The sequence below is a fragment of the Ursus americanus genome, chromosome 6 (assembly GCF_024610735.1).
Source record: "Ursus americanus isolate L20-20 chromosome 6, mUrsAme1.1.p, whole genome shotgun sequence".
Taxonomy (NCBI): domain Eukaryota; kingdom Metazoa; phylum Chordata; class Mammalia; order Carnivora; family Ursidae; genus Ursus; species Ursus americanus.
The window spans coordinates 27,227,966-27,369,911 of NC_142132.1; the positions used below are offsets into that span (position 1 = coordinate 27,227,966).

At 52.3% G+C, this 141,946-nt stretch overlaps 1 protein-coding gene and 1 pseudogene across 8 annotated transcripts; one reads left to right on the forward strand and one right to left on the reverse strand.

The window, feature by feature from the left end:
• Positions 1 to 22,717: 22,717 nt before the first annotated feature.
• PAX2 (paired box 2) lies at positions 22,718 to 112,298 on the reverse strand. Of its 8 annotated transcripts, none has more exons than XM_087862787.1 (13): positions 112,119 to 112,298; positions 111,515 to 111,638; positions 100,783 to 100,893; positions 97,112 to 97,277; positions 96,108 to 96,305; positions 70,376 to 70,461; positions 68,725 to 68,844; positions 63,059 to 63,127; positions 44,399 to 44,574; positions 42,051 to 42,177; positions 27,873 to 27,974; positions 25,649 to 25,735; positions 22,718 to 25,159 (listed from the first exon to the last, which is right to left on the reverse strand). In XM_087862787.1, the coding sequence occupies exons 1-13, from the start codon at positions 112,137 to 112,139 to the stop codon at positions 25,038 to 25,040; spliced, it is 1,509 nt and encodes a 502-aa protein (XP_087718913.1). In that variant the 5' UTR covers positions 112,140 to 112,298; the 3' UTR covers positions 22,718 to 25,037. The 8 variants fall into 8 exon arrangements, with proteins under 8 accessions (XP_087718913.1, XP_087718912.1, XP_087718915.1 ...); XM_087862786.1 differs by having other exon boundaries at positions 97,112 to 97,280; XM_087862789.1 differs by having other exon boundaries at positions 22,718 to 25,178; positions 112,119 to 112,297.
• On the forward strand, positions 101,053 to 104,772 carry LOC148109778 (uncharacterized; annotated as a pseudogene).
• Positions 112,299 to 141,946: the final 29,648 nt, after the last annotated feature.

Consider the following 141,946-nt stretch of genomic DNA (forward strand, 5'->3'; position numbering starts at 1 on the left):
AGGCAGAAATGGCCACGGACAAGGGAAGTGGGAGGGACAAGAGCTTGTGTTTACCTGACTGCGCTCGTCATTGAGCTTGTCATTGGCTCTGGGTGCTGGAAATGCAAACCGGTGTCTCTATCAGAGGAGAAGGTAAAAGGGTTACAGGGCCATCTGGCTGCACTTCATCTTCCGGGGACAAGGAAGGAAAGAAAAATCTGGCAATGAAAAGACGCCGAAATGAAGGTAGGGAGGCAAAGCCCCGGTGAGACGGCCCACAGAGAGGAGCTGGCCTGACCCACAGGGACCGCACAGGTGCTGGGAGAGGAAGGGCCAGGTTCTCTCACGCAGAGCCACTAAGGAAGGAAGTGGGAAGAATCTTGGACACCTCCCTGATGTCGGTTGTGAGGGACATCCTGGAAGGTCCCTGATAGGGATCCCAGAGGACCTTCTGTGGTTGGCATCCGAGGTCTGGCAGAACGTTGCCCGGACCTGCTGGAGCTCCTAGATGCTGTCTGCAGAACCTCGCAGTCGTAGGTAGAGACCCTGAAGAGATCTGGGTTCGCTGGGGGTGTGGGGAATGGCTTCATTTCTTCTGGCATTTGGAGTTCATGCTTCTGCAGGGAAGGATTGAAGACGAGATGTGAAAGTGAGCTTACAAATGGCGTTGAAGATTAAAGGCTAGGAGTTGCTTTGGAGGACTGCAGGGGAGTCAGGGAAGTTTCGGGAAGAGACGTGCTGATTAAAAGCTGTAAACTATAAGCTGACGACTGGGTGTCAGGAAAAACAAAGCCCAGGTAAATCTGTAAAACTTGGTGCTATAGGGACCCATGAAAGGAAGAAGGCTTTGGGGTCAAGCAGACCTGGTTTTGAATTTTGCTTTAATTACCTATTCGCTGCATGTTGAAGGTGGTTATTTACCATTTCAGAGTTTCACTTTTTTCATCTGTAAAACGAGGCCTAATAATATCTACCCCTTCTCAGTTGTTGTGCGGATTAAATGCAAGTTTGGAGATAAAGCCACTGGCCAAAGCTTGGCACCGCACCAGGAATGGTGACCCTCCCTTTCCCCCACCAACTCCCTCGGCCTCAGAGTGGAGACCCCAGCTCTCATGCAGAGAGAGAGAAGAGCCTAAGAAATGTTATTTGTGGGGGGCGTGTGGGTGGTGCCGTCGCTTAAGCGTCTGCCTCTTGGTTTCGGCTCAGGTCGTGATCTCAGGGGTGTGAGATGGAGCCCCACGTCGGGCTCCGCGCCCAGCACAGTCCGCTCAAGACTCTCTCCCTCTCCCTCTGCCCCTCTAGCTCGTGCTCTCTCTAAAACAAATAAATAATTATTTTTTAAAAATGTAATTTGTACTCTAAAATAGCTTCATACAATTACGGAAGTCAGGGACATCAAACTTCACTTTAAAAAAAAAGTTCTTGCCTACGTTACATGAGTTATGAATATTAATTAAACAAACTGGGCAGTTCAGGTGTGCAAAATCAAACATCACTTGCCATCCTATCACCCAGAATACCACTGTTCACGTTTCAGTGTATAGCCTTCCACACTTTATTTTTAGGGACATAATCAATTTTTTTTTACAAAAATGGTATTGTATAATACATATTTTTAAAAAAGATTTTATTTATTTATTTGAGAGAGAGAGTGAGAGAGAGAGCAGGAGCAGGAGGAGGAGCAGAAAGTGAGGGAGAAGCAGACTCCACTGCTGAACAGGGAGCCTGATGCAGGACTTGAACCCAGGACCCTGGGATCATGACCTGAGCTGAAGGCAGACGCTTAACCAGCTGAGCCACCCAGATGTCCCAATACATATTGTTTTTAAAACTTTTTTTAACTTAACAATTGTGGGCAATTTTTTATGTCAATAAATACAGTTGTGTAATCTATACCAACCTTGTTAATGCGTGCGTAGGCGTCTACTGTAAGGATAATGCCATTGAGTAACCTCTGATTGATGGACATGGATGCTTTCTACTTTGGAAACAATAATGCAAAGAGCATCTCTGAGCATGTATCTCTAAACCCAGGACGGGCATGGGAGCACACCACTGTGCCTGCCTGGGAAGGCCTCTGATGAGGCCAGATGGACCCCGGGCTTGCATAGACCATGGGAGGAAGGAAGAGAGACTGGGAGAGGGACACTGTCAACACATTGTGAGAAGCATCTGGAAGGTTAGAGCCCCCAAACAGGGGAGGCTGCTAAAAACTGCCCGGCCCTACCATGGGCCGATAATACCACACACACATATCCGACGCAGGACTCTGCAAAAATCCAGGTACCGGCACAGGGGCTTTCCAATCATACTGTTGAATGAGCAAAGCAAGTTACATAACAAGACATTTGTCATCCTACCTCTATTTTTTCCAAGAAAAATAAAAAGTTTAATAAGATAAAAGCAAGATTCTCCTTGAATTTCTCCATATGTATGTTCATCTTAGCAGGACTCAATGTAAATAAGAACCTCAGAGCTAAAAAGAGGAGTTTTTAAAAAAGATTTTATTTATTTATTTTAGAGAGAGAGAGGGAGGAGGAGGGACAGAGGAACAGAGGGGGAGAGAATCTTCAAGCAGACTCTCTGCTGAGCGTGGAGCCCCACGCGGGGCTTGATCTCACGACCCTGAGATCATGACCTGAGCCAAAACCAAGAGTCGGCCACTTAACTGACTGAGCCACCCAGGCGTCCCAAGAGTTGTTTTGTTTTTGTTTTTTAAATACATAGTACCTTTCTTTTTTTTATTGTGGTAAAATAGATAACATAAAATTCACCATTTTAACCATTTTAAAGCGTACAGTCCAGTGGCGTTAAGCATAGTCACAGTGTCGTGCAGCCATCACCACTGTCTACCTCCCAGATTTTCTCATCATCCCAAACAGAAACACTGTATCCATTAAGCCATGACCCCCTATTCCACAGAAGCTCTTGGGAACCTCTAATCTACTTTCTGTCTTTCCAAATTTGCTTCTAAGATATTTCATATAAATGAAATCATTACAATATTTGTCTTTTTGCGTCTGGCCTCTTTCATGGAGCGTAATGCTTTCGAGATTCATCCATGCTGTAGCAGGGGTCAGAACGGTATTCCTCTTCATGACGGAACGATATTTCATAGCGTGTACATACCACATTTTGTTCGCCTCTGCATCTGTCAATGGACAGTATTTTCTCTCTTCATGTCAGAAATCCATCCCTTCAGATCAAGCGCTCTTTTTGCAAACACTAGGTGGGTGTTTTGCAAACACTCTTTTCCATTATTTTAAATGGGAAAAATGATACCAGGTTATATGCCAACCCCTCAACTGATTTCCTAAAATATAACCAAATCGCAGTAAAATGCCTCTATGTAAATAACAAATTCTTTATTATGTTAGGATGGAAAATGCTCAAAACATTGCTTCCTGGTTACCGAACAATGACTATGGTTGTGACAAATGACTGCTTTGTTAGCAATAAGAAGTCCCCTCGGCGTCAGCCACGCTCCCGACTCACATCCCCTTTGTTGACGCTTTTCAAAACGTCTACACGTGATTCTGACACTCTACCAATTGTATTTGAAACGGAACTCAGGATTCTCCCTGTGCATCATGATGTTTAGAATGCCATATTGAGTTTTGGGGGTGCAAATAGTATATATGTTTCCCATATAAACAACTGAAATACGTTACTGGGAGATGTAAAGTCTGGGTGCAGAAAACCTGGAGATGTTCTGCCAGGAGAATGTTAATGAGGGGATATGTTCTGCAAGATATATCAACACACTTAAACAAAAGCCCAAAGCATATGTTTTTTATGTACGTAAATGTGTGTAAATGCATGGAAGAGTATACACCCAGCGAGTAACAATAAAGAATGGACTACAGGGGCGCCTGGGTGGCTCAGTCGGTTAAGCTACTGACTCTTGATTTCAGTTCAGGTCATGAACTCAGGGTTGTGAGATCTAGCCCAACATTGTGCTCCTGCTTAAAATTCTCTCTCTCTCCCTCTCTCTCTACCTCTTCCCATCCCTCCCTTTCTGAAAAAAAAAAAAAAAAGAATGGACTAGAATTAGGAGAACTGGTCAATGACAGCTCTAGCTTTATCTGTAATATTTGCATTTTAATGAATATGTATCACGTGTGTGATTAAACATAAATGAATGAACGAACGGTTGGATTTTACTTATTAATTAAGTAAATAAATGAATAAAATGTGTTTAATACTCAGGACAACCTTTGGGGTAGAAGGTCATGGTGTGATGTTAACCAAAGACAGAGAAGAGCTGTTACCTTCCCCCGCTCCCTTCTTTCCAGGGTGTCAAGGAGAATGATTTCAAATCAGAAATAGTAGGAAAAAAATCACTGTGAAATGGTCCGGGTCCAGACAGTTGTCAAGATCATATGTGATCAGAAATCTGCGTTCAGTGACCTTTGGGGAATCATGGAGGATAGGAAGGGTGCCATGGGATGGAAATGGACAAGTATTGCCATTATATTCATCATAGACAATGAGTTTGGAAATTAAAGACTGTCAAGATTGATGTTGATTCCTGGCAAAATTCTCAAAATGATTATATGTATGGGATATGGCAGTGGTCAGCAAGGGAAACATGTCTGCTTTTCGGCAGAAACCAGCATGAGTTCTCTAAGAACACATATCAAAGGGCAGAATATCATACTTCTTTTGTTGGTAAGGACACTGAATGAGGAGGCTAAAGGAATGCTGAAGTGTTTTTTGCTTTCGTCAAGGTATGAAGTAGTTTGTCATATAATCCTTGTGGATACAATGAAGAAATGTGGGCTGCATGACCGCCCTGCTTGGAGGATTCATAACCGGTGACTCACTATACCCAAAGAAGTACAATGACGATAAGGATTATGTCTTGCTGGTGGGTGGTCTTGCCAGTGGAAGGCCCTGGTCATGCAATGTTTCTATCAGTGGCCCAGATGAAGATGTAGGTGTCCAGCTCATCACACTTCCAACCGTCACAAAGAGGAACAGGATCACTAATAGGTTGGATGACAGAATTGAGATTCGAAATGATCTCGACAGGCTGGAACGATGGTCCTGCGTGAACAAATGACATTTGGAGGAGGGTGGATACGGAATCCTCCAAGTGAGTTAAAAAGATCAAAGGTGCAAACATGGGACTAAGAGCCCTCTTTTAAGAATGAGTCACTCTGGGGCACCTGGCTGACTCAGTTGGAAGAGCACGTGACCTTTGATTTCGGGGTTGTGAGTTTTCAAGCCCCACATTGGGTGTAGAGATTCTTTTAAAATATTTAAAAATAAAATCTTAAAAAAAGAATGAGTCACTCAAGAAAGACAGCTTATTTGACAGCTAATTCATTGTGAATGAATTATGTGGCACTGCCAGGAGTGTGATGGCGCCCAGGCTCCCAAACTGCCTTAGTAGATGCAGAAAGCTTGGAATAAGAAAGGCCAAAAGTCCTACTGGTTTCCATATTTTGCTAGGTTGAGGGCTGAGGTCCCTTCTAACGCGAGATGACCAGGGGAAGGCAACCCCCATGGTAAAGAATCTAAACACAAAGTACTATGACCATAAGATTTATTAGCTAAACTAGGACATATTTGACAGTAAAAGAAGGTGTTATTGGGGGTGTCCGGGTGGCTCAGTCAGTTAAGAAAGTACTGCAATACATCTACATACATAATAATTCTACCTTTGAGACCTCATTGGAGGAACTAGGACTTTTTATATTAGAGAAGAAAAGAATTCAAATAACCAAATGGTTGTCATATGAGGAGAATAGATTTCTTTGGCTCATGATTTTTAAAAATTATTATTTAAAAAGGAACACCTGCTCATTGAAAAAACTTCAGAGCCAACTCTCTTCTATCAAATGAAGATGATCCACCTTGAATTGTTATGAGGATTAAATGAGTAAAGTGTTTAGAATAATGCATGGCATAAGAATCCGTAAGATAAAAATTAAAATAAAACTGTTTAAAAGAAAAAAAAAAGTTCTCCCTTTTCTCACTAACTCCCATCCCTGACATATCAGGCATGTTCCTCAGAGGTAGCCACATTATTTATTTGTTGTGTTTTCCCTGGAGTTAAAAACTGCCTTCGTATTTTTTGTTGTTGTTGTTCTTTTTGTGTGTGTGTGTGGTTGTTCGCTAAGTTTTCTAGTTACTTGTTACTAATTCAAATCCAAATTCCCAACGGAGATATGAAACTCTTTTTATTTTTGTCAAGCATATTTTGCAACCTATTGTTACCATGTTTTTCTTGGTGGCATCCTTTTTGGACCTATAGTTTTTCCAGGCAGGGCCATCATTAACACAAATGACCCTTTTGAGTCAATTTCCTTAAAAAGGTATCCCTTCTGGACAGATGGATTGTAAAAAGGAGCTTCCTGGGATGACAAGTTACAGAATACTGCTCTCTTTGGGAAGATCAGTTACTAAGGGTATCTTTCTCCTCTAGGTTTGATGCAATGCCTCATCAGGAATGCGGTGTGGCTAGCAGAGTGCAAGACGAGTTTTGGCTCTCACTTATGTCCACCAAGCTAGACACCTTTGGTCAGGAACAACGTATGTAACTGTATGTGGTGTGCCTGTTCCTGTTCATATCTATATGATTATTCCATGGATATGTTCCCCAACTGTCGTTATGACATTTTCCTTCTGCATCATTTTAGGAATTCCCCTCACCTCTTTCCTGTGTTAGATCTTTCACTTATTGGGACCCAAATATTCCTCTTTATTAATTCATTTTTGATGGAGGACATCCTCCAGTAATTTGTTAAGAAAGGATGCTAAGGAATGTGGGGAGACTTTGGAACTGCGAGAAAGACTTTATTTTGGTCTCATACTACACTGATATTTATGCTGGGAATTCTAGACTCAAAAACATTTTTCCTAAGAATTGTGAAGGTATTGTTCCATCATCTAATAGTTTCCATTGTTGCTGTTGAGAAGTTTGCTGCCATTCTTATTTCCTAACTGTTGTATTAAGCCCTTTCCCCCCTTATTTCTCTCACTCTGGAAGCGTCTCTTTATCTCTTGTTTTAAAATTTTATGATTATGTGCTTTGGTATGGGAATTTGTAAATCCATTGTTCTGGGTATTTGGCAAGTCCTTTCAATCTAGAAATTTATGTTCTTCATTTTTGGAAAATTTATGGAATTACTTTTAAATAATTTTCTCACCTCCATTTTCTTTGTCCTCTTTTTCTGATTCCTGTTGGTCAGTTGTTTATTCTTTCTGTATCTATTCTCTAGTTTTCTTGATTTCTAATTTCTTTTTCCTAGTTTCATATCTGTGGCTATTCACTCTACTTTCTGGATATTTTCTTAACTTTACCTTGAAAACCTTCTATTAAATACTTTTAACATAATATAATAAAAAAACATTAAAAAATTTAAAAAAATACTTTTACTTCTGATATTATATATGTGCATATATAATACCCATATATGCACATATACATGTATATTAATTTCCAGGGGATTAAAAATTATTATTCTCCAAATGTACCTTAAAAATAGACCCTGTTTTTGTTTCATGGATGTGAGTTTCTTTTACCTCTCTGAGGCTATTGAGTATAGATGGATTTTTGTTTCTTTGGTTTGTTTTTAGTTTTCTTCCTTTCCCTGAATTGTCTTTGATTCTTTCAAGTTCTTTTTCTTGTGGCAGTCAATTCTGGTCTTTATCTCTTATGTTAGAAGCTCATTTAAAACCATTAGTATCCTTTCCTGTCCAGCACTACACAAAAGTAAGGCAATAAAAGACTGCTTGGAAACTCTGTGTACATGTTTGAGATTTGTTGATTAGTAGATATCACTGAAAAGTAGTAAGGTGGAGACCCAGATGTTTTGTGGGAGACCCCAATTGCCAGAATCTAGAAGTATTTTCTTTTGGGCTGGTCAGTTCTTTTCAGAATCTCCAGCTTGGACAGCTAAGCAATTGAGGACAGATGTCAGCTTTCTGAAAATCAAGGTGGGGGAAATAGCTATCTCCAAATTTAACTAGTTTGTTTTAATATAACAATGCCTTAAAATTTTTTATTACTGAAAAAGTCAAAAATATATAAAAATAGAGAGGATAGTATAACAAACCCAGCTACAACAATGATCAGTTTATATCTAGCTTTATTCCGTATAATCCCCAACTACTCCACCCCCAAATTATTTTATAGCAAATCCCAGATATTGTATCATTTAATCTGTAAATATTTCAGCTTATATTTCTAAAAGAAAAGGACTTTCTAAAATGACCATAATATCATTAGCACATCTAAAAACTTCATAATGTTCTCAACGAGATGCTGGCAAGTCAAATCCAACAGTACATTAAAAAATTATTCACCACAATCAAGTAGGATTTATTCCTGGGTTGCATGGGTGGTTCAATATTCACCAATCAAGCAACGTGATACACCATATTAATAAAAGAAAGAATAAGAACCATATGATCCTCTCAACAGATGCAGAAAAAGCATTTGACAAAGTACAGCATCCATTCTTGATAAAACTCCTCAACAAAGTAGGGATAGAGGGAACACACTGCAACATCATAAAGGCCCTATACGAAAGGCCCACAGCTAATATAATCCTCAGTGGGGAACAACTGGGAGCTTTTCCTCTACGGTCAGGAACAAGACAGGGATGTCCACTCCCGCCACTGTTTTTTAACATAGTACTGGAAGTCCTAGCCTCAGCAGACAACAAAAAGAAATAAAAGGTATCCAAATCAGCAAGAAGTCAAACTTTCACTATTCACAGATGACATGATACTCTGTAGAGAAAACCCAAAAGACTCCACCAAAAAATTGCTAGAACTTATACACGAATTCAGTAAAGTCACAAGACACAAAATCAATGTAGAGAAATCTGTTGCATTTCTATACTCCAATAATGAAGCAGCAGAAAATCAAGGAATTTATCCCACTTATAATTGCACCAAAAATCAAAAGATACCTAGGAATAAGCCTAACCAAAGAAGTAAAAGATCTCTACTCTGAAAACTATTAAAAAATGATGAAAGAAATCAAAGATGACACAAAAAAATGAAAAAAAATTCTATGCTCGTGGATTGGAAGAACAGATATTGTTAAAATGTCTATATTACCCAAAGCAATCTACACATTCAGTGCAATCCCTATCAAAATACCACCAGCATTTTTCAAAGAGCCAGAACAAATAATCCTAAAATTTGTATAGAACCACAAGACCATGAATAGCCAAAGCAATCTTGAAAAAGGAAAGCAAAGCTGGGGGCATCACAATTCCGGGCCTCAAGCTATATTACAAAGCTGTAGTCATCAAGACAGTATGGTACTGGCACAAAAACAGACACAGAGGTCAATGGAACAGAATAGAAAACCCAGAAATAGACCTAAAACTATATGGTCAACTAATCTTCAACAAAGCAGGAAAGAATATCCAATGGAAAAAAGACAGTCTCTTCAACAAATGGTGCCGGGAAAATTGGACAGCAACATGCCGAAGAATGAAACTGGACCACTTTCTAATACCATACACAACAATAGATTCAAAATGGATGGAAGACCTAACTGTGAGACAGGAAACTAGCAAAATCCTAGAGAAGAACATAGGCAGCAACCTTTTTGACCTCAGCCATGGCAACTTCTTTCTAGACATACCTCCTGAGGCAAGGGAAACAAAAGCAAAAATGAACTACCGGGACTTCATCAAGATAAAAAGATTCTGCACAGTGAAGGACACAATCAACAAAACTAAAAGGCAGCCTATGGAATGGGAGAAGATATTTGCAAATGACATATCTGGTGAAGGGTTAGTATCCAAAATTTATAAAGAACTTACAAACTCAACAGCCAAAAACCAAATAATCCAGTTAAGAAATAGGCAGAAGCCATGAATAGACATTTTTCCAAGGAAGACACAGAGATGGCTAACAGACACACGAACAGATGCTCAACATCACTCGTCATCGGGGGAATACAAATCAAAACCACGATGAGATACCATCTCACGCCTGTCAGAATGGCTAAAATTGAGGAAAACAACAGATGTTGGTGAGGATGCAGAGAAAGGGGAGCCCTCTTCCACTATTTGTGGGAGTACAAGCTGGTGCAGCCACCCTGGAAAACAGTATGGAGATTCCTCAAAAAGTTAAAAATAGAACCCTCCAACTCAGCAAATATACTACTAGGCATTTACCCAAAGGATACAAAAATACTGATTCAAAGGGGCACATGTACCCCTATGTTTATAGCAGCATTATCGACGATAGCCAAATTAGGGAAAGAACACAAACGTCCATAGGCTGATGAATGGATAAAGAAGACGTGGTGTATATACAATGGAATACTACCCAGCCGTAAAAAAGAATGAAATCTTGCCATTTGCAATGACATGGGTGGAGCTAGAGAGTATTATGCAAAGTGAAATAAGTCAGAGAAAAGCAAATGCCATATGATTTCACTCATATGTGGAATTTAAGAAACAAAACACATGAACATAGGGGAAAGAGAAAAAAAGAGAGGGAAGTAAACCATAAGAGACTCTTAACTATAGAGAACAAACTGAGGGTTGCTGAAGGGCAGGTGGGTGGGGGGGATGGGCCAAATGGGTGATAGGCATTAAGGAGGGCACTTGGAAACCTTATCAGGTTCCCAAGTAATTAGTTAAGGAGAGCGCTCATATAACTGGGTGTTATATGTAATGATGAATCACTAGATTCTACTCCTAGAACTATAAATAAATAAATAATAAAAAATAAAAACTTCATAATGTGCCATTAGTGCAGTGTTTACATTTCCCTGATAACCTCATAGCTTCTCCTCTTCCTGCTCTTCCTCCTCTTCCTCTTCCTGATCCTCCTCTTTTTTAACTACTTACAAGATTCAAATATATTGAAATTATTGATATGTCTCTTAAGTCTCTTTTAGTCTCTCTGTTCCCCCTGCTTGCAGTTTCCTTACTGAAGAAGCCAGATTATCTGCACTAAAGTTTCTCACAGTCTGGGGAAACTATACAAGCAAGCACCTAAATCAGATTGCATCCTTGTGGTTCCTCTGTTCGTAATATTTTCTGTAAAATGATAGTTACAATTAGTGGCTTGATCAGATTCAGGTGTGATTTTTTGGAAACACTACTTAATAGGGTTTTTTTTTTTTTTTGGTATTTTCATCGAGAGGCACATAATGTTCTGTTGCTTCTTTTTTGTGAAATTAACGGCCATCAATGAATGTTTTCTAGATCTATTATTCCATTAGGGGTTACAAAATGATGATATTCTAATGCTAGCCATTCTTTCTTCATTTATTAGCTGGAAGACTTCTATAAAAAGAAATTTCCCCTCGCCCACTATTGGATTTTCCTGAGGTGCATTTCATATAAGAAAAACAGTAGAAGTACTTGATTTTTTTTCTCTTTATCAGTTTCCCAAATAATTAGTTGATTCCCTAGCACCCTCCGATGAAGATCAGTAAGGCTTTTCTTTTAGGTATAATTATGGACTCATGAATTTAAATATGTTTGATGAGTTTCAGTTAAGTGCAGTTATTATTCTCATTGCTGTTCAGTTATCTAGTCATTGACCAATGGGAGCCTCTAAGTCCTTTTAACAGGACCCTAGTAGTCTTTAATAGCTTTCTGCTTTCTGAGATAACAAGATTTCCAGAGTCATTTTTAACATTTCCTAATTCAGACTTGGAATCTTCGATTTCCCCAAAGAGTCCGGGCTCCTTTTAGTGCAGAGTGGTATTTAAAGACCACAATCTGGGGACTAGAGGTGCTTATTGGTATTGAGTTGGTCATTTTCTTGTCCTTTTTCCATGGACAGATCCAGGAAAAATTTTTTTAAAAGGTAAAATGCATCAAGAGTTATTATTAATACGTCCAATTAAATCCAAGACTACGGGGATTTTACTTGTCTTCATTGATCTTCCATCTGGTTTTGTTTGTTCCTCTCCCACTGAAAACCTCCATGAATATTGATATCACTGTTTATTTGCTCTATTAGTATATGTCCCACTAGGGAACGTATGTACAGTCAATTACTAGGTTTTAAACTACTGGAAATATTTTCTGTCTATGTGGTTATGACACCAACTCCATAGATAGTTAGATTCATTTGTTTCATTTTGCTTTTGTTTTTTTGGGGGGATTGCTTATTTATTTACTTTATTTTATTGTGTTATTATGTAAAATATTTACATGGTTCTGAAGTCAAATCTACAAAATAAGCTATAATCAGTTATATCTACCTTCTACCCCGTTCCTGTCCTTTTATTTCCTCCCTTCTTCAATGGATGCACATTTTTAAAAGACTTTTTGGTTTATCTTTCCATTTTGTAGAATGTAAGTAAATGAGTATATGTAATCATATTCCTCCTTTCTTTATTAAATGGCTGCTTATTATACATATTTTATCCAGCTTAACACTGGTCTTTTAATAAAATTAGTGTCTAGGAATATGTTATATGTTTTTCTTGTGGCTCAGCCTGCTCCCTGGTTTGCTTCTTACTTAGGGACACACACTTATTAAAGCAGATACCCAATGGCAAGGACATGGTATGCTTTAAAGGGAAATGGGCCTGAGTTTGAATTCCAGCTCTACCCCTTACTTGCTATGGGATTCAGGGCAAATTTGTTAACCAGTCTCATCATCCTTATCTATAAAATAGAAACAATAAAACCTTCTTAACAGGGTTATTGTGGATAATGCAGGGAAAGCACAGTGCCTAGCCCTTGCTAAGGGTTGGATAAATGTGAATTGTTTTCAATTGTGTTATTATTAGCTCTGGGTTTTCTGTTATATTTTTGTCAATTTGATGATTCCAAGAATCTTGCAAGTACTGGATGTGATTTACCATCCTCTTTAGCTCCTGAGGGAGCAGACACCTCTTGGGCCACATGAGCCCTCAGAGCGCTGAATGCTGTTAGGGGCGCTCAGATACTAGTCTGCAGTCCGGGGCTGCCTCCTTCCCACCCCAGCGCAGGCCCCTCCATTCCGGCCAGCTGCACAGAGCCACCAGTTTTCTTGCCTCGCCAACTCTCCTTCTTGGCTCAGCTCTTTCCTGTCCCAGGTTGTATCATCCCTCCAGAAGCTGCTTCCAGACCTCTGCTGCATCCTGAGCCCTTAGAGCTCTCTCCCTCTAGTCTCAGGGCCCCGGGGCTCAGGTTAAGGGTTCTATCCTCTTTCTTTCCATTGTCCTGGAGGCTTTATTCTTGTGTGACATCATCGCTACGCTGCCAGTAAGTCGTGGCGTCGCTGGAGCAATACCTCCTTACCAAGTGAATATGAGTACAGTCAGGGTGTCGCTCATTGCTGGGCTGTATGCCTTGTTACAGTCATTTCAGCACCCACAGTAGCGCTGATTACACGGTTACCTCACTACCACAATACAGCCGTATTGTTAGCTAATATATGGACCCATTACTTCCTGGTTGATATTACTAAATTAGCATATAGTTATTTTATTTCTAGATTACCTTATTACAGCCCTACACCATCGCTGGTACCTGACAACACATCTTTACTGCATTGTATATATTATTGTAGGACCACTTGGAGAATGACACTACTGTCACAAAATTACACTGGCTTATCCAAACCGAAATGCAAGTTTGGAGGCTAGGAGAGCAAATGCAAGCAGGTATGGCTCCCAATTGTACATCCCAAGCTACTGCTCTTTAATTCGATTAGACATCACGCTGAGACGTGCCAAACTCAGGCATGTGTACAAAGTCCAGCTCATTGTTTCTAGTACCGAGTCAGCCTCTTTCCTTACCACTGCTGATGGCCTCATCAGTCATCCAGGCTCTTGCAACACAAACTTTGGCTTACTTGCTCTCTCTCTCTCTTTCTTACCTTCGGATCCAATTGGCAGCCAAGTCCACACAGGACTTCTTGGACTTCTTGGAAATGGAGATACTCAGCTCACCGCATTCCCCTCTGCCTGTCGTGGGAGACTTCTCTACCACAAGCCTTTCCACAGCTCAATGTCTCTCTCTCTTTCTTTCGTAACTGCACCGTCCTCCTAATGATTCCCTTGCCTCAACTTTTTCCTTTAACCACACTGTCTGGCAGCCTGAGTTAACTTTGCAAATAAAACTTTGCATCTGGCCATCTTTAGAAGCAGTCGATGACCACCACCCTCCCAACTCTGCTGCCATCGAGGGCAGGAGAAAGGCCAAACTCAGCCCTGCATCCATGGTCCTTCACAAACTTGTCTCCCCTCCCCATCCCTCTCATCCCAGCAGTATCCAAGTCTTGTCAGTTCAACCTTTGGTAAATATATCAAAATCATATTTGGAAGGTTTTCTTTCCAACTTTTTTACCCCCTCCTTCTCTGATCAGCCCCATGCTTCAGCCAACCCATATCTCTGCACAGAGCATGCTTCTTCCAGACCCTGGGCTTTGTTCTTCTAGGAAGACCTTCCAGCCATTCTCTTGACCATTCTAACCTCTGTCTCTTGGCAGCCTCATCTGAACCCACCTAACATAGCTGCTTTGGGTGAGTCCGATGGGCTCACAAGTTTCCTGAGTGTTCCCTGAGGGTTTCTCATCTCCCCAGTCTCCCCAGCATGTCTTGGGCTTCCAGAAAAGATCTGACTCTGGGGAGCTTGGCCCCAGAGTCAGGCCAGGGATAGAGCCAAGACAAGGTTAGGCCTTTATTCATTAATTTATTTATTCAACAACTATTTTCTGGCATCTATTAAGCGCCAGGACAGAAGGATAAAGACGTGGACTCTATTCTCATGAAATTAACATTTTTGTGGAAAAAGAGACAATGTACAAGTAAGGTGACATGTTGATGAATGAGGAAGTCTGGGAGCTGTAAAAGCACATCAAGGGGTCAGGGAAGGCTTCCTGGAGGGAGTGACATTTAATCTGAGATCTCAAAGATGAATAAGAGTTAGTAAAGTTAATTGAGGAGGAGGGGTTTGCAGACGGAGAAAAACAGAGTATGCAAAGCTGGAAAGGAAGGTCAGTGGGCCTGGAGCAGAAAAAGCAGGGGAAGCATGCTGCAGGTGAGGCTGGGGCTTTGGGCCTTGTGAGTCAAGTTAAGAGTTTGAACTTGACACCTTGAAGGTCCATGGTGGTCCACCAAAGAGTATTGAACTGGAAGGTTTTGTGTGTGTGTGTGTGTGTGTGTGTGTGTGTGCACATGTGTGTGTGTGGAGGGGCACAAGAGGATGTTATTTGTACTTTTAAAGATAATGTTAGCTACTAGCAAGAGCCTAGATTGGGGCAGCAGGTGGAGAGGCTGATGGCTCAGCCTTGGGTGGTGGGGAGGAGATGGAAGCAACCGGCCGAGATCTCGTATGTTTCCAGGAGGCTGAAAGGACAGGACTTGGATTCTGACTGGATGAGAGGGACGAGGGAGAGGAAGGAGTCCAGCGTGACTAGTAGGAGTCTGGCTTGAGCAGTGATGTGGAAGACGGCGCCATTCCCTCACACTAGGATCACTGGGTGGGACAGTTGTATCTTTCGCTCCACAAAGAGAGGCACCCAAGCTGGTTGAGGGTAATGATGGGGGAGTACAGGGATTATGGGGCCTAATCCAGTCAAGGGGTCAAAGAAGGCCTCCCGGTGGGGCTAGCTGATGGCGAGGCCTGACTAAATGCAGCGGAGGGTCTAAGATATGAGGTTGGACCGAGGATTGGGATCTGGGAGGACGTGTAAGCTGATGAAACAGGAGGCCTGAAGACTCGGAAGTGGACTCAGGGTGGCCCAAGTCCTGGGTGACTCTAGCCTTGGTTGGTGACAGATGGCTGGGCTGGGCTGGGCTGCCCTCTCCTCCTCTGATAATTAATCCCGCGCGGGGGCCGCGGGCGATGACAGGGCTGTCTAGCGTGCACTTAAGCATTAAATGACCAATTTCTGTCAGACTAACTTCCCCAGCCTCCCCGTCCCCTCCTCTGCCGCCCACCCCCCGCCTGCACCCCCTCCCTCCGCTCCCTGCACTCTGAGTTTTTCAGCAACTGATGGCTCCTGGTTCATTTCTGTGGAATTAATTGGTCCCTGAATGAATTCTGTTGACAGGGCAATTTATCATGTGTTTGGGCTGACAGTGCGGGTGTCGGGGGGTAAGGGGGTGGGGAGACGAATGGGAGATGAATGGGAGGAGGGGGTCTGGGTTGGGGTGAATAGTGACCATAGACGGAGGCCTGAGAGGTGCCAGCCCAAGGGCTCGGGGTGCCGTAGAGCACCCCCATTCATGGCTTCATCCTTCGCTACACATTCTTGATCCTACAAGTTTGAGAGAAAACTCCAGTTGGAAAGGACCCCCCAAACTTTGCTTGGCTTCTCCCCAACTCTTCAATCATCTCAAAGGGGGGTGTCTTCATTGGGAGAATTCAGTACCACCCTAAAAATACCCTCTGAAAGCTAGAATGGGCCCCGGGACTCCGGGAGAGAAGAAAGGTGTGTGTGTATATGTGTGTGCACGCGAGCACGCACGCGCTCGTGCACTCAGGAGCAAAGGACTGATTAGTCTGGGGGGTAAGGGGCTGGTCCCCTGGGAGTTGGGCGCTCAGCCGGCCTGGCTAACAGGGGCCTAAGGGACTGGCTAATTAGGGTACTGCGATGCTTTGGGCAGGTGGGGGTGTGGGGGAGGCAGGGAATGTAGTTGGCCCCAAACGGCTGCTCCCTTTGTCTTCCTCCCTTAGTCCCCTACCTTGCACCCTCAATGGGCCCCACCACTCTCCTGTCTCAGGGCTTGCAGCCCCTGTCCCTAGAGACCTCTGGGCAGACCCTGGGAAGAAAGATAGGAAAGGCAGTACTAACTCCCAGATGGGAGAGATGACGACATATAAATAAACCCACGCCTCCTCCTTCTACGGTTTAAAACAACACTCCACCCCTTCACCATCTGAACGTACCCCTCCGCTTCCACAGAGCTCGAATGCCCCTGGTCACCCAGACTGCCTGAGCACCTCTAGCATGCAACTACAGAAGCCTGGCCTGTCCAAGTGGGAAGGAGTCCTGGAGCCATCAGATTTTTGCACACGAGGGAACTGAGGCACAGAGAGAGGAAGGGGCCTCGTTGAAGGTCACCTAGCCAACTTTGAGGTCCCTTCTGTTCTTGGCTTAGAGATGCCCTCAGGCACACGTGCTTGTTGTCCTGCCTCTAGGTTACATATGGGGGCTGGGAATTCCTTGGAGGGGGTCTGGGGGGCTGGTTCTTCTACAGGCCTCTCCTACAAGGCAATTGAGGCCGCGCCTAGGCACTTGGGACAGTCACCAAGATCGACCCCGTGAAAATGCGCCCGAGTTGCTGCCGGGGTTCTGTCAGGTAGGGAGGCCATGTGGAGGGGGGGATGTGGATCAGGTTGTAATCTCGGGAGTCTGGCTGCTGTGTCCTGAGAGATGGAAGCAGCCTGAGCAAGGGGAGCCCCCCCGCCTCATGTGTGTTCTCCCTGCTGCTGGCTGGCAACACGCTCCTGCTCTCAGACTTCCTTCTGAATCCTCAGGAGAGTCTTCCAAAACTCTACCCTCCTCCAGGCTGGGCCCAGCCCTGCTCCCCACACTCTGAGCAGACAACAGCTGTGCCTCCTACAATCCCTCTGAGCAACCTCAGCAGCTCCCTTCCCCTTATGACCTTCCTTTCCGCAGTAGAATTCTCTGGGTCCTCCCCACCCCTCGCCCCTACGCCTCAGCTCCATTCTTTCAGAAGTCCTTCCATAAGCCTCTCACATCCATCTCCAAACGTCTTCACCACCTACCCCTGCCTTCCACCCTCTGCCTTAACCAGCAGGCTTGTCCATAGCCCTCAGCCTGGAAGAACCTTCCCTTGAGCTCGCCAACCACATCATCTCAAGCTCCTCCAAACCTTTCCAAAGAATTGTTTACCCTCTGCCTCTCGCTTCCTTAGATCTTAGCCCCCTTTCCCTGCGCCCGCTCCCGGGCCCTCCTCCCTCTCTAGAAAGCACTAGCCTTCTGGTCACCATGTATCTCCTATCCATCAAAATCCGATGGCCTTTTCCTCAGTTGTGCAGCAAAAAAGCAAAATTTGATTTATTCACTAAACAATTACGCTCGTATGTGTCAAGGACCTGATTGTCTCTTTACATTTTTAATTTAAATTTCATTTTTCAATAAAGTTACACTTACGTTAAAAGGGTATATATTCACAGACACCTTAATCTTGCTGGGCCTGCATCCACACTGTTCCCCACCCAGAGATAACCGGTTTTATAATTGCTGTTTATCTTTCCAATGTTTATATATATAGATGCAAGTTGTTTCTATTTTTCCTCTTTCTTATATGATGTATCTACTGTTCGGCACTTTTCTTTTTTATTTAAAAATATAACCGTATCATTTTCCATGCCAGTGTCCTTTCTGAGTGAATCCTGAGTGTAGACGGACCACCACCGTCTCTTGCCTGGACCACCAGAATCCGTTCATACAGGTCTCTCTGTACCCACGTCTCTTCTCGTATCCCACTCCTCACATTATGGGCAGAGAGCTCTTCCAAAAATTCAAGCTTATTAAGCCACTCTCTCTTGCTCAAAAACCTTCTGTGGCTCTCATGGCCTATAGGGAAAAAAATCCAAAGTACTTCGTAGGGCATTCGTGCACTCCAGAACCGCGTAAGTCAGAACCTTTTCGATTGCACCTGACAGACATTCAGCACGTCCGCTTAGGGGAAAAGAGGGAGAATGTACTGGCGTATGACCCTGGACGTCCCAAAGCGGTCTTGTCTCGGGCCTAGCTGGCTCCAGAGGCTCGGAGAATACCACCCGGGCTTTTGTTCTCTCTGCCTCTCTCAGCTCTGTGTGTTCTTGCCTGCCTCCCAGCGGGTGCGCTCTCCATGTGTAGGGGGCAGTCCTTAGGGGTCCAAGCCCTCCATCACTTCAGCTTACAGTCCGAGAGAAGAGAAGCTCTCTCTTCCACTCCCCAGCAACGAGCCTTCTGAGACGACGCTGCCCCTAACCTGAGGACGCTGTGTTTTGGCCGGGGCCGTGAGGTCCCCGTGGGGCAGGTGCAGGTCTCAGGCCCATCTCTCCGGTCAGGAGCCGATGGACGCTCCGACTGACAGCCCCACAGAACTACGCGGGATGGCGGAGGGACGGTTTCCCAATGGATGAAGGGCCGCACCCCTGATGCCCCCACGGGGACAATGGTGGGTGCTTCGGGTGGTAAGGAAAAGTCACCCTAGGTAATGGAGGGAGTTGTTTAAGGAGTTCAGTGAGCACATCAACCCACTGGGCTTCCAGAGACGTAGGAGCGGCATCTGCCCTTTCTCACCTCCTCCGTTAGCCACTCAGCTGCTCTCTGCAGGTCACCCGCCCCTCCCGGGGACTGAGGGTTCCCATCATCTCTCTCTTCTGTTTCTCTCCCCTGTCTCAGCCTCCTGCTTACTCCTGGTTTCTCATTCCCATCACTCGTTTGTTTATTTGTCCATCACTGTGGAACATCTGTGCGCCGAGCACTGTCTGGCCGTGGGGGATAGAGCAGCGAACAGATCAGACGGAAGTCTGTCCTCACGGCGCTCCCACTCTAACGGGAGAGGACAAGACAGGAACCAAGAAAACACAATCTGCCGCGCGTAGTAGAGTATGGAGAAGAGCGACGGTGTGCGCGCGCTGGTGTATTTAAGTTGGTCCGGGAAGGCCCTGTTGATAAGGGAACATTGGAGCAGGGCCCTTAAGGAAGGGGGGGGGCTGTCCGGGGGTGGGAGGAGGCACAGCGAGCACAAATGTCTTGAGAAGGCTCATGCTTGGAGTAACCGAAGCGCGGTGCACAGGCCAGCGGGCTCAGAGCACGGTGAGCTGGAGGAGGTCATGGGAGCTGAGTGACCAGCGGCGGTGGGGGTGGGGGCGGGGTGAGCGGGAAATAGCCAGAACACGCAGGGCTTTGTGGGTCAGCTTTAGGGTCCTGACTTGGACTCTGCAAGAGAAGGGGAGCCACTGGAGGGCTCTGAGCAGAAGAGGAACATGACCTGCTCAACTTGTTGGAACATCACTCTGGCAGCTGGGGGGAGAAAGGGCTGGGGTGGGTGGGGCAAAGATGGAAGCAGAAAGACCAATGAGAATGTTCTTCTGCAAGCCCAGCTAAAGGATCACAGTGGTTTGGACTAGGACAGTTCAGGGCAAGTAGTCAGAAGTGGTCCCATTCCGCGCCTCTTTTAAAGGTAGAGCTGTCTGGTTGCGCTGGGGGCTCGGATGTGGGATGGGAAAGACAGGGCGGCAGGGCAGATTTGAGCTTTTGGCCTGAGTGAGCTGTAGACCGGACCGAGATGACAAAGACTGCGGAATCCCCTCAGGGCCTCCACTGGGCTTTGCTCCCCCAGGGAACGTCCTCATTCTCTCCTGCGTCCTGTGTCCTGTCCTGATTGGCTCTGCTTGGATTTGTGCTAGAGTCCAATTCTAGTAGCAGAGTCACTGGTACGGATATGGTGTCTCCACGGGCAGGAGGGACTGGGAGTGGGGCAGCTTCCCTAAAGGAGCCGTGTAAGCGATGGATACCATTCTGACATTTCCAGTCCAGTGTCCTGGCTCTCAACTACTTTTACGCTTCCTCTCCTGCCATCTCCCTCTACCCCCTCCGTCTCTCCCCAGGCACCTGATACTCCCAACCACATTTTATCTGGTATATTTCCATGCCTCCATGTCTTGGCTCCTGCTGTTCCTTCAACCCAGGACACCTTTCTTCATCTGTTTCTAATTGTCATACTTGGTGTACCTCAGCCGGGAACTCTGTGTGGGTGGGGCGGGGACGGGACCCACAGAGTCAGAATTAGGTGAGTTCTGGGGAATATTGAAGCGGGCCCCATTCGTGTTTGGGGTGGATAAATGGGGCTGCAATTAGAACAGGAAACTGGTCAAAGGGTATAGGACATGCTTGGGGGCCCCTCAGATTTCCAAGCAGAGATCAGTACCTCAGGGGAGGCACAGCACAGCATGAAAGCTTCTGGGCCAAGGTGGTCACTGTAGACAGTGGGATCTTTGCTGTCCAATCTGGTCTGGAGGTGACCAGAAATAGAACAGAAGGTAAGGAGTTCTTACCCAGGGAAGGCCTTGGCTTCCAATTTAATGGGTTGGGCAGGGCAGGGTTCCCAGTCTGGGGCGCCTGGAGGCAAAGCCAGGCACTGGGGGCCAGGTAGCCTGCTACATATGATGAGGACAGCACTGGCTGGGCCCACCCAGCATCCTGACAACTTCCAGGAACTCACCCACTGGGTATCAGGCAATAGACAGGAGTTCGGCCATGTTGGGTTTTGATGGATTCTAAGCAGGATCTCTGAAGTGGGTATACATTTTCCAGGGAGTGCAAAATAATCCATTTAGGCATGAGATGAGAACATTAGAACTTCTATTTCTATGTATTCCAATCGTATCCTTTTTCTATTTTATGTCCTATAAAATTCATAATGATCGTCTAGTAGTATATTTATGAAATTGGTAAGTAAGTAAATATACCTATATTGGGAATACACATTCAGAATTCTTTTTACGGATAGTGTGTATGATCAAAGAAGTTTAAAGACCACTCTTCTAGGAGACTTGTGACCAAAAGGAGCAGCGCAGGGCAGGGTGGCCAATGGGACTGTCATGTGATGAGATGGGGGATAGGGAGGAGACCTAGGTGGGGAGGGAGAAGAGAGGGGATAGACTTGATCGGGGCTTGCTGATTTGTTGGGGACGCTTCCTGTCCTCCTGAAGTCCCATGATGTGGGTGAAGCCGAGCAAATGGGCTTGGGGAACGAAAGGCCTTTGGGATCCTGGTTGGGAAGGCGGTGTTTGGGGGTACCAGCCAAGGGAGATGGTCCCTCCTTAGAGTTTCAACAGCCTTTCAAGTGGGAAGAGGCAGAGATAGGGACTAAGGGGCAGGTTTCCCAATGGCAGTGAAAAAAAGTCCCTAAAAGCAGAGACCAGGTGGACCCTATGACCTTTGTGGGAGGGCTGGAGCTGGGAGGTTGCTGAAGAGATAAAGTGGGGACCCCTTCCAAATATCTCGGATGCAGCCTGGACAATCCTGGACAATCACTCCTTCCCTTCCCAACGCAGGAAAAGACACAGGGACCGACACACAGATGGTTCCCTGGACACCGGGGGACAAGAACAGTAAGAGTGTCTGAGAAAACAAAACCGTTTTCCTACTTTCCCACTACCAGACCCTCCCAGGGGCAGGCCGACCCACGCAAGCAGAAACAGAAGCTACCTACCGACACACAGGCTCAAGCGCCTGCGCGCCCTCCCCGCCTCTCCAGAACGAACCCAAGGGCCGCCAGGTCCCGTGGGCGGCAGGTTGTCCCTGGGTCTCCGCGGGGCCCGGCACGGTCCGGCCCTGGAAGTCAGTGCTCGGCGACGAAACTCGCGGCGGGGCGTCTGCGGTCTCCGCGCGTTCTCTGGGCATAAAATTGCGGCTGCGCAACGAGCGGAGGAAGGAGCCAGCGCGGCAGACAACCCCACCCGTGGGGAGAGCGCCTCCGACGTCGCGTTCTGAGAGCCTGAACCCTAAATCTGGGGGGTGGGGGGGTTGGAGAGGCAGGGCGACAGAGCCGGCCTGGTACAGACGCGTGACTCGAAGCTACTCTAAAAAGTTTTGGAAAACGAAACTACTTGTCCCAAGGGCAGGGTGGGCGGTGCGGGTGGCGACCGAAGGGCACAGGCGTCTGGGCCTCTGCCTGCGATCGGCCTCCACCGAGAGGGTCTCGGCGAAAGGGTGGGAGGTCGGTCGCGGTGGGAGTGCAGTTGGGAGGGTCACTGAGGGGTTATTTGGGATCGACGAGTGTGAGGGGAGGCCTACCCCAGAGACAGGGAGAGACAAACCTGGAGCCATTGGGGAGTGACATACAAAATTTTATTATTATTATTATTATTATTATTATTATTATTATTATTTATTAATTATTTTATTTCTCATGTGCACAAAAAAAAAAAAAAAAAGGAAAAGAAAGAAAGAAAAAGAAAAGAATCAAAACGAACCGCCGCGCTGAAAGTGGCTAAGGAGACCAGAGCTGTCAGGGGATCTCTCGAGGGTTCAGCGGGGTCCTGGGGCTGGGGCCCCTGCCCGGCCAGCTCCACAGGGACTGGGACGGACTGGGCCTCGGAGTTTGAACCTCAGCGCCCTCGCCGCCCCGCTTGGGCCACTGCAGCCTGGCCGGGCGCCGGCAGTCCCCTTAAACTATTCTCTTTTCTCGTCTTCCTTTTCAAATAGAAAGGCTCGAAGGGGAGAGAGATCTGGGCGAGGACTCCAAGCCTTTTCGGATTTGTTCAAGGATTTTTATTTATTTATTATTTATTTATTTATTATTTATTTTCACTTTTATTGACTTTGTTTCTGTTATTTCGAGTCGTCACGATCCACGGGTGAGGAGACATGCAGGGCGCATCGCCGCTACCGAGAGAGCAACTACGGGGCGGGGCGGCCCCGCCGCCTGCGGCCCAGGGCGCGCGGGGCCCGGCCAGAGGGGCGAGCCTGGGGTTGGAGCGGGCGCCTCGGAGCTAGCCTGCGGGGGCCAGGCGGCCGGGGCGGGGCTGGGGGAGAGGCCGAGGGCGGGGCAGAGACGGAGCGACAGAGACAGAGGGGGAGAGCAGCGGGGCAGAGAGAGATGGAGAGAGGGGAGAGATGCGGAGGAGACGAGGAGAGCGAAAACACGGAATTACAGAGAAATAGCCAACGAAACAGAGGCGAGAGGAGTCCACAGGACCATGTTCGTCGTTTTGCATAGAGATTTCTTTTCTTTCGTAATTTTTTTTGTAACATAAAAAATGCCCCCCTCCCCCAGGACGTGCTGTGCTTTAGTGGGCGTGTAGCTGTGTCCCCCCCTCCCCCCCAGCGAGCGGCGACTCTCACAGCACAGACAGAGGGGCGTATCTACAGGCAGGGCGGGCGGGCGGTGGGGACTCTACGGGGGGCGGGGCGGTGGGGCGGTGGGGCGGGCTTATATATACAGGGGTTCGCCTTCACAGGACACACACCGTCTTTCTACAAAGCAGCAGCCTGTTGAGTTTCTGTTTTGTTTTTCCTTTTTGCAAAGACCGTCATATTAAATAAATGTAGACTTTTCGCGATTCTGTTCAGTTCCTGCCGGAGGAGGAGGCTGGGGGTGGCGGTGGGGGTGAACTGGGCAGCCCCCACTTCCACCCCGCCGCAGCTCAGACGCCAGCTCAGAACCGGCAGATCGCGAGTCTGTGTCGGGGGAGGGGACGTCCAGGAGCCGCTCGGCCAGACCAGTGCCCACAGCCGGCGGAAACTGGTCCTGCGGCAGGCACTGGACAGCCTCCGAAGGGGCGAGGAGTTAGGGAGGAGAGATGCGGAGCGTCGTGAGATGGGAAAAGGACGGGCGGGAGGGGAGAATGGGAGGTCGGCAGATGGAAGAAAAGCTGAGGTAGGGGCAGGGTGGGGCTGAGAGTCCGGTCACTAGCAGGAGTGCCTGGACTCTGGGGAACCAGGCAGTTCAGGTGGAGTAGGGAAGAGCCAAGAGTAGGGCTCGGTGGGTGTGCGCTGCTGGGGCCTGCGTGCCTTGGGTCCCAACTTCGGAAAGACCTGATGAAAACCCCGGTCCCAAGAGCCCGGACCCCACGCCCCCATTCCATTCCACCTCCTGGGGCAGGGCACGCTCGGAAGGTGGGGGCAGTCCGGCTAGCGCGAGGGTAAGGACTCTTCCCCGAGGGTTCGGCAGGGGGACTCTTCCTTCTTCTGCAGAAAATCGTTTTGTTCTTAATTTCCTTCGCCCAGTCCCTCCAGCGAAGCCTCCCGGCGTGGGAACGTCCGAGGCGGGCTGCTCCGGGGCTGGGCCGCGCTGCAGTCCGCGCTGATTGTGTGTCACAGAAACGTGTCTCCCGCGCGCAGCGGCGGGCCAGGCCAAGGTCGGGCGGTGTGGCTGGTCCGCTCCGGGGCCGACTCCGGCCAAGCAGGGGAGAGCGGGGGCGCGCCCTCCTCTCGACGCCGCGCAGTCCAGGCAGGCGGGGAGGGGCGGCGGGCGGGGTTGGGGGCGGCGGGCCCTGGCCTGAGGGTCCCGCCCGCGGCTCCACCCGTCCTGTCCGGCCTTCGACGGGGTGGTGTGAAGGGCTGCAGGGTTCCCGGGATGGGGGTGGGGCTGGGGCGGTGGCCGGGAGGCATCGCGTCGCGTCGGTCCTCCCTCCCTCCGGGGTGGGCGGTCAGACGGGGACGATGTGGAGGCCGAAGCTGTCGGCCTGAAGCTTGATGTGGTCCCCGCGGTAACTAGTGGCGGTCATAGGCAGCGGCAGCAGCGGCAGGGGCGGAGCCCCGGGGGGCGGCACTATAATAATAAGGGGAACCTGGAAGTTAACACAGGAGAAGAATGGGCTGGGTGAGAGGACAAACAGGAGAACAAAAAAGGAAAGAAAAGCAAAGACCTCCTGGGGCTGGGGTCTAGCGGGATCGGGGCAGGGACACCTTGGCTGGGCCACGGGGCCGGTCGCCCCCTGGAGAGCTTCATTCACCGGTGGGAGACGGACCCGATCGATCGGTGACCGCCACCGCCCGACTGGGGACCTTCCAGAGGGACCAAGGGTGGGGGCGGCGCAAAGCCTTCTAGCCCCGGGGGAGGGAGAGAAAAGGAGGGAAGGGGCGGGAGGCGCGGGCGTCCTCAAGGGATCCCGGGACCTCAGTGCTGCACTAACGAGGCGCCCGCCCGGCACCCGAAGGTCGGGTCGCGGGGAGTCGGACCGGCGTCGGGAAGCAGCCCGGCCGAGCTGACCCGCGGGCTGACGCGCTGAGCCTCCGGCCAGCCAGGTGGCGTACTCACTTAGTAAGGCGGGGTTGCTGAATCTCCAAGCCTCGTTGTAGGCCGTGTACTGGGGGTGGCTGTACGGGTTGCCGGAGAACTCGCTCCCTGCGGGAGGGTGGGGGAGTAGGGATCAGACACGCGCAACGCCAGGGCGGATCCGACGTGCCCGGCTAGCGGCCTCCCCCGGGTCCAAGGTGCAGGTGCGGCGGGCAGGACAATGCCCGCCGAGGGCGTGAGGGCAGACAGAGGCAGAGCAATCCACCGGGTCTGCGTGGGGAGAGCCGGTGGGGGGCGGGTGCACAAGCACCGACACGGACCTGAGGGCTTGGGGCTCCCCCTGAGGAGACGGTCCGGGCCACCGGGGAAGGGTTTGTTCCGGGTCCCGGCAAGCCTACCCCGCTGCTTTGGGGGCCAGGGCCTTTTTAGTGGACACTCTGGTTCTAGAAGCCATAGCCCCACGGGGTGGAAGCGGGAGAAGGTGGAGAAGGAAGGCTCTCGGGACACTTTGTCCCAGAAAGTCCTAAGAATGGCATCTCAGCACAGTGCCAATGCAAGGGGTGGGGGCTCTGCTGGGAAACACCCCCCTCCTGCCTTTCCCTCGAGATTCGATATGCGGGCCACGCAGCAGGAGAAGGAGGCGGTGGGAAGCAGGTGGACTGCCCGCCCGGACCTCGAGCGGTTAGCGGAGGGCCCGTGGGCTGGGAGCCGTCGGAAGCTGCTTCCCTCCCTCCGCGGGAGAAAGGCCAGGCCTCCGGGTTTCCCCCTCGCCCTTTCTCCTGTGTGATGACCCCAGACTGTTTACAGTGATCCCTAACCGCGGGTTAAGTAGAGGAGAAGGGGCCCCTCTCGGAGAGGGAGCTGGGGTGGGGGTGGGGGATGCAGCCACTGGAAAGCCTGTTTATTGACGAGGAGGGAAAGCATGCGTGCAGCAGGATAATGAGCTTCTGAGCTCAACTGTGACCAAGAGGAACTGAGCTATCTCCTTCCCCATCGCTAATGAAACAAGTGTAATTTCCTCATCAGCACTAGATTCTGTTTAACGACTCCCCCCTTGCCACCATGAGCTCTCTGCGGCTCCCCTCATCCCCACCTCCTTGCAGACACCCCCTCCCTCACCCCCACCTCTCTAAGACCTTCTCCAGCCTCCACCTGCTCACTGCTGGGACCTTCGCAGAAGAATCTCCTTGTCCCCAACACTTCTACCCCCACTCCAGATCTGGGCAGGAGTCCCCTCACCCACACCTCCCAGCTCTCCTTAGCCAGTCCCTCTAACTCCCATCAGCCCTCTCCCTCTTTGCCACTGCCCATCCCCCCAAGCTCTGCTTAGCCAGGGCTGTCCCTGGATGGATATCCGGGAATGGGGCCAGTCACCCTCTTGACTATCCTCCCTCACCATGAGGGTGGTGCATCAGGGGAGGGCCGCCAGCAGAATGGGCTGCAGGCCCAGCGAGTTTCACTCTCTTTAAGACAAGAGTTTTTTGGTGTTTCTGCGAATAGAAGCTTCAACTCTCTGGCCTCAAGCCCAGCTTCCAGTCGGGGGTGAGAGGTTGGGAAGAGCACAAACTCCAGCTGCGGTCCTCAGAGCCTGCGCCTGGCCTCCACCTCTCTGAGCCACACCGTCCAGACCCAACTCCTCGGGAGCAACAAGGGCCCCGGTACCTCCGAGGACACGTGGTGTTCTAGCTTGTCTCTCTGGGCCCTGCCATAGCCTGTCCTCTGTTCCTCTTTCCTTAGGGACTAGCTCCCTCCTCTCCCTGGGGAGGGGTCCATTCTCCACACTGGTCTTCCCTGTGGGTTGGTGTGGACCAGGGTGGCTTTGTCTGAGTGACTGACAATGCCCCTGGAAATGGTTCTTGGCTCCAAGTTTCCATGGAAACCAGGGCAGGCTCTTCCAAGCAGTGTCAGCTGGCTGGGGGTGGGCTAGGGCACTGAGAGAGGAGCGGAGGCTGAGGGCTCCCCAGGCACAGGATCGGGTGCGTGGGCACTGTGGAGGGGCCATGACATACACTGGGGTGCACACAAGAGCCACTTCTGCAAACTCCCTCCCTGGGATGCTCATGAGGGAGGATGAGGGACCAATTGCAGCCTCTAGGGAGAGAGAGGGGTGGAACAGCAATGGTTTGGGGGGGAAGGGATGTTGGGTCTCCCCCCACCCCCAGCCTCAGACTACAGACCACTCAGCAGCTCACCCACAATTTAGTCACCCCCACCTAAATCAGGCAGCTGCAGCATTGTCACCTACCAGGCACCATTCCTGCCAGGGTGGAGGTGGGGTAGCTTCCCTGGCCAGTGGGGGGCACGTGAGGGGGGTAACCAGGCAGAGTGGTGCTCGCCATGTCACGACCTGGAAAAACACAAAGGGGAAGGGGTGAGGCCTGGAAGAGAGAGGCCTGCCTCTGCTCACACCAGGGTACTTCGTGGGAAGGAAACTCTTGGAAAGGAAAGAGCTGTGTGCAGACATGGGGGAGAATATCTGAATGACCAGGTCCGGGTGTGGGTTTACATGTGTTTAAGCTTGCTGCCTAAATGTCCTGGGATGGCCTGTGCACCTCTGCTCTGTGTGGCGCTTTGTGTCTCTCCGTGTGCGTTTATGCGCGTACGTGTTTACCTTTGCTTGTGTGTCTTGTGGCCCAAACCCAGAGAAGGGGGGGGGCTGACCTGCTTTCAGTCCTCCTCTCGGGGAAGATATTCAGCGGTGGTTTCTCCAGTAGCCAAATGGATCTCTACCATCTTGCTCACCCCTCACCTCTCTAGCACCCCATCTTTCCTTCGGGCTTGAGGATACCCCCACCCCCACCCATACTGGGGCTGATGGGTCTTCCTTGTCCTCTCTAAGTAGTGCTGCAGGGGCTGGGCCTGGCAGGTGTGGAGAGCGGGGCGGGGGTGGGAGGGGGAGGTTGTGCAGCCAGTGGGCTGTTTTGCTGTTAGTGTTTATGGCATTTAAATGACAGAAAACCATCCCTGAAGTGAAAATCAGGAGCTTTGAGCCAACAGTTCAAGTGGATCAGATAAGGTTCCAATGAGCAGAACCTGCTCCCCCCACAAGCTGATGGACTTCTGTCTCTGGAAACTTCTACTAGCTAGAGTCTGGAGGGTGGGAGGCAGGGCTTTCCTTAGCAGTGTCCTGGAGTGAAAGAGCCACCCTAGTCCACAGACATCTCTGGGACCCAGCTGCACTTGAGTGGCCTCCTTTCCTTGCCTGTCCCCTCCAGCGCCGTGAAGGGATCACCACCTGCCTTGCAATTTATGCCCCAATCTTCAATGACAATCATTTGCCCTCTTCCCTCTCCCACCTTCCATGCCCTAGAGACAACGTGATGCTCTCCTGGGTCCCACTTACCCCCTCCACACCCCCCTTAGCCTCCTCTTCAGCCTGTGCCCCCTCCCACTCCAGTGCCTCTGTCCGGCCCCCGAGAAGGCAAAGCGTGGCTGGCGGAAGTCACGGGACTATGCATAGCTGGCCCAGTTCGTTTTCCTTCCGTCAGTTGCCCTAGTCTTCATCCTCCCCATGGCTATTTCAAAGCGCCCCTTGCTCTCCCTGCCACTGTCTCCTTGAATTTCACCTCATCTCCTACTTTTCTGAGATGTGAGTTCCTCACTCCTCCCTTAACACGTCTGAGCGACTCGTCTTTCCCTGAGTATACGGAGCTACAGCTCAGCGCTCTGTACCTCCAGCCGCCTGCTGAACATTAGCTGTCCCACTGTCCCCTGAACCCTAGCGGGAATAAAAGCCAACTCATCGTCCCCCCAGTCATGTCTACCGACCTTCTTGAAGACCACCAAACCAAAACACTTTGCAATCCTTTTTTTTGAGAGAGAGAGAGCACTCTCGAGGGGGGGGCAGGATGAAGGGGGTGAGGGAGTGTGAGAGAGAATCTTAAGCAGGCTCCACGCCCAGTCTGACGACCCTGAACGACCCTGAGATCATGACCTGAGCTGAAATCAAGAGTCAGGCGCTTAACCGACTGAGCCACCCAGGAGCCCTGAAATCCTTCTTGATATAGCCTTTGTCCTTCCCCTCTGGATGAGGTCAGTCACCGAGTGTTACCAACTGCCCTTAGCAGTGTCTGTCACATTGGCCCCAGCTCCATTTCCTCTACGGCCTCCAGAACTCAGCTCCTGAGCCCCAACCCTTGGCCCGCCGTAACGGTGCTTTTGCTCATATGCCCTGCCTGCCTGCCCATTCTCGCCCCTCCAGTCTATCCCAGGTGTGGCTGACCGGCTAGTCCTCGTGAAACGCTGCTTTCAACCTATCACTTCCCTCCTGAAAACCATCACCAATTCTCTGTAGTCCACAGCTGGAATCTACACTCTGCCAGGCTTTCAAAGCCTCCTGGGGACTCTCCCCACCTGACTTTCTCAGCTCTGAGTCTCACTCCGCCTGGGTTAGCTGGACTGTTTTCACAGGCGTGTGTGCTGTGGAACCTCTCTGTGCTTTTGCATATCATTTCTTCTTCTTCCTCATAGTTTCCCTCTCTTTCCAACTCAAGCCTTAAAATGCCTACCATTCTACCTATCAGGGAAGTTTCTTTGTTCTAAACTTCTATACTGTCTGTGCGGCCTGGCTGACCGTGTCGGCACGGACCTGTTTCATATTACGGCTTGCTTCCTCGGACAGAGCGTCACCAAGCTGAGGGCAGGGCCCCGTCTGCTCTGTCTTGCATAGTTGAGAAATCGATCAGTGGTGCTCAGTAAATACTCTACCGATTGATTGTCTATCACGCTAGTGCACTTCTTGTCAATTCCAGGTGGGTGGTACTGTTTTCTAATCGTTTCATGTGTGTTGGTCTCCTTTGAAGAGGTAAAGGCTGGGACAAAATGTAAACGCTGAAATCTGCCTTTTCTCTAAAAACAGTTTGAACAAGGGATTATGAATTTTTATAGGATGGGGAGAGATGACAGTGACTTATATTGTGACTCAGTTTTATCACGCAATAGAATGGTTCTCCTCTATACCTGTCTAATATAGCTAAGATCTTACATTTCCTAAAACTCAAGAACAGATAACAGAGCAGAACCATCAGACAAGAGATCACTTCAGACTCCCAGGGAGACAGAAGAAAGAATCCGTGTCTGCTTTGTTGTGGATTTCACTGACTTCTGTTTTTTTTTTTTTTTAAGACTTTTTATTTATCCATTTGACAGAGAGAGAGACAGCCAGCAAGAGAGGGAACACAAGCAGGAGGAGTGGGAGAGGAAGAAGCAGGCTTCCCAGTGGAGCAGGACCCTGGGATCACACCCTGAGCTGAAGGCAGATGCTTAACGACTGAGCCACCCAGGCGCCCTATGACTTCTGCTGTTAAAAGTTTCACTCCTCCTGACCATCTCTCAGTGGAGTGGGTCCGAAGTGGACAAGGACAGCAATATCTATCAATTCCTTGAGAGATTAATAATATGGCATTTATTGGGCCCAAGACGAGGAGAATTAGGGAAGAGGTAGAAGTTTTGCAGTTAAAAGATATAGAAACCCAGTTCCTCCTGGTCCTGTGATCTTAATGCCTACAAAGCAGCCAGGAAGAGAAGTATGCTTTCTTTAAAACAGGAATTTAAATGCACCTGAATTCTGGTTTTCAGCTGCCTGGTTCCTATAACCTGTCACACATGAATTCCTTGTAATCTAAGGTTGTGTCCTACAATTCCCTACCTGACTTCAGGAGAGAGGAAGAAAGGCCAGACGCCTGGAAAGGTGTCTCCAGCTAACCTGGAGTTACCCTATTGCGATGTTTATTTCCACTGGCTTTTCCTCTCGCAAAACAGTCAGGCTAACTTGCAGCATACAGAAACTTCTGCGTGCTGGAAGTCACCCAGACAACTGTTCACGGAAAGGCACATTTCCAAATTCTGGTTAAAAAACTGAATCTGGGAAGTGCTATTCAGACATTCTTAAAATGCGAGAGAAGGACCCCACGCTGAGGAGGAAGCCTACACGCTTCCTGGCGTTCCGCACACAGCCGAGCTCTCTACCCCGGAACGTCAGTGCCACCACAGAGAGGTGCCCGTCAGCACCCCTGAACCAACAGAGGTGAAGCCACCGCATACAAAGCACTCTCAATGGCTTCATTAGTACACAGGGGACACCTGAAGAGGAGGAAAAAATTGACCAAACTCTTGCCAGAGCCATATATTCTTCTGGAACACCATTGTCAATAATGGAAAACACATACTGCAGGAAGTTTTCAAATTACTAAGACCATCATACCATTTGCCCAGCAGCATTCTTTGAGCAAGCCTCTTTTAGTGAGAGATATGAATGGGTAATGGGATGTGTGCAAGGAAGAATCATCAGAGCACTGCAGACGGATGGACAGAGGGGAGCAGAGATGGGCTCTAAAACTGTAAGCACAGCCGCCCCCCAAAAACAAACAAGCAAAAGCACAGAAAGAGGAGAAAACAGCTATATGGCAAAATACATCGGTTACAAGGTGTGTGCCGCCCAGCAGAAGACGGGAAGCAGCAAAGTGTTTGCTCACCCACAATGCTAGTAAAGTGACAACAGCACCAAGAATCACAAATGGGTTAAAAAAACAAAAAACCCCAAACCCACATGTTACCGGGGGATGGGCATTTCGTGTGGGAAACTTGCTTCCTAAGATCACAACGTTTTAAAGATGGACGAGCCTTCGAGACGATCTAACTCCCTTGTCTCCAAGTTGAGAAAATGGAGGCACAGAGGCATAATGACGTCCTCGTGGCCACAGAGCTCGCACACGAGACAGCCCACGTTGGAAGCTATGTCTGTAGCAGCACTGCCTTTGAATGACAACATGAAGCCAGACAATCCCCAAAAGGGCCAAAGGAAAGGAAAAGAAGTCACCCAACAAGCAAAATCTCTTATCGTCACCGTGGTCATTAAGACGAGGCAAGAAAAACAGGACATAAAGAATAAAATACTGACATCGAACGTCTATGGTAAGACTCCATGGGGGGGAGTATTAACCTCCTCGGCGAGTTTTCTAAGAAACAAAGAAGCTCTTCAAGAAACAGCAGTAGTCGAGAATCTTCAAGTACCCAGAAGTGTTAGAAGCACTGTACTTGATGAGGATGTCTTCTCAGTTCAGCTGCGGAAGTCCCCGAAGAGTCTACAGCCAATTTCTCCAGCAATCACTGCAGTGCACTTTTGTCAGACATTCCTTACCAAATGGGCCAGATCAAATCAACTGTTTTGGAGAATCTAAGCGCAGTTCCTCTCCCAAGTACAGAGAACAGCAAAGTGAGTGACTTTATTAAGAAATCGGAAAATTTCAGTCACCAGATAATCGATGCTTTGTCAGCTCGAAGAGTCAAGGGCAGAGTTGCGTTTCTGCGTACGCTAGACTAGCTAGCCTTCACTGAGCGTCACTACAGCTAGGCACCGTCCTAAAGATCTTCTGTGTCGTATCTCTTTTAATCCTCGTATCAACCCACGATGTGGATCTGAAACTCAGACGGGCTAAGTGTTATGTTCAAGAGTCCACAGATAGTAGATGGCAGAATCTGGAGGAAAGAACGAGCAGTACTCTTGGAATTGATTCTACAATGACATCCTTGAACATTATAGACTCAGAAATTAGGTATTTGGTCCAGGAGAGTAACCTGGGATTATGCTAAGTGAATCCTTCCTAAAACAACATCTTGTTGCTTCTTGTTGCCTGCATGTTTCAGGTTCTTCCATTTTCCACAGCAAGGATTTTAAACTGGGGTTCACTGACCCCGTAGGACCCCATGGATGTGCTTCACGGAGTCCATACAAAGCCATACATCAAGCGTTATAGGTACACGTATACAATATCTGGATGGCTTTTATCATATTCTCAAACGTATTCATGACTCAAAGATCGGTAAACACTATTTTTAACAAACCCCAAGAACCTGTTCCCTGGCATAAGAAAGACACCGATTCGTTAGAACGCACTTGAATTGTACCGATAGATGAGCTCATACAAAGAACAGCAGAATAACAGGTGAAGGAGCAGAGAGGCTGATCGAAAGTGAGGAAAACGTCAGCATCCAGAAGACCCAGGAAATAATAAGAAGGCAGCCGCCAAAGCAGCAGAGACGCTCTGGCCGGTGATGACTCAGACCACAAGACTTATTAGACATAGATTTATACAGCCAAAGTTCCATTCGGTGAGTGTGCAGATGATTTCCTCAGCATCGTTCTCTGAAAATGAGCACTTCTGCTCTCCACTTGACACTATGGAGGACCCTAAGGCCAGAAAACATAACTCTTGTTTTACTATCCTATGGTCAAGTTTCGTCCGCAGCTCATAGGTAGTGAAGGTGCTCGAGGTTGGCAGTCTGTCTGCATCTGACACAAGCCTGTATAATACTTCCAAGGATGCACAGCCACTACATTTGTAATCACTGCCTACGCACTGTACCTTTACAGACGCCATTACCATCACTTCATGACCCATCCAAGTTTATATAATCCACTGAAGTAACAAACTTTGAATCTGTAGAAGCTGCTTTTAAAAGACAGGAAAAGAGTTTTCTACATGTTTCCTTTTGTTGCTTATTCCCCATGTTTCCGAAACCTCCCCAAGGTTTCCCCTGGGTGGGGGGAGGGGGTGGGCAGAGAGCCCCCAGCCCCAGGCACCATGCTGGCCGCCGAGCTCTTCATCCCGAGCCTGGCCTGCTCTGGGTTCCAGCAGAGGGGGCTGTGCTCGCAGCTCAGGTGCCGCTCTCCTAGCTGCTCGTGCTTCCCGCCCAGCGGGACCTGGAGCTCCCGCTGTGCCCGAGGCAGGGATGCTGCCCAGATCTGTGCGGGGGCGCAGGAAGGGGAGACCCTGACAGCCAACCAGCTGGGTGCAACCAGTTATGCTGTTCTCACTCCTTCTCTTCCCAGCACAGTGCCCTCCTCTGGGCCGTGGTCGCCCGCTGGCCTAGGGCCCCCAAGAGGGGGCTTCCTTTTAACTCAGCGGGGCTGTGGATTGACCTGCAGGCTCGGGATCCTGGGAGAAGGCTAGGGAGTGCTGGGGAGTATCCCATTTTCAGAGGCCTGAAAGGGAGTCTGGCTATCTTCTAGAGAAGGAAACTGAGGCTCAGAGACAGGGGAAGACATCCCAGCCCTCTCCTCCTTCACTTCTCCAAACTGCCTTCCGTAGCTCCTTTAGCAAATCGCAAGTGGAGACTGGAGTGGGGCAGGTGCCAGTGCTCCGGAGGCCGGCCCGGCTCACTGACGGGCTCAGAGCACGAGAGACCCTCATGCTGGGTGGGCAGAGGTTAAGCCTGTTTGCACAGTCTCCCGATACTCCAGGTCTCCCAGTTCCTCTCCGGCTTTATTTTGTTCTCTGAGAGCACTGAATTGTCAGCTCTAATCCTTCCGAAGGCCGCAGCGTTTTTCAGGCGCTCTGTGTAAGTGAAACCCTAATCCCAAGGAAAACGGCCACTTAAGCTGCTGGAGCATTAGGCTGTTCTGGGAGCGGGCCCTCAGACTTCCTCCCTCCCTGCCTGGCAGCCCAGCCGCCACTGGGGAGGAGAGGGGAGGATTCCAGGCTGAAGGGAGCAAAGCCCTCTCAGAAGGAACAATAGTGGCAGGGCTTGCCTCCCAAAGCTCAGTGTTGAAAAAGTGCTGGCTTGTTTGTCCTGAGGCTGATAGCAGGGAAGGAAAGATTCTGATGGCCCTAGGGAAGCAGTGTGTGTGTGTTTGGGGGGGTGGGGGGGCTTTCTGTCTCTTGGGGGCTGGCTGGCTCTCTGGGGAAATAGGCTTTCAGGTCTCACCTAGGTGGCTTTGAGGCCACTGGGACATTTCTGAGCCCTTGGTCCCAAGGCACACCTGGAATATTCGTTGGGACACCACCACTTAGGGTTTCTAGTCATTCAGAAAAGATTGAGTTAACTGATTTTACTTTTACTGAGCCGACCTTTTCTTCTTGGAAAGTGCCCTAGATAAGGGGGTAAACAAACTCAGTGCCAGGGGATCCCTCTTTTGGAGACTTCTCCTTTGGGACACCCCAAGCATCTCTAAACATCTATATTGGAGCTGAAAGGTTCTCCATAACCTGGCTCATGATGAAAATGGGGCCCAGTGCTTTCTATTAGGCAACCCTTTGTTAGCCTGAGTTGGCTACTATATGCACCTGAAATAAAGATCATTGATTTCTTAAAAATACTTTGCTTCACATTAAAGCTAGCCCCCCGCCCCGATCTCTACATGGATCAGTGAGCCCCGGCTGTGGAGGACTAAGCACAGCCCATTTGGGGTGCTCAGCCTTCGGGTCTCATGGGTGGAGGGAAGAGATGAAGGGAGAAGTCAAGAGGAAGGCCCAAGGTAATGGGCCGCATCTGAGCTCGGCTTAGAGACCACGGTACTGCGTCTTTGCTTAAATACCCGGGAGACTTGCACACCTTCTTCATCTTCCCCATGACTCTCTTCCCCTCTGCAGCTCCATTAGCACCCCATGTGCTTCTGTCCAGGGCACCCTGCTGGAATGGGCAGCCCGTCACCACCAGCGGGGGCCGGGAGGCACAGACTTGGACGTGGATTTAGGATGAACGTTGGGGTGGTACGGCTCTCATTCTGCTCCAATTCCATCTGACTCTGCCAGGCCTGGAGTGGATTAGTGCTCCTTCTTTTCAATACCCTTTCCCTCTAAAGGTGAACTGGATAAAGGAGGAAGGGAAAGAGCCCAGATCCAATGACTCCCAAGGCTGCAGGCCCAGGGCACCTGCATTATCTGTCAATGTCTCATTGCTATGGAAATGCCCCCGTAATTAAATCAGAGCCGAGGTCTGGGGGCTGGAGGTCCTTGGGGACGCGGCTGGAGGCCTCAGGGATGTGTGGAGAAAGCTAGCTCCATACTGTTGGGTCCTCCAGGCCTAAGTGAAGGGTCCAGGGCACAGGGGTGCTGTGGAGAAGCCCTCTGGCTTGGTTTGGCCTTCGCAGCAAAGGGCTCGGACTTGTTGTACGTCAGAAGTTGCCCTAGCCCCCTCCTTTCAAGGTTGGAGAGGAGCTCTGATGTCTGTGCCCTAAATTCCTCTAGCTAATCAGGGGCTTTGAGCCGACAGACAAGGCTAGGAGACTCCCAGCCTCCTTCAGAAACATTTCTCAGCCTTTATTGCCCTCCTCTCCCCCGGAGGGGCTGGCCAAGGGCTAAGCTGTTTGTTTTATGGAGGGAAGTGCAGTTGCATTGGAAGGGGGTTGTTAACTACAGGAAAGAGGCGGTTTCTGGAGGTCCTCAGGCCTCCCTGGGTAGGAGGAGGAGGGTTTCCCAGGATCCACACTTCTGTCTGCTAAAAGGCCACTTCACTGACCATCCCAGATGTGCGCAAGGGGTCTGAGCTTCTGAGCGCTCACAACCCTTTCTCAGAAGCTGAACCGGCACAGTTTTCACAGGCCTCCAGGACCTGGGGGGGTCAGCCCTGCTTTTCAGCTTTGAACTTTGCCTTACTGACCTCCCCCCAATTTACCAGCTTCCAGGAGAAGCTTCTGCTCCCTCTCCCCACCTTGGGCACTCCCCTCTGGACAGCAGCCACATCTCCTCCTGGATCTTAGCTATAGATTTCTTCAAAACTGTAGTCTTAAGGCATCAAGAAAAGTTTCTCCCAAACACTTGAATAAAACCACCTTCTCCCCCCACTGCCATCCACCCAGGGTAGAGAAGCTAACAAGGCTTTTTTTCACTGAGGAGGACTGTATTTTCCTTGTCCCTAGCCTTCCAAAGTTCAGACATTTTTCCAAAGGGAAGATTCTCTGCTGACACTTGAGTCTGGGAGCGTGGCTAAGCAGGGGGCAGGCTCTACTCTCAGGGCTGCCTGAGACTCAGCTCTTTCCATGGCTCCTGGACCTCAAAACAATAAGCTATAGGTGTCGTCTTCCCTCCTCATCCTTTTTGATTTTTATTACCCGAAGACTGGCTGAGCCACGGTGGGGAAGGGGATGTGGGATCTGGATCCGTGATAAACACAAAACTAATACGTTTCTGTTATCCTTTTTTGGAATATGAAATATGCTTATTTTATAGCTGCTTTTGGGCTGTTCTATTATCCCCAGTGCTTGGCGATATTAATCGTCCTATTTCTTGCTTCTGCTAACTCTCCCTCATGATAGCCTGTATTCACACGAGGTGTGTAATTTCTCGTGCTGAGCTCGTCTTTGGTGATGGAGTCCCACGTGCCCTAGGTTGGCGCGTGCCCCTACAGAGAAGGTCGGCCCTGGTTCCTGCTGGGGTTTCTGAGTGGGTTATTATCCTAGAAAAATTTTTATGTCAGTTCTTGGCTGGGGGTTCCTGCCATCTACTCAGGTATAAATTTGGACTCTGAACCAGGGTCAGTCTTGGGGGCTCCATTTTTCATGGAGACCATTTTTCATTCACTCGCTTCCCTGGACCACCGGGATAATCTGCGTGTCCCCCTTTCACAGACAGCGTTGTCCGGCTCTGTTCCTGGCTTTACGCAGGGTAAGAGTTCCAGCTTCCTGCTCCTTTAGGACCCAAGGTCGTGGCTCCAGTCTCCCCAGTGACGGGCCGCGCCCAGTGTGACACTGCGGGTCTCACGTACCGCGCTGGCCTTGAGTCTCCCTCTCCTTCCAGTACCAGAGTGAGCTTTGGTTGTGTGTTAACAATTCTGGCTGCCACATTTTTATCCAGCTGTGTTTAGGGGAGGGTAGCCCGCCTTGTTTCTGAACATGGATCTCATTCCTCCATTACCTCTCTGGGACTAAAAGGAGGGTGGCAAGACCTACCCCCTTGCGAAGCTCTCCCGGTGCTTGGTGGCAATAACCACCGGAGGCCGGGGAAGGCCACGCAGGGCGGCAGCTCCATGGACTGACGGGTGGATTCTGGGGCTGCTAGGGTTAGCATGGAAAGCCGCCACACACTCCCTGTCTCGCTCTGTGTGGCCTCCAGGGTTGGGAGCCTGCTCTCACCTTCGCGGTGGACTTTCACCGCGCCAAGGGACTCTCCAAGGGCCTTGGGGCCTCCTGAAACTAGCACTCCTTCTCTCCCAGATCAACACTGCTACCAGTGGCCCGGCATGCTCCTCTATGCCTGAAGACCTGGACAGGCACAGGAAGGGAGAGGTCCAGGTGAAGGTCATGGGGATGAGGGGCTCTTTTCTACCAGTGATGGGAGACTTGAAGGCACCAGCACACAGATGCAGCCAGAGTCCTCCCTGAAGTCCTGGCCCAGAGGTCTCTGGGACTGCTGAGGGGTTGATGACAACCCCCTACGGGGTCCTCTGGAAGGGTAAGAAGTTGATAGAAGAAGGTACCAGCCACCACCAGCCAACCTGAGGAGGCCTGGGGCCAGAGTACCGCCAACCCACTCTCTCCACTAGCTGGTCCCTTTTTCCTTATCACTTCGGAGAGACTCGGCTCCGTTCCAGACCAGCAGCCTAGAGCAGTGGGCTGGAGAGAAGAGACGCCGCTGAGCTAGGGCAGCCCAGCGGCGGAAGGGAAAGTGGGTGATAAATTTAAATAACCAGCTTGACTTGGCAGCTTGCTGAGTTGTGATGCAGTGAAATTAAAATCTCGGCAGAACTTGCAAACACCACCCAGAAAAATCCGTCTCTCTCTTTGGTTCCAAGATGCAAGGTGGGGAGGGGAGACTATCAGGCCAAGCCCCAGACGCTGGCAGCCACCCTTGCCTGCGAAGTGATTAGCTGTGTCCTGGCCCACTGGGCCCCACTCTCCCCTCCACACAATAGCCCAGGCTGCTCTCTCCGCTCAGTCCTGACCTTGTGGAACAGCTGTATCAAGTGGCTGGTGAAGTTTGAAATCAGCCTCCGGTGCCAGGAGGTGGCAGGAATATCAATAAGGTCTGCCCTCCAGGTGGGGCTAGGGCATTGCTGGGCCGGTTTCCCCAGGGCTCATCCCTGGAGGTTTACAGCCTCAGCTGCCTGTCCGCGGGGAGGAAGATGAGCTGGGTGCCTGAGACACAGGGGGTGAGGAGGGGGCCCTGAACACTCTAGCACGCCCAAGCCAGGCTGCGGGCACCCATGACCTCCCTGCTCCCTCGTGTTTAGCACACACCTGGCCGGAAAGAGCCTCTCCTTTTCTTTCTCCACCAAAGTCCTTCATATTCTCCAACAAAATAAGCTTTTTAAGAATCTTCAAGAGAAATTTCTACAAATACACCCAAAGCCTCTCCCATATGCCAGCTGTGCTTGAAGTTTTCACAGATGCCAAGATCTTTCTAGAAGAACACAGCCCAAGTCCCCCTCTCTTGTGTCTGCTGTCCTTGCATCACTGCCTACTGCTACCCACGAAGTCCTGGCCCAAAGGCCACCACGCCGGACCCACTCCTGAGGTGGCCCATGAAGTCTCTGGGCACTGCCCCGTTTCTCACCTTGACAATACCTCCAGCAAATTCTGTTTGTCCCCATAATAAACACATCATGAATCATTCATCTTTAATAGATTATGCAAATTAGGAGGACATAAAATCAACAAAGATCAATAACTGCAGCCGTTTAATTGCCAGCAAAAACATTTTAAGAATGAGCATAATCTGCAGCCCTTTCTCCGGTAATGGCGCCATTAATCCAAACATTGGATCTTGGCCTAAGTGTAGAAAAATCATTCCCTGCCCCCACCTCCTCCCACCTCCCCTCCCCCACCTCCTCACACACTTCTCTCTTTTTGGTAATTTCCAGTTTCTGAGCGAGTTTCCCGTCATTACCACTGGTGAACAGCTCCGAATGTTAATGGTTCTGCTTTTGTTACTCCTCGCTTGATTGAAATGTCGCATACAGATTGAGATGTTAGTGCTAACTTGCCACCTGGGAATGTCAAGCTGGGTCTGAAATGAACTTTTCTCACACTTGGATCCAGATGGATCAGCCGGAGATGTTCCCAGGCTGAGCTGGGACCGTTCCAGGGCCATGGGGGGGAGGCGGGCGGGGGTTGCTCAAGGTGGAGGCACTTTTCTGCACCAGCCCGAGTTCTCCTGCAGCAGGAGCCCTACCCGAAGACCCATCTCTCCACCCCAGGGAGCCCCTGCCTTCTGGACTGTGGCCCCAGGCATAGAGAAACACAGCTGGGATAAGAGGAAAGTCTCCTGGGCTCCCTTTTGTCAGCGGCGTGGGGTTGGCCACCTTCAGGAAGTGGCCACTCAAACTCTCAGAAGATCAGAAAGGTGGCCTGGCCTGCACCATCTGTCTGCCTTGGGTCAGAACACCCAGCAGCTCAGAGAGCTTCCACATTGGCCAAGGAGGGCTCATGGCGAGGGCCAGTTATGTCCTGACCCAGCTAAGGCCGCACCCCCAAAAGCCCTGTCCGGTTCTCTGACACTTCCAGAACTCAATCTCTGATCACCTAGCCAAAGAGCTCAACCCTGTCTGGGCCAGAAACTGTTGTACCAGGACACCCCTTGAGGAGAGCCTGGGGAAGCTAAGGACAGGGCTCTCCCAAGCCCCCGTTGGAGGCTCGATGGCCACTCACAGCCCAGCTCAGGCCTGAGCCCTACTCAGATCAGCTCCACTCCAGAACCAGGGCCTTGTTCCCTGCCTTTGCCATTAGCTGTGACGCTGGCCGCCTGCAGCCCTGCCAGGTCCCCATGCCGCCTCCGCCCGCCTCACTGGGCAGGTAACGCCTCAGTGTCTCCCAATCCCCACCGAGACCCTTCTCAATCATTCTGTCTCCCAAGGAACAAACGGCACATTGGCTTTAGTGTCTCCAGAATAATTAGGTGAATTTTAATAACACCTCAATGTGTGTTTCTCCCACTTGGGCACTTCCCTGGCCCGGAAACCCTTCTGCAGTGCCAGGAGCCTTCCACTGCCTACAGCTCCGCTCTGCGGCCAGAGCTTCCTCAGCTGGGCCCTTCGCTGCACCACACCTCGGCCTTCCCCTCCAGCTGCCTCTGCTGCTCCTAATCCATGGGAGCAGCTGGAATTAGACGTCCTCTCCCCCTGCATTTGACCGTGGGACAGGCCTGACCCTGCTTGGCCCTGAAATCAAGCCTCAGTCTCAGTGATTTCTCCGGGAAGCGGGAGAAGACTGGGATAATTGTGCTTATCGGTCACCGCGGAGGAGGATGCCATGCCCTGAAGCCCAAAGCCCCAGCTACCCAGGCTGCCTAGAGGGAGAGGAAGGCAGATTCCCCCAGGAATGGGAGTGTGGAGGCTGGACACTGCCCCACTCCCCCAGCCTGGCCTATTCACCCTCTGCATTCTTCTGTGCACTCCTAGCAAAAGGCTTCTAATTCTGTGCACCTTGGTGGAGGCAAGAGAAAAGGCAGAGAGGCAAGAGGATGGGCAGAAGAAACCAGCAACAGCTCCTCCTCACTTTGACCTTTCTAGACTGAAGGCCACAGACACCCTGACCACAGTTTCTTCTCCTCACATCTGCACACATCTGTTCAGGAAGCGCCTGGTTTTTGGAGACTCACTCTCCCTGCGGATATCATGGCGGGGGGCCCGCTTGTCACTCTGGGCCCCAGATGGCATGGGCTGAGGTGCCCTGATTGAAAGCAGTGCCCCCCCCCCCCAGCCTCCTTACCGGTCACAACGGGGTATGTCTGCGTGCCTGACACGTTGCTGCCCAGCTCGGGGTTGGTGGATGCAGATAGACTCGACTTGACTTCATCAAGCCCAGGGGTCAGGGCTGGGAGGGAGTACTCATTCCCCTGGGAGAAGAGAGAAAAGCGACAGCTCTCTATTGATGTGCACACGCGGAGAAAGGGCTCAGGCGTGCAGATGGGAAGGAGGAACGGGGAGCCTTCCCAGATGGGGCGGAAGGAGATGGCCGGGCAGAGGGAGGGGAGCGAGGGGGGGTGGGCTCAGCGGGGATGGAGAGTTTTGTGTGGGTGGGGGTGGACCTGACTCGGGTAGCTGGAGGTGCAGCCTGGCCATTATTGGTGGTGATCCCAGCACGCTTTCAACCGCTACAGCATCTCCTGCCTAAGAAGCCCCAAGGGCGGAGGGTAGCAGTTGGGTCCCCCCTGCTGAGAGGCAAGGGGTGTTTTCAGGCCCCCCTGGAGTCTTGCGGAGGAGGGGCGGACCATGACTGGAAGGCCGAGGCAGGAGCTGGGGGAAGGGCCCAGTGGGGCCTCTGGCCTGGCACTGCTGGGCTGGCTGATCGGGTGCTGGCGCCCCCTTTTTAAAAAACAAACAAAGACAGCCCCACGGGCCCCTCGCTCTCTGCCTGTGCACTGGGGTATGAAATTGGGGAGGGGGAGAGTCCACATGGCTAACAGAAGGGTGGGAGGGGGCCAGTCATTGCCTCTGAAAGGGTGTCCTGCCCGAAACACTCGGGTAATTGCCTTTTTATTGCCGTCACTGCTCAGCCAGACCCCGGAGCCGGCCGACCAGGAGTCTGCACAAAGCAGGAAAAGTTGCTCTGATTAATATTACGTTAAATTAAAACTGATTTTCTGCTCTTTCGGGTCCGTTTTTTTCCCTTCCGCTTCCTGGCCCCCCCAGAGGACCCCCTCCCCTCCCTGGCTGGCCGGGATTGCCTCGTCATTTCCAATTCCTTCTCGTATTGATCTTCCTGTAGAAATCAGTTTTGTAATTAGCTGCAAATTAGGCCTTCTACTGGGGGTGAAGCTGCCCCCTGATTTATCACCAGAGTAATTCGCTGTGATCGGAGAGAAATTAAAATGAACTCAATTAGGCTTCGGATTTGCTTTATGGGCCCTGCTCCGAGTTTCAGGGGGAAAAATGACTGTGCTGGTGTTTAATAGTCTAATGAAAGTAAATAAAGGTTATTCATTGTAATACAGCCGGGGACTCGTGGAGGGTGCACCGAGCCGCCCGCCTCGGCCAGCTCCTCCTTTGTTGGTTTATGGCTCAGGGCACCTTAAAAAGACTTTTGATTTTTGTTTTATGAAGACAAACAGCTTATGGGATAAAAGGACGGGCGGAGAGAAAGGCGAGTGGCTGGGAGCTGCTGGAGTCCTAGAGCGGAACTGTGCTGTGTGGATTCTGAGGGGCTGTGCGCGTGTGCGAGTGCGCGTGTGTGCGCGTGCAAGCCCAGCTGACTGTGTTGTGCGGCAGTTGTGGGCCTGGCTTGGGTTGTAGATGTGGGAGGAATGGGAGTGCGTGCACTGGGGGCCCCTCTGGATGTGTGGGTGGAGGCAGGTGCTGGAGGGGCGCCCGAGCTGTGGTCTGGGAGAAGGCACCCTTTCTGGCTGACCGGGGTTGTGCTCTGAGGACTGTGAGCTGTGAGTGCGGGGAGGGAGCAGGTGCCTGTGGTGGTGTGTAAACACAAGCACATGAGTAAATGGGAGAAGTCAGGAGATGTGTTTCTAGTGGTGCATTGTGCGGGTGTGTTGGGGGCTGCCTCGCACGCTGGGCCGTTCTGCATCTGGACGAAGGATTGGGGCTGAGGGGGAGGCCATCAGCCTACCTTGGGTCACACTGGACAGCTGGATTTGGGGTCAGAAGGCAGGCACCGAGGGCTCTCCTTCTGACACCGGGCGAGAAGAGCACCCCAGGCTTGCACAAACTTTCTGTAAGACCTCCAGGGCATTTAGGCAGAGGACATGGCAAGAGGGCGAGGACATCTACTGAGTATGCTATGCCAGACATGTGGAACGGCAGGGCTGAAAGGGACCTGTTAGACCTTACCCAAGTCCTCCATTCTACAGATGGGGAAACTGAGGCTCTGAACGGGGACAAGACTTAGCCAAGACCTATCACCCAGAACTCATCATTTCTAACTGCCATATACCATAATGGTTTTTCTTAACTCTACCACAACGTCCTTGTGTGAGTGTGTCCACTCGGCACACACACACGGTGCACCCATATGTTGCACATGTGACCCTGGGTACATGCATTCTCCAGAGGTCTGTTCTGTCCCCGTTCCTGACCACTCCGGCAAGCAGAAAGCTCCTTCCTCACCTGTTCTGATTTGATGTGCTCTGATGCCTGGAAGACGTCAGGGTAGGAAGGACGCTCAAAGACCCGATCCAAAGCTTCCAGCTGCTGCTGGGTGAAGGTGTCAGCTCGCAAGTGCTTCCGCAAACTGTCCACGCCACTCTGGGAGTCTCCATTGGGGACTGAGCCCTCGGACACATCTGGAGGACACATGGACACTCGGGGCATCAGCGCAGGCCGGCACAGGCACAGTGGGTCCCTTGCTGGGACCCCTCATGGCCAGCGTCTAGGCTAGAGCAGCTGACCCAGGGGCTGACCATGCCTCAGAGATCTGGCTGGGGAAGCCAGAGCCTCTGAAGGACCGGGAAGAGAAAGGGAAGTTGTCCCAGTGCGGGGGCCGGGGGTATGGGAAGGACTGGACAGAGATATAGCCAGGGGTCTCCTTAGGGGATGTCTCCCCGGAACCCCTTCTGTTTCCAGACCTGGGTCAGCCTGGGGGAGGAGCTGGGTGTCTCAGACCAGCATTACCGAGCCTGTGGAGAATTGAACTCAGCTCTGAGATGAATTTCAGTTCCACTGACTCCAAGGGTGGAAAATCATCAAATCTCTGAGGCTGAGTGTAACGTGGAGACAGGGTAAAGTAATTAACTTCACCACCGAGGGAGGAGGGACTCTGAAAGTCAAGCTGAGGCGTTCTGCTCACGTTGGGCCAGGTCTGAGACCAGAGCAGGAGGACGGCAGGTGGCACATGAGCTGGGAGACACCGCCCCGGGCAGAGACTAAAGAAAGCGTCTTTGTGGGTGCTCTTGTGCTCAGACCGCCCTCCTCAGCCTCTGTCTCTGACCCAGACTCCGACTAGACCTCTGTCAGGGGTCAGCTCCTCCTGTGGTTCTCACGGAGAGCCGAGACTCCCTCCATGAAGGAAAGACCAGGGTGGTGCCACAGCGTGCCCGCTCCCTGGGGCTGCAGGCCAATTCTGTCCAAGCCCTGCTCTGCTCAGGCTTTCTGCTACCCTTCCCTCCCCATCCCTGCACCGCCGCATCAGGTCTGTTAGTGTTTTCAGAGCACACAGTGAGCTAAGTGCCTGCCCTCTGTCTCTCTCTGAATGTCTACCCAGCAACTCCCCAGCCTGAAGCTGGCTGGGTCCTCGCCAGCCACAGCATGGCCTCTCCTTGGCTTCCTTCAGCCCAAGACCCACTGAGGAGCCTTGGGCCGGGGGCCAGCCCATGCTGTAGGCCTCAGGGTGTTCCTCTGGGACTGTTATATATATCAGTTTATAGGTGATTATATAATATGATATAATCAATATTGCATTATATACAGTAACGCTGTACAGTATCATTCAGGAGACCATAGAAAATATTACATATTGATCAACCTCAACCTGCAGCCGTCCTCTCTCCTGGCCTCCCGGACGGAGCATGGGGTGTGCTTTCCATATGGTACCGGCTGCCTTCCCTTCCCTCCACTCTATTCCTCAGGAGGTGGGAAAGCAAAGAGTGTGTGTGTGTGTGTGTGTGTGTGAGAGAGAGAGAGAGAGAGAGAGTGTATGAAAGAGAAATGAAGAGCAGGATCGAGTCTGAGGTGGACAGACTGACACACAGGCAGCCTCCATGGTATTTCTACGTTCCCTGCATTCCTATGGACACAAAACTTGGTGGTTGTATTTTTACTGTGTAAGCCTCTGGAACGCTTTTCTGTCTTAGAAACTGTGTGTGTCTCTCTGTTATGAGTTAGGGTGTGGCATATTTCGTTTTTCCTTTTAGGTGGGTATTCTCTGTGCACTTGCATTTGTACACATATAAACATCCAGATAAATATGTGTGTGTTCGTGTAAGTGACAGAGCGAGAACTGTTCTCAAAGTGTGTGTGTGTGTGTACGTGTGTGATTGCACGGGGAGCATGAGCTCAGGTGCCCCATGTTTCTTCTGTGCCTGCTTTTTTTTCAAGGATGTGCTATCCTCCTAAATTCCATCCCTTGTAGCTGTTGGCATGTTCCATTGTGTCTAATCCTGTCCTGCTGGAGTCCTCCTACCTTTTTGCAAAGCCCTGCTGTCGGGCCGAGGGAGGCAGCGTGGCTATGTGTGTGGTTATTGCCGTGTCACCAAACGGGTCCTGGGAAGGAAGGTGTGCGTTTGTCTGTGAGCGTGTGTCCCTATATTATGTGCGTGGGTGTGTGCATATGTGTGGGAAGGCTCAAATCGTGCCTCTGTGTGGATTTGTATATAAGCCTGTGTGTGGCTCAGCTCAACCTTGTGTGTGTGTGTGTGTGTGTGTGTGTGTGTGTGTGTGTGTAGGGGCTGAACTGAAGCTTTGTCCTCAGGTCACTGGCTGGAGGAGTCTCTTTTCCTTCATTTATTCAGGGGCCCTTCAGATCTTGACAAATCTGTCACTCTAAATTTGCGAGAGATTATGGTGCTCTCTCCCCAGCCCGCAGAGAGGTGATATATGATATCTGCTGCCCCTATTGATTGCCTGATCTGGTGGCAGAGGCCGGCGAAATGAACTTGAAATGAACATCATGCCTCAACTCATTGTGCGTATAATACACTACTTAATCCCACATTTTTCAGCCGCTATGGAATTCAATTGATCAATCATGTTCCACTGATAGTACTGTTTTAGGGGTTATTGCTGCTCCCTCCACTCCCTGACCTTTTTATTTATTTATTTTTTTGTATACTCAGGCCCTGGTGATAAGACAGGTTACAGAGGCAGCAATGGAGGGGGGAGGGAGGAAGGGAAGGCAAAGGGAAGCCTGCTCCTGGAAGAGGTGGCAGAGGGAGGCAGGCAAAGGGAAGGAGAGGAGGAGGAAGGGTGTGGCGGTGAGGGAGAGAAAGAAGGACGGAAGCAAGGTGGTGTGATAAAAGCCTGCAGAGAACCCCAAGAGAGGCTACAGGGGGCTTGAGGAAACTCCCCAAAGGAGGAGGAAGGCAATGAGGAGGCAGGAAAGGCAGCAGTAATGATGAATGGTGAAGGAGCACAAAGAAAGTTCTGGGGGGTTGGGCGGGGGTGGGTGCAGGGACAGGGAGTGGGCAGTGGCACTGATGGGGACAGGAAGCTCTCGCAGGCTCTCTCCAGAGGAGGATGGCACCCTTCCTTCAGCTGGAGAAGGACGAAAGGGATAAAGGCAAGGGGAGAGGGTGGGAAGGGAGTGAGGAGAGGTGGCTGGGAGAAGCCTAGGGTCAGAGGTCCAAGAAGGAGAAGCACAGGAAAAGAGGAAAGGCAGAGGCAGAGAACGGGGAGAGGAAGAAGGGAAATGTTCCTCTCGCCAGAAGCCTGGGGAAGTGCTCGTTGGGGAGAAGGCACTTGAACAGAAAACTTGCGTGTCCAGCTAAAGAAGGGTGGATGGCGGTGGGTTTTGGAGGGTAGGGTGAAGAAGGGGAAAAAGAGAAGAGAGGAGAGGAAGAGGAGTGGACACAAAAAGAGAACATGGAAGCAGAGACTAGAAAAGGAGGAGAAGATGAAGGGATGTTCAGCGCTGACCACTGGCAGGAGCCTCCTAAGGAAGATGGAGAGAGGTAGGACTTCCCGAGGGGAGACTCTCAGAGGTGACAGCAAGGAGAGGGATGGAACCACACAAGGAGATCACTGCTAGGCCCTGGTATTCAAGGTTCGCTGGCAGAGCTGGGCCAAAACAGAGGAAGAGGCAGAAGCCCATCTTGATCTAGGTTTCAGAGTGAGCAGGGAAGGAAATGTGTGAGGAATTAGATAGCATCCTTCTGCAAGAAGATTCCTGACCCAACAGAGACAGCTCCCTTGTGCCAAGGAGCCAGGCCATAAGCTCCCTATAGCCAGAGACCACGACTTCATGCATCCCTGTGGTTCTAGCGCTGGGCACGGACTTGGGCATAGAGTAGCTGTTTGATGAGTGACTGAATGAATGACTGGCCTAGACCCCTGGCCAAAGGTCTCTGGACTGGTCACCCGACTGGCTTGACACCCCAAAAAACCCAGTCACCTATCAGGCAAGTCTCATGCATCCCTAGCAATCACAGAATGTGAGAAGATCCATAGCAGGTCGCTGGGAAGACTTGTGCCCTGGGGAGACTTCCCTCCCTGCCACGTCTGCCAAGCTTCTAACAGCACCACTTTCAGCAACACCGCCCTGCCCGCCTATGGTGCCTTTGCCCAAGGGACAGAGAACACCGTCTTCCCAGAGAAGAGCAGCACTTGACCCGGGAGCTGCAGAACGGCCATCCAAAGAAGGCAGCAGAGGTCGCCTGAGAATAGGGACCAGAGAGAGCCTCTAAATTGAGCTCTCCAAGTCAAGGCCTGTCACAGACAGCAGGAGTGGGATCAAATGGGTCTATTGGCCCATGGTGGGAGCTGGTTCCAGAGAAGGCCTTTCCTAAATGATGGGAAAAAGCCCTTGGCCTTTATCTTGATGAGATAAGCCAACCCCTTGTCAGGGTTCCAAGAAGAGGGCTGGAGTGTAGTGGCCACATGTCCTGAGCTTTGCGGAACAATTCTGATTTTTAGTTGTCTTTCCCACTGCCAGGCCATGCTTTTAGATTAAGGTTGGAAAATGTGGTTGCTGTAGGTTTAGTAAGACCTCACCCTGCACCCTGCCAGAGCGAGGAAGGGACCGTGTGCTAGTCAGTCTCTGCGTGTGGAGGATTCAGCCCCGTTCTTCTGCTGTCCCTGACCCAGCCACCATCCATTAGCAGCTCACAGGACTCAGCTTATTACATGCCACTAAATCCTCCTCACAACCCTGTGAGGTCAGGGCTGAGAAACCTGTGTGAAAGAGGGGGAAACTGAGGCAAAAAGATGTTAAGTAGCTTAGCCAAGGGTAGGCAGCTGGTCAGTGACAGTCAGGATTTGAATTCAGGTCTGCTTGTCCTAGAGCCTACCCACTACCTCATTTCACTCTGCTGCCACGGTTCCAAACCCAGGGGCTCAGCTGGGGACCACTTGACTCCATCTGGGGCATGGTCTCCCTCCTAGCAACCCCACTTTTCCTTTGAAAATGACTAGGGGACACTTGGTCCAAATTTCTCATTTTACAGTAAGAAAAACTAGAAGGGGTGAGCAGTGAGCGGGGAGAGGTGACCAGTCTGAGGTCACGCAACTAGGTGGTAGGGCTCTCAGGACTGGAGCCCCTTCCAAGGGTTTGGTCCAATACAGCAAGAGCCCTCTCAAGGACAGTGAGCTATTACAAGTCCTTTTTGGAATAAGGCAGGATATAAGTAAAGTAATTAAACTGCTGAGCTAGAACTTTGATGAATATTTTTCTTTCGGGTGAACAAAGGCTCATATTGTCTTCTCCTCTGACTGCATCCTCTTAGCTGGGCAGTTTATAGAAAGCTTTCACAGACCTTAGGTTATCTGGGGTTCCTAACCACTCTCCAAGGTAGGTAGGGCTTATGATCCCCCTTTTACCGGTGAGGAAACAGGCTCAGAGTAAACGAAGTATAGATTAAATAAGGGTCGGTGGCTAGCTCAAGGGCATATCCACCAGGGAGCCTGGCACCGGGAAGGTGCTCGGTGGACAGCTGAAGACGGAGCAGAGCTGCCTGCCCAGCCAACGTCCAGAGCATGCGCTCCAGCAGTGGTGTCCTGGTCTCCATGGGGACAAAGACAACCGCAAAACCAAAGATCGTCTTGACTGGAAGGAGAGCCACCGACATGGGAAACAAAGGTTACCTTCAGATCATGAGCAACTCATTTTCTTCTCATCTAAGATTTTCCCATATTGTCCAGTCTCTGTACAAGAAGCAATTACCACTACTAGAATCGTTAAAAAAATGTCTTTTACTCCTCAGCAAAAGGATCTGATCTCACTCATTAGCCTTGTTACTTCCCATCTACTCTGCTTCCTGGGAGCAGAGCCTTACCTTCTACTCTGATTGCAGGCCAGGCTTATTCATGAATAGCGTTGTCCAGTGGGAGCACAGCACTTGGGCAGGAGGGAAGCCACTGAAGGCCGGGTCTGAGGGAAGAGGGCTAGACACAGAAGTGTTCTGTCCTCCTGTGTGACCACTTCCTACCTGAAGTCTCAAAGTAGTCACTGCGAGGGACCAGAGAAATTCTTTTGCACTGACCAAAAGGTAGGTGGGGTGATGATTAGAGACAGAGGAAATAATGCCATTTCCTTGGTCAGAAAGCACCAAGGCTCGTCAAAGTCTACAAAACCAAGGTGGGACGAACAAGGGCTACCCCCCCAAATCCCAAGAAGTAGGAATTAGGCATTTGAGAAGAATCCTTTTAAAGTACAGGAAAGAACGAGGCTAACTTCCGTTTTCTTAGCCGCAGTACACATATCTACGAACAAGGAAACCGACCTTACAGCTTTAACGCGCCCTCATTAAATCCACTCAACTTGATGAGGTACTTCTCATTTTTCAGATGAGAGGCAAAGTTATTTGTTCAACGTTATCCAACTAGGAAGCTGCAAAGGCTGGATTTGAACTCAGGACGTCTGACCCCAAAGCCCTCTCCACTCTACCAAATATGCCTTTTGTGTCAAAGATCCTCACCACCGTCATCATCATCATTTATGGACACTATGTACGAGGCAGGCTTGAGGGGCTTTACCCACATGATCTCCGATTCTCATAGAACACTTGCCAAAGAGATACCCTTAGTTTAATTTTACAAATGAGGGAACAAGCGGAGGGAGAGTAAAAAAAAAAAAAAAAAGTGTGCAAGATCACAGAGCAGAGGGGAAGCAATCCGGGGTAAGTCGGTCTTACTTCATTCGAAGACGGAAACTGACCCGAAAAAGCGATACAGGAAGAAAAGAGACAAGCACGGAGGAAGTAGGAACCGTGCGCGACGGGCTTCAGCCCCCAGGGGGCCGGGGCGCCGGAGGGGTGGGGGCTCGCGCCGACTCCGCTCCAGACCGCCGCCCCGACGGCTGGCCTCTGCGCGCCCTCCCCCGCTGGCTCCTCCAACACTACCTTCCCCCTCGGAGGGGTTCACCCCCAGCTGCCAGTTGTTGCAGTTTCAAACTCAATTGTTCTCCTCGGTACTGAGGCAAATGGAGTCATTAATTACCTTCTATCGGCTGGGCTGAGTTCAGAATGCGATCAATATCCCCGCTTGTCATTCAGAGCAGCCCGCCGTGCAGCCCGGGCCCCACCCCCACGCGGCGCCCGCCGTCCCCTCTGCGCGAGCGCGGGCGGGGTCCCTTGGCCCGACCCCGCCGCCCGCCGCCCGCTGCCGGCTTTCCAGGGATTCGGGCAACGGGGAGGGGGCAGCGTAGGGAGACAGGAAGGAAGGAGCGTGGGGCAGTGAGGAGAGAATGGGAGGAAAGGGGAAGGGAGGAAGGAAGGAAGAGGGGAAGCTTGGGGGAAAGGAGAAATAGGAAAAGGAGGAGGAGGAAAGCCGCGCTGCCCTGTGCGGGGGAAGGGCTGGAGAGTGGGCTGGTGGGAACACGGATGTCCAAAGAGATGGGATGACAGTCCCCGTCACCTCCCATCCTTAAACTGGGCAACCTGCGGGAGTCTGCCCTGGCCAAGCCAAGCTCAAGAGAAGGGCATGAAGCAGCCCTTGGAAACAGGACCCAAAGCTTAGGCTCTGAGCAAGACTAGGTTCTGCCTGGCCTTTTAGCCCCGGCAGACCACCTGCTCTCCTTGACCAAGCTCAGCTTCTGAACACTCAGTGAGCTCATGGTAGGGGAACAGTGGGGGTGGCGGCCTGGCCTGCCTGACCTCAGTCTAGCTGTGCCCATTTACACACCCATGTGCCTCTAGGGACACTAAACTGCACTGGTGATCCTAACCTAACACTGGACGAGGCTCGATGTCTGAGCTGAAACCCTGGTTTTGTCGCGCACGTGCTAGGTGGCCTTGGCCGAGTCCCGTGAGCTCTTCTGGATTGGGTTTCCTGGAGTTACGCCAGCGGGTGGCTAGCTCCTCCCGCAGCAGTATTAATTTCTTCTTTCTCTGTGTTCCAATAGCCATCTATCCAAACCTCTATTGTAGAAATAATAATAATAACTGAAATCGATCCCGTTCCTATTACAGTAGCAGACACTATGCGTAACATACAGACACTGACTTAATCCTTACAATAACAGCAACTAGCATTAAGTGTGTACTATACATTAGGCACTCATCTAAGAATTGTACGTATATTAACTCATTTAATTTTCACCAGAATGTAAGCAGGAAGCTGCTATTATTATCCCCATTTTGTAGGTGAGGAAAGGGATGTGCAGAAGTTCCAGGACTTTCCTAAGTTTACCCAGCTAACAAGTGATGCAAGAGGCAGAAGCAAACACAGGCAATATGCCTACGGCAGCTTGAGTTGGTAACCTGGAGAAACCAAGGGATGGAAAGGCTAGGCAACTTGCCCCAAACTACCTACTACAGCCAGCAAGTGGCAGAGAGAGCCAAATTTAGAATCTAGATGTATCACAGTTGTTTTTTTAATGTTTGTTTTCTCCACTAAACTGTGACTATTTTGAAGGCAGGGACCCATCTTTTTCATCTTTGTAAACCTAGCATAGGGCCCGAGGTGATTAAAAAAAAATGTTGGCCGATTCATCTAACAGAATCCCAGAAGCAAAAGTAGATAAATTCTTAACTTGCTTTGCTCAACAGTTTACCTTTTAGAAGAAAAAAGAAGCAACAAGGTAAATCGCTTCTCTGGGTTCAGTGTCATTGCGTTTGATAGCTGCAAATTATCATGGAGATCATTTAATCTGATTCCCTCTTACAGACCCCCCCCAAAGGTTCAGAAAGGTTGAGTAATTTTCCCATGTCACACAGCTGGTCATCTTTAAGATGGGAACTGAGGTTCTTAATGCCCAATGCCCTTTTCACTATTCCAAGCTGCTTAGTTCTGACCGAGAAACAAAAACCGATAAAAGGGAAGTGATGGGGATCTGGGGAGAAAGCAAGCATGTCTAGAGTTGACAGTAGCCAAGGAAGGAGGCATTGGACAGAACCCAACTTGAGGAAAGCAAACTGCTACATGGGGAGGGAAAGAGCAGTCATGTGATCCCATGGCAAGAGATTCTACAAAGGAGTATAATCCTGTAAGGACAGGGTGCTCTAAAAATGAAATGCCACCTGTATAAGCTCAGATAATCAACCTGACAAAGTAGAGGGACTGCAGTGGGGGAGGGGTCGAAAGAGAAGGACATTTAAGGAAAATCGTTGTTGTTGCACACGGATAAGCTTTAAAATATGATGAGCCTAGATTTTAAAAGGACATGTACACTGAACAATGGAAGATTATGCAGCCATTAAAAAATCATGTTTTCCAAGAATATTTAATGATATGTGAAAATGGTCCGATATAATGTTAAATGAAAATAGCAAGACACAAGCTGTATATACAGTAACATTCCAATTTTGATTAAAAAAATTACATATGCACAGAAGGAAAAAAAAGACCGTAAAGAATATATCAAACTTTAACAGTGGTTATCTCTCAGTGAAGAGATGATGGGTGATTTTTTTTTTAATTTACTGTATCTTCCAAATATCTTCCAATGAGCATGTATGACACTTATTATCAGACAAAAGTTATTTTTTTTCCCTCTTAAAAAGGACACACAACAGTTGGAAGGAGGGGACCATAACCAAGGATGGATATGAGAGTAGCATGAACCTGTCAGGAAGACAAAAGCTCAGAACTAGCTGAGACAACAGAAAAGCGCCTTCCTAGCTATGTTTGAGGAGAGAACAAAAAGGAAGGCAGGTTTAGGTTCAGTACTTGAGAAGGGGAGTAAGACAGAAGAAAAGGGAGAGAAGGCAGAACCTCTTGACCCTCCCTCCCCCGGCTTGCCTTCGCTTCTCCATCAAAGAAAAGAATCTTCAAAATGGGACCAGCAGGAGTTGCCCAGGTCAGGAGGGGGCCAGGCAGGTAACTCCTATCTATTTCAATTTACCTAACTTTCCCAGGCCCAGATAATTCATCTACCAGCACCCTCAGGGAGAAAGTAGATAGGAGCCTAAATTTTTTGTTGATAATCCTTGAGAAGTCACAGTGAAAGGGGGAGGCAGCCACAAGGGCCAATGCCAGCTCCCTGCAAAAGGGGGATTATGCAAATAATGCTCTAATAAATTTAAGGCTAGGGTCTGGAAATCTTTTGGAAGAAATTGTTATACAGTTAATTTGTGGGCCCCAGGAAAGAACATGGTGATTCCCTGGAACCTGCACGCACTCACGAAGAAGTTGTGGCACATGAATTAGCTATCGATGCTTAGATCAAATGCCAACCCCACTAAAACCTCCTTAACTGCCCCAGTGGGAAGCAATGGCTCGCTCTCTCTCTCTCTTAAACATTCATCATAGCACTTTATACCTTGATCGTAGCATCTATCACGTTCTGCTTGCGTCACGATGTGCACATTTGTTCCCCACTAGATCAGAAGCTTCCTGTAGTCAAGAGCTGCGTTCTATCAGCAAGTTTTATGTACAGCAGGCACTGCATCTGCTCATCAACCTGCATTTTTTATTGATTAAGGAAATGCTGTGGATGTGGTGAATGTTAACATCTCACCAAGAATCTCCTTCCTCATTTTATGGGCAAGGTGAAGAAAAGTGAAATGGTTGATGGCCGCTGGGCTCAATAGTACCCAAAGCTTTCCTCTACTGCAACAGGGAGGGAGTTTTACACTGGTGGGCCACTGTCTCTCCTTTCTTATAAAGGCAAATAATTATTTTTTAAAAATGTTTATTTATTTATTTGAGAGAGAGCACAGAGGGAGAGGGAGAGGGAGAAGCAGACTTCCCGATGAACAGAGAGACGGATGCGGGGCCCGATCCCAGGACCCTGATATCAGGGTCAGAAGGCAGATGCTTAACCGACTGAGCCACCCAGGCACCGCAAGGCAAATAATCCTTTTTTTTTTCTTTTTAAGATTTTATCCATTCATTTGACAGAGCGAGAGAGCACAAACAGGGGGAACAGTAGAGGAAGAGGGAGAAGCATACTCCCCGCGGAGCAGGGAGTCCGATGTGGAACTCGATCCCAGGGCCCCGGGATCAAGACCCAAGCTGAAAGCAGACACCTAACCATCTGAGCCACCCAGGTGCCCCAAAGCAAATAATTTTTGTAAAAAAAAAAAAAGAAAAAGGAACAAAACCCTACTAGGATGATGCTACAGGAGGCATCCTTAGGATCTTAGGTGGAATTAAGAGCCCAAACCAACAAGATGAAATTCAACAGGGATAAATGGAATGCCCTATGTTTAGGTTAAAAAAAATCCATTATCCAAGTGCAGAATGGGGTAGACCTGGCTTGATAGCAATTGATGTGAAAAAGATCTCGAGGTTTTTGTTGACCACGAACTCAATATGATCTTGAGTCTGACAGAGCTGCTAAAAAAAATCGAATGTAATCTTAGGCTACATTATGGATGCAGAATGTCCAGATGGAGAGTGGCAGTGGTTCTACCGTTCTTGGCATTGGCTCGACTGTCTCTAGAGCTCAGTGTGCGCGTAGGGAGACCTTAATTGTCAAGAATGAATTCAGAGATGGGAAACCAGGATGGTGGGAAACTTTCCTCCAGTGCAGGGACCACATCCTGTGAGAAACTGAAATCCAGCCCCACCCACCCCCTGGCCAAGCGGGATGAATGGAAACAAGGGAGGAAGGGAGGGAGAGAAGAGATGGTGTCAATGGGAGATCTTTACCATCACTCTAAGTGGTGAATATTGTTGTCCCTATTTTAAAGATGAGGATTCTGAGATTCAGAGAGATCATGTAAACAGGCAAAGGTCCCACAGCCAGTAAGGAGTGCATATGGACCCCACATCCAGACATTTGGATTCCAAGGTTTTTCCGCCAACACTACCCCGACTCAGTATAAAGGCAGTGCTGCTAACAATGACAACTGTCCGTGTATGTCCTATGTCCAGGCAGGGGCTGTGGCCTGTCAGGCAGCACTGGGGGAAGGGAGAGCTCTATGTGAGTGGCAGGTAAGACCAGATGACCTTTAAGAATCTGAGACTTTGCCTTGTCACCACCCTCAGCCCAGCCACTGGTCTTCCTCCTCATGGGAGGGGTCTCTGGAGACAGTCTCTCTGCATCTTAGCTACTCCCGGGCTCAAGTCCCATCTCCTGCTTGCTCTTCGAGCCACTTCCCTGGATTCCTATTGAATGCTCAGCCACATGGTTCAGCATTTAATTAATAGCTTATTGTCTGATGTGTGATAGCCTTGCCTTCCCCAATAGATGATAAATTCCTGGAGACCCACGTCCTGGTTATTTGTCCCTCTCATACATCCCAACGCAGTGGGCACTTGGACCCACACTGATACAAAGCTCTCCAGAGACGTAAGTGTAAGTTTTCTCAATATTCCACTATTCACACACCAAAGCAAAACCACAGACTCTCAGCTCTCTGAAATGGTTTATAGGAAATCTGCCCGAGCACAGAGTTATGACCTGAATGATCATTTAGGGCCCTCGTATTTCCTCACCAAACAGCAGAGAGGAGACCTAGCACGCCAGAGTATTATACCAGTACTGGTACTTTCCCCATTCTGAATAAGTTAGCCGCCCTTCTCCCCAAACCCCCTAGTTACCTGTAGCAAGGAAGGGCATGAGCACCCACGGCCAACACGCAGCCAGCGTGAGTACGTGTGACCCATCTATGAAGTAGGAGGGTGAGCAGGTGGAGATGAAGCTGGAGGGAAGGGAAGACCAGAGGCAATGATGGGAGGGGAGCAAGCAGGTATTGGAGAGAGAATGGGAATGCACAGAGAAAGGAGAGGAGTGAGCCCTGGCTGGGTTTGGGTGAATTCCCCAGAGTGATCAACTTTCCTGCTTGAGAACAGGCACTGTGCCTTCCTGCTGGCCGGCTGGCAGAGGCTAGGGCTCCAGGCTCCCTGGCGGCCGGTGGGGAAGGAGGAGCGTCTGTCTGTGCGGGACCCAGTCCTCCTTCAGCCCTGTGTGGGCTCTGAGGGAGGGGCGGGGGCCTCCTGCCTGATGCTGGGTTCCAGCTGGGGCCAGGACCAGTTAGAAAGCTCTCTGGAGCCAGGAGGGAAGGGGGCTTTGTTAGCTCAAAGGACACAAGCAAGGCGAAAAATTACATACCAGGCCGCCCTAAGTATGCTTGTTTAGAGAAACTGCTTGCATTTATGAAGTCTTTGGTGCGGAAAGCAGGGTTGCAAATGACTGCATCAGAGCGACAGTAAAGGCCATTAATTTCCTGTTATGTTTTCCTGTGTTGGGGGCTTTATTAATTTAATTTTACACTGTCGAACAACAGCGAGAGCTGACACTGCCACACCGCCACGGCTGGGGTTTTCTTTTTGTGTGTGTAGCAAGGCTTTGCCTGACATGCAAATCAACACTATTACCGGAACCAATAAAGATGTGTGGCGGGAAGAGGGGAGGGATGTGGAGAGGGAGGGAGGGGAGGAGGGAGGGGAGAGGAGAGAGAAGGGGAGAGAAAGGGCGAAAGCCATCCTTGGCCAGTTTCTGCCTCCCTCCATGCCTGGCATCTCCTGGCTTCCAGAGCATCCTCCACAATCAGCAATTTCTGCCCATCCTTCACTTTCCCTTCGACTCTTCTTCCCTTGACTGTCCGTCTTCGGACGACTGTACCTCTGCTGTCCTCTGTCCCAGCTCCTGGAGGAACTTGAACAGGGACACGATGTTCCCGGGGAGAGGCAGGAGACAGACTTCCCTCCCCACGTCCCATCCCCAGCTAGGGCATGTCCCAAAGCACAGGGGAGGGGCAAGGGAACGCCAACCCCCGGGCCAGAATGAAGGCCTTTACTACACACTCGCCTTTCCTCCAAAGTCAAAGATTCTGGCCCATTTACATATGATCAGTGTATGCACACATGAACCCATGTGCTTGTGCACATGAAGAAACATCTAGAAGGGCAGATATCCCACCTTGCTTATAAGGCCCTCTGAGAGCGACCATATCTTTAACCTTGTCAACCACTCGTTTCCTTTGAATTCCCAGAAAAAAATACTGCCTCTGTTTCTCCTTAAGAGACTCCAGCAGCTGTCTTTAGTAGCGACAAGGTACCCAGTTGGCTTAGACAGAGATAGCAGAGAAAAGGAATCCCAGCATCAGAAAAAAGGCAGCTTCCTGGGAGACCCCATTCTGGTCCCTTTTACTACTTATACCTCACAACGACCGCCCCAAGACGGTCCACACTGCCCCTCACACAGAGAGCTTCCACAGGCTCACTGCCCAGGGGTCCACGCTGCCCTCAGTCCAGTTTGCCATGCCACCAGTCCGCCCGGGGGTGGGGGGAGCCCACACTGCCCATGTGTCTGGGTTGGCCACACCACCAAAGGAGAGGAAGATGGGGGGCTGGGCAGGTGAGAGGCAAGGAAAGTGAAGCTCCTGGCGTCACTCCTACCAAACACACTGTCTACACCCCTCCATCCAGACTTCGCAGTCAGCCAGGACCTAGGGAGATCTGTGTGAGCCCGTGGAAGAGAGAGAGAGAGAGAGAGAGTGTGTGTGTGTGTGTCCACGCATCCCTCGCTCCGTCACTGGCTCGCTCGAGCTCCTGCCCGCACCTTCTGCTTCAGGAGCTGTTTGCCAGGCTCTGAGAGGCTGTTGGATGGAGTCCAGCTCTCACTAGGAGGAAAGCCGAAACTTCATAAACTGCATTTACTTTAACGCAGGTTCCTGGGGCTGCTTCTCCTCGGGCTTTTCTTCCCTCCTCTGTCTGCTCTGTCTTGATCACATTTTATGCCTGCCCCTGTGTGCACTCAGACCTCATGTACGCATACCTGCGTGCATGCGTGTGTGTGTGTGTGTGTGTGCACACACGCACACACTATAGCCAGTGCTTCTGAAAAAGATGAAGGCTCAGGCGGGAGGAGGATGGGCAAGGTGTAAAAGGTATAAAGGTGTAAAAGCCTTGTTTAAAGGAGAATTCCTTGGCCTGGCCCTGGAGGGGCCCCCATGAGATGCCCGTGTACGGTCTCCAGTGGGGCCGAGCACAGAAGGTGCTTTTAGGCAGGCGGCCGGGCGGGTACTTCAGGGAGGGAGGCATACTGACATTTGGTGGGGACAGCCTGATTAGGAGCCACCTGGAGGCTGGGCCACGGGGCTCCAAGGAAGGGAGGGAGAGAAGGCGAGGCCTTCCTGCGGGCTGAGGTCTGTGGGGCCTCCCTTGTCGGGTGTTGTCAAGGCCAGCAGGTTCGGGTTCACCGAAGGGTCAGGATGGTTTGAATTACTGGCTCTGCTGCCACTAGGCTCTGAGGCTCACGATCCGTCTCCCAGCCCCAGAGCCAGGCCCGGCCCTCCCCCCACCCTCCTTGTCTCTGCACCCCCACCCAGGGCAGAATGGGGAGGGTCCCGGAGAGGAAGGCAGGCAGGGAAGCTCTGAGCTCAGGGCTCCTTCGTGGGCAGCCAGCAAGGTCAGGGAGGCTGCTCAGAGCCACTCCTCCGGCAGGCAGCAATCTGGCCTACCCGCCTTCCACACCCTTTTTCTGAAGCGTCCCCCAGGCCCCTGCCCTTGCCAGCTGCCCCTTAGCCTCCCAAGGAGGAGGCACCTGGGAGGGGGAGCCCAGGAGCAGCAGGCCTGGCTCCTCCCTCCCGCATCCAGAGCCGGCACTTGGGGAAGAAGGGCAGAGCTGAGGCAGCGGATTTCTCGCTTGGTGCCCTTGCCGGTAGAGGAAGGAGAACGATGCCTACCTGCAGGGCTGGAAGGGGGCTGCCATGTGCAAGACTGGAGGTGAAGACACATTCTGACATGATGGGTGTGCACGCACGTGCACAGGAGTGCACGGACGCTGGGGGAGGGGGGGGGACCCGAGGCCTTTGCTGGGAAAGTGGGGATACTGTGCTACACCCACCCCAGTTTCCAGTGGTGGAGGGACACAGGCAGCCCCTCCCCCAGATCTGTACATTCTCTCCTGGGGGCGGCGGGGGGGGGCAACCTGTCTGTTCTGGCACCTTCTGAAGGAAAGCCTCTTTTGTGCTAAATCTCAACATACTTCCTCAAACGACCAAATAGAACTCTTTCTCCCCAACAGCATGAACTGGCTGGGAAACCACACTGGTTAATGATCTGGCTGCCAGCCTGCGGTGTAAACACTGGGATTTATGCACAAATTCAGGCACCTATGTCAACCACACGGGTTAAACCCTGGTACTTCCCCACAGAAAAAAGTAAGTCCACGTGTGCACAGATGGCACATAAAATATGGACATAACCTATCCCTGCCTCTGTATAATGATATGGTCAGTATTCAACAGGCTCATGGCTAACAGCACCCAGAAAATTTGGCTAAAATACGTGATCTATCTAAGATAGAAAAACTCCCTCCTCGGGTATAAATGGTCTCATTTCCCAGGTTACCAGGAAGATATAATCGTAACAGTGAATGTGTGTTCATAAGTGGATTTTTTTTTTTTTTTTTTTGGTGTCTTAGTGAGTGCTGACATGCTTGAACCTTAACTCTTTCTCGGACTGGCGTGGACATTAGCCGGACTTTGATGATTTGTGGGAAAACGAACAGAGACTGAGCTTTGTTGATACAGTTAAACTCAGGCACTTGTCCAGACAGATGACTACCTTCATGTAGTTTTGGTTTCTGGACTTTCATAGGACCTGCCTCATGAGGGGCAGAGTCTGTGACCCGGGCTGGGTGGTATCGGGCATGTGAAATCATGTCATTCCAGCCATAATCCACAGAATACCTCTCCTTAAAGAAACTCGAGCTCTGTTCAGCTCCCCTCTGCCAATGTAATGTTTTCTTACAGTGCCTGGCCAGGGTCTGGAGGAGAGCAATAGCTGAAAGAGGTTCTGTGATTTCCGGCCCACTATGGAAGCTCAGGCCAGGGTTCTGAGAGCACACCACCCCAGCTGCACACTCCTGGGGTGGTGGTGGGGGGCGGTATTCATTGAGAAAGGAAGGAGACGGCTGGGGACATAGGTGTGGAAGGAGGAGGTGGTAAACAGACATAACTGTGCCCACGTCCTGGGTTTTGGTTCAGCCTCAAGGTGTCTTCTGTACACCCCTCGGCACCCCTCCCAGCTCCTTTGGGCCGAATCCTGTCCCACTAACATGGTATATACTCCGCAAAACTTCCCTAAGCTCCTCCCATGCCAGCCGTGCTCCGATCGCGCTCTGCTTCTGCCCGTCCTCTGCATCTGGACCAAAAGGCCACGGACAACAGCGCTGTGGGCCTGAGGGAGTCAGGCTCTGGCTCCTGCCTCTGCCTCTCGAAGTCCGACCCGCGCCGTGCCAGCCTCCCAAGGAGTGCTCACCTGCAGCCTTCCCCCATCAGCCTCCTCCACGACTGCAGACACACCCAAAGTCCCAGGGCGGGGTTCTGGGGCAGGGGCAGCCTCTCCTCTACCCCGACACCCCCTTGTCTGCCTTTTCTGACACCAGCACACCTCCCGCTGCCCCTCCAGAAAGAGAGTGGGGAAGAGAGACCGGTGACCAGGGCACGCCTGGTTTACATTAATGAGATACACCGAGTGTAATCCGGCCATGGAGGCAGCCTACAAAAGGAGGCGAGCGCGGGCGGCCAGGAGCAGGCCTGCTCAGGTAATTGGTTTATCTATCTGGAAGCAGGGGGAGCAATCTCAGCACAGACAGACTAGCAGTAAAGTCTCTTCCTTAAGGCTATTTCCTTTGTCTTTTCAATTGCTTGCACATCCATGTGAGAGAGGGAGAGAGTGTTAAAGAGAGAGGGAGAGGGAGAAATGTTAATTTGTGAATTAATGGCTTTTCTCAGCGGAATTGTAAATTCAAATGTCACCTCACACGGTGACACCACGGCTGGTCTGCTGAAGAAGCAATGATAAGATCCCCCACCTCCCTCCGTGCCCCTCCCTCCCCAAAGATAGCTGTGGAGTGGAACATGCTACTTTTAATTTGCAATAACAACACAACAGAGGTATGCAGTAATGACTGCCTTCCTCCACCCTCCTCCTGGCTTCCTTCCCCCCAGTCCAGTTGGCTCCCCAGTTCCCCTCTCCCCACCCGTTTGCTCTTCTGAAACAACACCTCACCTCACCCCGGCTGCCCCCTACCCCAGCCCAGCCAGGGCCCGATCACATGGGGGGGGGGGGGCTTCGGAATTGAAGATGCTGCAACCCTCTCTTCTCCTTCAATAATCAGGGAATTAATGACCCTGAAGTTAAAGTGAGGCTGATACCGAGGCCCTGCCCAGCGTTGGGAAAAAGCCTTCATTGTTTTCAAGCAGGAGGCGGGCAGCAGTGAGGGAGATTCATGGATGGAGATTGAATATGCAATTTTCTTTCACCTTGCCAAGAGCTGCCCCTGGGCTGTGCCTGGCCTAAATTTTTCCTTTTACCATCTCTGCCTTATCCGGCCCTCCCACCTCCCTTCCATTCTTTCCAGAAAATTACCTTCAAAATTGATTTCCACTTTTACAAACAAATATAATGGGAACACAGGAAAAAACTTGGGCCGTGATGAATTAGGGCTGTCAGGTGCTTCCAGGTCTCCTTTGCTTTTTGTTTTACCACCCGATCTATTCTTTGTTTTTCCAAGGGCTGGAAAAAGTGCCCCCCATCCACGGAGTGACTGACCCTCCAGGCCACTGGGGCCTCAGCCCCCAAACCCGGCAGTGGCCCGTGGCGGAAGTGATCCAGGCCCGGAGACTCTGTTAGCCTCTTGGTTTCCCAGTGGAAGCCTGACCCACCTCCTCGTTTCTGCTCCCTGGCTCTTAGGAGCCCACTCTCTGAATTGTCTCTAGCCGCCCCCCCCCCCAGCTCTTTCCCCTGACCCCCACACCATATTCCCTCTGACCCCCATACCTCTTAAAGTCCAGACCAGATGCAAACCTCCACCTCCTCTAATGTGAGCAGGATCAGTGTATACCTCGACTAGAGCAAATAAGAGACAGACAGACACTGAGAGATCCCGAAAGACAGGCAGGTAGAAGACTGGGGACAAGACCCTGAGATTAGGAGACCAGGCTCCTCCTCCAAGGGCTGTGAGGTTTCTGAGCAACAACTTCCACACAGCCTGAGGGCGTAAGGGTTCCCAGCCTCAGTCTCCCCAGCCTTGGGCCCCAGGCAAACCTGGAGGCAGGCTCACCACCGTCCATCCATTTGCCTACAGAATGCAAGGTGATGCGAACGGGGCCCTTGGGGCAAAACTCTATATGCACACGTGTGTCTCAGGACCCTGGAGCCTTAACATACTCAAGCCTGGCCTAGAGCTCTCCCCGCTCACTAATGCTGGTGGACACACACCTGCTCACATCTGGTCGTGTCTTTGAGTATATATGCTACCCAGAAGACTGCACGCCTGCCCAGTGCATGAAGTCCCTCGCCCCTTTCCACCCAAAGATCTCAGAATGGTAGAAAACACACACATACCCACATTTGCACAAACCACATAAAAAACTACATGGTGTCCATAAAACAACAAACACACATTTCCCTAGATAAATAAACTTACACGTGAGAGCGGAAATGCACGGCGATGGATAGAGGGACGGATGCTTCCATGTTGGAAAAGATGGGGTCCTAGATTTATTTACACACATCTAAAATGCCTTTGGACGCTAAGAGATGACACGTGGCCCACCCAGATAACCACAGAGCAAATGACCACGTAGAGATGGACAAGGGTCCCCCCAATCACACATGGGCGGCTGACCTCTTTCCCCGCTCCCTGGTCCCATCCTGGGGAGTTTGTCCCAGCATCAGCTTCCCGCACCAAGAGTAGGGAGCCTGGGCCCAAAAAAATTTCCTTCTGACATGACTTCACTTCCCCTCAAAACATAAACCTGCCGATTGGGTCCTCCCCCGCAGACTCACGGACAACCTGCCTTCCAAGACGAAGTTGGCTCAACGCTATATCCGTGCTTTTGTGTGGCCCTCTCCACAGTCCCCTGAAGTGAGTGCTGGTGACATCTCCGTTTTACAGAGAAGACTGAGCTGATGAAGGGTAACGATTTGCCCGAGCCACTAGGATTCAAACCCAGGTGTGCCTCACTCCAGAGCCCACACCCTTGCCCACTGAGCCACACTGCCCATCCACGCCACTCCAGGGACTGCCTGCCCACCAGGCATCCTCCTCCTTCTTCTTACTGGGTGGGGGTCCTGCAGCCTCCTCTTGCCCGAAGCCGGGGCTCCTGGACTGGGCGGGCGCTGCTCATTGCCACAGCCGAATCCCCTCATTTGCTCCCCATCTAACCTGAGCAACACACTCGGGGACTTCCAGGAGGGAAACTAATTTGGGAAATAAGCCTCTCTTTCCAGTTACGACTTCATCCAAAGCAGAAGGGAGCTATGAAAGGCAGCGACAGGACTGAGCCGTGTGCGGCCCTGCAACCCGCCCCGTCTGCAAATGCAAGAGTGCACGGGTTTGGCACCACTCACCCGCACAATTCATCATGCACCGAATTAACGGCATGCAAAATCACGGCCCCCTGCACTCCCACACACCAAAGGATGATACCAACACACCTCCCCTCACAGATCAGCAGACTCATACCATATGACGTCATTTGGGTTTTGGGACAAGTTATGTAATTGCTCTGTGCTTCAACAACATGCGTGGACAGCATGCTTTGGGCTCGGGCTGAAAGCAACTGGGTGAAGGCAAAGGACTCTGGTTTTTCAGCCTGAAAAAATACAAGAGTCTCTATCTTCCAGCCACATAAACCAGGGCTCACAGCATTCAGGGAAGCAGTGTCCCTGCAAGGGACCCTAACATACTCACCCAAAATTGTAGCCCAAAAGACAAAGATCTTAGCAGGGTGCTAACTGGGGATCTACCTTCTCAGACTGATGGACAGCCTGTCTTCTGGATGCTTCAGGACGTAGCTTCCTCATCTATCCCTGGTCCATCTACCTGTCTCATTCTGGGAGCGCCTGGACTCAGGTAGGTGGGGAGTGTCAAAGCTTCTTGACTAGCACATTTCTCAAAGGAAAGTCTGGAGATTTTTCCATAGTTCTGATAGCCAAGGCATGAGAAGGCGTCTCAAGCAGGCTCACAGTCACTGTCAGTTCCCTTTTTCCCCAGAGTCACAGCTGATCGGCCCTTTACTAATATCCCCACAGATATGATTGCTGCAGATACTAATAACGCTGTCCATATTCCGAGTGCCAGTGCCAATAATGCTCTGGGTATTATCACTGCGAACACCAATAACTACCGCTGAGATTGTCTCCAATAATGCCAGCACACGCTGCAGTGATTGTCCTCGCTAATGCCCACCACCGTGACATTGTTAGAGCTGAAGAATAGGCCGAACTGTACCCAGAAGCAGGAGCGGAGCGGCTTCCTTGAGGACAGAGAGGCTCACGGCTTGCCCTCGGGGTATGGTGCTTCTAGAGAGATGTCACAACGCTTGGGGCCAAAGGAGGGCCAGCCTGGCGGGGGCAGCGGGGTCCTGCTGGAGGGAGACGTGCCCCTCCACTCCCTGGAGGTCGAGTGCCTTGACACGTATCCCCGTTCCCATCCTAACGCCTCTCAGTGCCCCAAGTCAGTTTCCTTGTCGCCTCGGGTGCTGGCCCAGGAGCTGAAGGCCACACCTGGGTGTCTGCAGCCCATGCCTGAGGCTGCCTCCTGCGACCGGCCTGCCAGCTACCCTTGGCCTGACTGCAGACTGGGCTACATCATCTTGACACATAATTATCTCTCCTATTCTTAATCATCGGAGCTGCTCCCTAATGCAAACAGGGCCTGGCTGCTTGGAGGCACCCAGGTTGGGGGAGGGGGCAGGGCTGTGAAAGGTCTGCCTTTGCTCTCTCCTTCCCTCTCCCTTCCACCTGGATCTGACAGGTCAAGTGTGTGTGGTGGCCCAGGGCGGGGGGGTGGGGGTGGCCTGGGGGGGGCAGGTCAGAGAGACTGGCTTCCCTCACAGGTGCTGGCCTCCACCAGGGAAAGGGTGGCTCCACCTGGTCTGGGGTTGGTCAAGGGAAGCGGGAGTCAAGGCAAGAGAACCATCCCCCTCAAAAGAAGTAGGGCCTCGGATCCTCCTTGTCCCCTGACTAGGCCCAGGAGGTAAGTGTTTTAGCAGTAAGAGGAAACTGAGAGCCCCCATGACCCCCCTCCTAGAAGATGCCGACTGCTTCCTGAGATGTCTCTCTGCTGCCATCACGGTCACTCTGCTGGAGGGTGGTCTTCCCCAACCCAGCCCTGCCCTTCTCTCTTCCTGCTCAGACACTTTCAGTGGCTGCTCATGCTTGCAGAAAAAAGTCCAGACTCCTTAAATGGTCCGGTCTTGGCCTGATCTCCTGTGGCCCTAACCTATGTACTTAGCCTTCCCTCCCAGCCTTTCCGTCTTGCCCCTTTATCCCTGCCAGAGCACGCCTGCGTCTTCCCACCACAGCACCTTCTGGTCACAAGGCTCAGTCCACCAGATAGAATTACACACTGCCATTGTCCTTGAACATGCCCCTGACCCATCATTCAGGCCCCTCCTCGAAATGCAGCCCTTCCTGCCAGGTTACTCCCTCCCGACTCTGAGATCCCATGGCCTGCGGCCCAGACCTCCACCACAACACAGATACCTGACGGGCCTTTCTGCTCTCTGGGTTTACATGATTTACACGCCCCACTAGACTGTAAGCTCCTTGAGGACAAGAATCATATCTCGTTCTGCTTTGGGACCCTCTAGCACCAAGCCTTTCTTGCAGCTGATGCACAGGAAAGGTTCACTGAATTGAATTGACTTGGAACAATGAACGTTATCAATTGCAGGGAGGAGAGCACTCTGTTCTGGGCCGGCTGGGCCTGACCCTGGGTGGCCACAGCCTCATGCCAGTGCCTCCCTACCCCTGGCCCCCTCTCATGGCCCATAGGAGCCCAGGAAACAGGGCATGCTTGGTCCCCACTGAAGACTGATAGGGGAGACTACACTTGGGGGGTCCTATGGCCTCCCCCACCCCACCTGCCGGACATCTCACACTCTAAAAAATGAGAGGGCTAGTGGTGAAAGGGGAAACCCTTGGGGCCTGAGGAGGAATCTTCCAAACCACTCTGGGTGCCAGGGTGCCTGGCTAAGGCCGGAGTGTGGGAAGCCCCCAGGGAGAACTGGGACCTAGCGCCTTTCTGGAAGCCTCCCCCTGCCCATCAGGGGCTGCCGCCAAAACAACCACAATGAAATTTAGTGAGTGGCAAAGGCCGTGGCGGCCAAATGGGTTTGGATATTTTGGAAGAAGGAGAAATAGAGCCAGACAAGCTGTTTCCCTGTGAAACGAGGCCATTAGGGCTTCTGGAAGGAGGCCAGCACCAGGTCATCACTGTCTTGCCAGACCTAGGCCTCTCCCATGCTCTGTCCCTTCCACTGGAGGCTGGGGTTTTCACACTCTCTTTGCCCTCAGCCTGGGCCCAGGGAATCTCACTTTTGTCCCTTTTCTCTGTTCCTTATCCTCTAACGCTGCCCCAGTCAAGGGCTTGTCTATGCTTGGGATGGCCATGTGATTTATTGTCCAAACAGGACATTTTTGAGAGAAAAAAAGAGATACTGACTGGCCAAGACACAGAGACAAAAGGCATAAATTGGGACTGTCCAGGCTAATGGGATATACGGTCCCCCTTGATGCTCATGTCTAGAGGTGAGATGATTCTGTCTTTTTTGTGGGAGATACCCTTAAGATCATACACCCTCCCTAGACCAGAAGGTTACTGCTTCCCCAGCAGGGACCACGAGACTGGGACAGGAAGCAGGCTCCAGACGCTGGTGTCTCCGTTGGTCTGGGCCCGCCAGCCCTGCACCCTGGGCCCTTCTCTCATCAGAAGAGGACCAGATGGTCACCAAGGAACCACTCATGTCTCAACATTTGTAAAACGCCTTTTCCCAGGCTCATGGCCACCACTCCTTCTTTGGGTCCTTTCCCCTCTTTCCTTCTTTTCATTTCTCCCTCCCCTGAACTCCCTGCCTAACAGCCTGGCTTCACCTTGAGGCGTTAAAGGGAATGGGGGGGAAGGGCCAGAGAGGAGCCTGAGTGGCGTCTCCTACCACAGGGAAGAAGAGTGCAGAGGGCCCATGTCCAGCTCCCTGAGTGGTTTCAATGGGGGGCAGAATCCACGTGTCACAGAGAAAGGACACCTGCGTCGGCCACATGTGACATCATGCCCCCATCTTCTGATGGGTTGGGACCAGGTAAGAACAAGGGCAGATCAGCCTTTCATCCTTGGGTCAGAGATCAGCTGTCCCCCAACTTCCTGAACCCTCCCAAGGTACAGGGTTCATGCTCCTCCCCTGGCACCCCACTGGGATATTAGAGGCAATCCCAGCGGAAGATGAGGCCTTTGAGGCTGCTGAGCAGATGGTGAAGCTGATGGCTCTCCCAGCAGCCTGCCTCCCTCTCCAGAAGCCAGCAGGGCAGTGGGGGGACCTGGGCTTTGCTACTAAAACTGATCTCACAGCAGAGCAGCTGCAAGGCCGGGCCGAAACCGGAGCTCTGAGTCCAAGGACAAAGCATGCACAGGGAAGCCAAGCCTCTTCCCTCCTCCCTACCTTCATCACGTTTCCTCTTCTCACCATTGGAGCGAGGGATCCCCAGGATCCCGTTGATGGAGTAGGATCCCACTGGATCATTGGAGGCGCTGGAAACAGGAGGGGAGGCCGTGCTGGGAACTGGACGAGAGTAAGGAGGAAATGCCATCAGAATAACAGCTGTGATTACAGGCCAAAGCCCCAAGGCTGGGGGCAGAGAGAAGCAGAGGAAATAAGAGGGATGAGGAGTCCATATTCCCCTTCGTCCTCTGAGGTTTAGGGGGAATGGATGGCTACACACAGGGCACGCTCTTCACTTCTGTCCAGCCCCAGGCTAAGTGGTGACCAGTTAACCCCAGGCCTCTCTACAGCCCTAGAGACTTCGCTGGGCCCTTACATTCACTTCCTGATGGCAACACGAACACTGACTCGATCTACAGAGCGACTCGGTGGTTCTGCAGGAAGCACAGCTCCTAGGAGGCCTCCTTGCAGAGCTCACCAATCCCTGGCGCCGGGCCAACCCTTCTAAACAAACCCCAGCTCACTGTCTCTGGTCTCCTGAGCTGCCCTTTACCAATCCTGGTTCAGAGGCTGTGACTTTCTAGGATCTGTCTCTGACCCTCCAGGAGACACAAGAATGGTCATGATATTCCCCAGAAGACTGCAGCTCCTCTCTCCCAGTTGCTTCTGGTCTCGAAATCGCTTGAGAAGTTCCTGATTCCTTCCTCAGGGCACAGACTAGTGAAAACATTCACTCTGCAGTGATCAACTTGGGTACAGCCCGGCCCAACCCTCCCTCCCGGCACACGCTGTAACACGGCCTCCGAAACAGCAGCTCCTGCCAACTTCAGGAGGGCTGGACCCGCTGTTCTACTTCCTGCTGGTCAAGAGAGAAGGGGACAGCTGCCAAGAGGGGCAGCAGGAGAAGTGTGACCACATTTCAGCCCCTTCCACTCCAGGCCTCAACTATGGCGACAGCAGCACCAAGCACCCTTGGCTCCAAGGGAAGACCATATGGAAGGGGACATTAGCTGGTATTCTGGTGGGCCGGGGTCGTGTCTCCGAGAGGCCACGAGCAAGGATCAGTAAATAAGGAGGCCGGAGCAGCAGAGTTACAGAGGGGAGGGGAGACAGACAGACAGACCAAGAAGAGATGGGTTAAGAGGAAAGAGGCCGTGAGGCGCAGAGCAGAGATAGAGGGACAGATCCAGAGCTGCATATGCAGAGAGGAGAAAAGAGAAAGGGAAAGGCAGACAGAGGAGGAAGGAGAGAGGAGGGAGAGGAGGGGAGAAGAAAGAATTTTAAAAATTACAAAATGCAATAAGAAAGTAGATATGAAAGAAAGGGGCAAGTGGAGACAGAATCAGATAAAAACAAAAGATGAGGCAGGAGAAGGAAGGGGAGAAGAAAAGCTAAAGGAAAATCTTGATTTAGAGAGAGGCAGAGACAGAGAGACAGATCGGGAGCTGCAAGGAGATGTGGGCAGGGAGGCAGGGAGCAGTCCTGGTGAGCAAATCTCTGGGGGAGATCCCGACCTCTAGGAGCTCAGGGAGAGTGTGGCCTGGGAAAGGGGGCCTGGGACCTCAGGTGGGTGGGCAGGTGGGCCACTGGGGGGGTGTGCCTGGCTCTTCTAGGTGGGGCCCCACTTCCTCCCTTCCCTGAGCGCTCTTACCAATGGTGTGGCCAGGGGCAGTCACTCCAGTCCCAGCCCCATCCGGCGTTGGGTGGAAAGGCTGCTGAACTTTGGTCCTGATGATCCTGCAACAGCAGCACGACAGCATCACACATCACACGTCTGCTCCCACCTGCGCCGGCTCCAGCCCAGTCTGCACAGGGCTCTCCCAAGCTCCCCAGCTCCTTCCTCATCCATCTGCTCCCTGTACCCCTGGCCTCACTGACTGCTGCAAGGCACGGGCGTTCCCTCCCGGTGGCTCTGCAGAGCCGGCCTAGAGCAGGCGGACAGAGGCAGTCTGTGTTCTCTCCTGTGGTGTGCATCTGAACGGCGGCTTGATGCTTGGTGGCACGGACTGGGGCAGCAGAGTGAGTGGAGCGCAGCATCCTTCCCCTTTCTGGGGGTGGGGACTATCCTGGTGGCTTGTTCCCCATCCTTCCCTCCTCAACCACATGCAAAGCTCCCCCTGGGAATAGGACTCCCTGGGTCTGGAGGTCATTTTGGAGCTGGCTTTCCTATTGGGACTGTATCACAGTCTTCTAGAATTGGGGGAGAGGGTGAGGTTTCCCTATGTCTTGAGCTAAAAAGAAATAACGAGGAAAGGGCTGGGTCACGGGTGGCCCTTTTTGTCCCTGGGATTCCAGCACAGCACGCGGTCCCTTTGCCAGATGCCAGACCCTGAACAACTTCTTCCTGAGCCCACTGGCTGCCCTGGCCCTGCCCAGCTCGCTGGCCCAATGATCTGCTCTTCTGGGGTCTTACTTGGCTTACAGCTTCTTCACCAGCCTAGATGGAAAGCCTGGCACCCACCCTGTGCACTCTGGGGTGGGGGGCGGGATCAAACATCCCAGGGCTGGGGATGGGCCTGCTTGTCCATGATCTGAGGAGTCCACGGCTCAGTGATGCAAAAGACCAACACTGGGGCCAAGACCAAGGAATGTTCCCCTCCGCCCACGAGCCAGAATAGGTACCCTTGGAAGCAACTTCTCCCACGGCACTGTTCCTCCCTACACAGAGGCGTGTGGGCCAATTCACCCAAACCAGCCAGGTGAGTCAGAAGCCATGAGCGGACTCCATCTGGTTGACCCGAGCCCTCGCAGGCAATAGAGACAAGGCGCCCACCTCCCCGTGCGGAAGAAGAAGCTGCAAAGGAAGATACACACCCAAAGAAAGGTCAGGAGCCCCGGGGGGCCAGGCAGTAAACGCTAGAAGGAGGCAGAGGAGGAATCCAGCCCCTTGCAGGTGGTGGACTGGGAAAGATGTCCCCAGGGGGTGGATCTTCACAGAGACCTTCAAAGGAGGGCAGGGCCGAACAGATGAAGGGGTCCCAGGCATGGAGGAGAGTGGAAAGGGCAGCCTGCGGTTTGGCAGGGGCCCTGAGTCCTGCTTCTGGCTCTGCCACTCATCGGCCGCCATAGCTCTGGGCTCGTCATTCTACCTCTCGGGGCCTCTGTTTCTTCAGCTATAAGGTAAAAAGGTGGGACTACAGAATCTCGAAGGTCTCCTTCCGCGTGAAAAGTAATACGGTTCTAAGATGAACAAAGCAGCATGGTGGGTGAGGGTGGGGGCGTTATAAGCAGGCGCGGGAGGCAGGTGGAAGCTCAGCGTGGAAGCCGGGTGAGTCTCCGGGGTTAAAGCCCAGACCGGTCGGCCAGGAACAGTGGAGGGACGTCAAGGAGAAAAAGGAAATAAGGCTGAAAACTTGGAAGTGATGAGGATAAGAGTGATTCTCCATTTGTCGATCATCTGCAATTTATGTGACTTATACAGACTACGGGGTCATTCTCCCAACAACCTCCGGAGTAGATACTATCATCCTCATTCTGCAGGTTGAAACCAAAGCCGACAGAGGTTACGTGGCTCAGTCAAGACCACACTGTTGGTGAGGGCAGAGGCAGAACTCGGTCTCTAAAACGTGAGCTTTCCGCGACTTTGTCATGCTTCTCTCGGCGTGTAGCAACCAGGGTTAGACAGTCTCAAGCCATGAGGGATTTCTAAACTAGAGATCCTGGTGAAGCAACATACAGGCACGAGGTCTCAGGAAAGAAAGGAAAGAGTCTGCAAGACATTGCGAAGGCGGAATGACCAGGATTTAGCAACTAACTGAAGTCAACCATGCCTCTAAGACCTGGAAGGCTGGTGGTTTGTACCGCGGTCAGGAGGACAGGGTCAGGGAGGCGGCTGGCTTTGTCTTGGACACGCAGGGTTTGGGGGGGCAAGGGGGGTGTCCAGCTGGCACAGCAGACACAGATCTAAGACTGTCAGGGAGAAGAGTGTTGATAGAGACAAGGGGCCGAAGGACGGATGTTGGAGGGCACCTACTTTCAGAGGCTGGGGAGAAGAACCTGACCTCGCAGAGGGCTCGGAATTGGTCATGCTGGTAATGGCAGGACCAGGATTGGGCCGTTTCACCTAAGTCAAAGGAGAAGAACGTTTCCAGAAAGAGAATATAATTCACAGCATTGACGACAATGTAAAGACTGGAGGGAACGGGGAATAAGAAGAGGTGCAGATGTGAGCATTTGGGGGACAGCGGTCTCAGAAAAGCAGGAGCCTGACAGAAAGAGGTTAGGGAGTGAATAGGAGGAGAGGGAGGCAGTGAAAGTAGACTATTGCCTTCAGAAGTTCGTAGAAAAGGAGAGGAAGGTGTGGAGGCAAGGCTGTTTAGGGTAGGAAAGACCTGGATATGTTTGCAGGCTGAGGAGGAAGAACCAGCGGGGAGAGCCTCAAGTTGTCTGGCAGAATGCGGATGACTGAGAGAACAAGGCAGGACAAGGAGAGGCACCGGAAGGAGCTGGCGAGAGATGGTGCATTTTGAGGTGGCCAAAAGCTTTGAAAGGGAGCTTTTACAGCTTTCCGCTCTCAGCACAGCAGAAGGGAAGTTCATCTCCCTAGAGCTGGGGGAAGGTTTGGAGCATGATCACAATGGGAAAGATCAGATGGTAGCCGAGGCCCGTTTAGATTGGTCTATAGGAAAAGTCTAGAAGGAGGCTGTGCAGCTCAGAGCAGCTGCTCCGAACTCATTGCGGCAAAAGGTTCTGGGATCTCACCGGGCCTGCTGTGGGTGGCTCTGGCCTGAGGGCTGACGAGCCCTGGACTAAGGGAGCCCCAGAGCTGGGACTGGTTGACTCAGATAACGGGATGGCCTTTTGGAGTTTCTATCTTTGTTACCCAGAGGCTCTGACCCCTGGGGCACTGGCGCAGACCTAGCTGAGGCAGCAAGTGATGGAAAATCACTACTCCCTGACAGCGGCTTGGGGGTCCATGGGAGAGGAGCTGGGCAGGGTGCCTGCGTGAGTTACTAATGCTCTTGGTGTCCATCCGTGCCCCCAGGCAGTGGGCACTTGCTAGTCCCCAGAGCTGATCTTGGGCAATTTAAGGGCTGGGGTCATGGATACCTGGTGGTTATCGATTGCCCACCTGCACCCTGTACACAACCAGACAACTCACGGGATCTCCACCAGGCGTTAAAAGGATGAAGTAAAGCATTGCTTTGGGTGATTGTCTGATACTATTTCCCTGTTTCTCCTCCTTCTTTTCCCATCTTTTTTATTCTTGGCACTGCAAGACGCCCAGACACATGTATGGCCTCCACAGCCCCAGGCAGGTCTGGCCTCAAGTCAAGTCTACAGGTATGGATCTTTGGGGGGAGCCGTGGGGAGTCCTGGAGGCCATCTCTCTACTAGGAGGCTGGCAAGTGCCATTTCCTGTTGCCATGGGAAAACGGCCCTGTCAGGTCCCCTGCTCCCCACTCCTCTTTCCAGCGTGTTCTTCACAGGGATGCACCCTTCCTCCCCCACCTTTCCTGGCTTTGCCTGAGCCCAGCACAGAGACTTGAGGAACTTAGCGAAGGCAAAGGGAAGAGGCGGATGGGCTCTGGGCCCAGTCCGCCTGAGTCTGAGTCCTAGCTCTGTTCTTTATTGCCTGTGAAACCCCTGGCAGTTTCTTACTCCCTCACCTGTAAAATAAGATCATAATACCATCCACTTCCTAGGATTGTTGCGAGGATTAAATAGGATAAGGCGCGTCAAATGGTTAGTATGATGCCTGGCTCGATAAATGCTAATGCTGATAATCATAACAACAACTAGTAGTAGTAGTACTCCTATGGGTGACCATCAGGACTGGCGGCCTTCTATTTAGGGACTGAGCCAAGTGCAGGCAGGAGGCCTCGCTGCCCAACATGGTCCAGCCTGGCCAGTGCAGCTGCTGTGGAGGCCCTGGACAGAGCACTGAGAAGACGGGAAGCAGCAGCAGCAGGTGTCACAGGCTGACCACAAGAGATTCAGCAAGACAGCCTGGGGTCCTATGCCTGGGGCACCAGGAGGGATCCACAGACAGTGTGAGCTGCAGCTTCTTCAGGGCCCAGCAGATGTCAGGGGGCTGTGACAGTGCTTTGGAATAGAGATGACAAGGCAGGTGAAGTCACTCTTTCTTTGCTTAAATTCCCAGGAGGCCTCCACCTCCCACCAAGCTGGAGAGCAAAACAGTTTCATCAGCTCTGTGAGTTAGAATGAAAGCATGTAATGAGTCTCCTATTAACAGTTTGCTAAACTCATGAAGAAACCAAGGAGCTCTCAACATTCTAAGAAGGCGCCAGGGAGATCCTTACTCTGGTTCTCCTCCCTCTCCCACTTCCTCCTCCTCCTCCTCTGCTTCCTTCTTCCGTGTTTCATTCTCTGTCTCTCTTCCCCATGGCTTTCTCTGCCCCTCTGTCGGTCTCCCCTCTCTTTGTCCGTCTGTCTATCTCTGTGCACCCTGAAGTCCCACTGTGGCTGTGTGAGTTTATTGATTCCTGGGAGCTGGGGGAAAGCGGGAGGCAGGGCTGGGGTGCAGGCTCAGGGATGGAAATAGAAGGCTATAAATTATTTGTGACAGGAAAGCAATAGTGGCAGAGTGCTGAGCACAAGTCCTGTGTCACTATTAGATTCCTTTTAGCCTGATGACACTGTAAAAAAGGTTAAGTGTCTGCTGGAATCGTACACCTGGGGGGCCGGGGCAGCCTGCGAGCAGAACAAGCCACTGAGAGCAGGTATATCAATTCTCCAGGCCAATAATATTCCACTCATTGATCGCCACGCAAAGTTCAAAAATCTCATTACAGCCAGGCAGACCGGGAACTTTTTACAAATCAATAGAATGATATAATGTATGTATACTTAGTACAAATGTATCTATTCATCTATCCATCCATCCACGGTCCGCCTCAGGGTTTCCAAGTTAACCTACCCATCACATTATGTTATGTTATGTAGGATATTATATTGCATTGTATTATATGATAATAAATGGTGTGCAAAACTCCCCCTGAGGTGGAGACAAGAAGAGGTCCTATTAGCATCGAGGTGACCTCAGACAGCTCACCTTGGAGAGAGTTAGGTGGCAGCATAGCCAGGACTAGGCTGCTCAGGATTTCTAGGAGCAATGTTTCCTTAGCAGGAGCCCCAGTAATAAAATCCATTGTCTACTGAGTACTTACTATGTGTTAGGTAATGTTCTACGTGCCCCAAACAGTTTACTTAATCCTCACAACAACCCATTGTGGAGATACGGCATGTGGTAGTTTGCCCAACGTCACCCATTTAATAAATGGTAAGTCTGGGGTTTGAATTCAAGGAGACTAAAGGCAGGGCCCGTACCTGTAACCACCAAGCTATCCTACCTCCAGAAAAGAAATACCCTAAAGCCCAGAATCCAAACTCATGGATTCTATTTCCAGCCTCTTCTGTTGTGTTCGGAGAAACAAAGGGGTAAGGGGCTCCCTGAGAGTTAGTATTCCCTTCCCTAATATGGGAGTAATAACACCTGTTGGAACCAGCTGCCGACAAAGTGATGTATACGTGGGATCTCCAAACATGTCCCCACAAAATCCTGTCCCGCTGCCTAGAACAGACGGCTTTCCCCGTGATGGAATTACTTCTTAGTAGAACGGCAGGCTGGCCCCAGGCTTGGTCCTATTACCGGTTTGCTGAAAGGGTCTTTAGGGCAAGAAGTCAGGTGTCCCTATACACATGCCATACCCATGTGTGAATCAGCTTAAATTGTCCTCGGGTAGACTGCCCACTTCAGAGTTTTTGCAGAAAATATTTAATTCCTCATAGGGGGAAAGTCTGTCCTGATTTGGTAAACCAAGGAAACTCCGGGTAGAGAATGTCTCAGACTAGCTGGCCCCGCAGCCCACGGAGCCAGGTGAGTGGTGGGAGGGGCCTTTGCCAGCGCCTTCAGGCTTCCTGAGTATTATAGGCTGGATCGTTCCAGAGGACAAAACGATAGTTGCTTCAGCAAAGGATATTTTGCCCAGTGATTGCACATAATTGTTTCAACGCAGGCCTTTGAGAACTGCCTCTGCCCGGTACAGGTCCCCGGCTCAGCCCTGACTCAGGTTGGAACAACGCAAACAGCTGGAGACTTTTCACGGCAGAATGTCCAGTGAAAGACCATAGGTTATCCGGGACAACTTCACCTCTCCTAAAATGGCTCCTACCTCTCCCTACTCCTCAGAACTTCAAGGAGCTAGGATTTCCCCCTCTGTACATCCCAGGAACTAAACCCCAGAAATTTACGACCTCCTCCTCACAGAGGAAACAGCATCATCCAACCTGCCCTCCCCGCTGGCGTGCTGTGTGTGAACTCCGTCTTCCTAGGCTCTGGCTTTGCAGTTCGTGCAGGTCAGAGTGGCCACGTCCACTCACATGCCCTGCAGGTTTCAGTCTGGGACACCACCCGTGGGCCAGGCAGGGGCTGTGTGCGAGCATGGCCGCTGAGGAGTGGAAGATGCAGGAAGGAAATTCAGTTCTGCCTCCCGCAGGGCAGAGCTGGAATGCACAGCTTCGGAGGTTAACAAGGTTCCCCCCAAATGTGTCAAGAGCTTCTGCCTCCTTTGTTGCTTCTCAGAAGGCATGACTGAGCTCCGAGAGATGAAAAGCTTGCAAAAGGGTTTCCTCAAACCACGGTCCTTGAACCACCTACAGTAGAATCCCCGGGGGTGCGTGCTAAAACGCAAATCCCCTGGGGCCCACCTTAGCCCTGCTGATGAAAATTTCTGATGGCGCTAAGGCCCAGGAATCTGTATTTCAGAAAATTCTCCAGATTCTTAAACTCTATAATATTTGAGAAGACTGGCATAAGCTGGGGGGCGAAGAAACCATCCATCCTCGTGGTCATATAGGGGAGCCTTGAGAGGGTTGAGCGAAAGTCTTAGTTGGCTCAGAAGGTTCCTTAATCATATCTGTCAGTTGATAGTTCTCTCCATCTGCTGATCCTGACTCCCACTGACCCAGTAACCAAAATTCCAGAAGGTATCAGTTCCTCCATGGAAACTAAACTATAGGTTAAAAATAAAAATAATTTCAAAATAGGCTTTTGTACATTCCAGGATGATAGATTCCCACTGGGTTCCTTAGATATTATTTCTTTAGATATTCTGCATCAACTTAGCCTTCTAAGACTGGTACTAAGGGCGATAATCCTTCCACCACGTGTCCCCGGGAGCCCAGGCCAGATACAATTTACCAGGCTAGATGGGCCATGGGGCTGGCCCAAGGGGGCAATAGTGATGGTTTATATGATGAATGGTAAGCATATGGATTGATTTAACTTCAAGATATGCATAGGTTTAAAATTAAGGGGCAATGTGTTTAACTAACCATTTGGAAACCAGTCTGCGGTGCATGCCAAGCCCAGAGCGTGACCAGACTAGCTCCTTTCACCACCAGCCCTGCCCTCATCTGTCAGGGCTTCCAGGCTAGAACTGGGGTCCACCAGCTGTCCGCCCCACGGTCCTGCTTGGGAAGGTCCAGAGGCTAGAAGGCTGCCCGATGTGACGGTGAAAGAGGTGCTGTGTAGCCTCACCGCTGGGACCAAGTCCTCCCTGCCCATGCTCCGTGTCCTTCCCTGGCATGCCCACCTCCCTGGGCAAGCAGAAGGAAGCCTGGAGGAAGTGCCCTGAGCAGCAGAGGTGGGGCCTGACCTCCTCGCCTCTCGCCCCTCCCAGCTCTTGCCCAGTGACTCCAGTATTCGAAAACAATCCATCAGTCTCTGTCTCCTGAAAGAATGGGATGTGGCTAAACCCTACAATTGCTTCCTATTACCAAGAGAATCAATTCAAAATTCCTCAGCCTGGCCTTCAAAATCTTTCCCAATCTGGCTCCGCCCTGGCTTTCCAATCTATTTCTCTCCTCACCCCACTTCCCCTCAGGGTCTAGCACAGAGCTGAAAGCTTGTCTTCTTGCTTACTCAATCACATTGAGTCCTTCCTAGGCTCCAAACTACAAGGGCAGATATCTTACCCATTTCTCTCACTATTGTATTTCCAGCACCTCCTAACAGTGCCTGCTGTAATGTTAGCCCTTAAAAACTATTGGCCGAATAACAAATGAATGTTGTTAATAATAATAGTAAGGATAACATCTTAGGGAATGTAGTGAGCTAATATATGTTCACTGTGTACCAGGCACTGTGCTAAGCACTTTACATGGATTAATTTATTTCTCACAACTTCTTATGAAGATTATTACCCCTATTCTACAGATGTGGAAACCGAGGCGCAGAGAAGTTAAGTAACTTACCCAAGGGCACACAGCTGTTAGGTAGCAGAACCAGGATTTAAACCGGGGAACCTGGCTGCGGAACCCATGCTGCTAGCCACTGGGTAGAACAATTCATACCAAGAACAGATGGTAGAATCTATGAGAGGCTGGGCCCAGATAGAAGAGCTGCATATAATAATAGTAAAAGAAAGAACCAGAACTTATTTCGTATTCTCTCAGACAGCCATTGTGACAAATGCATTTGCTCATTTAAACCGTAGCTACAGCTCTATCAAACAGGCTTGTTTTCTGTAACACCAAGGAGACAACAGAGCGGCTGAGTAATTTGCCTAAGATCACGTGCTTAATAGCACTGGAGCCAGACTTTGGGTATAAGCCTGGGACTCCAATGTCTATAGGCTGAACCGTATTACCTATTCTGGAAATTTCTATATTAATAGTTATTTGTGTTTATTAACTATTTGGGCATAGTCTTTTCCCACTCACGATCTGGACAACTGAGCCAATGTATGCGTAGACAATGAACGGAAATTGCATATAGCAGCGATTCTAAACATGCTTAGCCTCGCCCCTGTATTTGATGAGCAGCTCGTCCCTGTTACAAATGAAGCACAGTTTTAGGTTAAGTGGCTATGGTTTCAGTATTTCATATGGTCGGTTTTGGGTGTAAAGTTTCCAAATACTCTGTATCTATTTCTCTATCTATTTAGTTTCCAAATCACGTACTTGAGTGTGTAACGGTACCACGCACAAAAGTGTTTCTATGTTTCTAGAAACTACTACTATGATTAGTGTATCTTTATATTCATGTCGGCTCTGATGCATTGATCCACGATTCATAATACTGGATATATTTATCAAAACCTACTTCATGAATTTCTGCCCCAGTTATGCTTATTTCTGTCAAATACGTAAGCCACGGTCACACTCTGCACCGGTCCCTTCCCAGAGTGTCTGGAATTCTCACATCACAAGTGTGTTTTTATATTGGTCCGTGCACCGGTATTGATGTGCCTAAATGTGCACTTGTACACCTGTGTATCTTTCTGTCTATGGTTAGGATGGGGGGGGATGTGGAAATGAGAGAATTATTAAATGCCAAGTAGATGTGCAATAAATTCCATTGATTTTATAAACTCCAACTTGTCTTCAGTCTCCTTCCATTCTTTATCCTGGGGGCATTGCAACAAAAGCCTATTTTAAATACCTTTACTTCTCCCCCTCCCCAAAAAAGTGTCAATATTTTATTTGGATTTTTAACTTCGCTCCATAACAGTTGTTTGACCTCCTGACTCGTGCGAGTCACATAAATTCTGGGACTTTATTCAGGAGCCATGTTCCTGCTATTGAATAAGCAATTTGGGAGGGTGAATTAATGACTTGTGCTGTTGCTGGAAAGTCCCTGAAGAAATATTAAAATTGCTTGCAGACTGAATCGATACTCAGTGAACACCCAGCAAGAGGGCTTCGGCTCTGGAATGGCCACAAAAGGCACGGCTTGGTGGAGGAAGGGGAATTCCTGCACCCAGCTTGGTAAGCCCCCCTCCCAGCCCACCCCCACCTTTCCCTCGATCCCTGGAGCCCTGTCATTTTCAGTAACGGCCAAGTCTTATTAAACCCCAGCCAGGATAGAGCTGATTTGTCCTGTCTCAGGAAGCAGGCTCAGGGGACAGTTTATTCTCTTACTAGCAACCAGAGCCCGGAGGCCTTATTGAAGGTGATGGTCTGGACACATCCACCTGCTGGAGAAACGGGATGGTGCGGCTGCTTTCTGGCAGGCTGCGCTGGGCCGGGGGAGCAGGAGGGCACTGAGCTTGGGGAGGCTGTGACTGGGACCATTCGCTGCTGGGCTCTCAGAGGGGCTGGGTGCTCTGCTGCCGGCTCCGTCTTTGTGCGGCCCGACCAGCCTTTGCTATTTGCTCTGGCGGCCTCATGATTTCAGCCTTTGTGCATGGGTGTGCCTGCGGGATGGAGAGTTTGAATTGTGCTGGGCGTACATTGTATCGCATTGCGCCCCGATGCACTCCTGCAGCTGATTTAAGCTTTGTTACTTGGTGCTTTTGATATTGAGGTGGCTGCAGTTGTGTAACACTGAGCTGGAGGAATTTGAGCATTGTTTAGCAGCAACGTCTGTGTTTCTGCTTTGAATGATTGTGTTCGTTGATCATATCAGCATCTTTTTTTTTTTTTTTTTGGTAATGTATATCTCAGAGATTAGGTTAATGGGTGTCTCCTTGGTGATGTGGGTTGAGTAATGATGTTGGATCTGGGTGGTGGTGTAGGACTCGGTAATTGCTTTCTCGGTGTGGTTGTGGGAGGTGGGTGAGAGGGCCCATCTTTTAGCTTTTTTAGCTTACTCCACCTTGGTCATTTGCACTGCTGCTTTCCAGAAGGAAGATTCTAGAGATGTGGGGCCAATCTCTTCTCGATGAGCAAATGCACAGTTCTGTTCTGTTGGAAGCCAGCTGCCCTGGATCCATGGGAACACTTCTGACACAGGTCCTAGTGCCACCCTCCCTACATCTGCCTAAAGTAGACAGCCAAAGCCCTAAGCAGGACTCAGTGCCTATTGAGAGTCCAGACTCTCTGATGCGGCAAGAGGAGGATGGATGGGAGTAAATTCCCCGATTCCAACGAACACGAAGCCAAGTCCAGCATGAACTCTAGTTCCCCAGTCCACTAGGCTCTGTGACTCTGGCCATCAGCACCTTCTTCCTTCCCAGCATCCCCAGATGATGGGGCTCAGCGGTGGCCTGCACTCACAGGGCCCCCCACACACACCATACAAGAGTATAGGAACACCTACTAGGTGTGACTTTCTACCAGGGTGCAGGGTCTTTGTTCTGAACTTGTCAGGAAATATATCACTACATCACTGGGCATGAGACTGTGAGGCATACAGAGCTGCACAAGAGACTGTAGTTGCCTGCACTTCCTCTGATGGAAAGGTAATAGGAAGCATAGAGTGCTGGATGAGCACGTAAGTTTTAGATCCAGTATTGCCTGGGTTCAAATCCTAGTTCTGCTTAGCCTGTGACCTGAGTAAGTTATTTAACGTCACTGTATTCTAGTTACTCATCTATAAACAATCCTATAAAGCCCTATGGGGTTGTTTACGAGGCTTAAATCAATTAATACATGCAACATGCTTATAATGATTTCTACTATAGTAAGCACTTGTTAGCTACTATTATTACGAATATAAGGGCTTACCAAGTAAAGCAGCCATAAGATTGGCCTCTGCATGTGTACAAGCATGTCCATGTGTGCTAATATACATAAAACCCTAAGATGAGTAAAGGTGTGCGTGTGGTCAGCCAGGCAGCATGCAGGCAGGGGCCAGCTCCCTCCTTGGCCTTCTGCTCCATTTGGACAGGGGCAGGGGCTAGGGGATAACAGATTTTACCACTGCCCATCTCCATACCAAGGTTGCATCCAGCCCCGTGAGGATGAATAGGCAGAAAGGAAAATGGTGGCCCTGAAACATTTTATACTCATGAAAAGAATCCAAGGATAATTGAGTTCTCAGGATTCAAATTTAGCTCATTTAAAATATTTACTTTCTTTTTTTTTTTTTAAAGATTTTATTTATTTATTCGACAGAGACAGAGACAGCCAGCGAGAGAGGGAACACAAGCAGGGGGAGTGGGAGAGGAAGCAGCAGGCTCCCAGCGGAGGAGCCTGACGTGGGGCTCGATCCCAGAACGCCGGGATCACGCCCTGAGCCGAAGGCAGACGCTTAACCGCTGTGCCACCCAGGCGCCCCTAAAATATTTACTTTCTAACTGAAAAAAATCAGAACCTTTGTCAGGCAATAGGAATAAATAAGGGATAGTGAAATCTAGGGGACAAGTTGGGAAATAAGGAAGGGGTAAGAAAGAAATCAGATCAGTGACTATTAAAGCATTTGGGTGTGGATCTTACGAAAGCCCATTGAGCTGAACTTGGCTACCTACCCAGGCCAAAGGGGCAGGGAGAACTATAGACAAGAATGGCATTGGGCCTTGGCCTCATTCCACGGGCCTTTCCATAAAGATGGGGAGCAGAACACATCATCGTGAGTTTGGAAAACTTTGGTTTTCATCTCTGCTCCTGTTGATCACAGAGTAAGTAGAATTTCTAATTGTCCAGTTACTTCGAGCCATTGCACTTTACATTAAGCCCAAAGTAAAATTTTTCTCCTAAATTTGCTCCTTAAAATCTTTTAGCCCTTAACAGTGAAAATAACTGCAATGATTATCAACCTCCCATGCTTCCCTGAAGAGATGTGGGACAATAGTAGACAGATTGGTTTGAACTTGTCAAATATTTACTTACTTCCCCCTCTCCTCTCTCTTTATCTTATCTTTACTTTCTCTCCTCTCTTCCCTTTCTCTGTCTGTTTACCTTCCTTCTCTTCCCTCTATGACATTTAAGAATCAGAGGAACCCTTCAAACCCATCAAATAAGGACTTTTTCTCCATTAGTGTTTCATTTTATCTTTAAAAAAAAATGACAAAATGCAAAGCACCACCACCCATGAAAATGCCATGAAGCCCAGGAAATGCCAACCTTCAACTCCTCAAGCACTAGTAGGCTCATTCCAGAGAAGGAGTGTGCAGGCATAGAAGTTTACACACACACACACACACACACACAGGCTGGGCTCTCAAACAAAGTGGACAAAAGGGGCAATTATCTGACTAATTCTGTTCAATGGTGAGATAACTGACTCATCGTGGGCTTTTTTTCTTGCTCACACATAGAACAGGCCCTTTCCTAAATCCGGCCGGGCTCAGAGTGGACCATAATTCTCACTGGCGTTCATGATACACATTTCTGTTCACAGAATATCCTTTCGGCTCAAGCTTTTTTATTTAAAAGAGGTCACTGTTTAGGCACACACAAGCCAGAAGGCACACACATTGACGTGGACACAGAGCAAGAAATAGACACTTGTTGACTATGACTGCCATGAGAATGACTAACATTTATTGAGCACTTGCTATGTGCCAGGTGCAATGCTAAGCAGGTGTGCATGGATTGATTCATGTAACCCTCACGAGAACCTGTGAGAGAGCTGTATGGTTATCCCCATGTTAGATGGCTGAAGAACCCGAGCTCCAGAGAAGAGATGAGATTTACCTATAACCACGTAGCCAGTCAGTAGGGAAGTTGACTCAAACTCCAGCAATCTCTCCCAGAGCCCACTTGCTTACATTTTCTGGGTTACATAGGTTTGTGTGAATTGCCTGGCGTATAGCAGGTGCTCAGCAAAGGTTTTCTGAATGGACAAATGAAAGTATAAATGAATGAAAGACCACGCCTCCTAAGAACCTGGTACTCTCCTTTAAGATGGCAAAGTGGATTCTGTTATGGAAGCCAGGCCTACTGGACAGCTTACCCCTATTTGGACGAAGTGATTTGCCCTCCCCACCATCTTTCCAGGGAAAGCATCCCCCAGCGGCCGTTGTTCAGATACGAAATTCTCTAAACACCAGCTCTCCACCTGACTTTCAAGTCAAGACCAGCCTCCTTTTAAGCCAGAAACCAGACCCAAATGCATCAGAGATGCTTTCTAACCATGACACTTTGTCACCTAGAATGTTTTCCTCTGAAAACAGGTGTTTCCCAATGAAATGCGACACCAGTGAAATGAAAATGAGTGCCGATGCCTGGATAAAAACTAAGAAATCTGATCAATTATGCAGATGTCTCTAAATCACCAGGTATTTGGCATCCTATTGACAACCCTCATAGATGATTGCCTAAAGGTCTGGTTTTCATCCAGATGTTTGGGAGTTGTCACATTTACCTGTTTGTCAGCAAGTGCTCATGCATTTCCAAGAGACATAAGAGAATGCTGAAAAGGACGAGAATAACCCAAAATAAAACAGACTAAAGAGGACAGGGGTAGCAAGCTATTTAACAAAACTAGTCAAGCAGACTCCATCTGGGAATGGGCTGCAGCCCTGGAGATCCATTAGAACGTGGATCCAGCTCACCAGAGACTCATGTGCTCAAAGACCTTTAAAAACCTCCTAAGGCTGTATCCTTGGCTGTCTGCAGAACCGGACCGAATCAGATCCCTGCATGGTGGAGCTGTTGGGTCGGTCCCACTGTCCGGCAGAGAGGGTCCAGGTCACGGCCAAGTCCACCCTCTTCACGCTGACACGACCTCATCCGCTGTCTGGACGCCCGCACGCCCGTGCGCAGAGTATCTCCACGTGTGGTCAGACCAAGCCGTAGATTTTGCCACGCTTGGCGTAAATCTGGTTTGTGACTTTGTACATGTACCCCTATTTGTGATTTAGTGCTCTGCTTTTTCTCATGTCTCTCCTTCCATTTTCTTTCCCTCTCTACTTTTTAACGCTGTTTACAACTTCCTTATCCAGAGAGCAGTGCGGCTATCCTTCAGTGTCTCCGCTGATCTACCCGCATGATTTTTCTGACCCATGTTTTCTCTCCACTTGATTTAATTTATGTTTCAGTAAATAGGAACTTTAGATCGTTCTATTCAACAGTATTTAGGGTTACTGCTTTTTATCAAAGGCATCACGGCACTGAAGGACTCCCTGCAAGGGACATTTGTTTATTCTCCCGAGTGACCGGCTCTCCCCACACACGAGAAGGCTGCGTGCGTGCGTGCGTGCGTGCGTGCCCACACAGCGCCCTCGGCGTGTACCACTCTGCTCCACTGCCCTGCGTCAGTGCCGCTCGGCGGTGGTGGGAAGAGATCAGTGAAACCATGGTGTGGACAGCAGCCGCCCCTCAAACTGCTGCAGATAAATCCAGGCCCTGGGCCCTCCCTGCGGATGACCACTCGATTCTTCCAGGAGGAGGTCCACATATGCTTAGCAGGGCTGATTCCTCCAAATTCTCCCTCCCACGCACACCCTTCATCCCCGAGCTGCAGTGGAAGCTTGAGTTGACATTACTCACAAGCGACATTTTGGGGATCTCTTCTCTTAGAGGTGTGAGTTGGAAGTGGAGGCAGCGGGGGGCGGTGGGAGGGGGCAGGGCCATGTCTTCCTAGATTTCTGGGTCATCTACTGTCTTTTTCTCCCTCTCTTCAATTTTTCCACACCCTCTCCTCATATCTAATTCTATTTGACCTTGAACTCTGTCCTCTCCCTTCACACCAGAATGTGTCCCAAGGGGGGACGGCACTTCCAAAGAAGAAGTTACCTGGCCCGAGAGGCCTGGAGACCAGGAGCCAGGGGGGCCAGCCCATCACTCCACTCCTGGAAATAAATCCCATTGTATTTGCATTTTAATTTTCCACATAAACAAAGGCCCAGAGTACTCGCTTGGGCAGCGTCACCGGACGAATTTAATTAGAAATGAAAAGTTTATAGGGCCCTCTTTAATGCGATTAATGCTCAGTTAACATTTATCACATTCGTATGCTGGAATCGCCTTTTCTAAGCAGCCACTGGCCATGAAATGAATTTCTCTCAACTTTTTTTGTACCCACCCTGGGAGGTCATCTCCTAAGGAGTCTCCGGGCTGCCTGCCTGGGGCCAGGGACTACCGGATCCTCAGGGCCAAGTTAAGGGAGGTGAGGGAGGGGGACAAGGCACATGCGTACATGCTGGGGCAGGAGGGCAGGGGGTGTAAGAGTGAGGGGTGGCCACTATTTCTAGGGAACTGGACCAAACCAGGACTATACCCTCTGCAAAGAGCTGAGCGCTCAGCCCAGAGCCTTTTCACTAATTAAAAAGAAAAATGACCTCCCTTCCCAACACACTACTCAGTCCACTTCTGAGGCCGAAAAACAAGCTTTAGCTGGAGCTGGCCCGTGTCAGTCACCCCTGGGCTCTCACTTCTCTCCTCCTGTCTTGAGCCGTCTCTCTTCTACCCCTTTTCCCTGTCTCATCGGGGGCTCCATTAGACTGTCCCTCCACCCAGACCCATGGTGACTGGGAAGGGAAGCTGAGTCTTGACCCCAAGGAATAACTCATTTCCTCTGGCTCTCCCGCAGGCCAGTCACAGTCTGTGGGAAGGTCACCTGCCCTGGTGTCAGCTCCCTCAAGAAGTCTAGCAGAGTAGGGGAACATGAAACCTCTGTTGGTCCCCAGAGGAAGGATGGCCTTCCTTATCTTATCAAATTCTCTTCCCTCTTCAATTAGAGTCTACTGAGATTGGCCTCCTAACCCAAACCAGCTAACCTGAGGAGGAAGAGAGAGAGGAAGGAAAAAGGTAAGTGATGGGGGGAGGGAGGGGAAGTATCCTCTCTGCAGATGATAAAAAGAGATCAATTGCTTGACCTGTGTCCCTACCTAAATGCACACTCCCTTTGAGAACCTCGACAGACACAAACCAAGTGCTCCTGGTAGGCGTGTTACACACCCACGACCTGGCCATCACGCGCCACTCTACACCCTCACCTCTAGCAGAGAAAAGGCACAGACGCGTGCACACAGACTAAGCGTCTTGGGACCCTTTGTACCTGACCGGAACCGCACTCGTCAACCCATCGCGAGATCTATTGTCCATTCAACCCACGCTTGCCAGATAACATTTGCTAACATCCCAGGTAGACAGGTCGCCCAAGCGATGGCAGAGACTTTCATTCTGAGGCCAAATAATCCCTTCAGCTGGAAACTCTCTGAATTGCAAACCACCAGCCCCCTGTTTGACAAGACTGACTCCTTTTAAGAGTTCCCTGGAATACCAGGACCATTTAGACAGCTTCCCAGGACAGGAATGGTAGGCTCAGCTAGATACCACATGCTCTTTGCAAAGTTCTCAGGCTCTTTCCAAAACAGAACCACACAGAGGCCCTCAATGCATAGTCACCAACTTCTCTCGGTATGACACATAGGCAGGGACCATCTTGCCCTCTAGAATTAGGATGAAAAGTCACAAGATAAGGGGCAGAATGAGGGTCTCCTCCCTTACCATCTCTGTGGCCTGTCAAGCCAGATACTGCCTGCAAGGCCTTGGTCTCCCACAGCTTCCTTCCCCAGTCAGCAAAGACCTGGGGCCAAGAGGGAGCATCAGGGAGGGTGTGGGGGGGAAGCGGCCTCAGGGCCTGCTCCCACGTGCTCCAGCGCCGTGGCCACTGCCGTCCTCCCTTCTGGCCCTCCTCCCTTCTCTCCCCCGCTCTCCCTTCCTCTCTGATTTCTTGACTGTACTGTGCCTACAAGGTGGGTACAGCTCCCCTTGCAGCCTGTTGCCCTGTCTCACAGCCTTTCTACTACTCCTGCCAAGCGCAGCCTGGAGCGTCCCTCCGCTTCCTCTGTCCCCGAATGGCTGCAGAGTGAGCTCACTGCAGAGAAGTTCAGGCAGGGCTGAAGGCAGGCACAAAAGAGGAAGTCCAGAGCAAAGTGGCCAGAGGCTTCCGGGGGGAGGGAACACCTAGGAGGTGAGGACCTCCCTCCCTTCCTCTTGGCCTGGCTCCCACTCTCCCTTCTGCTGGGGACCAGGCTGCAGTACGATACTGCAGGAGCCCCACAGCCATGGCCAGCCTGCCACGAGCCCCAGCTCTGCAACCTGACCTCCCATGCCACTTCCTTTGCCCTGCCACCTTTGTCCTTCCTGGCTGGCCTCCCCTTTTCTCCTTCACCACCTTCTGAGCTCCCTGAGGTCCCCCTCAGCCTGGTCTACCAGCTGGCCAGAGCTCAGGCTCCCTCCGACCACCTCCCAGAACCACTAGAGGCCCTTGGCGGAGATATATGGGATCCAACCCCCTCTCAAGCTTCCAGAGCTCCCTGCTTTGTGCTCCTGCCCTGCACTCCGTTCTCCTCCGGCCAAGCCAGCTCCGAGGCCGTTCCCTTTCACCCCTCAGCCTCCCCACCTCCTTTCTTACTCTTCAGCGCTCCTTCTGACTTCCGTCCTCCCCTCCCACTCACACCTCCCCCTCCCTTGCCCTCACAGTAGAGAGTGGATTCTCCTCCACCCACCTTCCTCAGGGGCTCCTGGACTAAGGGGCTCAGGAAACATCGGCCGCACCCCTGCACCTGCACTGTTAGCACTCTGGTCTGAAGCTGAGAAGAGAAGCTACGTCTGGTTACACAGCCCTGGGGCTGCTGACCAGGGCCCATGGACTGAATCAGGCCTGAAGCTATGTTTTCTTTGGTCAGCACAGAGTTTTCAAAACCCAAATCTTCCTGCCTCTGGGCCGGACCCGCATACTCCAGGCCTTTGGCTCAGCTCTTACCAGCTCCATCCCAGCTCCTGCAGCCCTACTTCCCTCCCTCCACATCCCTACAATAAAGCTGACCTCTCTAGAATGCCGATGACTCTCGGTTTCTCTCACTCTCACATGAAAAACACAAAATATCATCTTATCTCTCAAAAGTCAAAAGAAAGAGTCCCGTTATTTTGTGGTTGCGGACGAGCTACAAGAGGAGCCTGGCTCCACGTCCTCTCCTGCCTCCCTCGCTCCCTTCCATACACCTTCTGCTCCCACCCACGGGGAACTGCACGAGGCCGCGCCCCCTCTCCTCCATGCCAGGTCACCCTCCTCTTATTTCCCACCCCCAAAGGCTCTCCAGGCCCGGCCCTCCCTGGAGACCCCCGGCACCTGCCTGGTCTCCAAGGCCTCCCAGTCCCCAGTTGCGTGTTTCTCACACAGAGCCTCTTCCTTGTTTCCCTGGCGCCTGCGTTACTGGGAAAGGATGTGGAGGCTGGGCCCAGGGCCTGGCCCTTGGGAGAGGGCCAATGACTGTGTCCCTGTGCTGCTGCCACGCCTCCTGCTGGAGGGACCCGCACCCCTTGGTGGGTCCCTGCACCAGAACTCTACAGGAAAGAGACCCCCTGGGAAGAGCATCTTTTTAGCTGCTTATACAGTTGGTTCCTAACTAGTCCTGCCGACTGGGCTGGGACTGAGTGTCTAAGTGAAGATAAACAGCTGACCACACAGCACTCCAATATGAAGATGCTATCACTGTAGCCAGGCCCCTCTTTTTGGGGGTTAACTGGACCATGGAGTGTTACAGCACAAAGATTGAAGGAAAATTTGACCTCAGTTTACCCAAATTATAAAACAATCTTCAGCTGAGCCCTATTATCACCCACTGGCCCAATGACTGCCTCACTGATTGACCTGATGGGCCAAGGACAAGGTATCCAGCCTTTGTCTGTGACTGCAGGACACATCCTTTGGAACTTCCTCCCTTTCCTCTTGGCCTCGGAGCAGACACAGGATGGCACACGCATACACATACAAATCCACACCCACTTTCGATGTCAGCCTCTGTGCCTAGAAACCCTCGTGAACCATGCTCGAGCTGCACTTGGCCAGCACCAAAACCGCAGGGTCAGTGGGAGGAGAACATTCAGCCCCGTGGTCTACTGGTGGACAGATCAACCCAACGTGATTTCATTTCCCATCTGCTTCCTTCACCTGTGATTTGGTCATTGGTCGTGAGAGGCTGTTTCCCACGCCTCAGATCTGTCCGGGGCCTCTCTCTCCTTTCTAGACTCACCGACATGGCGAGGTGAGCTGCACTGGCCAGAGCTGTGCCTGTACCTGCTTCCCTTGCAAGAATCTGTAGAACTCTGGACACCTGGCTTGGGGCGTGCAAGGGAAGAGCAGAGATTCAGAGAAGCAGCAGGCCAGGTGAGAGCCCTTTACTGCGCTCTTTTAAAGAGCAGGAAGTGAGGGGGCACCTGGACAGCTCCATCGATTAAGCGTTGGACCCTTGGTTTCAGCTCGGGTCATGATCTCGGTCATGATATGGAGCCCCCCCTTCACTTCAGGCTTAGCAGGGCGTCTGCTTGGGATTCTTTCCTTCTCCCTCTGCCCCTCCCCCTGCACGCTCGCTCTGGTGCGCTGTGCTCTCTGTCTCAAGTAATAAATAAATCTTTAAATAAGAAAGAACAGGAAGTGAAAAAGAAAAACATATTCATTGTTTCCTCTTACTGTGAGACCTCCAACTCCAGGTAGCAACAAGGAGGGACTAAGGACAGACCTGAGAACTAAGAGGGGAAGTTACGAGTAGCCAGAGCTGGAGGCCTAGGAAGCTGGGAGCAGACAATGAAGCCCTTGGCTTAGGGCGTTCCTTCATGAGTCCTGCCGGCAGGATGGGGAAGCAGGACCCCTATCCCATGTGGGCTCCTAACAAGCCCCTCTTCAGAGTGCAGGCTCTTGGTGGTGTGTGTGGGGTGGGGGGGGATTCATCTTCTGCACCCATTACTACCATGGCTACTCTTTCTCTGGAAGCTGTAATGTTCTAGTCTACGAGCACATACCATCACATATACAACCACACTCTCTCCCACGCACCAGAATAAGCCCGTTTCCCAGCTGTTCCCTCCCACACCAACTTCCAACAGTAGATCCATCCCCTGGATCTACTCTGCACAATAATTCGCTCCTTCTGCCAATATACACACAGTGCTGCTCCCTCCCCAATCTTCCCTTCTCCAGGCACCCTGTTTCCCTTCTCCAGGGGCTGCTCCTGCCTGGCCCCATCTCCACTGGCTAATTCCCCCTGTGGCCCCTGTATTGAACTGTTGTGTTGTCCATTTCCCTGTGACAAGGGCTCTGGTTACAGAGTTATTGATTGGTTTTCATGTAGACAGATGGGCCCTTCCTGAGCTCCCATCGAAATCCCTGGCTCTATGGGCTGATTGTTGCCTCTCGGGGTGTAGGATTGCTCTGGAGACCACCCTCCACGCAAGCTCCTTTGCCCAGGCTGTGGACGGTAATAAATGGAGGCAGCCTGAACGATAATAAAAGCAATTGAGTAGGTTACCTGTGCAGACACAAGATTTATGCCTCTTCATATTTGATGTGATTGTTTTATTGAGTTCTCAAAATAGTTGGGACACTATTTAGTTAGTTAGTTAGAAGGAGTTTTCCTCTCCTTTCTTCTTTGCATTGCCCTCCAAAACCTACCTGGAGTTTTCATTAGGGACAACCCCTCCTATATTTCTCTTCTCCAGAGTTGCCAGCTGAGGTAAGAACTCAGGGCAACCAGCCACGGCTCTCACCTGAAGGCCATTTTGTGGCCTGAATGCCCGCTCTGAGCCAGCCGACAAGGGAAACAGACCCATACGACCGCAGGCCAAGAAGTCTAAAGTAACTAAGGGAACAAAAATGGCTTTTCAGGAGGACAGCTCCAGCTCATTTTAAGAAATAAGATTAACAGCCGTACCTGTGTCACACGTTAGTCTAACGATGGGTGACCTCAGCAGGAGAGCCCTCTCCGGGGAAGGACCGGTGAGCAAGGCTTCTCACACAGAAATCGGCATATTTGTTTGCTCTTTGTGGCCCCAGTCTGGTAGGCCCCAGGCCACAGAAGGCAAGTTCTCTGTCCTTATTTCTCCTCCTTCTCTGAGAACAGAAGTCTTCTCTTTAGCCCACCAACTTGCCTTGGCTCTTTGCCACGAGACCAACAGCCCTGACCACCAAACAGCTACAAGGGCATGGGGATATGGCAGGTAAAGCTGCCTTTCTGGCCCAGATTCATGCCAAGCCAGGTCTAAGGGTCTAAGAGTCAAATGTGCAATGTTCTAGAACCTGAGTTTCAGAGAAAGAGATACAAACTCCAGCCCTGAACATATCTTCAGCATTCCCAGCTTTTTCGGATAAGTGTTCAGATGAACAGCTGGCCCACTACTGTCACCCCACTGCCAGGCCTCTGATGAGGCCTGCGAATGACGCAGGATGGAATCCCTGAACAGCACTGGGGCTGTAGCCTTGAAGTTAGTGTTGCCACTGCTAGGAAAATGAATGTGCTCACTTAACAGCCAAACAAACAGCCAAACGGGCTGAGAGAGAGTGTGGGTAGCAGGCGATCAGTGAGAAATTGACTCTGGAAGAGTCCACTCCCAAGATCTAGGGGCAGGGAAGGCCCTGATCCCAAGAGTGTAGGGCAGGCTGGAAAAGTTCAGAGAGCAATGGCCTTTTTGCCAGCTCATTCCAAGAGAGCGCTCTCAGGGGACCCTTGGTAACCCTAGACTCTACCTGGAGTTTGTGCCTATTCTTTCCAAGGAGCTGTATTCTCTGCCTCGGGCAACAGCCAAATCAGAAGACTTCGGCATATAATCAGGAAAATCCTTCCTGCCTAGTCCATTGCTCAGCGATGTAACTAGCACGGATCCCCCTCCATCTCTCTCCCCCTCCAGGCCATTTCCCACACCAGGTTTCAGTCTCAAGTCACCTGTTTATAAACATCTGCCCTCCACGGCAGCCACGTACAAGCCGGGGCGTTGGCAACACCACGCTTAGTGATCAGTAACCCAATATCGAGAATGAGTCACAGAAATTCCACATGCCAAGCAATCCAGTCCACCCTCTGGATTTTTGACAGTGGTCTCTGGGGGTGGGGGGGTGGGGGGGAGGCCTTCCTGACCCACTCCGCTGACTCAGAGAGGCATTTCTCCGAGGATTTGCCAGCGGAGTATGTGGATTGAATGGCCAAGCCTTTATCGCGACAGGATCAGAGAAAACCAAAACCAATTTTAAAGCATGAAAAGCAATTTAGTTTATAACCATAACAGCATATTTCAAGTGCGGCGACAGCATCTGTTTTGGGGAGGAGAAGATGAAAAAAACCTCACAGTTTGGCTCAGGGGGGTGAGCATGTGTGGACATCCTTTCTTGCCAGCCACTGGCACACGCGCACACGTACTCACGACGGTTATAAGGCACCGACGGCAAGAGGGCACCTCGAAACTCACAAACCACCCGTTCCCCAATGCACCACACTTTCTGCACGGAGGAAAATCTCCAGGCTCTTCCTATAGTGAGTGAATATTTACAAAGTTCCTGATATCCCCAACACTGGCAGAAACATCCGCCTTCATCAGGTTTTAGGGTGAAACAACAAATCTCAGATAAACCTTTCCCCTTTTAGAGCAAAGCACCTACAGGGACGAAGCTGAGGACATCGGGGCCTAGACTCATCCCTATAGCCCCAACTCAGCAGCACACGGGGAAGCCCCCAGAATTCTTTTCCCATGGGAGCCATGGTAGGATTCTGTCCCAAAGTGAAGTCAAGAATACCCTGACTGCTCCTTGTCGACAAAGCAAGGCGGCAAGCCTAACCGCAGAGCCAGGGCTCGCTGCCCAAGCTGCCGGTGGCTTCCCCCTTCCTCTCCTCCCACTCCCTCGCCGTCTCCAGCAACACCTGCCCACAGATAGTTATTTCTACACACCCAAAGGAAGCCTCAGTGCCCCTCAGGTGGCGGGCTGTCAGCACTATCAAGCTGAGGCCGTTCTCCTACTCTCAACCTGCCCTTCTGCTTTCCCCCAATACTGGGGAGTGCACCCCCAGGCTTCTGAGCTTGATCCTGGGGTCACCTGTTCCCTGCTTTCTGTGGCTTTTCAGAGTGAGAGTATTCCCAAACTCCTGCATGAGCCAGCTTCCCAAAACATCTCAGCCAGTGAAGGTATATGTTGGGGAGAGGAGGGACAGGGTTCTAGATGGGCTGGTAGGCAAGGGATGTCGCCACCGGAAGTGCCTTGATTGCTCCCATCCTCCACCCATCAAGAAAAGCAAATTGCCTTAACTGTGCAGGTCTCAGCTTCCCCCAAAGTCTTGCAAATCCTATCACTGACAACAAGCATTTCTCTTGAATGTCCCCCAGTACACCAGCGCCCAGTCCCAGCAACATCGCTCCTCGACAGGCTGCTCTCCTCCGAGATCTCTGTTCCAACTCACTCCCAGGACCAGCAGACAGCCAAGAAGCTGAGTCTCCAGATGGCTCCGAAAACAAATGCTTTGTCCCCTGCCCTTTCCTAACCGCCAATCCTGCCCCAGCCCCAAACCTTCCCCAGCCTCCTCTGGCTTTTAAATGCAAAAGACACATTCCTCTCCCAAATACCCAGTCTTTCTCCAGCTCCTTTGAAGGTGTCTGAATGTCAAACCGCTGTGCTTTCAGTACCTAGTGAGCCAGGCCCGGGGAGCTGGAGGGTTTTCGGAGGGTGTATAATTAGCTGATCAGTATTATGTTACCCTGTTCATAACTGAATAACCATTTTAATACAGATGGCACACACTGGGATAATTTCTGGGGTCGCCTCACAGTACGTTACAGCACGAGTGTGGCAGAGGGAATCTTCTTTAGCCAAGGTACATTCTACCAGCTAATTTTACCTGCTGTTTTCAGGATGATTTGGGATAATTCCATATCATTTGCAAAATATTTAAAAAAAAAGCCTTGATACGTGATGCCAGTTTCAGAAAAAGGCACCATCTGAATTATTAGTTGTCCTGATAATGAGTCTATGAAGAATGCAAAGAATAACAAGAGTATGAAACCCTCAGCCTTCTTCTCATTTGGGAAAATGGGGGGCAGGGGTTGAAAGGCTGGCCAAGCTGTCTGGAACTTGTACAGGGTCTCTGTTGATGTCAGATTGTACAGTTCTGTGATGTTGAAGCCATCCTGGGTTCTTGCATCCCACTGCTCTTTGTACGTGTGGTACCTGACACACTGGCACGGTATACACACATGGAGCGTGCATGTGTACTCTCCCAGAGAGCATGCTGCAGTGGCTTGGGCATTGGGAGACTATCTTGTGCAACTATATGTCTCGCTGACTCCAGCCTATGTCGGCCTTATGTGCCTGAGCCTGTCATCGGGGCAGACTTATCCCTGGCCCTAAGGGTCCTAAAGTTGAGCCTCAGGGTCCAGAGCTCTCCCTGCCTACCTGGTGTCCCACTCCTTGTCCAGCTTCTCTACTCCTTGCCGGTTGCTGGCTGGTGGCTGGAGTTTGCTCTGCAGGCCTGGATACTCGTGCTTGGAGGCCGGAAATTTGTGCAGAGCTGGCTAGCAAGGCCTGGGCTCCTGGGAGGCAAGCTTTGTGGGAGTTGGCATGGAGGGTGGGGAAGCCAGGACAGGCGGCTGCCCCTGGGGAAGGGAGCATGCCTTTAGAAAGGGAAGTCTGTTTGGGAAGCAATGAATAGACACTGGTCATTTTAAAGCCTTCAGCTGTGGGCTGTGATTGTCTCTAGATACCGAGGCACGTAATCTTGGAGTCTTAATTACCACAAACACTTGGATTCATTTCCAGGACGCCGGCGGGAGAAGCCTGGCAGGGAATACCCAGCCCTGAGCCGGAGACAGCTCTGTCTATCTCTCTGCCTCCCAGGTCTCCTCTCCCTGCCCAAAGGACTTCCGGGGCTGAGAGCCTGGAGCAAGGGCAGAGGCTGGAGAAAGAACAGAGACCACTAGCTGGGAGATGCCCTGATGGGCTGGAGCTGGGAGCTGGAGTCCCGCCCTGTAGTCCAGGGTGGTTTGCTCACCTGTTGATGGAAGAGACGCTGGGCACTGTGTCATTGTCGCAGATGCCTTCAGCCAGGAGCCGGTCTCGGATCTCCCAGGCGAACATAGTAGGGTTCTGTCGCTTGTATTCGGCAATCTTGTCCACCACTTTGGGCGTCGCCACTTTGGGCTTGGAGCCTCCGATCACTCCGGGCTTGATGCTGCCGGTCTCATAGTACCTGCGCCGGGAAGGCCGGCGGGGTCAGCGGGTCAGCGAGAACAGGCTGTGGCAGGGGCAGGGAGGCTGCAGGCTCCACGGTGGCGGCGGAGCCACTCTCCCACCCGAGGCAGCAGCGAGGACGGAAAAGACTCAGCATGGCTGAGCCAGCTTCCGGAGGGCCTGTGGCTAGGGTGAGGGATGGGCCGCAGGATGAGGGGGAGGACGAGAGGGACACTCCCTCCAGGAAGATAGTCATGCCAAGGGCTGCGAGCACACCAGCGGGACTAGGTGCCTCTGGGAGTTTGAAAGCCCAGCCTTTCATTTGGAAAGAACAGGAGGAACAGCGCGCTTCCAGGCCTCCAGGCCCACCAGGGCTGAGGCACCATCTCCAGCCCTTTCCTACTGAGCACAGAAACCGGGTGAGAACCAGGACCCTCCTGTCCCCTCCCCAATGCTGATTTTTTCTTCCGTCTTGGAAACTCATTTATGCTCCCCACCCTGTTCCTCCGACCCCCCCCCCATCTGCATTAACTCTACTTGAAGAGGAGTCCCTCTCTTTCTGAAGTCTGGTAGTCCGCAGCCTCCTCGCAAGAACCCTGAAGCTGGGCAGGAGCTGAATGACCCCGCTCCAGCCTCACTCCTGGGGCTGTGGCCACCACCTGAGCGCCCTCTCCAAAAGGAGCAGCTCTCTAGATACCCCTGAGGATCTAGATACCCCATCACCCACTGGCGTCCTGGACTTTTAGCCAAGTCCTTGGTCTGGAGACCCAGGGCCGTGGGATAAGGAGGCAAGGCTTCTCCCAGGGGCAGCTCTGAGGCCCTCACCTGCCCAGGATTTTGCTGACACAGCCGTGGCTGACCCGCAGCTGCCGGGATATGTCGCAGGGCCGCACACCCTGGTGGGCCAGCTCCACGATGCGCTGCCTCACCACGTCGGGCAGGGGCCGGCCGTTCACAAACACCCCCCCGAGCTGGTTCACACCCCCGTGCCCTGCTGGGGAGAGACAAGAGAAAAACACAACGCCCCACACACAGCAGGGACCGGCCATTAGTCAGGGTCCACGGCCCAGGATGTGCGAAGGGAGCAGGCAGGGTGGAGGGGCATGGTCTGGGACTCGTGGCAGAACAGTGGTCCAGGGCCGAGCACAACTGGGGGGGATTGGGGATTGAAACCCACCGGCCGTAGAGATGCGGAACCGCAGACGCAGGGCAGAGAGCTGGGAAGAACGCGGCTCTAAGACCAGTACCTCTCAAGGGAGAAATGAGCCAGAGAAGCAGGGTGAGAAGAAAGAGGGCAGAGGGGAAATTAATGCCGGCAGGAAAGAATGTAGGAGAGGAAAAGAAGGGCCAAGGAGAGAACAGACGCAGGGCTAAGCAGGATCGAGCCGCAAGCAGCGGGGAGCTGTTGGTGTGTGCTAGGGTTTGGAGGCAGATGATTTTGGGGGGTCTGGGACCGGTTGATTCAGTATAAAAGGGCTCTGAGCACAGAGAGGGGCTGGGTCTGACTCCCTCCTTTTGCTCCCTACCTCTTGTATCTATTTTTAACCAGAGTTGGAGTGTTACTGCCTCTTTCCTTATGTTTTTGTTTTTGTTTTATTCTGGTTTTTTATCGGGATTTTCCCTTTCCTTTATGTTTTCTATCTTTAGATATTTGGGGGCCCTATTTCCCACTCCTCTCCCTAGTGTCTAAAGTTCAAAGAAAGCCAGGTGGAGCAGGGAAGGCTGAAGATGAAGGGGTCCGGAGTCGGCTGCGCTCAGAGCCAGGGAGGCAGCGGAGAGCCGCGCGGCGCTCCGCTCGGCAGCAGCCAGAGAATGCAGGCTGCCGGGGCTTGTTCGCCTGCCACCTTGAGCCAGGCTTGGGACCCACTGTCTCACCTAGGTAGCATGGTACAGGTCGCCCAGACGGGCTGAGAGCTCACAGGGGCACCCTGTGCTGCCAGCCGGAGCCAGCTCCCGTCCCCCTGACCTCTTAGACCTCCACAGCCTCCCAGGACACTGCGAAGCAAGGGCGTTTGCTCTCCTGGCCAGGAGGAGGGCGCTGGGTCTCCAACCGGACTCCAGCGGGTGCCTCCAACCTCGGAGCCGAAGTGGTCACCGGATGCCAGGCCTGAGCTCGCTGCGCGGCGCCCCATTCTCCCTGGCCTACAGCAGTCTAGAAATCCTGCACCCAGAGCGATCAACCCACAGCCGCAGTTACTGAGCAATCCAAGCGCAGGGAGTTCTAGCGGCCAGCCAGACCTGGCCGGCAACCTACAGCCCCTGCCCTGCTAGCCTCAGGCAACTTTCGGAGAAAGCGGGAACATCTGCGATCCGCTCATTTCTTTCCCGTCCCCTTCTGGGGGTACTGAGAGCAAGGGCCAGTGAAACCCCTGGGGAGAGGCTTCTGATCTGAAGCCTGGGGGAGGCTAGAACCTCTTATTTTTGCCTCTCATTCCGCCACTCTCCCTACCTCTAGCCCCACTCCTCACGCCTCCCCTCCCTCCAAACCCCAAACATCAATAATTTAGGCCCCGGGAGAACTCGCGTTACCGGTATGAAAAGGCGGCAGCTGCGGGCGGATTAAAGATGAATAATTCAGCTTCCCCGGGCTCCCGGCCCGGCTCCTCGTCCCCAATCTAAGGGAAGGGGATGGGAAGGGGGCACGACAGGAGTCCACGGCCGGGGTCCGGGAGCCGCCGCTGAGTCGGGCCTGGAATGCGCCACTGCCGCCGGCGCGGACTCGGGCTGCGGCTGCTTTCTGGCCAGCCCGCTCGCCCGCCCGCACCGCGATCTCTCCCTTCCTCCGACCACCTTCAGCTCGCCTTCCCCCCTTTGGGTTTCAAAGTGACACCCAGTGGGCGGCTGGGACTCGGCAAATCCCCCGCGGAATCGGCCAGAGAAAAAAGCGAGAGCGGAGGCGGCGGGGCAGGGAGGCCGGCGGGCTGGGTGAAGACAGCGTGTAGACCTGGTTGCACTTGCTCGGAAAAGGAGACAGGATTTCGGGCTCAGCTGGCTGAGACCCGCGGCGGCCCGAGGCCCCTGACTTGGATTACCTGTACTTGGAAATTATTTAGGAAAATATATTTTACCCCAGGAGTATTTTTTTTAAAAGCTCCCCCTGTAATACTAATTATATGCTTAGAGAAAAACAGAGCTTTTCCTCCTCGGCTCTCTTGTCCGGAGCACCGATCCAAGCCAGGTCTAAAAAAGTTTCCCTGTGAAAAGTTACAAATCATCCTTAATTATTAATCTACAGAGGAGGAGACGTTTTCTATTTAGAACCTATTTATCTAAAAAAAAAAAAGACTGCAAAAAAAAATCTCTGAATTGTTCTCCAAGTGAAAGACATAGGACATGAATTAGATAAATTCAAATTTCATTAAAATAATTCCCTCTTTTCCTTTTTTTCATTTTTTCTCCCCTTCTCTTTCCTGTATAACATCCTTTTTCTTTCTTTTATTTTCTTTCCCCTTTTTAAAATTTCTCTTTCCTTTCTCCCCCGCTCTGGCATTTGCTTTCCTTTTGTTCTTCCCCCCTCATTTTCCCCCTCTTTGACTACCCACTGGCCAGGTCACTGGCTGGACCGTTCTCACGGGGGAGTGAGAGGCCAGCAAGCAGCCTCCAGTCCTGCAGGCAGAGCTTGGCTCTGCCCAGGGGCCGCCTGGCAGGCTCCTCTACTCCATCTCTTCCTGACTTCGATTTCTCCTTGGAACCCCTCTTTGTTTTTAGAGCATCTCCCAGGGAGAGGCAGAGAAAGATGACTACCATGTCCTGCCAATCTCAGACTCCCAACTCAAGGAGAAGAGAAGGGGAAGGAGGAGAGGGGAAGGAGGTAGGAAAGAAAAGAAGAGGAAGCATTACAAACCAGCTCACAAGAAGCCCTGGCTGGGCTGCCAGGGCCTGGAGATGCTGGGAGCTGAGGGTCAGATGGGGGCACCCCACCCCCACACTCTTCTGCCTGATTGTCCTGACACTGAAGCTGCCCATGCTAGGAGTCTCCTCCTGGACAAGCACACTCTAAGTTTGAGAAAGGTAGAGATGAATGGAGGGTGGGGGAAGCAGAGAGAGAGAGAGGGAGGGGAGAGGGAGAGAGGGAGAGAACAGAGAAAACAACACAACACAAATCCCTCAAAACTGCCTGCCAATTAGTCTCCCAGCCCAGGTTAAGAGGGTAACCAGGGAGTAGGTTGGCTGGAGCCAGGGCCAGGGGCTGTGGTTCGATGACCTAAGAAGGAGCAGGTGGAAGAAAGAAAGACAGGTGATGAGCACTAGGGAAGGTAGGAAGGCAGGCAGAGGGAGAAGTATTGGTGACATAAGGCGGAAGAGAGAAACTGGAGGCTTTAGAAACACTGGAAAATGAGGGGAAGGGGAAGAAGGAAAGGGGGGGGCTGGAGAAGCCAGCTCAGCCTCCAAAATGGGACCTGAGTGCAGGGGGCCAGGGCCGCGCCGGGACGGGACGGGAGAGGGTTAGGACGGAGAGCCCCGAGCTGGGACAGGAGCCGGGCGCCGGTACTCACGGTGCATCGCGGAGAAGGGGTCTGCTTTGCAGTGCATATCCATGGGGAGGCAGAGGAGCGGGAGCAGCGCGGCCGCCGCCGCCGTGTCGCCTCTCAAACTCAACTTCAGGACTTGAGGAGAAAAGGGAGGGACGTTGGGGAGGGGGGAGGTGAGCGGGCTCCCGGCTGCGGCAGGGCGGGCGGGGGACACCGCGCTGTGCTCCCCGCGGGGACGCTTCCCGGGCGGATCGGAGCTTGCAACCGCAGCGACCGCAACTTCCCACCGTCGGGGCGCGGGGCTGGGCGGTCAGCAGAGCGGCCTCAGGGCTGCGGGCCGGGCCGGGGGGGTCTGGGGGCGCATGGCGCGCGCGGCAGCTGAGGCCGGGGTTGAGGCTGGGCGGGGGAGGCGGCTCGCTCAGCTCCCCTGGAACCCGGTCATCCGAGAGGCGGCAGTCGGAGAGGGCGAGGAGCGGGGGCGGCCCGAGGGCGCCGGGCGGGGAGCCGGGCCGCTCCAAGTGCCGGTGAGTTGGCGAAGTTGGCAGAGAAGTAGCAATCCTCGGGATGTCCGACCGGGCGCCTCCGGGAGGGGAGAGCGCGAGCCCGGCCCCCGCCCCCGGAAAAGGCTGGCGCACGCCGCCGCAGCCGAAGGGCCGGGAGGGAGGGAGGGAGCCGAGCAGCGCCGGCAGCACTGGGATGGCCCCAGGTGGGTTGCGGCTGCGAGAAGACTCGGCCGGAGACTGGAGCCTCGGCTCCCGGTGTGTGTCTCTCTAAAAGCTGCAAAGCCCCCTCCAGACCCCCTCCTCCTCCCCGCGCTGGGAGATGGATGACTTGTCAGACAAAGGCAATAGATTCCACCACTCTGTGATTCGCCAGCGCCGGAGCCCCGAGCTTCGGCGAGGAGGGCCCCGCGCCTGTCACTCCGGTGCCGGCGAGGGGAGGGGAGGGGAGGGGAGGGAGGGAGGGAGGGAGCAGCGGGCGAAGGAAGAGGGAGGGAGGAGAGCGGGCCAGGGGGAGGGGAAAGGGGAGCCCGGGATTAAAACTACACTGAGAAACGAAACTCGCCGATAAGATAAACGTTAGATAAGGATAAAGAGCGGCCAGTCTAATGAATATTCAGGCAACGACAGAGCGCCGCGGAACGCGCGGCTCTCGGAAGCCAGGCTCGCAGTCCCAACTCACCCAGCCCTGCCATCCACCGGCCAGTGCCCGCGTGGGCCACGCGGCCCCGAGCCCGGTCCGCATCCCTAGTTCCCCCCCACCACCAAGCTCTGAGTTCCCTTCCGTTCCTTCCTGATTCTTCCTTCCTCTCTCTGGTCCTTCCCTTTCGCCTTTCCCTCCTGAGGTACCTCCCCACCCACGCACCCCCCAATTCTCATTCCGGGGCAAAGTGCCCGGCAGTTTGTCCTCTCTCATCCCACGCGCGGCTGCGCGGAGGGCTTCCCTCTTTCCCTTGGCCATCAGAGTCTGGGTAGCCCAGAACGCTCGGTTTAAGGATGGAGCTGGAGACCTCCAGCGGGGACCCACCTGCCTCAGTGGGACCCAGCGGACGGTGGGAGAGCCCGGGGATTTGGCTTCCGGACCCTCGGGTGGCCTGGGAGAAGGGTTTGGGGAGGGAGACAGTGCAGAGCGACTGGTCGCTGGCGGCAGAGGACGCGGGAGACGAGGTTGGCTCGCCCCGGCTGGGGAGAAGAGGCTGCGAACGAGGCTGAGCGCCGCCCGCTGCCAGCTTGACGGATCCCCAGCTAGCGCAGGAGGAGCAGCGCGCTCGGCCCGGCCCCGCTCCTCCCGGAGCCGCTGGCCCAGCCTCCGCAGCCCTCGTCCGCACTCGCTCGGGTCCGCTAGTACGCACCAGGCAGGAGAAGCCCTTTGTCTCCTAACTGGTTAAGTACAGAATATCCGGGAGATCTTTATGAAATATTTTCCTTCGTCTCATAAATCATCTTGGCACTTCAGCTGATGTTTTAACTCTCTCTCCCTCCTTCACTCCCTCCCCCCGCTTCCCTGGGTCTTCGAAAGGGCGGCTCAGGGAAGCCCGCGCTCCGCTCTTGCTGCTCGGTCTCGAGGCGCCTCTGGCCCCTGACTGCAGACCCTGGCGCCCGCGAAAGAGCCGCAGACTCGCGCCGCTGTCCCGCTGGCGAGTGCCCAGGCAGCAGCTAGGATGGGGGACGCACCCGCCGCACTCAGCCAGGAGACTCCTACTGGGCCTCTTGCACCCGGGTGTTAAGAGTGCCCTTAATCCTCAGACGGGAATCCAGCCAGTCTCAATCCCGTAGGATTCTGAACCACCCACTCCTTAGGGGGCTGAGTCGGCTGGACATTTGACCCCCGTCCTGATCCTCCTGAGCCTGATCCGCTTAATCCACCTGCGGAGTAACTTCTGGGAGGAAAACAAAAACAAAAACAAAAAACCGCTCCCGCCAGCCCCCTCCCTCCCAGCCCTCACTCCCTCTTCCCTCGGTGGCCAGGCCGGTTCCCTTGGGCTGGAGGGTGAAGGCGCAGGGTCCTGCCCCGAAGGTCAGTCTCTTCCTCTAGAGACCTGCAGATGGCGCTCCCGGGTTTGCTTTGGCCTCACAACCCCACGTACACGCACTAACTTCGTGTGGGGAGCGGAAAAAAAGGAAAACACAGTTGGAGCAGCCTAAAGGGAAAGGTTCCCAGGCCTGGGAGAAAGGGGCTTTCAGGTGGTATTACCTGGTACAGTCTTGGGCTTCCTTCAGGAAGGTAATTAACAAAGACTGGAGGGGAGGGAGAGGCACAGAGGGCGGATCCTTACTGAGAGGAGCTCAGAACTAAAGGAGCCCTTTGCCCCAGGTCTCCCTATGTTGGTCCAGAAAGTTGATAAAAGAAATAAGACTGTGGACAGAACCCCCCCACACACACAGAGACTCACTGATTTTTCTACAACCAGCTAGACATAGCTCTATGTCACACATACTATGAAGACGTGTGGATGCAGACAACAGGTATTTTCATGTATTGTCAAGAGGGAGTTCACATTTTGTGACAGGGGACTTAGGTGGGACTTAATGTACAAAGTGTATTGCAAATTATACTCACACACCTATCTTTCCCATGTACCCCCTAAGGATTGAAGACCCTTCCATGATAGTCTGATTCCCAGGTAGCCTCTGAGATTCCAGAATCACTCCCACCCCGGCCACCCCCATTTCCTGGGACCCTTTCCCCAGCACTGCACTAGCTGGACACTCACCCTCCCACCAGTCCAGCCCCTGCCAGCGTCCTCCTCAGCTCCAGCCCATTCCTGGATCTAGAAACTTAAAGAGCAATGGTCCCAGATGATTAGAAATACTTTCAGCCAAGGCTCTGCCTTCTCCTATGGCCCCAGGGCTGGCCTACAGATTTCTCTCAGGCACTGTCCTCTCCCTCTGATGCTCCCTTTCCTGTTCTTCCCTTTCTTATTCTATAGAGTCTAGTAGAGGAGAAAAAAGCAAGAAAGGGGAAAAGGGAAGAAGAAAGTAAAGGAAAGAGGAAAAGAAAGAGAAAAAAGAAAACAACCCAACCCCAAACACAACCCGGGCTCCGACCTGTCAGGGTTGGTTGCTTTTCCCGTCTGCCTCTAAATGAACCTTTTCTCTCTGGTGTTTTCAAAGCGGCCCTTCCACCCCCCAACCTAGGGGCATTTACACTTCAAACAAGGCGCCCGCCTCCCTGCGGAAATTTAAAGGCAAATAAACTTTTGGGGAGTTGCTCTGATACCCATCTCGGGATTTGCTTCATTAGCCGCCTCTGTGCATCTGATCTGCCCAATAAATCTTCCTTGTGGATCTCGTTCCTTTGCCTTCTCCTCTCCCTTCCCTGCCAGGCTCTCCGGCTGCCCCTGCCCTTGCCTGCTTTCTGGCTGCTGAGCTGCAGCTGGCCTAACTCTCACGCTGTCCAGGGCCTGCTCTGCCGGGTGTAGGTGTGGGAGAAGCAGGGTCCCCGTTGACTTCCTCCCCCGCACCCCGAGTGGACACATGCACAGGCATCCTAAGCCAAGCCAAGCACGACCAGCACTGCGAGCCACCAAACGCGTTTCTGGGGAGATTGTGCATGAAGTGAAGTGCTCATGTAGACCCTGTCCGCTGCCCCCTCTTGTACCAGCTCTCTTCTCCATCCTTCTGCTCCTTTTCCGGTTTCCCGTTCCCTGGCCCAGCGCTTTCAGTCCGGGTGAGGAAAGGCAGAGGCATAACTGCCTCCCCGCTTCAGGCAGCACCCTGACCCAGAGCCCAGACACCCCCGCACCCGACCTCGAGCGGTTTGGGAAGGCGGCTGAGCCGTGGGGGGCTGGGGGCAGCGAGGGAGCTTCCCAGCCGTGCCCCTCCCCCTTGGCCTGGGCTTGTCCTCCTCCTTCCACTCTTTCCACCTCCTGGGGAGCGGCAAAGGGAGCTAGGGCCGGGCCTCTGAGGGAGGGGATTAGAAATTCCGAAATTAAATGTATCTCCCTAGGAAATGCTCCCCACAGCGCGGACCAAATTAAACGCATTAAAGTTCAGGGGGGAAAAAAGCTGTTTAGAACCAAGGGGGAAAAACTAGTCCGAAGGGAAGAGAAGCAGAAACGGAGGAGGAAGAGAGGAAGGTAGAGCAGAGCGGCAGCTTCGCAGCCGAGCTCCTTTTCTGAATTAGTCCCAGTTTTGGAAGTCACCACCACTACCACCAGAAAAAAGAAAAAAGCAACGAGAAAGAAAGTTCGCTGACAATCCAAGCGCGGGACGACCGCGGCCCACTCGCCCTCCGGGTGCTGGCGCAGCCCGGGGCACCAGCTCTCCGCGACCAGATACCAGGCGGCGGGAGCACGCACCCGGCCCCCTCTCCAGCTCGGCCTGACCGGCTCCCGCCCAGCCCTCTCCCCTCCGCCTCCCCATTCTCTCCCCGCCCCTCCCCCTTCCTAGCCCTCTGGTCACGTTGGAGGATGGCTTTTTTTTTTTTTTTTTTTTTGGAAGAGCTTCTGGTACAATATGGAGCACCATGGGCTGCAATTTCACACTCCACGGCACATTCCCCCTAAAGCTACTTTCTTTTTTTTTTTCATCTAAGACCCCCTAATTTCTGCTTCCTCGCTCCCTCCCATGCTCCCTCCCTCCCTCCTGCTCTCACTCTTCTTTTCCTGCTTTTGTTCCCAATATTTGGGCTCCCTGCGTGAAGCCCGAGTGGGGGGGGGGCGCCTCCCGGCTGGCCCCGCCCGCTCGGTCTGTTGGTCCTGTGGAGGCCGGGCGCACGTGCTGCGCCTTTATCCTCGCCGGCCCCTCCCCCTTTAACCCGGCTGCTCTTCGCAAGAGGTCCCAGCGACCTGCCCGGCCCTTCGCAGCCCCTTTGAGGGAAAACGACAATGCAAGCCACTTGGCCACCAAAGCGGCCTCTTAGTGGCACGGGCCTGCCAGGTGGCTGCCGCCGGTGGGCCACCCGACTGGGGAGCTGAAAAAACTGTCCAACCAGGAGATACTGCGCCAGTAGGTCTACAGGGTAGGAGTGGAGGGCCCTGTGTAACAGAAAACAAGCTGGAGGGTGGGAGGTAAGAGGCCCACAGAGGCAGGTCCCAGTTCAGACCTGCATACAGCCTGCCCCGCACCCCCCAGATACTCATGGACCTCTGCACAGCTAAAGCAGCCACTCACCCCACAACCCATGAGAAGGAGCAGCAGCCACCACATTCACAGTCCCTTTCCCTCTTTGAGCCTCAGTTTTCTCACCTGTAAAATAGGGATGATTACCTGTCTTGCCTACTCCATGGACCAAAGCACTTTGAAAACCAAACATTTCTGTGGTAGATTAAGGAATAAGTGCCCAGCTCTCTGAACCCTTACCCTTCCACAAAGAGGGAAGGAGGGATCTGGGCTGGTTAGGCAGGGCAAAGGGGTGGCGCTTTCCACCCAACTTCTGTCCTATAAAGTAAACAAGAGGATTTGTTGCTGCCTCCCTTCCTGTGTTCCTTCCTTTCAGGGTTTTTCCCCCTTCCATTGACGATGCCACACCTTGTCCATGTTTACCACTCTGCTCGCTGTCTATCTTTCCTGCCATTCCGTTCTCACTTCTTCCTGTACCCTCGCCCCGCTGCGTCAGTGCAGATGCTAGAGGATCCGTTAAAGTCCTACCGCCACCCCCCCCAAAAGCCAGGTTAATTGTAGCCTCAGGCGCGGTCCCCTTTGGGCCAGTCTGCCAAAACCATTGGAAGGAGGCTGGCCCATTCACGGAGACCTGGGAAAGGAAATCCCGTCCAGTCCGGTTCCAAACAAAGAAAGTTGGTCCTCCCAGGACCTTCAGTCAACCTGCCAAAGTCAGAGCGGAGATGAGACGGAGGGGAGAGTCCTGATGAAGGGGAGGCGTGGAAGGCGGGGAGAGAAGGGGGGAAGAAAAGGGACATGAAAGGGATGCTGAGGGAACGGAGAAGACACCTGTCTCTGGAAGGCCCGAAGAGGCTGTTTCGGGTGAAGCCGAGGTCCCCAGCCGGCCAGCTACCTCTTCCCTTCCTCCCCAGGCCCGGGTGAGAGTGCGAGTGAGGCTGTGCCGGTGGCCAAGTAATGATTAACCCCCTTCTCAGCCAGGCCTTGAGCCTGCAGCCTGACCTGGCTGGGGTGGAGGGCGACAGTGGCGGCGGGCCCCGGACCGCCCCGGCGCTACCCGCCACCGCCACCGCCACCGCGACATGGGGGGCTGCGGAGGAAGGGGGCAGGCGGTAGCTAGCGGGGGGCAGCCGAAAGGGAGCTGAGTGCAGGACAGGGGGGGAGCGCAACTGCAGATGCCGGGCAGGCCAGCGGGGAGCGAAAGAGCCACCGCCGACGTACCAGGAGAGGGGCCAAACTCCGGCGAGGGCGTGCGGCTCCGCAGCGCTGAGGAATAGTTGGAGAGGGGCGGGAGCACCCCGGCGGGCTGAGTTTTGCCGGAGTTGCGAGCAAGCACCAAATCTACTCTGTCGGATCCATCCGCGGCGCGCGCGCCCTCCCTGCCTCCTCTCCCAGCAGCTGTGTGGATGTGAGGAGCAGGCGGAGAACGCGCCAGAGCCGGGAGCGGGTAAGGCAGGGGGACACCCGCCAACGGACCAGGGAAGCGAAGGGCAGGGCCGCCAAGGCGGGGGACAAGCTGCTTGGCGCCGCGAAGTGGCTGGAGACAAAAGGAGAGGAGGGGAGAAGGGAAAACCGGAGAGAGTGGGGCTGGTTGAGACAGGGAGAGAACCAAAGCACAGGGGGTTCTCTGGGGACTGGCTGAGGTCTGTCTTCCTCCTGCCACCTCCGCCCACCCCAGCCCAGAGCCAGGACGTCTCGGGGTTCGCTCCTGCTTGGGTGCCTGGCCCGTGGGCCTGTGGCCTGGGGTCGGGGTGAGGGATGTTGCTATGGCTGAGGGGGCCTTGAGAGAGAGAGAGAGAGAGAGAAAGAGAGAGAGAGAATGTGTGTGTGTGTGTGTGTGTGTGTGTGTGTGTGTGTGTGTGCGCGCGCGCGCGCGCGTGTGTCTCTGTGTGCGCGCGCGCGAAGGTTTAAGCAGGCGGGGATGGGGGTGGGGAGGAGGGAGGGTCTCCGCTGTAGGGTTAGACCCCAGCCCCAGGCGGCTGCAAGCCTCCGCCCTCCGCCCTCAGCTATCCAGAGCCGTCCACTCCCCGAACTTTCTTGAAACAAAAGGGCTGCACCGAATCCCTCAGGAGCCAGGACAAGGGCTCTTTCTGGAAAAAGTGCTTTGGTTTGAGACTCTAAAGGTCACCGCATCCAGGATTATTTCTTAACTTTCTGTAACTGTTCCTAGAAAAAAAAAAAAAGACGCCAAGTAAATGTTGGACAGAAAAAAGCCCGGGTCCCAGTAGTTTGCTCCGCCATGTCTGGACCGGCGGTGAGGTCTAGACCCGCGGCTAACGAACATATTGAAGAAACTGACTAATGGAGGAAGAAGCCTCTTTCCATTTTTAAATCAATTAAGGAGAATTTTTGATGGGTCTCTTGGTGAGGGGATGGCGTGAGTGTGTTGTGAGGGTGCGTGGAAGGTGTGTGTGTGTGTGTGTGTGTGAGAGGGGGTGGAGAAGGGTGTCTGGGCAAACAGCTGTGTCCCAGGCGGGCTGAGATAGGAGCTCAGGACCCATATCCAGCACCTGCCCCTCCTCCCTCTGCCCTCCGCCGAGGCTGCTCCGAGGCCAAGGCCTTCTCAGCCTCTTCCTGCGGGGCCGCCAATCAATCCTGCAGGTCAACACAGCAATTAATAACGGGGTGAGGAGGCCTGGAAAAGAGGGCGGGGAGGCGTGGGGTTGTGTCTCCCCCAGGCTCTGAGGGCCCGCGGCAGGACCAGGGAATGGGAGGGGTCTCGGAGGGCAGAAAGAAACCTGGGAACTCAGTGTAGGCCAGGGAGTGGGCGCAGAGCCCCAGGAGGGAGGGGCAGGGGACCAGCGACAGGGAGCCAGAGAACCAGCTAGGACAGGCCAGCGGACATCAAATAAACGTCTTATTTATATGGTTCTGGGGACATGGAGACGATGGCCAAAGACCACAATTGACCTACTTGCAGATTCTGTCTCCTTCCCCCATACCTCGCCTTTTCCTGTTGGTTTTCGCTGCTCCCGAGCTGGCGCAGCGAGACTAAATAAAACCCGCCTCCTTCGCAAACCCGGCTGCAGCGGTTGCGCCAGGGCGTCAGCCAGGCACGCTCGCTCGCGCGCGCGTGTCATTGTCATTTTGAACTAGCCGGATGAGGCCAAAGGGGCGCGGGGGCCGTCTGGGGGACGCGGAGCCCCCGGGGAGCTGTGCCCCGGCCAGACATGCCTAAAGTAGAAATTAGGGCAGAGGAGCGGGAGGGGGCGGTGAAAAGAGAAAGAGAGAGAGAAAGCGGCTCAGAGGGCGGAAGACTCCGGGGCTCCGTGGGGCCGCCTCAAAGGGAACGGTGGCTTCCTTCTCTCAAAAGCAGCCCTGCCTCCTGCCCAGCTCCGCAGCTCCTCCCCACTCTTCCCCAAGCCGCGGCTGGCGGGAGTGCGATCCCCGCACCGGCCAAAGCGGGAAAAGGAGGGAAAGGAACGGGAGTGCGGTGCACAACTGGTCTGCCCGGCCCCTCTACCACCCGCGCCACGACAGCGGCTACCAGACCTGGCGCAGGTAGGCTCAGGCGACCCTGGGTAAGGGCCCTGGTCCGTCTGGAGTATCCCTCAAGCTCAGAAACTTGGGGTGAGGGCCCTAACCGAGCTCAAGGATGCCCCCCCCCCCCGCCTTCTCTTTTCGGAGGCGCTGGGGAGGGTGCCTGGCTGCAACTGCTGGGAGACTTGCCCGGACTGAGAACCAGGTCCACGCACCTCAGGCCTGCAAGGCAGAAAGAGCCACCTTCGGAGAGGGAAAATGGAAAAGTGGGAGTGTCGAGAGCCTGAGCAGAGGGACAAGGAAAGAAGGAGGGGTGGGGACAGGAGGTGGTAGGAAGCAAAATAGATGCAATGAGTGAGGGAGAAGCCATGTACAGGGGAGGAAGAAAGGGGGAGTGAGGTTTCCAGGAAGGCCCGGCCATTAGGTCTGTCCTTGGGCTGCATATTTATACGGTCGAGGGGGTGCACAGATGGGCTCTCAATTGAATTCCATCTTCAACACCATCAGAGATTGATTTTGTACTCGCTTTTAATTTTGCCATAATTAATTAGATCATTACAACTGTTTGCTATTGATCTTCCTACTTAAACCTCTGGTGCGGAGGGGTGGCCCAGAGCCCTAAAAGCCCAGGAGGCCACAGTTGACACTCCTGGGGGCCCAGGTTCCCTAGTGTGTACAGGCCCCCAAGGGGGAATGGAGGCAGCCCAGGGACTGGACCAAGAAGCTTAGAGGAAGACCAATGCTGAGGGTGGAAACTGGATTATCAGTTGAAAGAACTAGAACCTGAGCTGGTGGGGTCTGGTGAAAGGGTGCGGGGAGAGTTTGGAAAGGTGAGGAGTGAGTCAAAAAAAGAGCCTGGAGTAGGTCCTTGACCTCTGTGGAATTATTTGGAAAACTCTTGGAAACTGATCCAATCCTCTCCCTCCCCACCAATCCAAAACTAAACTTGGGGCCCTGGCTTCCCACCCCTGCACTACTCCAGGGCACCTAGCAGGCAGGCAGAGCTGAATTGGCAGGCCTGGAGTAGAGGGGGAGGGAGAGGGGGAAAGGAGCAGCCCTCTACTCCCTTAGCCCTTTGGGTCAACAGGTTCAGATTCTTCTCCCCATCTGGGTCCCCTGGGGCCTGCCATCCCTCCCCTTGCCTCAGGCCTCCCTTGAGTTGTTTATTTTGGGGACAGAGCCTTTTCTCCAAACGTCAGAGACAAGGACACCAGTGCTTACACTTTGGTTTATACTCAAAGACACAAGACCCTCACACACGTGCACACAGACATGTGCACACAGCGTGTCCCCATCCACTAACACATATGCACACACACACTCACACTCCATGCCCACTAGAAACCAAGGCCTTCCTTGTGCACCCAACTTGGATGAAGTTATGCAAAACATTTATACACTGGAAAGTGGAAAGATAAAGTCCTAAAGGCACAACAGAATGGAAAGCCCGGTTCTGTAAAGAGACCAAGAGAAGTTGTAAAACTCACGTTTTCTGGGTGGAAAGTTTTTAGCAGATTTAGAGGACACCGGGAGGGAGGGCCCAGGAGGTCCCACTGGAAGAGAGAGGCCGCAGAGCCCCAGTCCCCAGCGATTACAGTGGCCCCCGCTACAGGGCAAGCACAGAAGGAAAGAGGAGTCGCCCCATCTTTCTTACACGCCGCCCCCCACCCCCCACCCCCTGCCTGTGGCGCTGACGGGTCTCTCCTCGCTCTTACCTGCCCGGCCCGTGCGCTGTTCCATGCTCTGCGCCCCGCCGCTGCCGTCCGGGCCCGGGTCTCGCTTCTCGGCTCCGCCGCGGCCCGACAGCGCGTCTCGCCAGTGCCGCCGCCGGCCCGAGATCTGGGCGCAGCCACCCAAGACCGAGCGGCTCAGATAACCCAGGCTGCCCGCCGCCTGGGCTGTGCGTCGGCTCGCGCCCGCGCTCACACGGCCGGCCGCGCCGAGGCACAGCCACGCGCGGAGGAGCCCCCGGCCCTCCGCCCCGCGCACACGCGCGCACACGCACCCGGGCCCCCAGCCAGCCGCCGGCGCGCCGACACCCGCGCTGCCAGAGGCACCCAGAGACCGAATCCCCAGCCTAGATGCCGGCACACCCTCTCACCCCACCCCCTCTTCTTCACTGTCACACGCTCCCCGTCAGCCGCACAGCCTCACACGCAGGGGCGTCTTCACTCTCCTGCACTCCCCAACTTTGTGCGGCCCCCTTCCCTCCGCCACTCTCAGCTTCGCCCCATTCTGTTTTCCCGACTATTGGGCTCCACAGCCTGCCAGCCCCCTAACCCCCGCCTCAGCCTCAGTTTCCAAGTCCTACAAACGCACCCCAACTTTGTCGGAACACATAGTCGCTCCCTGAAGGTTCTTGTCGTCAATACATTATGAAAATGCTCACTAAATTCCTCACAAGCTCTCCTGTTGCGGATTCTTTTTCTTTTCTTCTTCTCCTGTTTCCTCTTTCTCCTTCTCCTCCCTGTCCCCCCCCCCTCCTTCGTCTTTGCCTTCCCCTTCTTCCTCCACCTCCTCCTCCTCCTCCTCCTCCTCTTCCTCTCTCCCCTTTCCTCTTCTTCTTCCCCTCCTCCTCTTTCCTTTAACTTAGAATAAAAAGAAAAAGTATTGGCTTCCTTGCCCTTAAGAAGACAATCAGGGCCTCAGGAAAGGGAGGAAAGGGAAAGTGACCAGACCCCTCCCTAGCTCCTGCCCCACTCAAATAACCACCCGCTTGAGCCACACCACTCCAAAATATTCTGGTCCTCTAACTCCAGTCTCTTGGACCCTCAGATTCACACCATCTCCAAGCACACTCATGCTTTCAGCCCTGATCAAAGTCTCACTTTAGCTTTGTCCACATCATGCCCCCCCAATCTGGAATTTGCACCTCACACCCTTGTCACAAATTCTTCCTCAAACCTCTCATACACCACTTTTCACATGTACTCTCTTGTACTCCTTGTACTCCTACTTACTCTCTTGTACTCCTACTTACATAATCACGCTCCTCTCAAGCACTGTGTTTCCCCTTCTAGTCCCCATGGACCCCTTTCTCATTTAACCCCCACCAACTTGCCCACCCTGGGCCCCCCACACTCATAAAGCCTTGCTCGCATGTGTTGAGTAACACTGAGAGGCAGCCAAGGAAAGTGCTGGGCAAGCCCCAGTGTGCAGGCGGGGGTCTATGGCTGGCCTCATCTCCTGTACACACCCCTCCAGGCCCCAGGCAGAAGGGCATCAAGCAAAGCGCAGGCACCAGGTTCATGGGGCCTACTGAGGCCACTTAGGTAAGGAGCTGGAAGGTCTTCTCTGGGAGTCCCATCCATTTCAGCAAAAATTCCTCTAGAAATATTGTGTGACCAGGGACAGGAAGGGGGGACATGGCACAGAGGCAAAACCTATATCATGGTTCCTAAACTTTTAAAAATCTTCTTACAGAAACAAGAATTTCTGCCCTTTTTAGGAAAGTCATGGCAAAATTATCATCTTACCATCATTTGTGATATTAAGCATCAGACTTTGCTGGTGTTTCTTTTCTGTCTTCTTTTTAAAAAATTAACAGTGATTTTCCATTCTAAGAACACAAAAACTTACTGCAAAAAATTTATTTTATTTTATTATTATTATTATTATTATTATTATTATTATTGCTTTTTGTTATACACAAAGCAACATTCCCAATGCAGGGATGGGAGAGCAATATGCATAAATGAAACTCTAGTCACACAACTCACACTCATGCGGTCACTTTTATACACCCATGAGATGTTCACACACACAGAACCTCTTACCCTGTCACCTACTCGGAACCATACCCAGTCATACACCCAGGGCCTGCTGAGTCACACCTTCTCTGCTTAGTTCTTTGTGCCTTTGTTACCTCTGTAAAATAGCGCTAATAATCCTTGCACTTCTCACAGGTTTCTCAAGAGATAACTTGTGTGGAAGTGATTTATAAATTGTGGAGTGTGACTACACACACATTCATTTCTCTTGCTCCTCTGTTATCAGAGACAGGAACTGAGACCCCAGTGTTCCAGATACACACATAGCAGGGACGCACCCACTGGGGAACCAGGTGTTTTGAACTGGGGACACACACACTTGGATCAGTGTCCCTGCCTGCTCCTGAGCCAGCTGGTCACAGTTACCTGAACACAGGGCCCAGGGTTGGGGCAGTGCCAGGGCTGGGGCCTAAGCCCTGGGGAAGGCAGCTGAGGCCATTGTGCTAAGTAGCCTGTCGCATACCAGAGGTACCAAGCAGAGGAAGGAACTTTCTTAGCTCTTGGCTTTGATACCTTTACAGCCTTGGGGACTCCGGAAGCCTGCAAAGTGATGCCAGTCAAAGGGTGCGGCATTGTACCTCAGCCTCCCTCCAGCCTCCTCCCTCAGGCTCTGCTTCTCTTTGTCTTCCAGCCCTCACCCCTGTCCCACACTGTCTCTTGGGCCCTTTTGCTCATTGCCCGCCCCATTGATTGAAAGTCTCTCTCAGGTTCTCCAAGGAGTCCCAGGAAAAATGAACCACCAGTCTATTGATTCTTCGTTAGAATTACATTTTCACGTGTGCTAAATTGGTTTTAAAAGCCTTTTCTGTTGTTATTGTCTTGTCAGACCCTGTGGTCCAGGGCAAACCAAGTTTAAACGTTGTGGCTTCTTAGGAAAAAAAAAATCACTGAGGCCAGGTCTGTGATTACTTGCTCTCCTGACTTATTGTTGTCATGATGACAATTGTGATTTGGTTTAAGTATCTTTAGGGAAAGGGCCCTGCAGGAGGCTGCTCAGATCAGGCTGGGACTGGCGGGTGAGATGGGTGTGTGTGGAGAGGGCTCTGAAGCCCCTGGAGGAAGAACACCAGAGCAGTTTTTCTTTCCTTGAAAATTAAATTTAGCACTTGAACCTGTATTAATTGCTTCTGGGACAAGAGGAAAGGTGAAAGTTTTAAAAATCACATTTATTTCCTCCCTCCTGTTCCAGATTAAATAGAAGAGAAATTAAAAAAAAAAACCCACCTATTCTAGCTCCCTCCTCTTTCCCCTAAATAGCTGACAGGGGGGGTGTCAGTCCCTCACTAGGTGCTGAGGGAGAGGTGGCAGCCTCCTGCTTTGTAGCAGGGCAGAAGCCCAGTCACAAGGATGCTCTTAATCATTACACTCTGTGCTGGGGGAGAAACGAATCCAAATGAGGGGGGAGAAGTGGGAAGGGAGAGGTGGAGACTCCCACAGAGAAAGGGGGGTTGGGGGCCCAGACTACACAGGAAGAGAGACAGAGACAGACAGACACAACCAGGGACAGTCTGAGGGACTGGTCTTTGCAGAGAAGCAGAGGCCAGAGAAGAATGAAAGGGAAGAAGACAGAAAAAGAAAGGAAGGAAGGAAAGGAAAAGAGAGGCTGAGAAAAGGAAATGTACAGAGGAATGTACAGAGAAAGAGTGGGAAAGAAACCAAGGCAGTCAGAGGTGCAAGCTCCGCGGAGCTCGCAGCCCCTCCGGCCCCCGCCCTCCTTCTGGCCTGGCAGCCCGGAGGCTGCGCCGGGGAGCGGGCACCGGGCGGCGGCGGAGCCCAGGCAGGAGAGCCGAATGTCTTCGTGATGTGTTTATCCCCTAATCAGTTCATTAGTTATAAACAACATGACATTAGAAGTTAGGAGGCAGTTGATATTAATTTTTATTTAACTAGTTGATGTTTAATCCGTCACGCCAGGCTGGGTAGCAGCGAGAAAGATCTTCCTGACACAAAACCAGTTAGAACTTCATAAGGCGCAATCAGTGTCCGCGCCTTGAAACAAACAAGAGAGACAGAGACAGAGAGACAGGGAGAGACAGAGAGACAGAGGCAGCCCCGCCAGAGATGGAGCCGGCGAGTCGGGCGGGAAAGAAGTAACCCCGGGGGTGGGCTGGGGGGAAATAAGCTGGAAAGACCGGGAGCGCAGAGAGGACAGCTGGCCAGGGCCTGGCAGCCCTGAACCGGGGCTCCACGCCCAGCACGGCCCACCGACGCAATAGTGAGGGGCCGACCCGGGCGACGGCGGGGGCTGCCGGCCAGGGCCCTGCTAAGCGTCTCCGCGGCAACCACCAGCGCCTTCTGCGGTGGAAGGCGTTGGGTGTCCGGCGGCCTGAAGGGAGGCAGGGGCTAGCATCCCAGCGAGGCCAGTCCAGCACTTTCATAAACTGTCCTCTCCCACGTCTGGAAGCCGAGAACCGCTCCCGTCCTGCATCAGGAAGAGCAGCCCGGGCAAGAGGAAAGGAGGAAAAAGCGAGGAGTTTGTGCCCAACGGCTTAAGTTTGACAAAGTTTGCAGCGGTTACAAGCCAGAGCAGGGTGTGTGTGCATGTGTGTCGGGGTGCTCGGCAGTGGCGAAGGGGGAGGAAGTGAGGCTCAGTCTTGGGGTTCTGGAGGCGGGAAAGTTTGCCAACGCCTCCCTGAGCGTCCCCGCATTCGGGGCTCCGAGTAGGGACCAGACTGTGTTGGTCGCAGGCTCCTCGGGTAGCCGTGCCCAGCCCCGAGTCCGAGGTTCCCCGGGCTTGCCCCGGCTAAGCTTTCCCCTCAACCCCGCCCTCAAGCACTAGCGTTCGGCTTTTTCCACCTTCACTCCGGGCACCTGCCGGGCACTGGCTCGGTCACGGCTTCCAGCGTCGGCACGGGGGGTGGGGCGCGGAGGCCCGGGCTGTAGTTTTCCGCGGTCGCGAAGGACACTGTTTGGAGGGACGGAGGCATCCTCGCCCGCGCGCAGACTCAAGCCGAACATCTCCCATTTGCATGTTAATCTGCCTCCACCGCGGAAAGGAAATCGCTGAATTCCGAAGAAAATTGCCTCTCGCCAGCGGTTAATAGTTAACTCAGACAGGAAAGTTCCCAGGGAAAGGCGAAAGCCAGGGCGAGAGCCGCGGGGGGAGGAGGCCGGGGAGGCGGCCAGGGAGAGCCGTGCCCCGGCCCCGGCCTCTCCACTCGCCCGGCGCGCTCGGCCTGGCGCGCCTCCCCTCTTCGGGAGGCGCGTCCCCCACCCTGTAATTAGCATCGTTTAGTTCACAAACCCTTCCTGGGAGAAATCTGTTCCCTCGTTCCGGGGCTCGGTTCAGCACCTGATTCCGCCGGGTGAGGCGAATAAATCACTGCGGCGGCGGCGGTGGCAGCGGCGGGGGAGCCGGACTCGAGCCCGCCAGACTGGGGCCGCCGGGAGAACGAAAAAGTGAAAAGGGGAGCAGAGTCAGCGAAAAAAAGAGGCAGAGAGATGGCGCAACCCTAGTCTAGGGACAGCGAAGGGTCCGGGAAGGGAGACCCAAAGAAAGTCAGGACCCAGAGGCAGAGAAGGGGCCAAAATAAACAAGGGAGATACAGAAAGGGACGGACAGAGAGGCAGAGAGCGTGAGGAATGAAAGCGAACGAAAAGAAAGGGAAAATGAGGGGAAAGGGAAGTTAAAGATGAAAGGAGGGCGACGAGGGGACATTAAGAAGGTGGGGACAAAAGAATGAAAATAAAAGAAAACCAAAAGAGCAATTGCTTTTATCTACAAAAACTCCCCTGCCAGAGGCTCGGCAGTGAAAACGCGCCCCGCGGCGGCCAAGGATCCGTCGCCAGGGCCGCAGACCCGCGAGGCCCGGGCGGGCCGCGTAGCCCTCTCACTGGGGGCTCTAGGTCGGGTCGGGCACAGAACCCGACTCCAAGTTGAAGTTCCAGCCTGAGCGCACAGGAGTATCTGACCCCGGAAGGCATGGTGTTTGTGTGTGGGGTGTCACCCTGGATCCACGGCGGAGGAGCGGATGGGAGACAAAAGGGGCAAGGCTCTCTTGGACGCGCCTTGGGAGCCTGGGACTTCCTGCCCTGGAGCTGAGGGAGGCGGGAACCCGGGGCGGGCGGGCTTGGGCCGCTTAGCTCAGACCCCTCAGCGTTCCCGGAGCTAAGACCCCCGGCCCCTATTTTTCAGCAGGGCCTCGGAGAACTCGCCACCCGGCCCCCGCTTGCAGATCCCTAGCGCCCAGGCCGGCGCGCGGGGCTCAGCTTCGAGAAAAAAGTAAGCAGAGAGAACCGCGCCCCGGCGCCAGTGGAGGGCGCATTTCCTGAACCGCCTCCCCGCCGCGATGGAGAGGCACGGCGCAGATTCCGCTCGCTCTAGGGGCCAGGCCCCGCAGTGAGCTGCCCGGGGCACAGAGCGCGGAGGAGGAAAGGAAAGAAGAGGAGGAAGAAGCGGGGGGGTGGGGGTGCGGGTGGATAGTGGAGCAGAAGAGAAGCAGACAGGAATAAAAAGTGGAAATGTGGACCGGAGGGAAAGGAAGGAGCAAGGATGTTGGGAGCATCAGCCCTCCGGTCTGACGAGGTCACTGCACCGACAAAGGTGGGACGTCCCCTCCCCGGTCTCATTCATTGCAAGCCCCTGTGCTGTGGCGCCCCCAGGACGTCGGGCTAGAGACTGAGACCCCAACAGGGCCTCTGGGTGCCTCTGTGCACGTGGGACCGAGAGAGGAGAAGAAGGGTTCCTGGCCTGCCAGGCAGTCCCTGGAGAGTAGCTCCCGGAAAATTTCCAAACTGTGGGATTTCTAGGTGGGTATGGTCCAGTCCACTCCTCTCCTCCTCCCTCTCTTGCCCTGTCCTCCTGCCTTGTCTGGCAGGCTGGGGCAGCCACAGAGCTGGACTAGAGGAGTTGGGGGAAAAGACCTTCAGGAAGAAGATTGACAGTTCAGTCCACTCCTACTTTTGTAAGGAGACAGGACAAAACTGATACCTAGACCAGAAGCCTTTGGGCTGGGGAAAGTAGGGAGGCAGCGACAAAGCTAAACCAGCTCAGAGGGCATCAGTCAGTTGGTCAGTCCACCTTGGCTGGCTCAGTGATGGGCGTGGGGGTTACAGAGGTAAATCAGACACTGCCCCTGCTTTCAAGGAGGACGTTTTCTGGTGGCAGAGGGAGAGATTTGCCAAGAAACTCCAGAAAGTGTCAAGATGTAGGACTTGAGGAAGTCAGAGAATGCCTCATAAAGGGGATGGGGTCTTGCAAGATGATTAGAGGTCCACTAGAAGCAGGGTACGGCTGGGTGGAATATTCCCAGGCAGAAGGAGATCAGGGGCAGAAACATAGGGAGGGGCAAGAACCCACACAGTTGGGGAACTGCTAAGTGTTCTGAGGGGGGAAGAGGGGGTCAGAGGTGAGGCAAGGGAAATAAGACTGGGAGGTAGATGTGGCCTACATCAAGGAACACTTTTGCTAAGGAGTTCTGATTTCTCCTTTAGGCCATGGGACGCCATTGAAGGATTTTAAGCAGGAAAGGAAAAAGATCTGACTTGAAGGGGAAAGGCCACTCTGCAGGCGTGGACAGTGGGCTGGAGGTAGAGAGACAGCAGCAGAAACTGAGAAAACAGTGCTCTTGACAAGAGAAGATGCAAGGTCTCAAAACAAAAAAAGTCTGAGGGAGATAGAGAAGAGATGTGAGAGATGGAAGCAGGATGGTGAGTACTTGGGTACAGATTGGGTGTGTGTCGGCGTGTGTGCGTGTTGTGGGATAAGATGATCAGTTAAGGTCTCTGAAGAACTTCAGTCTCAACTCTGATCCCTCCCTGCACTAAACCCTCCCCCATAATGGTTACAGAAATGGAAATCCATGTATCATGTCTGGAGGCAACACTTTCTCCTTACCTCATGCACCCTTACCAAGCAGCCTCACAGAACAATGTGCACTACAGAAGAGGGTAGCTTCTCACTAACCCCAAGACAGAGAAGGCAGCATCCAAGAGGGAAAAATGGAGCCAGATAGTCCTGAGGTAGACCCCACCTTTCTCAGTTCTAAAACATACTAGTTAGGTGACCTTGGTCACATCCCTTGAACTCATTGTGCCTATGTGTCCACACCTGTAAAATGGGGACAAGAATATTTGCCTTATGGAATTGTTGGATGGTATGAAATAAAGGGTATATTAACCCCTAGCCATAGATGTCTGATCACATTAATTCCTTCTCCATACCCAGCCCAGGCCCAGGCCTCTGCATGCACTCATGGAGCATTTTCTCTTGCACAGGCAACAGAGTATCAGGGAATACAAAGAGCAGTAATACAGAGATACTCTGGAGAAATTGTCAATCCAGAGGGAAGACCAGGTGTCCCACTGGAGCAAAGTTAATAATAACAACAAAAGCAACTCACATGCCTAAGGGCTTACTGCATGTCAGGCATTGTTTTAAGTGCTTTGCATATATTAATTCTGTTAATCCACATCTGTTATTATTAATCACATTTTAAAGATGAGGAAACTGAGGCACAGAGAGTTTCGGTAACTTGTTCACAATCACAGAGCGAGTAGGTAGCAAAAGTTGGGTCTGCACCCCAGATCTTGCTTCCATAACTTACGTTCTTAAGCACAAGCTCTGCTAGATATTCTTAGTGCCCACAGGAAGTCAGGGGGAGAAGGGACACTGGCTGGGGCTCCGAGGTTGAATGGGTCTGAGAGAATTTCTTCAGGGCATCCATTTGGTGGAACCCAGGAGTCCTTCCCTCTCTATTGCAGATCCTCACACCAGGCCCCTTTCACCACCTCCACGCTCTTTTCTCTTCTCTGCCCAGAGCCTCTGAATCTGGAAACTCACAGCTGGCTCTTGTGACCAGGCCAGATAAGTCTGTGTGGCTTCAGGGCCACCAGCCCTTACTCAGCCCTTCAGGAAGCTGGGAGCCCCACCCTAAGAGCTGTCCTTCGTTTTGGGAGGCTGTGATTTTTCCCAGCCAGGCCTTGTCCCTCTGTAGGGGCTCTCAGGCTTTTCTAGCTTCCAGGCCTGCAGCCTCACTCCAGCTGGACTCAGCCTTTGCTCAGACCGTGGTGGATCCTGACCCTCAGTGGTAGCCACAGCCAGGAGTGGCCTAGATTGATCTTGATGCCCCACCCCCACCCCCAGGCTCCAGGCCTGACCTGGGTTGTCCCACACAGATCTGGGTGAGCTGGACCAAGGTGCCCCTGGGAACCGCAGGGAAGCACAGAGGACCCTGCTCCTGAGCCCATCCTCTCTGTGGGCTCCCCTGGGTTCCTGTAACAGGTGCTGTGGCTGCCCTTAGCATTGACTTCCCTGTGGCCAGAGAGCGGCCCTTCCCACTATGTGCTGGAACTACCTACAGTCCCTCCTTTCTCTGGGCCCACGGACTTGTTTCTTTTCCCCCTTTGAGCGGGAGTTATCTTTGCCAAAAGACAGAAGTTGAAGAAGTTCTGGAATTTCCCAGGCCTGTGGAAATGATCTACACTCTTTTAACCCATCCGGGTAGAGTGAGACAGGGATGAATGTGGGCCTATGAGAGGAGAGGTCTGAGCCTAGATTGGAGAGGTCTCATTTATTTATTTTATTGGAATTTAACCAATTCCCTACTGTGAGTTGTTTAAAAATAGTCACTGTAGCCAGGGAGATATTATTCCCAAAGTGCCAGCCCCACAGAGCAAAGCCACTTACGGACTTTTAGGTGTCTGCTTGCCAGTTTACAGCCTAGTCTTTTGAAAACCTTCCTCCAAGACCGACAGCGTGATAGGCAAGAGCCAGATCACTCCGAGCGAGACTGGCACCCTAGCGCTGGTGACTGGACGGATTAGAGAGGAGCTTTGCGCTCCCTTCCTGTGCCCCATCCCGGGTCTTCATCAGTGAAGTTGTCTGTACTTGGCGCGGTGAGGGTGGGGTGGGGGATGTGTGTGGGACGAGCTGCCTGCAGCATCCCTGAAGTAAACAGATCCTTTCCCAAAGACAAGTTGCTCTCCAAGTTTCAGCCTCCTTGGCTGGGAAGTGGGAGGTGCATCCCTTCTGCGAGGGGAAATTAAAGCAGTAGAGCGCCGGCACAGCTGCTGGTACACATAGGGACCCCCGTTAATGCCACTGTTATCATAGTAGGCCTTCGAAGGAGTCCGCACTGCCTCATTCACAGGCTCGGGGTTCACGGGGACTCCTCAGCACCTGCGGGAGCTGAGAGCTGGGAGGGGCGCCTCCTCGGGCAGAGCCGCGCCTCTCGGGCCTGGGGCTGAGGAACCCTGGTCTCGGGGGCGCAGAGCCGGACGCTCTGCGGCTCAGGCGAGCGGGCCATGCCGAGAGGTTGGACCGCCGGGTCGGATTAGGGGTAGGGTGAGAAGTGCGGAATGCGCGCGGGAGGACTCGGCCACCGGCAGTTCGCGATCGAAGCCGGCCTGGCCGCCGCCGCGGAGGAGCCCGCCGGGCTTGGAGCTGCCCCGGGGCCTGGCGCGTCCTCCCCGCTCCGAGCACGCTAGCCCGCGGCCCGCCCCGCCCCGCCCGCCGCGCGCCGGCGCTCGATTAATAATCATAAACCCCCCGCTCACCCTCCTCTTAAAATTAATAACTCTGTAATTAGAGTCATTTCAGAAGCCTCCTGAGCCGCCGAGGCCGGCCGGGCCGCCGGCCGCCCCGCACCGTGGGCAGGAGGGAGGAGGAGGCCGGGCGCGGCGGCCGCGGCATCTGCAGGTACAGAATGAGAATTAAAATCGCTCTCAACAATCCAATACACTTTTTATCAGCCATCTATCTGAGAGCCGGGCCCATTCATCATCCGAGGCATTCTCCCTGAAAACAAGACCCATTCAGATTTTATACAAATTATCATATTTATCATCGTCTCCAACTCCGGAGTAACATCTCCGCAAAGTGTCTGCCGTCTCCCCGGGGAGCCGCGCGGCTCGGAGCGCCCGAGCGCCCGCCCGGCAATTCCCCCGCCGCAGAGCCCCCTCCCCTCCCCCCTCCTCTCCCCTCCCCCGCACCCCCAGCCCCCGGACGCAGGCCCCGACTCTGGCCTTTGATCCGCTGCCTGGTTGGCCCGCACCGCTCTCTCTTTTCTCCCCACTCCCCATCAATCTCTCTTTCTCTCCTCTCTCTCCCGCTCTCTTCCCTCTCTCAGCTCCCCCTCTGGCCTCCGATCTGCTGTGTCTCTGCTTTTTCCCTTCCCATTAGCTTGCTCGCTCTCACTCTCCCTCCCCACCCCCAGCCCCTCACCTGGTCTCCAGGGCCTGGTCAGGTCTTCCCTCCTTTCCTATCTTGCTCTCTGTCTCCCTGTCTCTTTGGGTCTTTGCTTTCGCCCCAGGCAGCATCCCCATCTCCCTGCCAGAACCAAGAAGCAAGAAGGGCAATTCATAACAGAACAGCTTGAACCCCCTCCCGGACTGAGGAGCAGGTCTTCCCCAGGTCTATTCAGGGGCTGACTTTGGTCCAAATGGAGTCTGAGCAAATGAAGCAGGGCCACAGGAGAGACATGTTCCTGCCCGTCACACACTACCGTCAACTACACGCTACAAACACCCCCCACACAAGGCCTACACCCAGCCACACACACCACACATACCACACACACACCCCAGCACACTCACAGCCCCACACCACATCCAGCACACACAGCCCCCAACACACAGCCCTCATACACTCCTCCACACGGGACCCTAACCATATTGGTGTGGCCAATCTCTGTATTCACACAGCTTCGCCTCATACCACACGCAGTACCCCAACACATACACGTGGCCCCAGTCCATACAGACGCACGGAGACACAGGAAGATGTGCATTCCAAACACACAGGTGTGCACGCCCTCTCACCCAGATTCTTACCCTCCCTCATCTCTCTCCTCTTTCTCTCTCAGCCTGTCCACACACTTAAGGCAGGAACAACCTCGGGCTTGGGGGGGAGTTTCCTCCCTAACCAGCAAGATCTCAGCTGCCCCATGTAGCTACTGGAAGAGCCCCACCTGCTCTGCACTGACCCCCAGGGCTTAGTGAGGTCTCCTTAGTTCAGACTCACAGGCACTGGAATATTTAGATTCTAAGGAGGGAGACGTCACAGAAAGTGACAACAGGCAGGTTTCTGACTCAAACAACAGGCTGTGGGTGACAGCTCCTTTTCAAGGCTTCTGTCCTGAGGGGACCCTGCTGGCCTCCCTGGAGGCAGCCACGCTCCAGCATCAAAGTGAGGTTCCCTCTGACCCAGCCCATCCTCAGTTTCCTGTCCAAAGCCTACCTCAGTAGGTTGCTGTGAAGAGCCTGTGGCTGTACGTCCTGTGGGCTGATTCACTCACTCCTCAGTCATGAATTCAAAACCATTCCTGAGGGCCTCCTCTGTCAGCTCTGGGCCTGGCATGGGAATTACAGTGGCGGACAGGAGAGGCCGGTCCTGCCTCCACGGAGATGACAGTCTAGAGCAGTGCCGTCCAGTAGAACTATCCGTGATAGTGCAAATGTTTTGTATCTGCACTCTTCAGTACGCTGACCACTAGCCCCATGTGGCAACTGGGCCCTCGAAGAGTGCCAAAGGAGACTGATGGCCTGATTTTTTATTTTATATATAAAATATATACCATTTCAATTGATTAATTTAATTGTGGCTGATGGCTACTGTATCAACCAGGACAGGTCTCTTGGCAGGTTGGTCTTCATTTCATTAAATGGGGCAGGATATATGGGAACGAATCCCCTCCCTCCTTCCAGGGCTGTGAGTAGGAGCCGGAGGCCTCTGAGCATGGCTCCTCTTCCTGTTTGGACCACCAGGACCCCTGCATACTATAAAAACCTGTGTCCCTAAAACAGGCCCATAAAGACTGTAGATGAGTAATTCCCCATGGAAGAAAAACACGAGCATTCCTTGGCTACTAGACACAATTTGCATATGATGTATCCTAAGTCTTACTTGGGGTTCATAAACACAAATGCCTGTGGGGGCAGAAATGGTTGGGAAGACAACAGGGTGGGGGTTCGAGGGCAACTGGAGAGGGCGAGGTCTCTAATGGATGTGACCCTCGTGAGGAAGTGGGGTCCCGTGATACCAAATTGTCTCATTTTTTAAGAGCACCCAGGAATCTTGGTTTTTATTTGAAATCCATTGGAAACTATCACAAATTAAAAAAAAAAAAAAAACAACCCCACAAAACCTAAGCAGGCAGATGGTGTGTAAGGCCAACGACAAATGTGTAAAGATAGTCATTACAGGTTTGTTTGCAGATTAGAAGTCATCTAAATGTCCGTTATTAGGAGCCTAGGTAAAAGACTTATGACACATCTATTCAATGGAATATAAGGCAGCCTTCACCAAGAATGAAGTGAATCTTTATATATAAAGATATGGAGAGATCTCCAAGGCGAATTAAGTGAAAAAGTTAGGCATGGAACAGTGTGTAAGGTGCCATTTATTGAGAGAAAAAGAGACATACATGCAAGCACACATTTGTACCTGAATAGACCAGCTCTGAAAAGGTATACAAGCAACCGGAAATAGTAGTCGCCTCAAGGAAAGGGGCAGGGTTGGAAGGAAGGCTTTTCCCCTGGGTACTGTTCAGCATATTTTGACTTTTGCAGTAACTGCATGAGTTACCTATTTCCAGTGGAGGCAGAGCAAACCTAGCTAAGGGCCAGCTATGGCTTTTGGGCCACATGTTTATTGCCTCTGATCTTCATGGTGTGTCCCTCAGGGGTAGTTATTATTGACTCCATTACACAGACGAGGAGGCTGAGGCTCTTTTGGAACACAGTGGCACAGCTGTTCAAGTTCATACAACTGGTGAGTGGTGGGGCTTCGATTCTAACCAGGTCCCTCTGGTTCAAAGACCACAGCACCATACTGCCTCTTCCAGAAGAGGAGAGAATGATGCTTACCATCATCTTTGTCAACAATGTTTATTGGGAATTTGTTACATGCTAGGCACTGTGAGAAATACTTCATGTCACATTCAGTTCTCACCACAACTTGATGAATTAGATACCATTATTATCCCATTTTACAGATGAGGAAGCTGAGACAGAGAGGCGAATTAAGCTGCCCAGAGTTACATTGGGTAGGAAATGGTAGACCAAAGACCCTTACTTCAGTATTCTAATTCCAGAGTTCAGTGCTTAGCCATCTCAACACACATAGAAAACTCTGCATCTTGTTTTTGTACCCAGGCGGGCTCATGTCAAGAATGTTCTATCACACTTCCGTTGGGTCTGCCACAAGTGAACAGTGGCCCCTATAGTACAGACACATCTGCACAGACTTCCTATGTCCTCTTCCGTGGTGAGAAGAAATGGATATCTAACCTCTAGCCATGGTCCTTCAGATAGAGCCCTTGTGACTCACCCTTCCTATTTATATCCTTGCACTGCCCCGAGCCCAAGAACAACTAGAGTTGCCTCTTTTCTCCAAGTAAATTTGAGTCTGGCTCCAGGGTCCCAGGCATTAACAGCACCAGATGACTGTAGAACGTGCTCCCTCTTGAGTCTCTTAGTGCGCAGTGCGGAAGGCAGAGAAGGATTACCATTTCTATTCCCTTTTTGTGGATGAGGAAACCAAGGTTCATACATGGCACGTACTTGTATGAATTAAAAATATATTGTAGTGCAAATTAATCCAATGATTCCATTATCTCGTGGCAGTGTCTCCAGATTCCTGTCCCCATCTGGAAACCATGGGGGAAGCATTACCGAGGGCCCCAAGGTGGAGATAGAGGAAGACAGCAAAAGAAGCAGAGAGGTAAGGGGAGAGCCATGGCCCATGAGCGAGAACTTCCCTCACTGAGGGCTTGAGTTCTTTGGCTAAAATTGTGGCTGAGTGTGACCAGTGGCCTGGTGTAGCTCTCTGTGCCCAAGGACATATGTATACTCCATTGGTACTCAAGGCCCAGCTTCCCACACAAGTTTCTCTTCCCCCATGACAACTTTGTTCTCCTACCAAGCCTGAGCCAAAGAGCAAGTACACTGAGAAGTCTAGAGATTCCCAGCCTGCCCCCCTACCCCCTCAGCCACATGCCTGGATTACCACTACTAGCCTGAACTCTAGTGCATGATTAAGGGAGAGCAGGCAGATATTGAGGGAACCCCCCCCCATGAATGTGTCCATGCCTGTGTTGGCAAAATATAGGCTCTGGCAGGATCCAGAATCTTGGAAGGCTCAGGGTAGCCAAAGGCAGCCTTAGATGGGGATAGCAAAGCTGGCAGCTGACTAACAAACTTGGCTTCCCCTAGAGCCTCCAAGCATCATGTCCAAGAAATGTATTTAACAAATACTTACAAGGTACTTGCTGTGTACTTGGCATCTCTGTAAGCACTTTACAAGTGTGCTACTTTCCTATTGCTGCTTCAACAGAGCACCTACATTTAGTGGCTTAAACCAACAGTTATTGTCTTACAGTTCTTGAGTTAGGAGTCTAAAATAGGTTGGTAGGGCTGTGTTCCTTCTGGAGACTCTAGAAGAGAACGAGTTTCCTTGCCTTTTTCAGTTTCTAAAAGCCACCACATTCCTTGGCTCACAGCCACCTCACTGATCTCTGCTTCTTTCCTCCCATCTTCTTTGACTCTGATACTTCTGCTTCCCTGTTACAGAGACCTTGTGATGACATTGGGCCTGCTCAGATAACCCAGGACAATCTTCTCATCTCAAATCCTTCACAAAATCACATCTTCAAAATCCCTTTCGCCATGTAAGGTGACATAATCATAGATTCCAGGGATTAGGAATTGAACATTTTTGGGCAGCCAGCCATTAGTCTGCCTACCACAGCAAGTATTAACTCGTCTAATTCCAATAACAACTCTATGAGGTGGGCGCTATTACTATCCCCATTTTTTCAGCTGGGGAAGCTAGGGCCGCCAAAGGTTAAGTTTGCCTAAGATCATACACTCAGTGCATGACAAAGCTATGATTCAGTCCCAATCTGCCTGTCTCCAAAGTCTATGCTTTTATTTTTATTTTTACTTTTTTTAAAGATTTTATTTATTTATTTGACAGAGTGAGAGACAGCCAGTGAGAGAGGGAACACAAGCAGGGGGAGTGGGAGAGGAAGAAGCAGGCTCCCAGCGGAGGAGCCCAATGTGGGGCTCGATCCCAGAACGCCGGGATCACGCCCTGAGCCAAAGGCAGACGCTTAACGACTAAGCCACCCAGGCGCCCCTCCAAAGTCTATGCTTTTAATCACCACACTACAAGTATCCAGGGGCCTGACAGAAACAGATGCTCTGTGACATCCAGAGACATTCCACATACTCAGACATCTCACATGATGTCTATATATTGTTCATAAACATATAACATAGACTACACATGCCTTTCACATATATGTATTCTGCTCACATACATATGAGCTACAAATACTTGAATACACACAAAATACCTGGACACACACATTCACGAACACCCCCTCTGTTCACGTACACTCATACTGCATTCACGTACACGCTCTGAACACGCCTATACACATTTATGCATACGGTCCCATACAGAGCTTATCCGCATATACAGCAAACATATTATATTTTCTCTGCTATCTGCACACACATTCTGTGTTCACAACCACATAATGCCCTGTCATATATATACCTTGCACATGCATGCACACAGAACAAAGCAAACATATATCCTTTTCATAAATACATCTTGCAAATATAGAGAGTATGCCTGCAATGGTACCATGACCCATACATGAACACACCATGTACATACATATACTTAGCAAATACCTATGCTGTATGGACACATCTTACCTGCACATATATCCTACCTACTCACTTGACATACGTACATTTTATGAACACCCACGCCCTGAGCCCCAAAGCTCTGTGCCCTGGATACCCTACCTACATACACATTTCCATGCTCTGCATATGGTCTCCAGAACGATGCACATGCATACCGAAACCCTGAGCACACACATCCTGCACACGCACACATATCTCATGTTCAACACATATTTTCATACACACATACAATCCTTTTTTTTTTTTTTTAAGATTTTATTTATTTATTTGACAGAGAAAGACAGCCAGCGAGAGAGGGAACACAAGCAGGGGGAGTGGGAGAGGAAGAATCAGGCTCCCAGCGGTGGAGCCTGATGTGGGGCTCGATCCCAGAACGCTGGGATCACGCCCTGAGCCTAAGGCAGACGCTTGCTTAACGACTGCGCCACCCAGGCGCCCCCATACAATTCTTTCTTGATACAGTTTATATGCACATTTTGCAGTTACAGAAACGTATATCCTATTCATCAGGACTAAATCCATGGTGAATTGTCTGCTTTAATTCTCACTTCACACAAAAAATAACTTCACAAGTGTACAGCCCCACCCGAGGTTGTGAAGTGTTTCATTTCCAACACTGGATGGACGGGGGGGGGGGGGGGGGTCATCCCCATTTCCTTGGGGAGGAGGCTGAGGCAGGGGAGGGGCGGGGTTAGCACAGGGCCGCCCCGCCCCTCCCGCCACGGCCGAGGTGTGATCAGCCCCCGGCTCGTATCCCTCAGCCCCAACAGAAAAGTAGTTCCAATACCATGTTTGTTAACTAGGTTATCTAGGCTGTGGAAGATTTTAATGTTGAATTTTATAGCTTTACCACGCTCTGCCGTCCTTGTGAATATTGTAATATTGCATTTTTTACAAGTTACTCTTCTGTTAATGTTCCAGCTAGTAACTTTTATAATCCTCCTCAATGAAATTTTTTTGTATTCTTCCGCACCGTTAACCCCAATGGCGGCGCCTCGGCCCCTGGCAGGAGGCAGATACGAGATGAATTCCTCTTTAATCAGAAATAATAATAATAAAAACACACACGCGGCTCCGCTGCCTCTCACTCCGGCTTCCCTCACCGCTGCTGCCGCCTCTCAGGGCCGCCTGTGGGCCCTGCGGCCTAGGCTTTGGGCGGCTTCCGACGGCCGGCACCGCGGCTTGGGCAGGCCCGGACTCGGGGCGATTCGACCCCCCTCTCAGACCTGGTCCATCGGCATCTCCCAACCCCGACGCTCTGCTTCCAGAATCCGAGTCCTTCCTCTTGCCCCGACTCTTCAGCCTCCCCCACCCACCCCCCAGCACCCGCCGTCCCTCCCTCCCATCCCTCTCACCACCAGTGTCTGCCTGGGCCTCTCCCAAGGCCTCTGCCGATCGCTGTTACACCCGCCTCTGTCCTCCCTCTCTCAGGCGTGCTTCTGTCGTCTCGGTGGGCCCCTTTCCTGCCCCTGCCTATGCTGTGGATCTCTTCTTCCACCTGTCTAGATTTCCTCTCAGGCTTTTCTTTTCCACCTCTTTATTCACTGCATTTCCAGTCTCCACCTCCTTCCCTTCCTTTTTCTTCTCAGAAGACCTGTTTGGCGGGAGAGTGGAGTCCTGGTGATGGGATGGACCCTGCTTAGTGAAATAGGGCTTTGGACTAGGTTGGGACTGGGCTTGGATTGGGGGTACATTTGGGGCCGCTAGGGAAGGGAAGTGTCAGAGAGGTTATAGTGTCTGTCCATGCAAACAGAAGGAGTTAGGTGGGGGGAAAGGGAAAGGATGTCCAAAAGTTGTGGGTGAAGGCTGAGTCAGAGGGACGCCTGGTTCCTGGGGCCTGGGGAGAGAAGGCAGCTTGCCAGAGAAGCCCTGGCTTACTGTCGGACACACTCCTGGCCTGGCATCCCCTTCTATTTAATTTTAAAGACCCATCATGGACATAGAGGGAAAATGAGCTATTAACTAGAGAGATGAGAGCTACAGATTGGGAAGTCTTTGGAGGGGGATGTGTGAGGATGCTTTAGGTGCATGGGGGTGTAGGGCCTATCTTCACTGATAATGGCACGGAAAATATGATCCAAGACTACAGCAGACTATGAATTCTCCATTCTGTCAACACATACTTATTGAGCACCTACTATGTGCCAGGCCCAGTATTAAGACCCAGGGAACACAATGATGAGTGAAAACACAATCTTTGACCTCATGGAACTTATGGACTAGTGGAAGTGACAGATATTAATCAAATCATCACACAAATAATATCTTAGAAGACTGGGATCACTGTTAAGGATTTCTGAGCTTGGGGAATAGTACTCCCCTGTGGCTTTCAGGGATGCTAGGGGGGTTATGGGGAGCAAATTGGACTCAGAGCCTGATAAGGGCTTCATTTTCTGCCTCCTGCTCAAGCTCCCAAGAGATAGGAGGAACTTCTGCCCTAATTTTACAGAGGGCACAACTCCCCAACTGAAGTAAGATTTTATCAGCTGGTTTTCAAATCCTGTCAGATTTCCCTAGGGTCTTCCAGATCTGACCACAAAAGTAATCTCCTCCCTTATCATGCTGAGGGGATCGCGGTCCCATGCGTGAGAACAGAGGTGCCCAACATCTGGAAGTTGGAACCCCAGCGCAGCTGAACATCTGGAGCGCTAATCGCAGGAGCCGCGAGCGGCCCGGTTGGTGGGGTCGAGGAAAAGGGTGGGGGTAGGACAACTCAGCTAGCGGGGCACTCGACGCCCCTGTTCTGCCGTTCCGGATCTGGGCGGGCCAGGAATCCGCCTTGACACAATACGGAGTGCCTCCCCTGCCCCGCCAGTGCCCCTGCGTGTCCCACACCAGCGGAGCCCCAGGTCGGCTAGGAAGGGTTAATGGCCCTGTGCCCCACTCCCACCTCCGCAGCAGGCCGGGAGCGTGCAGGTGAGGGGGATAGTTTTAAACGAGGACCTGAGAAGGGGAGAGGAAGAGGGACCACAGGGGGAGGGTGGGGGCGGGCGAGGCGGGGCGGGGGCGCCGGGAGCGCCTGTGCGGAGCGCGGAAGCTGCGAGCGCCCGCGACAGTAAAACATCTGTAATGTGCCATTCGCCGCTGCTCGCTGATTGCTCATGGATTAAAGATTAAAATCTCGGCTTTGGCAGATGGGGAGAGAGAGGAAACTCTTACGAGCACGTTTTGCATCTGCATTTCATTCTGCTCGGTTCCCTGCGCCACGCCTGGTGGCGCCCGCCCTACCCCGCCCACCCCGCTCCCGGCTCCCCCTGCGCGGTCGGGCTGGGCTGGACCTCTCGGGCCACCGGTCCTCTTCCCACCCTTCCTGTCGCTCCGGGCCCTAGGCACCTGGCCCCTCTCGTCTCGTTCTCATCTAGGGTTCTCGCCTCTGATCCAGTGTTGGTCACCCTCGCTCCCACCCAGACTGCAGCAGGACACGATGAACCTCTCTGGAGAAGGGGTCCACTCTATTCCACTGGCCGGGGGCGCCGCCCACACGTCCGGCCTGCTAGGCTGCCTAGCCCTGGCGGGTACCGAGGACCAGGAGGGCTGGGGCGGGCTGCGGCACGGAAGGGGATCCAATGGTGGCACTCCGGGCCCTTGGAGGTGGTGAAAAGTAACTGTGATGTGGCCAGGGGCGGATGTGACCCCTCTGTGTTTTTCACCGATCTGCTGTGGAGGCAGGGAGTGGGAGAGGAGAAGGGAGGCAGGCTAAGAGGACTCTTAGGAGCTCTTAGGGGCTGGAGGGGGTACCCCTGGAACAGGGTCTGTTCTGGCTTTTGGATAATCCCTGTAAATTAGCCTGGTCCTGGAACACGGAGGAGTCCAAACGTGTGCTTGTGGGCTCCAGAACCCGAGGCAGATCCACTGGCTTCCTCATTTTCCTCTCTCCCAGAATGTGTCTCTGGCAGCAAACTTTGTTGGGGAGGGAAATCCAGGCAGAGAGAGCTAGAGACAAAGGACTGTCAGAAAGACAGGTATTGGAGAAACAGAAGAAGGAACAAAAAGCTGTGGAGTAGCATGGCAGATGTGAGCACTTGCAGCTGGGGGTGGGGGGAAGAAGGCCGGGGAGATGGTGGGGGGGCCCTGCCTGGGTTCTTCCGCCCCAGCTGGGAGGAGGAGGTTAGTTCAGGGTGAGCAGAAGAAAAGCTGAAGAAGGATGAACGAGAGGAGGGTCGGTGTGGCAGATGTAATTAATTACTGCATATTAAAATGTTTGTTTACAGAGATGAACAGCGGCCGGAGGTCTGATGGTAATTAATTCACAGCATTTCCCAGCCCTCTTTGAGCCCAAACCCCTCTGGGAGGCCCCGGGGTGGACTGGACTGGGGGAGGTGCTGGCTTGTTTTTGCCCTGCTCTCACCAGAGATTGGAACACAGATCGTGGACACAGAAACGAACATCAGTGCCTACTCAAGCCCCATCCCACTGCACGCTCTTGGGGAAACCCAGGCCAGAGAAGATTTGTGATTGCTGATTTGCTCAAGGCCACCAGCTAATCAGTGATGGAGCAAAGACTGTAGTCCCTATTTCCTTGCTCCTGGAAATGTGTTCAAGGCCAAAGGAACGCTGAGAAGATGGTGGTCTTGAACAGAGATAATGTCACAGAGAGGGTGGAAAGGGGGGAATAAAAGGTTTGGGAAGAAGGAGAGAGACTTAGGGTCCGAGATGAAGAGGAGACCAGAGGCCCCCTCACTGGAGAGGTTGGGTGGGGCAGGATGGTTATCAGAAAGCAGCTCCTCCCTGCCACCACACCATCCTGGGCCTTGAGGAGGGCGGCAGAAGCAGTTAGTACCCTCGGCCTTTGAGTCTGACAATCTGGCAAGCTCTGCCAGGCGCAGCCCTGTGGCCTTGGGGAAATAATGTAACCCCTCTGAGTCTGTTTCTTTATCAAACGGACACCTCGCACTTAGAGTAGTCCAGAGGCGTACACTGTTGTTAGTACTTTCACAGAGGGAACAGGTGGCGGCACTTACCCCGTGCAGCCGCCTCTGTTCCCACTTCCTCTTCATTCGCTCACAGTCACACTCAACAGCATGGACAAGCCATGGTCACAAACAGCTCATTCATTCATTCATCCCGGAGTCAGCTGAGAGATTGCTAGGCAGATATGTGGGGTTGAGGAGATGCGTGATGAAGCCCCTGCTTTGTAGGAGCTCATAGGACTCATAACCATGAAGAGAGGATCAAAGGTGAAGGCACAAAAGGAATGTCACCTGAGTGAGTGGAAAGTCAGGGGACAGGGGTCCCAGGTGGCAGCCAGGCCTTGGGCCAGTAGCTCCAGGAGGGGTGGCTTTCTAGAGAGCCTGGGCTCCAGGCTAGGCCATAAAGGAAGGGTAGGAGGAAGGGAGAAGAGGAAGGCTCTGCGGTGGAGCCGCGGGGGTTAGTGGTTCCCAGGTGGAAGGCAGGAGGGCCTCGTATGGGGGGGGCGGCTAGGATCCTCCATTCTTCCCCTCAGCCTCGGCTCCTTCCGTACCTGACCTGGGGCTGAGGCCAGGTGGCAGAGCAGGCAATCTTCCCTCATGTCTCAAGACCAAGTGGAGTAGGAGCTTCGAGGAGAGGGAGAGCGCAGCTGACAGTGTGGACAAGGCCTGGCTGAAGGAAGCAGAAAGCCGGAGAAGGGCGTGTAGAGCGGGGGCTGTGAAGGACAGGCTGAGTGTGTGAGTGCAGGAGCACGTGGCCATGACTGCGTGCTTGGGTGTGTGGCCACGACTACAAGGGTGCGTTCTGGGTGTGTGAGTGTGTGTGGATGTGTGCCAGTATGTCAGTGTGCTCCTGAGGGTCCATGTGTGAGGAAATGCTGAGAGGTGACTCTGGTGACTCTGGGTCTTTCTCCTACAGCTGGTGCCCTTCACATGCCTTCAGCCTCTGCAGGTGCAGTGAGAGGACCCCAGTGAGAGGTCCTCCCCAGCCTGGTCTGATCCCCAGGGCCCTTCCAGAGTGCATTAGCCTCCCTCCCTGTGGCTGAATTAGTGCCGGGGCCTCAGCAGGGCCTGGAGTCTGGGCAGGAGCGTCCCTCCAACAGCACCTCTGTCCTGGCGTGGCTTTTGTATGTGTCTATTGCAAGCACACACACAGAGGCAGAGAGAGAGAGAACCCAGGAGATACAGATAAGCAAAAAGAAGAAAGGAAAACCCACCTATCAATTCACACCCAGGAAAAGCCCCTCTAAAGTTGAGATATTTCTTTCCAGTCTTTTCTCTATGAGAACACGGTAAGAACAGAAGCGGGGTCGTACAATACAAGGGGTCCTGCTGCCTGCTTTTCCCCTGCCATCGCGGAGGGCTGCCTCTCAGGTTGCCTCTCGAGGTGCCCCTCTAGTCCCCACTCCCCCTCACCCCAGCCCCAAGGGCTCAAGTTCTCGTGACAGACTGAGACGGAGGCTCCTTCTCCCCGTGTCCCCACCCTAGGAGCCCCGGGGAGGGCTCGGTGGCGGTGGCGACTTGTTGGGCTGCACGGAGGGGCCGTGGTTGGGGGCTGAGGGGTGGGCACCTGCGGGGGCGCCCCAGCCGGGCGGGGGCCGCGGCGGGCGGCGAGCGAGGCTCAGGGGAGGAGCCGCGGGAGGGAAGGGAGCGGTGGGAGGCGGAGCGGAGCTGTCGCTTCCCATCAGGCGGAGGATTGTTCCCGACACGCGCAGGCCCCGCGGCGTTTCTGTGTCAGGGAGTTTTGCCGGCGCCGTGACCCATGCGAGGGGGGTCGGGCTGCGCGCGGGGAGCGGCCAAGAGTGACCAGCGCGGCCGGCCGCATCATCACCACCTGGCGGGGTCACTGCTTCTCTCCTGCCCGGAGCGCTGCCGGGCGGGCGAGGGGAGGGGGTCTCCCGGGCTCGCCGCCCCCGTCTCCCTTGGGGAAGGTCAGGTGGGAGCAGCATCTCCCACGGAGAGCGAGAGCGAGAGCAAGCACCACCCTGGGCCTCAGTTTCTTCTCTTTGCAATGGAGGTGTGTGGGGTGGGGCTCTTTCCTGGTCCCGAACTAAGGACGTCCTGTTCCCTGAGAAGTGGATGAGGCCGCTGGCTAGAGAATGCAATGCCCGAGGGCGGACAAGTCCCCCTACGAGGCGCGGGCCTCCCCCAGAGCCAGAGCCGCCGAGATAGGACAGGAACCTGGACTCTCAATGGAGTGAGGCCAGGGACTTGGGAGGCTGGGGGTGTGGTGTCTATGCAAAGAAGATGGTAATTGAGGTGTGGGTGGCCGAGTCTCCGCAGCCGGGATGGGGGTGGAGGAGGGGCTTCAGGGAGGGAGGCGCCTGACCTCTTCCCCCCAACCACTGGTCCCATCTGAAATCCGCGGCTCCCATCTTCCGGACTTAATGATTTTGACGGGCTCCATCCGCGCACCATCGGGGCCTTTGTGTTCGCCAGCCCGATGGCCCCTCTCCTGGGCCCACCCATCAGTCACCCGGAGCTCCAGCTGTTCCCAGCCTTTGGAGCAACCTCGGCCGTCACCACTACAAATTGGCTCTCAACAGCCGCTTCGAGACCACTTCTCTGCCATTGTCTCGGGACAAATGGCCCTTCCCCTGCACACAGCCCCACAGGCCCAGCCCAGGCTGCCTGCCGCTTCTGGGAAGGGGAGGGAGAGCCCACGGAACTCTTCCGGGAAGCCCTGCTCCCTCTCCAACCCCAATAATCTAGCCAGGCTGGGCCAGTAGACAGTCCCCACCGCCCAGTTCTGGCCTAGACACCCAGTGTCCTTTCTCCTTTCCTTAGTCAGATCTGGGCGTCAGGAGGCAGGGGTACTGAAACTCCTCCATTTCTCTCACAGCCCTCCGAGCTGAAGAAGGCTCCACGTGTCCTTGTTGACTGAAGGCTGAAAAGAGGGGTAAAAGAGGAGGGAGGGAAGGACTGGTGGAGGAGGGCATGGGAACTGGGAGCTGGGGTTCCCAGGAGCCACCATGGCCAAGCACAGAGCCAAGACAATTACATGCTTAGTTTTGCTGATTGCATTAAAATCATTAGAATGAGGGATCTGAAAATTGTACGTGAAGGGGTAGAATTAGAAAGGGCTTTAGAGACTGGCACAGGCATCCCCAAAGTGAATCTGGTACAATTAGCTCAAATTGTGTTACACAAACAGACACTTCCACACAAACCGTCTCAGTGACCTTCTCACCACAGCAGAACCCCCCTCCCCTCCCTTCTTTCTTTTTCTCCCATTTGCATGACCTCTGCTCAAACTCCTTCTCCTCTCTCCTCCTCTCGCTTTTTCCGTCTGTCCTGCTTCACCTTGCTCTTCCGTTGTCCAGGTTGTATTCATGAGGGGGCCTGAAAGGATACAGTGGGTGGGGTCTTTGGCTTAGGGAGAGGGAGACAGATAGACCAAGACATCGCCGAGGGAGCCTCCCTTTAGTCAAAATGCCCCTCCTAGCATCTGTCCCAGTATCCGTGCCAGGGCAGCAGGAGAGTTAAAATGGTCTGGTTTGGGGTGGGGAGGGGGGTGGGCCTGTCTGCTAGTGTCTGTGTGAGAGGTGGCCTGAATGTCAGAGTCTATGGCAGCCTTTGTGAGGGTCTCAGTGTGTGTGTGTGTGTGTGTGTGTGTGTGTGTGTGTGTGTCCCACTGTACCTTACTCCCGTTGGGAGCTAGTCTTCCTCCAATGGACATTGGTCAGCGATCTGGGGAAGGGAGCCAGAGTGCCTCTCTTCTGATCTCAAGGAGCAGCAAGTTAGGGCTTGGGCTGCCACCAAATGGGCCCAGGCCTGGCTAGACTGGGCTGCCATGGGCAGAGTCTGTTTTCGGCCTGGTGAATGGGCCTCTCTGGCTAGGGGAATGGTGGAGAAAGGATGGGGTGTGAGTGGGGGTGGAAAATGGAATTGCCAGCCTGGAATGAATGGATGGTAGAGTTTCTCTTTTGTAACCAGGAATAATTAAGATAGATGTACGGATGGATTAGCTGTCCTGCAAGGTCAGGAGCGCATTGCCGGATCACTCTATTATTTCGCCGCGCCGCAGCTACCCAGCTAACGCCTTTTTCATGATATTTCGAACATCCGCACAGAAAAAAACCAAGTGAGTGCGCGAGAGATACAAATGGATCGTTTGGTGGAGAAATCCGTCTTCGTCACCGCCGCCAGGCTGGGATTAATGCGATTGAAGGCTCCTCCAGGCTCCGCCAGGGAGACGGGCTCAGGAAAGCAAGAGAAATTGGTTTGTACCCCTGGGAGCACGATTGATGGGCCAGGCCTGCCAGGCTGGGCTGGGTCACTGTGTTCTCAGGCTGGGTTGGAGGTGGGGAATGGGTCTGAGGCCTGGTCTTGGCCTGGGTGGGCCTTCCCCTGAAGCAGAGACTTATGCTGGACTGAAACCTCCAGAAGAAAGGTTTGGAGACTGTGGATGGGATGGTGGGGAAGAGCTCAGGCTCTGATGCCCCGGGAGCTGAGAGACTTTGGAGAAAGAACAGGAATGGAGGGGCCTCATCCACAATGATACCCCTCTTTCCTGAGTGGCCCCTCCTACCTGAGGGGAGGCTGCCAAAATCTGTCAGGTTTAGTATCTGAGGAGAGGGTCTGGACAGAGCAACGTGGCCATTTACTCTCAGAGCAAATATTTACCGAGCCCGAACGTGTCCGGGCTCTGTGCGTGAGAAACACGGTATGGTTCCTGTCCTGAGGGGGCTCGTAGTCTAACTGGGAAGGCAACCCTGGACAAGTCGTGCTGACTGAGTGTGATGGGGCTTGTGACAGGGACATCCACAGGAAGAGAACAGGACCTTGCCCAAGAGATCAGAGATGGCTTCCTTCAGGGGTGGCATGGAAGCTGAGTCTTGAAGGGTGGGTAGGAGCTACTAAGACAGGGAAGGGAGAAGAGAGTTATTTTCTAGGCAGAGGGGACAGACTGTTTGAAGATCTGGAAGTTAGGGGGCTGGTGGAGAACCATTCACGTGCCTGATGGAGAAGACAGAATGAATTTACCCTCGGAGCGGTCAGATGACTTGTCCAGGGATACAGGGCTGGAACAGAAGTCCCCGGCTTTGGAGTGACTGCAGATTCCTACTAGTTTGGTGGAAGAGACTAGGTTTTCAGTCTCAGAAAATGGTCCATATGTGAGTCTTATTTGGGTGGTCCCCATCAAAAGGGGGGACCAGGGCACAAGTTATTTTAGAGATCATTCCAGAATAATACATGAAGATCTGCCTTGTTCTTTAGAAAACAACAGTATAGGGGCGCCTGGGTAGCGCAGTCGTTAAGCGTCTGCCTTTGGCTCAAGGCGTGATCCCGGCGTTCTGGGATCGAGCCCCACATCAGGCTCCTCCACTGGGAGCCTGCTTCTTCCTCTCCCACTCCCCTGCTGTGTTCCCTCTCTCGCTGGCTGTCTCTCTGTCACATAAATAAATAAAATCTTAAAAAAAAGAAAAAAGAAAAGAAAACAACAGTATAGTACTCCCTTGTGAGGATGTACTGTTACTATTAAACCAATGTGGACGTACGCTTCGGATGTTACTGCTTTTCTGCTACTGCAAAAAATGCCAAAGTGACTATCCTTGAAGTAGAATTCTGGATTGAAGGGGATGTGTCAGAGAGAGTTTGGTTTTGGGTCTGAAGGAAGAAAGCAGGGGTGCAAGAGGAGGAGATGCTTAAGGAAAAGGGCCAGGAGAGATAGTAGGAGCAAGGGGCTTGGGGTCAGTGAGGCTGGAGGCCTGTCTCTCAATCTCGGGCCCTGTTCTTCACTAGTTCTCTGTGGTCTTGACAAGTTAGTAAACTTATCTGAACCTACCTTCCTGTGTGTGTGTGTGTGTGTGTGTGTGTGTGTGTGTGTGTGTGTGTGTGTAAAATGAGGTCGACATGAACCTCATTGATTTGTTGTGAGTTACAAATTTACACATTTTCCCACGACTATGAAAGAGAAAATGGCTGGACAGACTCTAGAACAAAAGCAGCAGTTATCACTGGCTCATGGTACTTGAAATAGTTTTCTTTTTTCTTTTGTATTTTTCTGCTCTAGCTGTGTTACCTAAAATTCCTACAACGTACGTGTATTGCTTTCACAATCAGAAAGAAATCATCCAAACATAGACACTTGGTGGGGCGGAGGGAGGGACGGAGGGAGAAGCCACTGTCGGCTCAAACACTGAGCAAGACGACTTGGCAGAGGCCGGGGGTTGGATTTACGGAAGAACAGAGTTGGCAAGAAAGCATATGAGGCGGAGGAACGTGAGTGAGCAGGCCGTGGCGGCAAGAAGGCATCCTTGGGAAAAGCAATCCAGCTTAGCCGAAACAGAGTCCTTACATGGTTTAGCCCATTCATTCCTTCCACCTGCATTTGCTGAGGACAGGTTCTGGGCCAGGCCTGTGCTCTGCCCTGGGACAGCATGCTGCTCAGAACCGGAAACGGCCCGCAGGCTTTGCGGGCCTTAGGGCACTTGAATAATCACAGGAAGCGGTGTAAGTTACTCCCGCGAGAAGGTACTCAAAGGAGAGGTGGAACGGAGAACCTCTACTGAGGAGGTGTGGCCTAGTCGGGCAAGGTTTCCCAGAGGAAGCCCCCACTAAACTGAGGATTAGAAGGACAAATAGGCGTTAACTAGACAAAGAAGGAAGAGAAAAATGTTTGGGGAAGTGGGTGGCCCAGTGGCAGAGGGGGGCTGGTGAATCTGAGGGAAGAGTGCAGAAAGCAAGGGAAGGGGGCGGGAGATGTTGGCAGGCCAGACTGTCCAGGGCCTCACCCGTTGTGGGAAGAATTTTGAACTTGATATTGACAGCAGTGGGGAGCCATGGAAGGAATGAAACCCACAAGGGATGTTATCAGGCTTGTGTTCTCAGCAGTCCCTGATGGGCGCAGAGAATGGAGGGATGTGAGTCAGTGAGACCACAGGGAATAGAAGCGGATCCCGTGAAGGAGGGGAGTGGTGGTGAAGATGGAGCGGAAAGGTTGGGACTAACAGGAGTGGGGGAAAAGGCTGGAGGTGTGCGTGCGTGCGTGTGTGTGTGTGTGTGTGTGTGTGTGTGTGCCGCATGCATGTGCAGCCTGTGGGGTGTGAACGTAAGTCGAGGCTGAAGAGTTTGTTCAGCTGGCAACCCGGAGTCATTGGTAGTGATCTGCCAACAAGCACCGTGGGTAGCGGGGAGCGCCCAGCGATGCTGGGTCACGCGTACCTGTTTTCTGCATGCATATCTCATCTAACCCGTGCCGCTGCCCTGCGAGATGGTTCTCTCACTGCCCATTTATGGCTGAGGTTAAGCAACTTGATCTGGGTCTCCGGCCGCTTAGGAGGCAGAGCTGGGCTTTAGAGCCTGCATTCTGGTTCCAGAGCGTAACCACTAAGCTACACTGTCGTGGAAGCTTTTTGAGCAGAAGAAAGATATGCTCGGTGTGTGTGACTTCGGAAAATTAATCCAGTGATTGTGAGCCGGATGGATGGGTTTGGGGAGAAAGGCCCAGAGACTAATATCTCAGTTGGGCAGAAGTGAGATCAGAGGGTCTGAGCCCTGGCCGGATCACAGTCATGGCAAGAAACGGATGGAAACAAGGCCCCTATGAATAGACAGGACTTAAGACAGGTATCAGTTCCCTATTGCTTCTTTAACAATTAACTGCAAATTTAGTGTCTTAAAACAACACCTGTTTTTTAATTTTTATTTTTAAATTTTTTTTAAGCTTTGACTTATTTGAGAGCGAAAGCATGGGCACACAAATGGGGTGGCCACAGAGGAGGGGCAGAGGGAGAAGGACAAGCCGACTCCCACTGAGTGGGGAGCCTGGCGCACAGGGCCAGATCCCAGGACCCTGAGATCGTGACCTTTGCCAAAGCTGACGTTTAACTGACTGACCCCCCAGACACCCCCAACACCCATTAAAAAAAAAAAATCTCATAGTTCTATAGGTCAGAAGTCCGAGTGGGCTGGATGGGTTTCTTTCTTACAGTCTCATAAGGCTGAAATCAAGGTGTTAGCTGGTCCGGGGTCTCATTTGGAGGCTCCGGGGAGGAATCTACTTCCATGCTCATTCTTGTCAGCAGAATTCAGTTCCTTGCAGTTGTCAGCCCTAGGTTCCTGTTCTTCTGCCAGCAGCCGGAGAAAACTGTTTGTAACAAGCTCTGTGATTAGATACCCCTGCCCTGATAATCTCCCTTCTGCCAAGTAACATAAGCACAGAAGTAACACAGGGTGGGGAGGAGGTGAAAGTCCTGGGGCATCTTCAATTTCTGCACAACCACAAGACCACCTGAGTGTATGTGTCTTGGAGAGCTCGGTGAGGCGGGATAGAAGGAGAGGTGGTGTGGGGACAAGAGCGCTCTGAGGTCTGGGAACTAAATTACTGGGAGCGTAATGGTGACAACCTGGGAGAGGGATTAGAGCAGGAGCGCTGATGTGAGAGGCTGGGAAACATCACGAGGTGAACATCCAGGTCGGCTCACAGAGCAAGTGGAAATTAGGAATTCCCTCTTCGGAGCGTATGGGCGTTGCAAATTTTTAACTTTTTCACTGAGATATGCCACACACAAAGAACGTTAATCCTAAGCTTATAGCTCAATAGACTTTAACGTCTGCAGACACCCGGCTGCTACCACTCAGACCAAGATTTCCAGCTGCCCGAGTTCCCTGTGCTCCTTGCCAGTTGCTGCCTCCCCAAGGTAACCTCTATTCTTGCACTGATCCCCATAGATTCCTGTTGCCTATTCTTGTGCTTCATATATACAGAATCATACAGAATATACTCCCATCAAATAATTTATTGGGTGCCTGCTATATGCCAGGCGCTGAGCCAGGCTCTGGGGACACAATATTGACAAGACGG

Bases quoted from the DNA above. Each gene is read 5' to 3' on its own strand.
- PAX2 (XM_087862786.1), bottom strand. From the start codon at position 112,139: ATGTGTTCCGACAAAGTTGGG. The intron at 68,845-70,375 runs GTAAGAGCGCTC...ACTCTCGTCCAG, and splicing joins TGCCCCTGGCCACACCATTG to TTCCCAGCACGGCCTCCCCT. The intron at 44,575-63,058 runs GTATGGGGGTCA...TGTGTCCTCCAG, and splicing joins TCTGGTCTGGACTTTAAGAG to ATGTGTCCGAGGGCTCAGTC.